The sequence below is a fragment of the Thermobia domestica genome, chromosome 10, assembly GCF_964235325.1.
Source record: "Thermobia domestica chromosome 10, izTheDome1.hap1.1, whole genome shotgun sequence".
Classification (NCBI taxonomy): Eukaryota; Metazoa; Arthropoda; class Insecta; order Zygentoma; family Lepismatidae; genus Thermobia; species Thermobia domestica.
The window spans coordinates 110,886,564-111,030,742 of NC_137463.1; the positions used below are offsets into that span (position 1 = coordinate 110,886,564).

Sequence of the window (144,179 nt, forward strand, 5' to 3'; positions counted from 1 at the left end):
GAAGTTTGGTACTGCTATATATCTTATGTGCTCGCTTCGAGCCAGGAACAAATATGTAAGTCTCAGCTGTTGCGAGTGCTACCATCAGAACCAAAATAACGGAAACTTCTCCCACTATTACTGACGAGCCAGATTTTGCAACATTTGATGCGATTAACACAACCAATGTGTCTGCATCTCCAGGTGATTGAAGTACGGTACAACCAAATTTCTCGAGATATTTTGTCAGAAATGATATCAATTCGGATTTGTTCTTCGTGTTAGAAAGAAATTCCTGTTGAGTTAAACGAACAATGTGGATGTTATCCTCATAGATATACGCGTATTCATGGTTACTTTGTTCATGTACAATGTTTTATATCCTTTACACTAGGTCCACCATCATAACCATCAAATACATTATTTACTATAGTGTTTTGTGATAAACCTCACATATTGCTCATATAATTTTCCGCAAAAATTATGAAAAACCAGCAACTACCGTTTTGGTACTGTTTTAGTATAATATCAATACATATAACATATTCTAACAGGTTTACTCCTTTCTTTAAAAATAGGTTTAAGTTTGATTGACTTTTGTCGTAATTGCACTGAACTAGGGCTATTTATTCAAAAAGGCACAAAAATCCGCAACTTGATTTTTTTGTAGGGTAACAACATCAGTAAAACATATTTCAATAGATTTCATCTTCTTTTCAAAACGTTTATCTGAAACCCTTATTTGAATTGACACATAGGCATAAATACAAAAAGATAGTGCGAAAGTCTACTTTCAAGGTTCGTGTGCACCCTGTGTCGATGCCGCTGTTTACTAACTATTTATTAAACTAGCCGGACTTCCAAACCTGTTAGAACTTATTGGAAATTGTAATGAAAAGTCGCCTCAAATCACTAACTATCTCTTTGTTTTTATGTTAAATGATTCATTCATATGTTTCTACAGAAATTGTGCGCAGTCCGATGACGTTTGAAGCTTCATTGCGCACCTCTGACATTATATATAGTTAAAATATATACATCGTTTTAAAGCTTATGAAGTTTCCAACAACTTTTATTCGAGTACTTTTTTTTTCATATTTCTACTCTGTTAAGTTTTATGAGGCAATGAAAAGAATATGTCCCCTAATAGAGATCACAATTTTTCACTTTATCCTAAAATTATGCAACAATGGTTACTCGGAGGAAAGTGATAATAACTTGTTACATTGCCTATAATATTAGAAGTGTAATAAAGAAAGAATGATCCCCCTACTTTAATTAGTTTGGAAGTTATGTGGAATAAACTAAATGCATGCGAGAAATCCAAGATGGCAGACTATTTATTCAAAATGGCGGAAAACCCGCAACTGGAATTTTTGGGATTTTCTGGAGGTTATTGAGGAAGAGATTACGAACAAGTTCCAGAAGGTTCCATCTTTTTATTCGAAATGTCTAGGTTTATGTAATTTGACTGGACTAGAATCCCAGGGCATTTTTGATTAAAAATGTCTATTCTTTTAAATGACTTGATAAAAACTTTCTTTCTATTTGAAATTAGTTTAGCGACCTTGGGATAAAGAACTCTTATCTTTTCACGTATTCTATGGAACGTATGCGACACACTGGTAACATGCACCATTTTGGGGTAGCCAATGGCAAGGCCTACTGCAGCTTTTTTCATGTAAGCTGCAGCATCTGTATAAGGAACATTGTCAAATTTATGCTTTCAAATTTATGCCACAACAACTGCATTGCTTTGTTGAAAAGCCTTGCTATTGTTACATTTGTAGCAGCAGATAGCTCTTTAAACACTAGCAAATATTTTTTCTTCAACACAGTTTCGTCATGATTCTTAGCACTCCTACAACCACGTTTCCCACTTTTCTACCACTGGATTCTGCAGTTTTCCATTCATACCCAAATATGATGCGCAAATTCCAAGCGAATTGTAAAGTTTGCTCCTAACATCTATACAGATAAATTTTTCGCGATGTTGATTCATCAGGCGGTTCGAAGTTCGTATATTTCACGAAAAACTTCCGTAAGTCAGTGTTCTTTTATTTGAACAGTGGAATATCTGCGGATACGAACGCTCTGCACAAGTCCATTGTAAAAGCTTGCAATTTTGATGGTTCACCTGAACTAGACGAGTTGGTTCACCGACAAATGCCTGTCTCGCTCAAACGTGAAGCAGCAGCAATATGCTTCTTGCTCTCCAAATGCAGCATAATTTGTGAACATTGATCAGCCGGGAAAGATTTACCACACGGTTGACAAAATAGCACAGAAAACACTTCCTTATTCGTCACAGAACTTAAGCAAACGAGAAGAAACACTTGCCTTTACGTTAGAGATTATATTGTACGAAAAAACACACTGTGCTGAAGCACCACTCGGAACACAATAATCGAAAAGACACGTCGTGGATCCAAAACCCTGCAATGTTGAAACTGGCTTGTGGCTTGGTAGAATTCCCCACAACAGGACCTTACGTGTAGATTAAAGTAAGGCGCCAGAAGTCTGCCCATCAACGTGCTCAAAAACAAAGCAAACATGACAAAGTCGATATGAAAGGGGTGTGGGAGAATAAGTATTTTTCTTTCGAAGATTTGGATGTAGCAGGCCCCAATGAGTGGCTTTTTGTTTCTAAAACGAAAGTTCTTAAAGTGTGTATTTTGTTTTTACGTAAAATAAAATTTGCTGTGGTGACATAAAAGAGTATGATCAACATTTTGGAAAAAGAAACGGCCTCTAGCTCACTCCAGAAAAAAAATAATAAATTTACCTAAACATCCGTTCCCTACTCATCACCATCAAAACGGCGAACGCGTATTTCAGACTTCGACCGCTTCTTATTTTGAAAGCGCTCCTGCGAATACTATAAGTCATTACTTGGCGGTATGTATATCACATCGTCATTAAGAAATCATATATAATAACATTCTTTAAGTAATAAGTAAAAACTTGTTCTGAGTTTTAATGAAACGTTTGGATTGAGAGTGTAGAGAACAAGAAAATTTTTAACAAATCTATTTCTGGGCCATTCCACGCGAAAGTGAGCCTGAACCGAAATTTTCGAAAACTGTCAAAACCAATGCATTTTTACGTATATATGAAGTAAATAGAACGAAATTTACTTTTTCACAAAGAAAAACTTATTTATACTTAGAAATCACGTAAAATTTTTAGTCTGAGTTGTGAATTTGTAACATGTCAGCTGCGAGGATTTTTTTATTCTTGTTATCGGCAACATTTTACGGTAATTTGTGCATGTTTGGCTGAAGTAACTTCGAGCTATTCAAGATGCTTCTTTTTGCTACAAGCTGCAGTTGAAATAGTGTTTACAGGATAAAAATTGTTTATAATATCACTAAAGATATAAACGTCAACTTGAGTGTCCTGCCCGTGACAGAAAACTACCAAAAGTTATTGTACTGAATTACTAAATTTGTGAATGTAGTTCGTACTTAGTAGAAGTAACAATTTTCACGTGTACTTCACATTTACCAAATTTTGGACTAATGCTAACAATATATTTCGATTTATTTCAATTTGAAAACTTGTCCTGCCCGTGACAGTGGGCATGCCACTGGTGGGATAGTTTGTGTACATTGGTTATTCATGATAGAAAATTATTCCATGTGTACTAAAATAAAGTTTTCTAAGCATGAACATTAGTTACTTAAATAGAGGATTATGTATTACTGTCAGTATGATGTTTTAACTTAAAATAAGTGTCATATAAATATTATCATTAGCGTCACCTTTCTGTTCGTTTCAAGGGAGCAGTAGATGGGATTGGAGTACGTACAAAACGGCCAGTATGGAACTTTGTGAAACAAAAGGAAGTAATTGTAGAATGTGCTGCTGATTTCGTAGCAGCTTTAAACTCTTCGTTTCAAAATATATCTGTTTTACTACTATCAGCAGAAATTGAAAAAAAAAAAAAAAAGACGTTTTGAATAAAAGACGGGAAAATGCTCTTGTCAATTGAATGTCCCCAATCAAAACAGTTTTTCCTGCAATTTGACAGCGAAAATTTGGTAGTTCGTCGAACTTTAAAATTAGAGCTTCATCCGTATAAAATCTTTAAGTTTCTAACAGACTTTTATTCAGATTCTGAAAATGATGATTCCGAAAGCCATGAAGCTATCCTGAGCGACGACTTAGGTTTGCATGTTAACAAGGCTTGTGTTAGACCAGTTGTTGAAGATATAACACAAGAAACATTTTTGTTGATGGAATTTTTCTCTAGTGGACAGAAAAAGAAAACATAGACATGCAACTATCGCACAAAGCCCAGTGGAAGAGGACGAGAAGTCAAGGAAATTCGTATGAAGACCGTAAGCAACTGCGGTAAAATTTTCAAGACTGTTGAAGATGTGTCTTACGTGCATTTCGATCAAGTAATACGTTTGATAGCAGCAGTGTTGTGCCCTGGGGGTGGAGGGGCGAGCGTGGTTACGGCCCCGGGCGTCAAAGTAAAGGGGCACAAAATTCAGGAGGAAAAAATAATTTTATATATATATATATATATATATATATATATATATATAATGGAATATATATATATATATATATATATATATATATATATAATGGAAGGAAAACAGTATTAAAGAGTGCTCAAAATCAAGAAAAAGCAGGGTTTATTTTTGAAAATTTTCTTACGCGTCGCACTAACCATGGTGACGCTTTGCGGCTGGTCTGTCGACCTCATTCATATTTACGGGGGCGCCGTCGCGACGCGTCGTATACTCTCGCCCCAGGCGCTAATTTTCCACGGCACGGGCACTGGATACCAGCACCTATTTTATATACCGTTAGACAGTATTTTGTACGAATTTCCCTACAAGGTGGGTGTAAATGGGCAAATAAAACCATTTCCTAAAGTGTAGGTGGTGCGAAATAAGTGTACGGCATATTATTATTTTTATGTGATAAAAGCGAGCCTCAAATAAAGTAAATATAATTATTTGTGTAAAATGCTATAACAGAACAGCAGAAATTAACTTATTTTCGATTTTATTTCATTTTTGAAATCATTCTTATTGAGATGTTGTGTGTTGATTCACACGGTGTCCTGCCCGTGACAACCATGTGTCCTGCCCGTGACACAGTAAAGTTTAGTTTATTCATTAAATAAATATTTGGCAAATTTCTATTATGTGAAGTTTGTTAAAAAATTTCATCATTTATACATTTCCGTTTAAATAAAAACATTTTGAGCTAAGGATTCACAGAGTTTTGTAACATTCACTTGGTGCGTCGAAAGTCACTTCTCTTTTTTGTCCCCACCCGTGACAGACGTTTAGGTATTAATATTTTCTACTCTAAACAGACAAAAATACTGAAAACATCAGCTACATATACTCCTAAGTCTGTACTGCTCATATATCATACAATTAGCAGAATTTATGTTGTACTTTGAGAAATATACAACTTTAAAGCATCAAAAATGTAGTGTAAATGTCCTGCCCGTGACGATGGAATGGCCCTTCTTTGAAACCGATTACAATACTGATTTAATAGAGCGCCAATACTATTTTCGGGGCGACGTGTCGTCTATTCATTTCCATCACTTTTTATTTCTTCTTGCTTGTTCGGCGCCCCCTAGCCATCAGCGCCCAGGGGAACCGCCTCGCTCACCCCCAGGCTACGGTTGCGCCCACAAATAAAAATTCAGTTGATTAATCAGGTCCGGAGATTGTTCAGATCAACGCACTGGATCGCCACACCCGATCCAACATGCTGGGGGTGTTGCTGTTCAACTATCGGCGGATATTTACACCGAAGTGTGAGGAAGCCCATCGTGCATGTACCACATTTTGCGGCGAATCGCTAGAGGAACATTGTCCAGTAATTCGGGCAGTGTATCCTGCAGGAAGGTCAAATATTATGCTCCATTCAGTCTTCGGAATAGCATGTATGGTCAGTTGACCATGGACAATATTATCCATACATTGAGCTCAAATCGGTATTGATAATGAGTGATAACCGTACCATGGGGATGTGCATCTGCCCAAGTATGCCTAAAACAGCATGATGGCAATGGTCTGTTGAATTAGCCACTGTAGAGTGCCTCATGTGGTAGGAAATCCGCTTGTGTCAGTCATTATATACCCTTTGCAAGTGGTATGGGTACAAGTAATTTTCTTGTAACGCACGGCATACAGTCATATGACTAACTTGCATTTCACGTCTAAGTTCCCTCGTACTTGTACCTGGCTCATTGTCAAGTTGACCAGACGTCCCGTTTTAGCCGGGGCAGTCACTTTTTTCAACCGTTGTCCCGTTTTTATCCGATTCTCAAACGGATGTCCTGCTTTTAAGCAAAAATGACCAGGTGACCCGTAATTATTATTCAAAATATAAATGGTCAATGCAAATTCTACACTTTACTGAACCAACACTCATTGGGAAGGTTGAGCCGTGTCCGGAACTTCTGAATGTTCAAATGAGAATTGAATGTTCTGTGGTTCAAGTGAGAATTGAGTTCGATTTCTGAGTGTTCAAGTAGTTAAAAGTATTGTTGGGTAGTACTTAAGTTAGAAACGCTGTGTTATCATTCTTACTTTGTATTTTGTAAATTGAAAACACTGTTGAGTCCCAAAATACAATATGGAAGTCACATACTTATCCCCCCCCCTCCCGCGCGTCGCCGATTCGCATGTGTCCCGTTTTTGCAAGTAAAAGTTCTGGTCACCTTGCTCATTGTCCACAGTTTCTAACACACGTTCGTCCATAACAGTTGTTCGCATACGACAGGGTCGACCAGCAAAACGCATGAGCAGGTGGAACAGTCCCTGCTTCACACACATGCGCCGATAAATAGCTGCAAACATCTTGAATGATAGTTGGCGTCTTTTAGGAAAACGCTGCTGATAGAGTCGTGGTGCTTCATGCCCATTGCCATCTGGACGACCGTATATGAATGGCTTGTCGTCCTGTTCGAGGTTTGAATAACGCACCTTGTTTAAGTCGGGCACTGCCATTTACCCTATACAACACTCGCAGCACAATCACTGCATTCCTGTGCTATATTGTCTTGAACACAAGCGCCACCAGTGTGTGTTAACAGAGCAATTAAATATTGAACAGCAGCGCCTCCTTTAGAATTTTATGAACCACTATCTTTAAGCTTTATTTATTTGTGACACGTACCGCTTCAAATATTCCTGTTCCTACGCTTCGGCTCCCGTTAACTCTACCAATATATGCCCAATATGCTACATATTTATAGGACCTTTTTGGCTTATCTCGGTGTCAAAAATCATCTTACGTTTGTTACATTAATTAAGTTATACAATGTATATTGTTTTACATTTTTAAGCTGTTTTTAGTTCTGTGATGAAGAATTTAGAATTAAAATATCATTCTGCTTTGAAGACAGACAAGAAATAGTAAATTAAACAGAACACTATAAGAAAACAGAGACGAAAATAGTTTTTAACACAATACTCCGACAAATAGGGTTGCCACCATTCCAAAGCAAAATGTATTGACGCTTCGTGAATCTAATGACAAGGGAAACATACCAGCTGTCCTTTCTTCCTTAATACTGTAATATAAATATTTTCTAATGAAAATCAAATCATTTTATTTAATTGAGAAAAGGAAACTAGGACAATTTAAATTATATAGGGCTTATATCACATAAAGACAACCTAGAGGATCACGCAAACTTTATATACATTGGGTATGGGATAGAGATGCCACGTTGCCCATTAAAATGGTAATAAATTGACTCCATTAACAAATTGGGCCGGGATATACGCTTTAGCTGTCTATAGCGAAAAAAGCAATTCAAAAATTCGGTTTCGTTCAAGAGCTATCGTGTGGAGTAACGAACGTACGTACTCACACTACAATCTTATAAGTCTCATTTGTGTGATTGTAAAAAAAGAAATACTGACCAAAGCTTCAACACACACTGTATTTTAAACTATAATGTGTTACAGGTTCGGATATCTACCATATCCTTCATTAAACACTATATAGACACTACAGAACATAAATGAAGATACAAACATATACTATGAAAAAAATCTGAATTCTATTGGCTGAAGCCTTCAGCCAATCCCTTAGGTCCCTTGTCCATTTTCCTGTCAATCATGTGCCACCATTTTTGGTCCTTATAAGGGCCTTTTTCAAAACCATCTTCCTGTCTATGCTATCCAAAATTCTCTGCCATAATTCATTAATAAGTAAGCCCCTGTCCAATTCATCAGCTTATCTCTTCCTACCTTCTTTATCCGATCCGCTAGTTTCCACTTCCTTATTATTATTATTATTATTATTATTATTATTATTATTATTATTATTATTATTATTATTATTATTATTATTATTATTATTATTATTATTATTATTATTCTCTTCTCTATCTCCAGTACTTCCTTTGTATATCGTATTGGCATCCTTCTTCCTCCTCACGTCATCTTTATGTTATTTTATCTTTTCTTTCATTCTCTTCCCCGTGTCTCGTACATACGATATATCGCAGTCCCAACGCCATACCCTGTAAATGACTCCTTCTTCCTCTTCCTGACAGGCGATCAAACTATCCGAGAAAAGGAATGGAAGAAAGCGGTCTGGGGTCTGTATGTTAGGTACCATCCCGGCATTTGCGTGCTATGAATGAAGAAACTCACTAACCAACTTAATTACTAAACATGAAAGTCCTGACAGAGCCACATCGGGACACAGCATATTTTATCCGAAATCGGGATGAGTGGTGGACCTTGGCAAATAATGTTTACGGCAAGCCGCAAAAGCAGTCCTCAACACGTGGGATTACGAGTACACGTGTATGTGTATGTATCTCTTCGTATCCCAAAATACTATTCGTAAACAGAGGGAAAAATTGTTCCCGAAACTAGTTAGTAAATTTTTCTTTCATACTTATAAAATGGAAGCTGGGAGTGTAAGTTCATGACTTGTTCTATAGAAAAACGAATTAATTATGACATTTCAATATTTACCGTAATTTTTGGTGCAGTTTTTCTCTTTCTTTGGCAAAGTGATATTGCATCCTTGATATACGTTCAAACACATGTTCACCCAAATATCACGGTAAATCTTATCATTAAAAGCAGTGGCATACTGAGAATCTGATCAGGGGGTTCACTTAATCTGATATATTTTCAGAACAATTGTGATATTTATATTGCAATGTTCTACACGTGCTCCCCACACCACGTGCTGGATATAAACAACTTCAGACGACAATCATCAAGAACACATCGTCGACCATCGTCAATGGTAGTTAAATAACGAACATCAATGAAGTCAGCAACATTTGAGGACAAAAGAAGTCACAGCACCACAGAAGCCGTCAATGTTCACCGATTGATCGTCACCTCCACTCTGTACGATGCTTGGTCTTTGAGAGTTTCCCTTCACTTGGACGCCTGCTACTCTCAATATCCTTACCACTCTCTAGGACGCTCAGTCTCTGACAGATCCTTCGCTGGGACAGCTGGTCCTCGCAAAACTCTCACCACTCTCTAAGATGCCTTGTCACTGAGTTTTATTCTCCTCCCTAGGACGCCGATCTCTGAGGTTTCCCTTTGCTTGGACGACTGGCCTTTGAAGTAACCTCACCACTCTCTAAGACGCTTGGTTTTTGGGTTTTATCCTCCTTCTAAGGCCAACAGTTCACTGGAGACAAAACAGTTGAGCAACTATCTCGTCGCTGTCGCCTGCAGTCAGCAACTTTACGGAGACAAAACAGTTTTGTTGCCACGCCCTCGCTCACTGGCGAGAAGCATACACTAATCAAGCTTTTCATTATGGTATTAGCAAACACTATTAGACAATATGGTTAATGATATATAGACCAGAATTATAATCTACTTTTAAATTTAATTAATATTTAACTATAATATTGTCTGAACATGAGTCATGTATCAATATATAGATCACATCAAGCTGAACAAAATGATATGATTAAGGGTCAATTCTTATGCGTGGTTTCCGAGAAAATAGAATTTTTATGCCACTAAAACGTATGTTGTTCAGTGCCAATAATAACACTTATTTTTAATTCTACTGGAACATAATACCGATAATTCTTTGTGTACTGTTTATATATTTATAAATATGCTGTTAAGTTACAGGTTGCTATTGTTGTGTTTTCTTTCATTAGTAACACATATACTCCTAACAGTCACAAAGCACTACTTCTAATAAACCAATTATTATTGCTTTTGATTTGTCGCCTTATAAATATGCACTGAGTCTATTAAGAATAGAAGTTGCTGGAAGACATAAATTGAATTAAACGAAATCATTTAGTGACGTAATAGAGTGTATGTTAATAATTAAATATTAAAATTATACTAACTGAAGAACAGAAATGTTGCCGGGTCATAATGCTGTAAACTAAGTTTAGCTACTTTGCACCAAGTTTTGACAAAACTATTATTATTATTATTATTATTATTATTATTATTATTATTATTATTATTATTATTATTATTATTATTATTATTTAACTGAAGACTAAACTTTATAAAGATGTTTTTCCATTACATATTTTGCACTATGTAAAGATAACTAGACCAAGCAACAGCGTTTATAATTACTTTTTTCTTACACTTAGAATATTAACTACATAGGCATCTTTCGGGAATTTACCGGGCCAGAGAAGATGCCAATTGATTGTATAAAGGCCCTCAGCGCCCATGGCCTGCAAATTACTGAGGGGAAAGGAACCTGAGGAAGTTACCATTAAGGTAAACAACCGTCGAAGTTTCCTTTTCATAGAGGGTCTTGTTCCGGGGCGCTGTTCCCCTTCCCTCCGTTACCCCTAAGTAATCTTAACAGCCAAGTTACAAACTAGCATATTACGCAAATTCATGCTAGTTCTTGTATATATGCTGTTCCCTCATTCCTAGTAACGTTTTTAATCTCAACGCCACTAGAAAAAAAAAAGTGGGGATACTTACCTGTACACTACGTTTAACCGCACACTACGGTATACCGCACAAATAAAAGAAACTTAATACTTAGCAACTGTTCGATTGTTGATTTTTCAAGAAAGGAATTTATAAATTAACAATGATCATAAACAATATTAAGAATTTTGAATAATGAAAATGTTGTTTTTAATGTTTAACTTTCAATCTTAATAATAAATGGGAAATGTCTTGGACTATCCGACACTCTGGGCCTTATGCAGAGTCGTTTTGTAACGTGATTAGTGCCATACTAAAGAGTTCGACTAACATACGTTTCCTGTAGTAGTCAGGTTTTTAGTAATACTCTAATCATGGGTCAAAACGACTCTTCATAAGGCGGTCTAATTCTAATAATAAACATTTATGCTAATAGATGTCGCTACCTGCGTTGTCAGATATTAATTATTATTAAGGCAATTTGGCTATTTAAAACTAGTAATTTGCATAAATGTTGTTGGTGTAGCAGAGGTCTTCAAATGCATGGTCTTCGGTTCAAAAGCAATGTTCGTATTTCGAGGGAAATTTGTAGGTAAATTTAGCAAAAAAGAAAAACGGGAATTTTTCGATAAAACGTGAAAATCCAGGGAAATTTTCGGGCAGACTGATTGACTAATATAGTTGCTTAAATTTTTCTTTGTTCTTTTGAAATAAACCAAACAATAGCAATAGTTTGTGGTGTGTGTGTTCAAAGTAGCATAATTGCACACATTGTTGGCTGAGTATATTCATGTATATCTTTTTGTAAAGAAAAAGTTAAGGATTTTTAGAAAAAATAAAAGCAAAAGCAAATGAATAAAACAAATGTGCTTTGCACTTTCTTGAATATAGCTAAATTAATCTTTATTACATAACTTCTGTCATAGGAATTAAACGCTCTAGAAATTAGGAAAAAATTGATAAGAAAAGGGTAAATTTTGAGTCAGTTGAGGAAGATTTTCTTCTGGAAATCTACGAACATTGCTGGCGACGGCAATAGAAAATTTGCCGAGCATTTGATATTACAATTTACATAATCGGCAACCGGGACAGTTTACATAATCGCTGGTTTCGGACATTTAAAAGGCTACCGCCCGTTCCAATGGTTAAATAAATAAATTTAAAGAAATGTAATAAGACCCGCTTGGATAAATTTCAAAGTGCTCCTTTTCTACTAATTTCAGGACGCTCAATCCAATAGAACTATTTTCTTAACATGACCATCTATGGAGGTCTTGAGAAAAATTATCTCAAAATTGGGTGGATTGAGCGTCCTCAAATTAGTACAAAAGGTCCATTAAACATGTATCCCATCGTAAGCACCTTTACCATTGTCATGAGTGTTTGTTTTTAGTAAATTCACACTCGGAATAAGCGTTCACAGGTTTTCGGGCGTGTTGAAGGACTACAAGTTCAAAGCAGTGTTCGTAGTTTGAGGGAAATTTCCCTAATCTAGGGAAATTTCATAGGTAAATTTAACAAAAAGGGGAAGAGGGAATTTTTCGATAAAATGTGAAAAATCCAGGGAAATTCTCTATCTCACTGATTTACCAATATCAATGCTTAAATTTTTGTGTGTTCTTCAGAAATAAACCAATACAATAGCAATAGGTTGTGTGTGTTGAAAGTAACATAATTTACAACCATTGTTGGCTCAGTAGAAGAGCATTTAGGCTACCTCTGGTGCATGGTGTTCCTGGTTCGATTCCCAGCGAAGTAAGCTTGTAGTAAACAACACCGTGTCCGTGGATTTTCTCGAGTTTCTCCCACTTTCTCATTCTTCTATCATCATTCACTTGCTTTAATCTTCGTCTCCCTTAGCCTAAAGGAATAATCGTGGGACGTTAAACTGAAAGATTTCATTTCACTTCTTTTTGTTGGCTGGTGTGATTGTGTGTATACTTTTGTAATAAAACAAATGTGGCTGATACTTCCTGTAATATAAGTTAATCTTACCACGTAATTTCTGTCATAGGTATTGGACATTCAACAAACTAGGGAAACTTTGATACGAAAAGGGAAAATTTTCTGTCACTTGGGGGAAATTTTCTTAGAGAAACCTACGAACACTGGTTGAAAGCAAGTCATAAGTGTCCTGCGAATCAATTCTGCGACAGCGGGACACCCGTCTGAAATTCGGAACTAAATAATTTGGAGAGATGAGGGCGGGGGAAGGGGCTCAGAATACATATACATAACATTATTATAACAAGATCTTCTGAAAGGTTCTTGCAATTTTCAGAAGGGGCCATGGCTCCCCAGCAAATTATCGTAATTATGCCAATGCTATCAAACTTTGGAAGGTAGCGTGAATGAGTGACAAAAAATAACAGCATTCTGAATACATGTAATACAAACAGGAACAATTAATTATTCGACTCAAAACACAACAATAACATCGCAAATATAAAACAACTGGAAATAAACTAACAGAACGAAACTAACAAAAACCGCAATCCGATAGCCATAAAATAAAATTGGGCTTTCTTTGTTCTTCTCGCGTATTCTTCACGTTTTAAAATCAGCCATTTTTATACTGTAGAGTTGTTTTTCTTTTCTTCTTTATATTTGAAATGGGAAGAAAATTGAGATATATAATTTTATCTGTATTTTTTCAAGTTGTTGGAAATCAATTAAAGTAGTAGTGTGTAATATGACAGCAATATGTAATTATCGAATAATGTAAATACTTACCTGTGTTGATTTTTCTTGGCTGGAAAGCTCATTCTAGTTTCTTATAACAGCGAAACATACTTCTTCCCATAATTTATTCTTTAAGTGATATATGAATATTTTTGCTAACTTTTTTTTTTTTAATAATACCTTGCTCAACGGGTTTTTAAACCTCGAAATCTGCATTGTGTATGTCTCTTACTACAATATTGCACAATATACAGTGTGAATAATTTTCACAGGCGTAAAGAGGATGCTTTTTAAGAATATGAACCAAATGTAAACTGAAAATACAGAATGTGTACGTGAGACATTCCGAATCTGAACAGTATTGGTAAAGCAAAATTCAGTCGTGGAAGAATATCGAACGGGCTTCTATTCTCGTGCACTCTCTCTCTCTCTCTTTTCTTAAATTCGGGCAAAAAACTTACACTTCTTAAAAACTCCGGCACGCTAACTTTACTACACACTGGTACCTTCAGAACTATGCATATATAGCTATTATTTCTGGTTCTGAAACACATGCACTGTCAGTAGTTACATGAAAATGAAAATCAAATGGAATCTCAGTTTAACGTCACACGTTTGTGCCTTTTAGGATAATAGTAGCATATAGTAGTCATTTTTTTAGTAATGTATAAATATTTATTTTAATTCTGAAATACTGATCAAGATTTTTTTTTAGCAAAGATCAAAATGTAAAATATAATACTAATCTTACGTCTTTTGTTGGGTTTTTCAGCACTTTTTTAAAATCTTATTTCCATAAAGTGAAGAATTTCAGATAACATTTTAGATGCATAACAGTTGAAGAGAAAAATAATCATTCTTTCATTAATATGCACCTATGATTCAGTCGCTTGAATTTAGTCCGTTTTGTCTGAATTTTCATTGGGGTTTGTCCTCTTGAATTTTGTCATGCTTTCGTAATAATCTGTTTGGTAATTCTAACAGGCTGTAATAAGAATAACTATTTCTTCAAGTTTCATCATAAATTCTAGGCGTTATTCATCTTGTTCTTCTCGGAAAAATGACGAGGATACAGTTCTTTATCAGCAGTGTTATTCACATCCACTTTGGTAAAGATGAATGTGATTATATATATATATATATATATATATATATATATATATATATATATATATATATATATATATATATATATATATACCAGCGAGCAAATGGAAAATTGATTGACTCAGTTGCAAGAAAGCCGTTTGACATTGTAATTGAAACGAACATAAACTTAATTTGGTATAACATCAATTTATTTTACATTAAGATTTTATTTACTTTTTCAGTAGTGCATCTCTAACATGCTAGGAGTCGCAGTACGTAAAAGGTGCCACAATCCACATCCGCAAGACATGTTTGTCCATATGCAAGTAAACAATGCAAGAGGATGCATAAAGCGACTCTTAAGAAAGAATGTTAGTGTTCTACATCACAACTCCTTTTTCGACATCACCTTATCAGCTGATTTGTCTTATATACATAATTCTATACCATATGCAATAGTATCATATATACTTCTATTTTCATATTTATATTGTCAATGTAAATAGCAGCAATACAAAATATTTATATCAACATTGAAATACTTGTATGCTTTTTGTAGTTTCAATCAAATTAAAAGGTCAGATAATGGGGGATAAGGGCCATCTTACGTATCCTTTTGCATTGTTTGCTTAATATATGGCCAAAGATGTCTTGAGAATGAACTGTGGCATCTTTTACATACTGCGAGCAGTGGCGGTATTAGCGGGTAGGCCGGGGTCTACCCAAAAATTTTGAAAAAAATATAGAAACACTAAAAGATACAATAAATTGTGAATATATTTTCCACTTTTTATGTTAATGATAAATAATTATTTAACAAAACAGCATCAACCACTACTGTAAAAGTAATTTCCTATTGTCATTAATCAATCAAATATGCATATGTATCCATACAGGAGGGAGCGGGCCTATCCAAAATTAAAATCCTAAAGCTACCCCTGAGTGCGAGTTTTAGCATGTTGGAGGTGAACGACTGGAAAACCGTTTAGAAATTTGTTGTGAAATGACTTGATACTAAACCTAAGTAAGTTTGTTTTATCTTCGTTTCAGCTACAATGTCAAACGGCTTTCTTGCAACTGAGTCAATCATTTTTCCATTTCTGTGCAGGTAGTTTCTATTTTTTTAATCACATTCATTTTTACTGAAATAAATGTGAATAACACTGGTAATAGCAGAACTGTATCCAGACAGTTTTCCGAGAACAACAAGAGAATAACATCTAAAATTTATTATAGAACTTAAGGAAATAGTTACAAGGTGGTAGAGCGTTGGCTTCGCATTCGGGAGGTGGCGGGTTCGATTCTCGCTGCCGGCCATCCTAACGGGTTTTCCAGGGTTTCCCTCAATCCTACCAGGCAAATGCCGGGAAGGTCCCTACTAAAAGAGGCCCTGGCCGATACCTTCCCAAATCCTTTCCATTGTTATTGTTGTTATTAGATATCCAGTATAAAATGGCCTCTGAGTTGTATATGGTGATCATTAAATAAATAAATAAATATTCTTACAGAATCTGTTGCAATTACTAAAGAAAAATTATCTTGAAGAAATTCCTCCCTGGACAGAATTCCTCGTGTCGAAAGATTAGGCAGAACGGGAAGACACCATTAAAGATCCTGTTATTTTGGTGTTTATAGAGATTTTGAATTGTTGTTTTTAAGTGCCAATATAATAAAACAACTTACTTTCGACAAGATAAATTTTCAAGCAAAGCACGCAACGCAAGACAATGAAAATCAACCTTTACACGGCTGTGATCGTCACAACAGCGTTTAATCAATCGATTACTAACGATTTCATCTCGACTTCACACCAACCATGAGAAAGTCGAAGCTAATTATCTCTGGTTGAGGAAGGAAATCCAATGCAATCGTTACCTGCATCAACGAATTTTAAAGTTTGTAGAAACAAAATAATTAAAAAGACGATAATAGTATACGACCGTAATGCAAGATTGCACCTCCCAGATTTTCTGAACCCCCCCTAAGTTCAAAATTCTGGATAAATCACTGACTGCGGCTTAGCCGATTTACATTAGCTTTCCAATATTGGCATTATTCTTAATGGTTCTTCGCACCTAATTCTGAAAGTTTAATAAATTAATTAACCAAACAGTTTGCTTTATTTCCGTTCTAGTCCATTGTGCTCAGTGCCGAAGTAAGGGGGCGCAAACTTCGGAAGGAATAAAGATATATAAAGAAAAGCAGGGTTTATTTTTGGAAATTTTCTTACGCTTCGCGCCAACCATTGTGGCATTCGCAGCTGGTTTCTCTATCTCACTAATATGTACGGGGCCGCCATTGTATACTCTCGCCCTGGACGCTGATTTCCCACAACACGGCACTGATTGTGATCAATTTGAAATTAATAGACGCAACTAGCAGGGGCTTCTGCCTCATTTGCCCCTTAGAGCGTCGTCACTCCCTTTCGAATGACATTAAAATTTCAATCATTGAACATGTTTAACAAATAAATTCGAACATTCCTCCATCAAAAGAAAAAAAAAATGGAGAATTCAATAATGTTAATACAGAGAATCCCGGTTGTAAGAACTTCAGGACAAAGTACGATAGACAAATTACTACATTATAATGCGTTGAATTCCTCAATGGTATTTTGTTTGCGGTAGCATTCATTTGTTATACGAGCTTAGTAAACTTACCACCAGATGGATAGAAATCACCAGCAGCAGTCTTCTGGCATTATCCTTTGCGGCCTGAAGTATACAAAACACTGCGGATAATTACTCAGGTTTTGTGGAAGCAAGTATTTTAGCGTGTAATTTGTGTGTATATAGACATTCGTTTTGTGAAACACGGACATATTTTTCTTCTACAGAAGAAATTTTATAACTGATCAACAGAATAAGAGTGATTTTCATGACAGAAGAAAGGTGAATACACCCAGAAAGTTTGTTTACATCAGATGATTGTTAAGTGTGTTGCAGTGTTCATGTTTATGATCGAGAAATCCATGTCGGCTATGCGTATTACAGTATAAAAATGCAGCGACAGCAGTAGTTTAGTCTTGTAGCTTTCTAATATATTTTTATTTTTAATTCCTTCCCATATGATAACAGTATATATAACAAGTTTTTGAGTACTATTAATGGAGATCGCTTTCGGAGCTGTCATTTGCAAATTTGAGATGTCATAGAGATTCATCGAGAAATATGACAACCCCTTATACTGTATGTTAAAAATTAGGCTTTGCTTCTAAAAAATGTTGTAGGTGTAAATGAATCAATGAACTGTCTTTAAAAATTTACTTATTGCATTATATTTTAATTCTGTTCGGAAGCCGCTTTTTCGCAAATTATAGAGGTCTATTCTAATCGCATGATGGCTGTAGTTCAGTAGTCACGGCTTTACAGGTACCAGGTTGTCTTTCCATACCGAAATAAACGTGCTGGTATCCCATTTTTAGATTTTTTCGCTAGAATGGGTACCGGATACCGGAGAAAGGTTTGTGTGGATTGTTTTTCAACTTGTGTAAATAAGTTTTGCACCAAAAGAGTCAACTCATTCTTAACAATCCAGAAGATATGTTTGGAGAGGGCAAGATTTGCTTTAACGTGTCCTTGCAAATTTACAGGGATATAGTATACATGAAGCTGCATCAGTTCCCGAAGGAGCAGGACGCTCATACTGTTAGGGATTATTCATTGAGTATGTACGAACTTACAAAGGGGTTAAGAAAGCGACTTCTTTTGGCTTCAGTTTAGAGTTGCCCCTCCAGTCTGAACGTGCTCTTGGACATTGCAACATACAAAAAACAGTCCTTAAAGTATTAAAAATTGCTACATTTCTCTTAACTTTAGTACTCCATGGGCTTCGCAAAAATTTAAAAGGTTTTCTTCATTATTTTTGAGCATCCGTTACACCTGTTCGCCATATTCGCCATATTTTACAACTACCATCCTGCTGAAACCTTCCGCGAATGCTTCCGCATCCGGCAAATAGTACTAACTTCCACATGTCTTTTCTCGTATTAAACATAACTCTCAAGCTGAACTTACATTCCTAAACATCAAATAAAAACTTTAAATTATCATTTCTTACCTCATTTCTCCTGTAAATTTTCCTGATTTTTATAAAAAGCGGAGGGGTAACTCTAAACTTAACCCCGACTTTTATTTACTTATCGACTAATATGAAAATAAATAGGAACGTACCTGTACTTTATATCTGCATGTGTAGTGCCCTTGTACTTTATCTATGACTATATGTGTGTGTGCGTGTAGGGGGAGGGGGATTTAACGCATATCGCATGTCTTGTGCACATAGATACTTCTTACTATTGCACTACGTAAAAAATTTATGGTATTTCATGTAGAAGTGGTAATAGAACACAGAAGAAGCGCAGATCAGGGGGTTCTCATGTATACTATTACCATTTACAGATAGAATGAAGTACTCGTCGATATTTCAATAGCAGCCTGTTAAGTAAAGAATCAGAATAAAAATAATAGATCAGTAATGATGCAAAGAGGGCAATCACTAATTCTAATTTGCAGCGTACGAACAGTGGCAGATCTAGCCTCCAGTTGTTTGAGTGGCAGAAATAATTTAAGGTATTTTTATAATATAAATATATTGTATTTTTCAAAGTTTCTGGCCATCCCAGTTTTTACCTTCTAGATCCACCACTGCTTACTAAATGAATTTTATAGCGTGGCGCGACATGAAGTAATGTTTTGTAATAGTAGTTGTGATGGATGTAATTAAAATGTGCAGTTAACGAAAGCTGGCCCGTGACAGATAGTTATATGTGTTGCAAATGAAACGAAAGGAAGTGTAGTTCGCTATTACTACACTGTTCTTTCACGCTGTTTCTGGGCAACCAAGGTCACTCACCGCGCTGTTGCCGGTAGTGGAGGGTCGAATATTCTGCCAATAGTTGTTTCTATTGTGATATATTTAATAGTTGTTTTAGTACATATATGGTGTTCTTTCCAAATTACTCATAATTGTTAATTGTGAATAGTTAGTGTGTGCTGTGTTTACAAAAGAATGATAGATATGATGACTGAAAATGCTGTAACAACAACGAGTAAGACAAGTGCTTTAATATACAGAAGTCAGGCACAAGAAATAACATGTATTATACTGGTAATGCACGCTGCAATTTCGAACACGAGAAACAGGCACGTAGCCAGGATTTCGTAAAGTGGGGGTCCGAGACATGAAATACTGTGGTCATCACACCAGGGGCTCGTCCATTCTAAACTATTTTACTGGAAACACATATTGGTTCGTTTAGCCAGGATTTCGTAATGGGGGAAGGGGGGGGGGGGGGCGTGACATGATATACTGTGGTTGTCACACCAGGAGCTCGATCAAATCTAAACTATTTTAATGGCAACATATATTGGTTTCAAAGGAATAGTAGAAAACTGTTTCTGAAATAACGTCTGATACTGCAGAGAAGCGATCACGAAAAATTATAATAAAAAAATGTCCACATTGTTACGCAACGGCGCCATGCTTCCGAAAGCTTGAAATTTCCCTGACTTTTCCAGGATATCCCACTCATTCGGCACCATGTATTGAAAGTAATACAAATCTCATAAGAAAAAGTAACCGAAAGCTTGCTGTGGCTTTTTGTTTTTAATGCTGACTCTTCTTTTTATCGTTTCTTTTTCTTTCCTCCTTCCTTAATTTTTTCATTTCTGGTCTCGAAGGAGGGGGGTCCGGACCCCCCCCCCTTGGCTACGTGCCTGAGAGAAAGGAAATAAAGAATGACTCTCCTTTCTTCCCGTAGAAGAGAAGCTCAAGCGTATTTCGAATTTTTTGAGAGTCAGTGAATGAACTGTTATTCGCGAAATAGCAAAAAAATTCGACGACACGAACGGTACTTTTCCAGTATCACTTACTACTGGTATTAGAAAAAAAAAGTTACGAGTAATCCAAAATGAACCGTAGGTGACTTCATGAAGGATGCAATTCTACCTCACATTTATAGACAGTACTAATAAAAGAAGTATTCAACTTTAAATTCCTTCTTGATTCGTTACGGGAAGGCTGCACTATGAAAATAGTCCATTTTGTATTGTCCTTTCGCGCTTCTCGTGTCAGCAAAAAATTTAAGTCACAAACAAGCAGAATAAAAGTGTACAATTATTAATTCACTTTCCGAAATAAGTGATAATTTTACTTGACTTTTTTGTTATCTCTAAACTTCCACAACTAACTACCTGCTGTGAGAAGTATCTGTCGCATAAACTCAAAACTTACACGAAGAAACTTCTAGCTCTGGATAAAACATGGCTGCGAACCCTTCAGTTTAACTAGGATTTTCTGTATCTTAATTACTTCGTTACGTAAAATACTGTACCAATCTCCATCTTGCTTCCATTCTCGTATGTGTCTCTTCATTACAAATGGCATTATGTAGTTTTTTTTTTTTTTTCGATAGTCATTTGAAACTTACGCCATTATGTAGTTACACAATACATTTCACTGTCATTCTATTAGGGTAGAAAAATTTTCATTATAAATGTGAAAGGGCAAGACTTTACTTTGGCTAGAATAGTGACTGGAATCGGTTCTTATAGATTCAGTTACTTGCTGGAATTGTGCCTTTGGTGCGATGTCTCTTGTAAGATGAATTTGTGGTAGTTCATATTTTTTTCCACTAGCTGTCTGTCTATCATACTCAGTCATATGATAGTTTGCTAATGTGATGTCAGGTGTTCGTATCTGCTTATAGTCAGTGTGTTAGGTTTATGCGCTGGTTGTCAAATTCGTGGAAGCACATACTTTGATTTCTGTTTCATAGCGACTGTAGAGTTAGTAAATGAGATTGAGATAACGTTTAATGGATTCGATGCTAAGAGTTTAAATTCGTCTTTTTTAAATAAGTTCGTATTAGATTCGGATATTAATTGTTATCACTTTGCAGCATTGTGTGGTTTAATTGAGTTAGAGAAAACTTGTGATGATTGTGTTGAAAGGCTGAAGCTAATTCCGACGTATGGTAAGCGTGAACGTTTATTAGTTTTTCTTGTTTGTTATAACAGAAATTGTGGTCGCTTTTCCTTTTTATTATTTTTAAATTGTATATTTTAGTTTCTTCCCCAATCTTACACATATAAAATTTCCAGTGTTACTTCACAAAATATAGCTGGGCGAGCGAAGGGGGTTAGGAGCCCCGCAGGGCTCATTGTATTCTACCTTTATCACAATTTAAACAAAAACAAGGTACTCGGTTCTGGAGCCTTGGAACGAGTTGGAGGAGATACTAAATGCCATCCTTTTTAAAATTAGAAAACTGAAATATATTTTGATACCTTTCATTTTATCCGGCTATTTTCAGTTTTACGGAGGGGTTTGGTTTTAGCCCACCATTGTAGTTTCGAAAATAAGCTTTCTACATTATTATTTTAATTTTTAGCGGAGAACTATTTAGGTATATTGTAGGTTAAAATTATAGATAGTTTGGAATATTTATACTGGATTAGATCAGATTAGGTTTGGTTAGTTTTGAAGCTGATTTTCACCTCATTTGAAGTATGTTAGTTTTATCTGTGTTTGTTTTCTAATGCACATTTTGTGGAATTAAGTAATTACTGTTGTTTAAGAACTTTGTCGTTTGAACCGATTCCCGGAGTAGTCACTGGTCGGCACAAAGCAAACTCTTGCATAGTAAGCATTTGCCAAAGATGATTTTTGAGTTGAGTTGATTTTGAGTTTAACGTCCTGTTCTGCAGCGAGGTTATCTGAGACGTGGACCTGCTGATTAACGTGGAATCCGAACCACATGAGCTCCGGCCGGTAATCGAACCCGGGTCTCCCACGCTAAAGACGTGTACGCTAACTGCTTAACCACGGAGAGCTCCAAAGATGATTTTTATTCTCAAGAGTAATCTGGGTTTGCGTTCCTGGCAGCAGGTTGTCTGTTTCGAGGAACTGATTCTTAGACTGCTGTGATGAATCGTTCTTGGAAAACGATTCGTGAACTGCTCCGGGGATTCGAAACTTGCCTGTGAAAATTACTGAGGCCAGTATGTTACCTATCTAAGATTAGATTACACATAATAAAACTAAACTTGCCTATAAATGTTGAGCACAATTGCTTTGTGACTTACAATTTTGACATCTCATCCCACAAATTGTTTCTATCTAAGAACTTAGTAACTCTTTCCATTACCTATTTATTAATTTTGTTATCGTTTGTAGCATTCAATGCTTTTGTTTTATATGCAGATATGAAATATGTAATATGTGCCGTTTGAAAGCTACAACTTTATGTTGGGTTGGCAACACAGTTAACATTGTGTCATCACAGAATATACTAAACAATAAGCACCCTCTGCTGATATTTGCAAGGTACAAAATATCAGCGTTTTTTAGTTCATTAGTTTGAAATGCAACTTGAACACTTTTAACATATCGTGTGACGTGCCCTCGTCGTCTCTAGATAGCTTCTTGCTTTTGGTATCAACCGCAGAATGACATCGGAGCAGTCTTGGGTCTTCACATTTTCTAGGGTTAAACTGCGTGAGAGGAAATCCTAATCTCTTGATAGTATTACTGGAGAAATTGTCCATACAAGCTATGACAACCTAGATAAAATTACTGTTGTTTAAGGTTCATTTGAGAGATCCTCCTTTGATATTCGGTAGAAGATATTGGAGCTGCACTCACGATGTGCTTTAGGGGAAATAATATGTCTGATCCTTTATTTTCTTGAAGATACGAAAACCACAAACTGCTTGCCTTCATTTTAGCGGCTGCGAAGCCAAGCGTCAGAATCTGGACAAGTGGAAGAAATTAACAAGCGCTACAAGCTAGTGATCGTATAATCTTAATTTAAGTTAAAAAGAATATTTTTATCAGTACGGTTTCAGAATGGTTAGATAAATAGTACCTTTTTAAATTCAAGAAAAAAGCGCTGGTACTTTGTGCCGCAAGAGAAAAAAAAAAAACACTATAGCCTATATAATGCTATTTTGCTGTTCCTTTAACAGACTGGTGAAAAAATTAATTTTGCTTATTTTAGAAGTTATCTGTAGCACTTTCAGCATTGAAGAAAATTAATTCTATTAAATCCATGAAATAAAAGTCTAGCCAAATGCGTCAATCTACAATTCTGTTTCTCATTATATTCTACTGCTTTACCAGTGGTGTAATGCTGATATTTTTGGAAGAGTAGATACTGACCACTTTTAAAAACGCAGTGTACAGTATACCCATTGGAAAAGAATTAGATCACATATCCTTGTGTTATTTCCTATTCTTCGAGCTCTGTCGTGGCTATGGATACCATGCGCATCTTCAGCGCCGGAGACTGGTTCGATTCCCGCTAGAAGCTGATGTGTTTCGGATCCTACGATAAGCGCTAGATTCACGTCTCACGCAGTCTTGGTACTGAAAATACGTTAAGTCCTAAATCAGCTAACCAAGATCTCATTCGGTCATTAACTATCCATACTCTTAACAATTCGAGTATTTTTTACAGATGTCTGTAGCATCATACTTCATCATTATATCTACAATGTTATTCTTTGAATAATGCTAGGTTTTACAATAGCTACTGTCTAATACGTGTATGCTACAATCTTTAAAATCGAAATTAGCGTACCAAATTAAGAAATAATACTGATCAGTTCTGCCATTAAGATTAAATAAAATCTTGAAGTTTAACGTACAAAATTATTTCCTTAGTTAAAAGAAGCTGGGTGTGGTTGAGTTCCGAGTTTGGCGTCCCATTCAACAATGAGAATATATGAGACGTGGGCTTACAATTTGACGAGTGATCCGAACCATTTGAGCTCCCACGAGGAATCGGACCCGGGTCCCTTCAGAAAAGGCGCATACTCTAACATTATAGTCACAAGGGAGCTCGTAATAAAAGCAAACTCACTTTTAAGTTCGTCAAGGTATCGTTAAGCACTATAATCTGTATTGAGTTTTCACATTTGAAAATTTCGTATTAAGTTTTAGTTGTAGAAACTCATTTGATGAAATCTTAACTTATAATCAGCGACGCCTTTGTGGTTCATTCATTTGAATTTGAAAGCTGTTCTGTAAATTATACGCTTGCAACGTAGAACGTATCTAATTTGAGCCTCCTCCCAGTAACTGACTTCGCTTTTTCTCTCTCAAAAATAGTTAGCGACACTATTGCGTACAGTTCTTAATCATCATCATCATCATAAGTATTCTGCCATATTGGCAGGTCAGTTGCTACAAGTGAGAAGCTTTCATGTACCATAGTCTTCAACTAACCTGCTCTACACGTACATTTTTTTTTCTGTTTCGATATCATCCATGAACTACAGCTCCCTTTACCCTCTGCCCTACTTCCTGCATCAATTCTTCTACTACGTCCCTCGTTATACAGTTCCTTCTCAGCCAGTATTCCAACCAGTTTCTCTTCTTCTTTTCAGTTTCATCTAAAATTGCTCATTTCTCCCCCGACCATTTTATTCATTTTCCCTTACACCTACCTTATCTCCTCTATTCTTCTCCACACCTACGTTTCGAAAACTTTTACTTTTAATCTCTTTTGCGTAATGTCCATGTTTCTTCCTTATACAATACAATACTCCACACAAAGCATTTTATGAGTCTGTTTTCCTCAACTCTTTATTCTAAATCCACAAACTAGACTTTTCTTTCGCCATTCCTATCCTTTCTTTTATTTTACATCTGTACTTTATATCGTCATTAATAATACTACCCACATATCGAAAACTAGTCACCTGTTCTATTTTGTCCCATCCTGCTTCTATATTTGATACCAACACCGTGCTCGTGGGTTTTCTCGGGGTTCTCCCGTTTCCTCTCACTCTTCATTCCACTATTTCACTCATCTCTCATAATTACCGTCTTCTTTAGCCTAACCGGCATACCCGTGGGACGCTAAACTTAAAGATTTCATTTCATTTCATTTTCTGTATTTGATATCGACCGTTTCGTTCCAATCAACATAAGGGGGCGCGGTGGCTCAGTGGTAGAACGTTCACATCCGGTGCTTGGGGGGGGGTCCCTGATTCGATCCCAGCTCTTGCCGTGTGGACTTTGTGGTGGACAAACACCGTGCTCGTGGATTTTCTCGGGGTTCTCCCGTTTCCTCCCACTTTCTTCATTCCACCATTTCACTCATATCTCATCATCACCGTCCCCTTTAGCCTAACCGGCATAATCGTGGGACGTAAAACTTAAAGATTTCATTTCATTTCGAATCAACATAACTTGTTTTTCTAACGTTTATTTTCATCCCATATTCTTCACAGCCCTTTCTCAAGTTTTCTAACATCTTAATTGATTTTCTTTTCTGATTTCACAACAAGAGCCATATCATCTGTAAAGCTTATGCACCTGACCTTTCTATCTGCTATCGAAATGCCGTATTTACTATGTAACCTCTTTCTCACTATCTCTTCTAGAGAAATGTTAATTAATGGTGGCGAGAGACAACATATCTGTCGAACTTCCTTTCCAGTTGCAATCTTTTCTGTCGTTTTCCCCTCTATTCTGACACTTACTTGTTGGTTCTTATATAAGTTTCTTATTAGTTCTCGATCTTTCCATTCCAACCAAACCTTCTTTAGAACTCCCAACAACAAGTCCCATTCAAGCCATTTTCTAGATCAATAAACACAACATACACTTCTTTTCCATTTTGTATAAAACTTTTCACCGATCACTTTTAATAATCCAATTGCATGTCTTATTCCCTTACTTTTCCTGAATTCTAACTGTTCCTCCCAACTTTTTGTTCTTCCGTTCAACCTTCTGTTCAATATTTGAAGCAAAATTTGTGCTGCCTGTCATATAAGAATTATAGTTCTGTAGTCCTCTTTTCTCTTTGGGTTCGATTTTCTTAGCCATCGGTGTATGATCGTCTTCAGAAAATCTTTCGGGCACTCTCCTTTTTCATATATTTCATTGCAGAGTCCGAACAATTCTTTCTTGTCGTTGTTTTCCATATTCTTAATGAATTCGATTGTATATTATCTATCCTGGTTGCCTTTCCATTCTTAATCTCGGATATAACGTTTCCAAACTTAACCCGAAGGATCGTAAACCTTTTGTCATTCTCGCGTACTTCATTTCCTACTTCGCCTAGGCCAGATGGTCTAATCCCTATTCTCATATAAGTTCTCAACATATTCTTTCCATCTTCCTAAGACTTCACTTCTCTCGCTGATTACCTTCCCATTCCTATTTTCTGCCGCCATCGTAATACCCTTTTGTTTCCTCCGCAGTTCCATAGTTTTCACCTCTGTACATTTCGTCATATTGCCAGATTCTATAATTCTTCTATATCCTCACATTTTCTTTGGTAAAACTTTTCCCTTTGTCTCTCTGTTTCTCTTCGTAACTCGTTGTTTTACTTCATATATACCTTTCTGCTTTGTTCTGTATCAACCATGTCTTATGTCTTCCTTTCTGTCATTTTCTGCAGCATGTGTTTTGTAACCCATGATTTCTTAGCAGTTTTGTGTCCACGGTATGGTACTACTTCTGCAGCCTGCTGTATGCAAAGTTTAATATGTGCCTGCCATCTGTTACTATCGGGACCTATCCTTTCCTCGTTTGTGTACTTTCGAATATTTCAACGAAAATATCCCTTATTTCCTGATTTTTCAACTTGTCAATATTCATCTTTCTGTTGCCTACTTTTCTTCTGTCTACATTTTTCGGTTGACCATCCACTTCGGCCAGCATAAGGTTATGACCAGAGAAAATGTCTGCCCCGTGATGGGTCTTCGCATCCTTTAAGCTATGCCGATACCTATCTGAATCATAATATAGTCTATTTCATATCTTCGGCCGTCTGTTGAGGATTTCCATACATACCTTGTAATGACTGAACTTAGTGTTCCCAATTACTAGTGAATTCTGTCTACAGAAATTAATCAGTCCTTTCCTCCTTTTATTTCTTTCGCCCAAACCATATTTGCCTGCGACCAGGGTGGATTGATTTAAATCAAATTCCGAAATAAATTAATTTAAAGTGAAAATAAGTAAAATCTCGTTTCTATTCTGTCATTTCGATTATGGAAGATAGTAATCATAATACAATGAGACTGAAATGTATGTACAGCACACTATGAACACGAGTGTCATGTAGGATGATTAGGAAAAGTCCCGTTTTTAACGAATCGGATAATGGGACAATCCTGCTTTCTTCTCTTCGTAACATAGGGTTTGTAAATGTTCCAACGGGGAAATCATCATCGACATTTAAGACAAAAATTCTTTTGTGTGCGCGTCTGTTTGTTTGTTCCCAGATAATAGTGGCGTATTTAGAGGGGTCTGATCCCCTCTGCGAAACATTTTAGATTTTATAACTTCAGGCGAAATTTATGTGTTTTATATGCATTTCGTGCCGCAAGCTAAATAGTTCCGATTTTCTAAAAATATGCCCCTGCCAAATATCAGTAACTTTTGTATATATATATATATAAAAGTGCCGATAAACGTTGCTGTACTTTTTCCTTAATGCTTAAGAAACATTGTGTGGGATTGAAATAGGTTAAAGTTTGGGAATTAATTCAAAATTCAACTCTAATATTTTCACGTAAATGGCGTAATTAACATTTAATACTAATTCCTAATGTTTTTTCTTCAGTTCGCGAATTCTATTATACGAGGAGAAAGATTTGATTTAAGTCAAGAAAATCGATATAAATCAAAAACCCCAACAGAAATGATTTTTTTTTTTTTAAATCATATTTTTCTTCCACACTGCCTTCCTGTCTTTCTGCGACAACTTCATTAAAATCTCCCCTTATATTTACGTTTACACCCCCGTTTTCCCTATTATTTCCGCTGTTTTCTCGTAATTTTCCTTTACTTCTTCAGTTGTATGCGAAGTGGTAAGTGCGTATGTTTGTATCACCATTAGATCTTTTTTCTTTCCTTTAAGTCTTAACATCAGAACTCTGTCGTCAATAAATTCTACTTTCAGTGCTTTCTCTTTCAAGCGCTTACCAAGAATTCTTTCCCACGATTATGATCGCCCTTTTCATTACCTGAGTAAAACATTCTATATCCTTATCTTCTCAACCCCCCGTTACCTTTCCATCTAACTTCATAAACTCCTGCTGAGTCTAGATTATTTTGTTTCATTTCTTCTGTAAGATTTTCTAATTTCCCTCTCTGTAACATGATACGTACGTTCCATGTCCCTATCCTAAACCTTTTGCTCTTGCTTATCTTCCTTTCTGTAGCGATTTTCCTCATATTGTTACTGTATCGTAAAATAATGATAATAATAAAAATCTCATCCCAGAGATCTGAATTAGGGGATGTTTTATCTCCAGAACTATATTTTGACCTGCGAAAGACCACGTTCTCTTTCTGCTCTTAGCAAACTAGCGAAAAATGGAGGGGTGGTTTCCTGTTGCATTCTATCGCACAGTATCTCAACGTTTAAAGCCAATCTGACCACGCCTGAAACTAATGTCCAAGATGCTATATCAATCACTATGGCTCCGCTAACTTGGCCACTGGAGATTTGGTGTGCTTTCTTCCCGAAGACTCTTTATCTGGCTATTCCATTTAGGCCATTTCGATAGCGCCGACATAACTGTCCTTGTGGTAGTGAACTAGCGCCGACATAACTGTAAATTTCACTGTAGCATGCAATTCTTCCTACTCGACACTCTCTTTCCTTCAAATATTGCTGAAAATCAACGAAAAAGTAAGGTAATGGCTCTTGCTGAATACTGATTTTTTTAAAATTTTTTTTTATTTTTAGTTTAACGTTTAAAGGTGACGGTGATGATGAAATGGATGATAACTGCGTATTGAAGTAAATGAGTGGAAACAAAAGAAAATACACGTACATAGTGTTCGTCCACCTCAAAATGAACTTGGCGCTAGCTGGGATAGAGCCAGGGATTCCTGGGATTTACTACTAAGCCACCGTGAACCCCAAGCTAAATTCTTAATATACGAGGGAAGTTCAATAATTATTGTCCCCGGCATATTTAAAATACTTGAGCTGGGGTGGCTGATGGGGGATATTGTAACCTAATGTCTTAGATGACTATATGCTAAATTTCAAAACCATAGCTGCTATATTAATATTCTTTTGTGTTGTTTCAGGTGTGAGAGGTGGCACCTAGCTTGAAAAATGGAGAAAACCGAATAACAAGCTGTCATCAAGTACCTCCAGAAAAAGGGGTTAAGCCCAAAGGAGATTCATGAGGACATGATCAGTGTGTTGGGTGATGGGGCTCCTTCCTACCAGGTGATAAAGAACTGGTGCCGCGCTTTCCGTTGCGGCAGGGAAAGCTGTCAACAGGCTCCTGGTGCTGGTCCTCCAACAACAGCATGCACCCCAGAAAACTTGATGCTGTGCATGATACGATTATAGCAGACAGACGAATCACGGTGCAACAGTTAGCAGACATCATGCACATCTCTGTAGTCTCAGTGGAAACCATTGTACATGAACACTTGGGATTCAGAAAGGTGTCAGCGCGGTGGGTACCCAAAATGTTATCCCGTGAAAATCAAAAAACAGAGTTCGATGTTGAAGGGCTGGTTTGGAGGTTATGGGGGCAGACCTGAAACAGTGCTGTGATAGATTTGTGACAGAGGATGAGACGTGGCTCCACCACTATGATCCCGAGTCCAAACGACAGAGCATGGAATGGCACAGCAGTTCACCTCCCTCACGCAAGTTCAAGGAGCAAGCATCATCACGCAAGGTTATCTCCACAATTTTTCGGGATGCGAATGGTGTGCTCCTTATTGTCTAGCTGGAGGGCGGATACACTATCACGGAGGCTATTATGCAGCCCTAATCCCTAAGTTACGCGAAGCAATCAAGGAAAAACGGCGCGGAATGTTGCAGGGAACAGTGCTGTTCCAACCAAGATAATGCTCCGGCCCACAAAAGCCATCTTACTGGTGTCGCAATCCATGCTGCTGGTTTTGATGTGTTGGAACATTCTCCCTACTCACCCGACCTCGCCTCTAGTGATTTTCATTTGTTCCCAAAGTTGGCACCTCAAGGGGAAGAAGTTTCACTCAAATGCAGTTGTTATTGAAGCTGTGAAGGAATGGCTCACGGCTTAGCCAGAGACTTTCTTTGAAGCTGGCATAGCGGCTTTACAGTATAGGTGGAAGAAGTGCATTACTATGAAAGGAAACTTTTTGGAAAAATAATACTGCTTATAGGTCAAGGACAATAATTATTGAACCACCCTCGTATATTGTGATTGTCAGAACATGAAGTGTATTTAAAGGGCAGCATAATCAATAATAAACTATGATTGGCCAAACAGAGATTACTAAGATTGTAACAGTTTTGTGTTACATTGTATTTTTAAGTTGTACATGCTACGTCGTTACTCATTAGCCAAAAGAGGAGGAGGAAAAATAAATTTGATAATGAAGTGAACTGTAAATAGACAATACGTAACACCCAAGCCCTGGGCCGAATTCGAAGCCCCGACAAACAGGTCGTGTAATAGCCAGCCTAATGATTTAGATCGCACAACTATACCAGGCGCTGCCTAACAATTGTAGTATCTAATAGACAGCAAGTCTCATTTGAACATGGAGTATGCGAGTGACAAGGTCTGCCAGTCTTTTTATCTTCGCCTAGTATCCTGGGTTGTTTTCGCTTTGTGGCCTGGAGCAGAATCCTGCTGGAAGGTTCTCCTTTCTCCAGGGAACATGGTAGCAGACATTGGTTTCACTGCAGGTGTTAGCACTATGTCCTGGTGCACCGTGGCAGATGTTTTAACACCTTGTTCCCAAAAATGCAGCTGGGTTCTGCCTGAGTAGCTCACTCCCCACCAAACCATCACTGAGGCAGGATGATGTTCCCTTGGAGCTGCCTCAGCAACTGCAGTAGATGACGTGGCATACATACGGTCCTTTTGGGCGTTGTAGGTCTGCTCAATTGTGAACACCTTTTCGTTAGTGAACAGAATCTTTCTTGCAAATTGTTGGCGTAACCCCGCAACAGTCTCTTTGATTTAAGGACCCTCTGTGACATTAATATTTGGGCCAGAAAGTGACCAGTCCGCCTCATATACGCCCGTAAATGTAGGTCACTCATGAGCACACGAGACATGGAATTTCTGCTGATGTTCATCTCAGCAGCCATCACACTTTGTGTTCGAACAGGATTTCTTCGAATTCTTGCTGCGACTGCTTTCTGGACCTGCGGGGTTCGTACCGTTCGTGGTCTGCCACTCCTTGCGCGGTCAGCTGCCGTTCCAGTCTCGGTGTACCGCTGTATGGTGCGATACACGAATCTCTTGCTGATTTGTAGGGGTTTCAGGAGGTTGAAAATGTCACCTGCTGTCTTCCCGACCTTGTGTAGTGCAATTACTGCTAAAAGATTTTCGTAATCGCCCCACTCCATCAGAACTCAGTACAATATCAACGTATGTCATGAACAGTCAAACACACACTACATGCATTTTCCGCTTTATACACAGATGGCAGCACTGTGCCACTCCGAATGCCTACAGCGTCACTCCAAACTTTGTGACAGTATTTATGATATAACTAGGTAGATAATCCATGAGAAACGATAAATATCACAAATCCACACTCCATTTACCTTTAAATAAAGAAGCAAATACTTTACTAACTTCTGATTTATCATCTGAAGTGTTTAAACTGTCTTCTCTGAAAGTATTTAAAACGTAAATATTTCTATGGCTCTGGTGTTTGTTTGCGATACCCTCTATTTAATACTTCTTTTATGTTACTACACATCGTAGTCTCTTAAAATGTACCGTACTCACTATATGTACACTACTGAGGTTGATGTTACTTAAAATTCTCAATTTGATGGAAGTTAAATTTCATTCATATTATTTTCATAAGGTTATTTTAAAGAATACGGAAGAAATATGTTAATGTCTGAGTATTTAACATACTATTTATATAATTCTTTATGTAACGGTTGCTTATGGTTTTGACCTATGTGCTGACTGAAGGTTTAGAAAACGTACTAGTATCAGTCTTCGGGAAGTTCTTGAAAAGTATCTGAGTTCGTAGAGTCAGAGCTAGTAGTGTCACTCAGGCGTCTCTACCTTCATAAATCTATTCTCTAAAGTTGGACTTAGACTGTGTAAATTTCTGCTATTAAATAGCTAATATTATTCATCATCGATATATCTGTGTAGTACAATGTACCGTTATTGCCGATGTTGTGCAAAAACGGAATCATGGGCGATCAGATAGTGGTCTCGAAGTGACCATAGAGGAGATGACATCTTTCAGATAAAAAGTACGGTTTACAAGAGAAATATGTCTCCAAAAACGCGTAAGATAGCGCACAGTCAATACACTTACACACACAATCTCGTAAAATATTAATTCATTAAATATTCCTTTAATCTGAAGCTTGTGAGTCCTTTTATTCTCTGTGCTTGCTATACGATATTGTCAACAGGAGTTTGGTAAAGAACAGGTTAACATACAATGCAAATACTAAAACTTTCCTCAGATCCTAAAATTAAGTAATTTTTAGTTACTTTAAGATGTGTTCACAGAAGTTACTGCCAATAATTTTGTTTTCCTCATTTGATGATACAGTGGCATGCATCTCATATGGTAAAGATGTTAAAAGTTTAAAATATTATAATTTCCACCTGGTAATATAACTCGATCCAGCGGTACCATCAAATTCTAAAATGTATTTGCTGTTGCGAATGTTATGTATTTTAATATATGTTAATGATATTTATTTATTATTATTTTTCAGAATGAGCACAATTGCAGAACATGAAGTTCTCGTCAAGGAATCTTTGTTTCAGTTTCTAAAGAAACATATACCCAGCGCACAATTAAGGTGAGTGCTTTATATATCGCTCCGATTATAGTAGTGTAGGATTATCTTTGCATGTACTTATTAGCAGATTCTGCAAACGATGGCACAGAGTATTTTGAAGGTCTTTGTGAGATATACGTTGAATGAAGTAAAATATAAATGGACGCGTTTGTCCACCAAAACGGACAATTTGCTTCAATGCATTACTTTAGTTTACAACATTTTCGTTTGACTTACATCTGGGGTTACAGGTGTTTAAATCTTATAGTGAAATGAGATATTAATCGATATAATAGAGGAAAGCCTAAACGTAATAATAATAGTGTACATGGTGGCTTGGTAGTAGAGTGTTCACCTCTGTTGCGAGAAGTACTTGGCTCGATTCTAAGCGAATGAAATCTGAAATGAAATGAAATCTTTGAGTTTTACATCCCACGTTTATGCCGGTTAAGCTAAAGGAGACGGTGATGATGAGTAATGAATGAAATGGTGGAATGAAGAAAGTGGGAGGAAACGGGGGAACTCCGAGGAAACCCACGCACACGGGGTTTGTCCACCACAAAGTTCACTTGGCGGGGGCTGGGATCGAACCCGGGACCCCAAGCACCAGAGGTGAACGCTCTGCCACTGAGCCACCGCTCTAAGCCAATGAATTTTTGATCATCATGACTTTTTTTTTTTCGTTTTCTACTACATTCTCATTCCATCAGTTCTTTCATAAACATTCACTTTTATCAATCTCCTTTAGACAACAGGGCATATTCCTGAGACTTAAAACTTAAGATATTTTTAATAATAATAATAATAATAATAATAATAATAATAATAATAATAATATTTTTGTGTTTGTATTTCGTAGCTTTCATATTCAACACTTCTTCATGTCAGCTTTTGTTTCATACCTTTGTTCCTCCACATTCTTTATTCATCATCATCATCATCAGTTTAACCCTTAAACTGATTCGCACCTGTGTATAGTGTGGTTACGAACGTTTTCTTTCCTTTCTTGACATCTTGTGCCACTGTATCCTGAATCAATTTCCCAGTCGAAGTGTTTCCGGGTTGACCTCTCGACTTATCCCTATTGATGTGACCTACGAAGGAATCACGTAACCCGTCATGGCGAAGCGGGTATTGTCCATCCATTTAGCTTCCTCTCCCTTCATCCACTAGCTGTAGCGCTTTCTCATTGTTTATTCTTTCTATCGACTTACCTTCTTCATTCTCCTTCAGGGCTTCGTCCTTTTTGGTCCTGTGTGTTAATAATACAGATGCATGAAGAACGACTGCCCAGACGTACCTTTTTATTTATCATTTCTTTCGTATTTCAGAGATGCTTTAATTTGTAAAAAGCTTCTGTTTTGTGTGAAAGGCTTGTTTAGCCATTGCTGTGTGTATTTAGATCCTTTTGTTACAGTTTCCGTATTCATAGATTGTACTGCGTCTAAATATTTAAGCGATAAGATATTTCTAGTCTATAATTGTTGAAATGCCGTACTCGTTTCCCTGACACATTGGAACAATCTATCACTTGGTTTCACGTTTCTTAATTTTCATTCCGTACATCATAGTGTGCGATTAAGTCCTTAAGTTATTTTTTGCAGTGTCTGAGCTCTCGCCTACTAAGATCAGATCACCTGCGAACTGAATAATAAAGATTGTGATCGTAATAGTATTATTCGCTTTATAGCTGTTATAGCTACAGCTTCATACGTAGTAATATTCTGTGGACCATTTTTTCTTGTTAGTATCGTTTTCTTGCTTGATACTAACTCAGACCCTAACATGGCCAGACTTCTTCCAACATTCTAGTACAACAGTCAGTGTAGCCGACATTGAAACACGAGTAGTTTTATTTGTCATTTCTTTCTTAACTTTACTGTACTTTTTTTTTCCTACATTTCGATAACGATTCGTTCAATCTTGAATGCTAAATGCCTTCATGTAGCTCCTTTAGTGTAATTGAACTGATAAATGTCTTGTAAATGCTCTTTGATTCGTACAAAATAATTTGAGCAAATATGTTATTTACTTACCTTTTTTATTGTCTGGAATTAAATCTACTGAACTGTTTCGATAATTGTTGTCATCTGAAAGAGTAACTGAATAACTTACATTTCTCGAATTACAAATATGTATTATTTTATCTTTTTACGAGGGCTATCCAGACGCCGGCACTGGGCGGGGCTAGAGTTGTCATCTTGCTGCCAGAACGTTGCCACACTGTGTACGCGTGAGGACTGTGACTCTCTTAATTTGCTTTTTGTGACGTGTTACAATGTGCGCTGCAATAGAAAATCCCGCCTCTTGTGAGATGCGTTCTGCGATTAGGTTTTTGTTGGCAGAAAGCTACAAGCCAATTGAAATCCATTGCCAACGTGTGAAGTGTGCGGACATCGAATAATGAGTGAAGGCCGAGTGAGGCAATGGTGCATTGATTTTAAAAGTGGTCGTTCCAAAGTTAACGATGTGCCTTGTGTCTGATGGACTGGTGAGGCAAATCGACGACAAAATTCGTGCAAATCGTCGTTCCACGATTACGGAATTTGTTGAGCATTTCCCCCAAATTTCATGGAGTTTGGTGCAAGAATTTCTTGTGGGGAAAAAAGGCGGCAGATTTCTGCCGTAACGGTATTAAAACTTGTGCCACGGTGTAAATAAGTGCCTTAATTTGCATGGGGATTATGTGGAGAAATAGCTTAAGAGTGTACCTTTCAAATGTATATGATACAATGTGTTTTTTTTTCATTCTGTTATTATTTCAAAATGACTTACTTCCTGGACAACCCTCGTACATAAGTAAATCAGAGTTTATATTAAATAGTTTTCATTGTATCGAAAAAAAATGGTTTCAAAGTGCTCCTTTAACATTAGTGTTATCATTTATCAATTTCAGCTCCATAGATGAAATTGTGTTAAGTTATGTGGTGAGTATATTGGAAGACTTAGGTACGGAAGATAGCGTGGAAGAGGCTTTTGATGTAGAAGGTTTCTGTGAAATGATGGCCGCCTATTTCCCAGAATTCGCAAACATTGAGCATACAGCTGTATGCGGCTGGATGTTTGAACTAGAAGCGACACTAAGTCAAAAAAGGGGTAAAGGTTAGTATAGAACTTACACAACTGAGAAGATTTTAACACTATAAACATCAGAATTTAAGTTTACTTGGTCTCTATTATGGGCGTCAGTAAATATGAATTCAAAAGTAAGCTTTCATATAGAACGCAATAACTTGGACTCTTTAAACCATCATAATAGTCGTGTGGTAAGAATAACAATTAATTCATTATTATTCTAATATTACGTATAATTTTCTATTTTTATTTACTTAAGTTCAAAACTATATCACTGACAAATTCAAATTTTTGACTCATTAATCTTCACTCAGTTCTATTGTAAAATATGTTATCTAAGGCTTTTATATCAATAAATACGCAGTATCACTTCCATGTTTAGTTATTGACTTTTCCGGGTATTTCAATTTAATTGCAGAAGCTTAGTATAAACTTTGTGTAGGATTGTTGCTAATTTTCCATTTTTTTAAAAAATTCTTATAGTAGGTATAACATACAATATTTTATTTTCATTTCAGACGAGACATCGTATAAAGAAAGCGACATACAGATTCCTCTAATACCGGTGGTGAAGAATCCACCTAGGTCACCGTTGAGCTCAGAATGTAATGATCTTCCGCCGAAACGTGTACATCAACTATCAGAAACAAGTGACGGTAGTTCAGAGAATGGAGACTTCACGTCCGGACAGGAAGTTAGTTTTCTTTTCTTCTTCTTCTTCTTCTTCTTCTTCTTATTATTATTATTATTATTATTATTATTATTATTATTATTATTATTATTATTATTATTATTATTATTATAAGTATCTCAGTAGATTGTAATGTACGCCTTTGATTTGGATAGTAGTACTAAAAAAGTAATACATATTGCAAAATAATTTCTCGATAACCACTTACTAATTCGGCAAAGAAGTTGAAGAGCTCAGTTAAAAAAACGGAATACATCACACATTTAGGAAACTAAGATTGTTACATTCCTGAAATGAGGGTACATTGTTCTAATTGTTAGGTTTAGTGATGGAACTTAGCGTCCCGTTCCATTATCAAGGCTATATGAGACGTGGACGTACAGTTTAGGGTGGATTTCAAACTACTGTAATTTCAGGACTCCCGCACAGAACTGAACCCGGTACCCCATGCATCAAAAGGAAGGGTTATGTAAAAACACGAATTAGAAAATGGAATGTGCCTTTGTGACAGAGCATCCATCTCAGGGCCGAGGGATCGACGGATTGGTGAGAACCCATGTTAACTTATAGTGGACAATATCGTATCTGTTGGTGATAAAATCGGAATCCTGCCCGTGATTGAAACGTGCGAACTGTTGTGAACACTAGGATTTAGACAAATAAAAACAATGGAGGTAGGTGCTAGTGATACCTAATAAGTCAAATATATGTTGCCGCTTTCAGTGATTAATAATTCCATTTTAATTTGACAGAAATAATTAAAGATTACACACACAAATTGAACAACTGATAAGTATTCTTCTGACTTATTATATATGTTCAATGTGCGATTTACGTGTTACATGGCATACCGGTATATCTAATCTATAATCAAGTTCCTACCAAACTGTTTCTAGTATGTCAGGGTCAACTTCGGCCATGGTTGCAGTGATGACTCAATGTCGTAACTTGTGATGGCAGAAAAACTCGATCGTTGATGAAACACGGTACGAAGAAATCACACGGGATAAGATATATAGGTCATGATAGTCATTTCATTAATTCTTGATCTTCCGCCATTTAACGACCAATCTATCGTTTAGGAATTACTCAATGGGGTAGTCACGAACTAGATGATAGTAATGTGGTGGCGCACCATCATGCCGAAAGATAGAATTATTTCCTCAACTGTGGTATTAACCTTGTTGTATTATGTCAAAACACATAGCTAGAATTATTTCCTCAAGCTGTGGTATTAACCTTGTTGTATTATGTCAAAACACATAGCGCGAGTTACGGCATATTCTCCAAAGAAGAAAGATCCGTAAATTTTTTCTGCAGGAAACGGCAGATTTCGAAGAGTCATGTTCATGTTAGAAAACAGCATGTGACTTCTGAGTTCCCTAAAGCTGCACATTATTTCCATTTACTTTGCGTGAAATGTGGGATGTTGATTTGTCGCTGATCAGAAATTTTTCTGAGAATCCATCCTCTTCCAATAAGTGTTGTAACCGTTCACAGAAACACGTCATTAAGCATTTGATTGGTGGTTTTAGAGTTTTACTAGCTGTAAGGGACAAAGCGTCATGACGAAACGTTCCCTCAACACTCACTAGGCAGTTTGCTTTCTGTTGAGTTCTCAGCTTGCTCGGTACGTATAGACTTTTGAGGATTTCTCACGTAGGTTGCGCGCCCATGTATCATTGCTTCCTCTCCTGAAAAACGGCCGATCGATTTTCCCTCCCAAGTACAACCAATTTCCTAAAATGTTCCACATCACTTTCTAAGTGACTTGCCACAGGGGTGTAACTAACTACAAAAGTTGTACGAAAATACTGCTGAAGATGCACGACAAACAGGTATGAATATTTAGAATGCAAAACGCTTTACATTTACAGAAAAGCTCAATACATTTAGAATAACAAATGGACATGATCTGGAACATCATTTTCACGTACGCTGTGTATTTCGGTGTATACAAGTTGTTGTCTTGATGAAAAGAACAATGTTGTGCTGCGGGAGACTTAGACTCAATCTCCTGTGGAAGTTAGTATGTTTTGAATCCTATATTAAGCTATGGACTGTCTGGTTGCTTAAAGAAACGTTAAATCACAACAAAAAATGTAATCGCTTTCGTTGGTGACTTTATAAATCAGTTCATTCCTCTTCTTTGCCCTTTGCTGCGCAAAGTAACATCCACGTCTAATTCGTCCGAACTTAGGATAACATCCTATGCGTTATTAATAGTTGTATTTATTTGTGTATTTACGATTATTTGATAGTAATGATAAAATACTATCAAGCTGAGCACTAGTAAGCAATAGTCCTAGGCACTTTTTTGCACATTTTTCTTTTCTTTCTTATTAACTATAAATTAGTACTTTCGCATTATATTAATAAACCGAGGAAATATCCAATTTATATTACACTTCCTCATGAGGTATGAATTCCATGTTCAGGGTGTCTATCGGTCATGAAAGTCACGAAAAAGTCACGAAATTTAGCTTTTGGGTCACGATTTTTTTTTAACTGTACAAATGTAAGTACAGATTGGAAAATTTTGTTATATAAAACGTAAAAATTCACCATAAAAAATGTCTATGGTCGGTTTAGACGCTACCAAATCGCAAGCAAAGTACGTTTCTATCGCATGGATGAAAATTCGGTCTAATTCGCACCCAAATTTGCTCTTCAAAATGTTAGAAAATTTTATGATTTGTTAAAGAAAAGGTCACGTAAAAGTCACGAAATTTCTTTTTGAAATTTTAGTAGACACCCTGATGTTACAAAAAGAGTGAAAATTGTACGACTGGGCAGTGACTCGCATCCAGGTCTCCGGCTTACTGTTTGTCCACCGAGTTCCACAATGATAGAATATGACTGTTCAGTGAGCGGATACGGAAATACTATAGTAGTTAACGCATCGACACGGTAAACCAGAGATCTATGTTCAGGGTGGATTGATTTAAATCAGACTGATTTAAATCAAGATTTAAATCACTTGATTTTTTAAATAAAAATCGTTGATTTAAATCGAATTCCGAAATAAATTAATTTAAAGTGAAAATAAGTAAAATCCGGTTTCTGTTCTGTTATTTCGATTATGGAAGTTAATAATCATAATACAATAAGATTCAAATGTACAGTATAGTATGAAAACAAGTGTAATGCAGACGATGATTAGGGAAAATCCCGTTTTGAACAGGTAACGGAGCAATCCTGCTTTCTTCTTTTCGTAACATTGGGTTTGGGTTTTAAAATCGTTAACTATTCCAACGAAGAAATTACCATCGACATTTAGGACGAAAATTCTTTTTTGAACGTGTCTGTTTGTTCCCAGACAATTGGGCGTATTTAGAGGGGTCCTATCACCTCTCTCTCTCTCTCTCTCTCTCTCTCTTTTTTTTTTTTTTTTTTTTTTTTTTTTTTTGTTAATTTTATAACTTTAGGCGAAATTTATGTATTTCATGTCGCAAGCTAGTTCTGAGTTTTAAAAAATGGGCCCTTGCCAAATATCAGTAACTTTTGTGAAAAAAAGTGTCATTTTGATAAACGTTGTTGTACTTTTTCCTTAATGCTTAATCTTTATAACCTATTTTTAGGTGATAGGGTAGAATCTTCATTATTCGATTAAAAAGTACCAATAAGGCTTTTTACTTAGTTTTCTTCAAGACTGGAGGCATTTTAGAACACGTTACATATGCTTCCATGCCTTTCTGCGTTGAGGCATAGTGTGTGATGACGTCATAAATTTAAAAATATATTTTTTGTTATGCGTATTATTATTATTTTTGGCGGGTTACATTTTGCATTCAGAAGACTGAAATTTTACACAGTCGTTCAGTGCACCCCTTTATAATTTTCAGATGTTTTCATATCTCTGCGTGGAAACAGCGGGGTCCAGAGAGGCAAAAATGTTTCAAAAAGGATATTTTTAACAAAAATAGCTTTTTTCGTGATTTTCCCGCCTCAGATGGAGACATATGAATGGTACCGTTTGAAAGGCTGTTCTATTCTGAAGAAAATGATGTACGTACTATGCTCCTAGGATAAATAGGGATGTCTCAGTAAAATGTTACCTGAGATCCTGTTTTATACGGGAATCTAGGGTATTTGGGGAATATTATTTTTCGCGGGCTTACTTTTGCACCTACAAGACTGAAATTTTGCACATTTACTCAGTGTACCCCTCAGTATTTTTCAGATTTGTTTCAGATCTCTGCCTTAAAACAGGGGGAGGGGTCCACAGAGGTAAAAATTTAAGAAAAAAAATATTTTTAACAGAAAATTCCTTTTTTCGTGATTTCCCCGCCCCAGATACATGATGAAGACATTTGAAGGGTACCGTTTGAAAATTTGTTTTATTCTGAAGAGGATAATGTACAAATCATGATCCTAGGATAAATAGGGATGTCTGAGGAAATCTTTATATTACATCCGGGTCATCTGGGGCATTGTGGGAATGTTCTTAGCTCATTGTTAAAAAGCTTCCTCACCCTTACTACTCAAGATAGAAGCTTGAAATTTTGTATACACATTTAGTACAGCTCTTAGTATTTCCTAGTTGATTTTGAGATCTGTGCGTTAACACAGGGGAATCCAGAGGGGATCTTTTTTTTTTTTTTTTTTTTTTTTTTTTTTTTTTTTTTTAATGCCGATTATTCTCAAAATTCCCCGCTTCAGGGACATGATAGGAAAATGTGAATGTTACCGTTTCAAAAGCTGTTCTATTCTAAAGAGAGTGATGAATGTACCATGATCCTAGGATAAATTGGGATGATGCTGTAGCTGCTTGACTGGAAGTCTATAATTTACCTTTAAAAAGAGTCATAATTTAAAAGGTTAAAAAACATTGTTTGGGATTGATATAGATTAACGATTGGGGATAATTCAAAATTCAACCCCAATACTTTCACTTAAATGGCATAATTAGCATTTAATACTAATTCCTAATGCTTTTTCTTCAGTTCGCGACTTGTATTATACGAGGAAAAAGATTTGATTTAAATCAAAAAAATCGATTTAAATCAAAAAAATCAACAAAAATGATTTTTTAAAAAAAAATCATGATTTTTTTCCACCCTGTCTATGTTCGAATTCCAGTCCAGTCGTGCATTTATTATTCTTTGTGTTTCATGGTAAAATTAAACAGTTTGAAGCATTATTGTTAACAACGTTTCTTCATACATTATATGTTTCTCTGTGCTTGTTATTTTGAAGTGTTATTCTTTGGTAGTATCGAAGGCAGTGATCAAGTGGATGGTGAAAATCAGAACCTTGTCCCCAAAATGTTCACGTATACATGGGTAGTACTTGTTTTGTTATTTTTGTAGGTTTTCCAAAAATATAATTTGGACATAACCTTGAAAACTTTAGAATAATAATAATAAAATAAATTACCCTTGTGCGTCTCTTTATATTACCTAACTACTGGGCACAGAGATTTTAGATGGTGAGCAAGCGGATGATCATGTAAAGGATTTTTTTTTTTTTTTTTTTAAATGGATAGGAAATCATTAAGTATGCTTGGTATGTATTATACGTATGATATTAGAAGAAATTACTTCTTTATTACACTATCAGTGTATATTTAGAAAGGATAGTGTAAATATTTTAACAGAAACAAAACATTTTGTTGCTGTTTCTCTTTGAGAATGTTATAGGCGAAGGATATGCTTAGCGTGATGGATTTACCGTCGCGTACTACCTGCCTTATAATCAGTCCATATTGTACTCAGAAACTAAGTAACTTATAAAATTATACATGATGGTCTGACCATACATGGTTTGTAATTTGCTCAGTCTTGAGCGTTCATACTTACTAAATCTTTTTAAAAGTGTCTTTGGTTCACTAAACGAATACGACGACGATGGTATAATATTGTTTCTCAGTCAGTAACATCTGTAGGATCAATTGAACGTATAACATAGCATATAGTAGAAGAGTAAATAATATTTATTTATTTTTATTTTGGATTTAAACATCTATATTCCGTCTTTCGTGTTATTTCATCAAGGATTGTAGTTATTTGAATACTCAGATTCGTCTACTCCAAGAGATGTTCCCTGGTTCGTGCAGTATAGAAGTGAAACATTGTTTGGCTATTGCTGGTGGAGATGTTGGCCGAGCTGCACAATTAGTATTACACAGGCAAGAGGCTGGACAAAGCTTGACAGCAAATTCAGCAATGCAGGTACTTAATATTTGGTTTTTATGTATTTAACTTATTTGCACCTATCACAGAGCTTAAGCTCCAATTATAATAAGCTTGCATACAGTTTAGTGTATAGGATGATTTCCATAAAAAGAAAGCAAAAATACATAGATTCAAATGTAGTAAAAGTAAGAAAAAGTTACAAGGGAGAAAAAAAAAGTTATCAAAGAGTAACAAATAGCAAAGTATCACAAAATTACATTCTTTCTTTTTGAAATTACCTTGATTAGAATAGGATTACATAATCCAAAATAGTAAATTAAAAATAATAAAAACTGTAAATAAAATATTCCCAAGAAGAACAGAAAGTGTGCTAAGAAATACCGAAATTAAATAAAATGACAATAACAATCTCGCAAATCATAAATAATGAATGTAAAAATTGACACAAATTTAAAACCCAAATACAATAAAGTTATCATATTGTTCATTTCCCTTGAAATAATCAAAGACATATCATTATAAAACATTATCATTCTGTCTTCAAACATCATAAATTTAATATTGTACTTGTTTCATTAAAGTTCATAGCTTTCTTTACTGCTTTTAGATACACCCAATAAAGCATCACAAAATCTTCATCTTCATTTTTATAAGATTATTATATCTTTCACATTGTCTAATTAACATGAGAATTTCAATGAGCTTCAGAATGTGATCTGTTACAGTAAAATGGAGATTTTATTGGTATTAAAATACATTAGTTTAAGAAACTCTCGATCATCTATAATTCCATTCATAGACTCATAAAGGAAAACAAGTTCCATAAATTGCCTTCTATTACATAAAGATGTGAAATTGATTTTTTTTTTTTTTTTTTTTCAAAGTTAAATACGACATCCTCATTAAGAAAAGAAAGAATATCATGAATCTCTGTAGCATTTCATCTGCTGTATTGATCTGCTTCATCAACCTGTAATTGTAATTTATTAACTTGCTTTCTTTAAAGTTAAATTTTCATTTTTAATGACATCAATTACTTTCATACACTTCTTTAACTCTTCTCTTTAAGTTTTTAAAACGTTTGCATTTTCGTCCAGTTTTTCATGAGCTAAGTTAAAGAGATTTATTTAAATCCTCTTCAAGTTCAATCCGCTTATAAGATTGCTTTAAGTTATCAGTATCTTTCTGGATGCATGTCACTACAGGAACTTCTCACTTCTTCAGGAAGAAGATTAAAAAAATTTGTGGTATGGCGGCAGGGTTGGCTGGTTTAAACTAAGGTGATTTAAACCGATTTAAGCCTTTTTTTTTTTTTTTTTTTAAACAACCAACTGGTTTAAACCAAAAGACGAAAAATGTTCGTAAAAATGTAAGTGTTTCTAAAACGTTGATAAAAGCACATTTGTGGGTTATCACGTTTCACTCCTGTATATTATTCGTATTATATTCAGACCTAAATTCCCCATCCAGTACTCAAAGAGATTATGTCACAAAAGCAACTTTTGTACTTTTTATAAGTTTATGAATGTTTCTTTTGTGATTTTTTTTTTTAATAATTTGTTATTATTGTTATGCAATTGCAATCAAAGAAAAATTCTAAATATTGTTCGTTTTAATAATGTTAACTGTTAATAAAATACATCGAAGTGCCGTACATTTTGAGAGGAGAAGGTCATACAAACCCCACGAGACCATTTATTGAAATCAGAAGTATCTTCGGTATCTCTTTATGTATAAATGGATCAGAACCAAAGTGGATTCAACTAATTCGTATCTTTATTCACTTTCTTACTGATATGCATACTAAGTCGTTGTATTTCTTAACTTGGACTAATAAAATTCGTAGGAAAGTAACTTGGACTAAATTAGTTCTTCTGTACTCTGCAGTATTTTGAAATTATCCATATGTAATTCTGTATAATGGTTTTCATTTGTGCAACTTTTTTTGTCCTTCTGAAATGGCTTTTCACAATTATATTAACAAATATGTAAAGATCAGTACAACGTATTTTTTATCAGGAATCCTTCGTGAGTGAGTCTGCAGACGTATCGCATTTGTGGCCAATTAGTCCTGGTTTCGGGTTCAAATGGAGGACAATTTCTCTCGGATGTAAGCCGAGAAGCTGTTTGGATTCCGCTTTAAGCTTAAGTGACTCCTTCCAGCATAACCCGGTTGCTGTATAATAACAGCAAGGCGAAACACTTATTTCTGTCCATATGTGATATAAATACATAGAGCAGATTATTTCTTTTAAAAAAAAAGGTTAAAAATATGGGTTTTTTTGTTTTTTTCAATAAAAAGCAGGTTCTTGCCAACCCTGTGTGGCGGCCTTTACGTTTCTAAGTAAAAGCTTGCTAAATTTTGTTAACTTCTTTTTAGCATTTTGAATTCAAAAGGTTAAAAATTACAGGAGGTTCATCGATTTGTGTAGTTCCACCAGCACCGTGACACCAATGTCGTCAGTTTCGTGTCTCAGGTTGCAGGTGCGGGAATGCTCCTTTGTTGCTAGTGAAATGCCCCCGAAATAGAACCATTAGTGGTAAATGTATATATGGCTCTTTTCCGGGACATTTTTCATACATTTCATAGTAAATGTGTCGGGAAATGTGAAAACAGCTCAAGACATCGTAACTAGGGGAGTACAAATGAGGCCCATGCAGAAACCTTGTAGTGACACATTTATTTATTATATTTTTTTTTAACGGTCGCCAGAACTTCGTAAGCAATGCAATGAGCAGTTGTCAAATATTGTTGTTTAACAATTGTCAAATATTGTCGTTTAACAAGTGCATTTATCATCGGCGTAATGATAGTTTTCTTTCCGTTCAAGACTAATATTTGGATTAGTTCAATTACGACCGTGTATGTGAAAGACAACAATATTTGCGTCATTATTAGTTACCGGGAGTTCGAAAATAGGAAAAATATAGACAAGAAAAGAAGGAGAGAAAGGAGAAGAAAATTCAAAGGCGGAAAAAGAAAACTAGAGAAAGACGAGAATTAGAAAGAAATAAAACTTGAACATCTGTGACACAAGATGAGAAATAAATCTGGGAAAAGAAAAAAAATAGATCCGTCCTGAGAACAGAAAGAAAAATTTTTAAAAAATGTCAAACTTTGGATGAAATCCCAATGTAATCCGATACATGTTAACTCATCTTTAGCAAGTGAAGAGGAAAGAAGAAAGAAAAAAAAAAAACTTCTGCGGATAGACTAATTCGTCGGAAATGAAGAAGTATATCATTTACTCCTTGTGTCTTTTCACAAGGAGGCTTACTAGAAAAAAAAATTGTAGTTCCATTGCTACTACTTAGATAACTTCATCAGTATCCAATAGCTTATTAATAACTATCTGAGAGATCGAAGATATCAGCTGATGAAACAAATATTACCTATGTTAGGTTCACACGTATAACTAAATTGTGCTCTTAACCTAAGATGACATTCATTCACGACATAGACCAAAGCTTATAGGGTACATTCTATCTATTCTATCTACAGGATAGCAAATGTTTTATTACAACCTTGCCAACAAAAGGGGCTCCTTCAAAGTTATCAGAAAAATCCCACATTAGGTGGTTCGTTGAGTTCTTTGAGTTCGTTGAGTTCGTTGACAGCCCAGGAGAATCTACCGCCGCAACGTGACATGGCCTAGAGACTAAATCTGGCGCCATCCATTATCAGCTACGTGTAGTAGAGTACTCAGAATTTCATCATGAGAAGCGGGAAAGGGGAGGGGGATCAAGCTCCTATGTTTGTATTATTTAATTTGTTTTTGCATATCATCTTTCTCAGGGGCGGAGATGTTAAAATTCGACACGCCCCTTGCGTACACCACTAGCTACGTCATTTGTCGTCTTGCCTGTGGTGCGTCCGCAAAGGCCGGGTTCACAAGCCTCTTCTACACCACATTGCTAAACGTAAGAATAATACCATACGGAAGGCACTTGATAAGGTTAAAATGGAAGCTGATTGTTACATTGGACAAGGCCTACATTGGCAAGATTTGATCAGTTACATACCGTGATTCGTCTAGGAGAGGACTACCGAGTTTCACCACCAGTGCGGAGAAAGTTTTCGGCAAAGAATCTTGGTTCTGACCGGTTACAATTATTTAGAAGGCTAGAGGTACTAAGATGGGCAGAAACGTGGAGGTAAATGAGATCTGCTTTCAAGGATCCAGCATGACCCAAATCTATTAGAAAGACATTCCTCGCTTGTACAGAGTCAACAAGGATCAGGATTAGTGGCTAGCGACTTGACTTTCTCGTTACCCATCTGGGATAGTTTTGGAACTGGGGGGACCGAAAGGTAAAAACGTTATGTTTACAGGTGAAATGAGTTGATGTTACGTAAGGGTAATTACTAAGTACTAACTTAACCTAAACTAGCCTAAACCATCGAAAAACAGAAAATATAGGAAGAAAGTATGAATTTTAAGCAAAGAGTTCTGGCCCCTCAAATCCAAAAATGCTAACCTAACTTAACCTAAACCATCAAAAAATGCTGAAAATATAACAAGAAAGTACGAATTTTAAGCAAAAAAATCCCCCCCCCCAAATCCAAAAATATGCCACCGATCTTTTCATGAGCGATGCTAAATGACTATGAGTTCTTTTGAAAATTCGACTCAAACCGCTTAAAAAATAGTTATATTTTAGTGAGTTCCTTCCTCGGTGGGATTTGTTTGGTGTTGAAGCGGAGATTGTAAGAGTCTGATTGAGCAGAGATAGGCGATTAGTACAGAGGGTTTGGCACTATATAGAATAGACCTATTTTACTTGCATACACCACTTATCTAACATGCTTTTTGTTCGCATGAACTTTGCCGGTACGTGGTTTTGCACTTTCTGTATTTTATTTCATGATCTCCAATAGCAGCATTAAAAAAAAAAAAGTATCACCTCCCTCACTTTTTATCAGTAGTACCATATACTTGTTACGCGGTCTTTTCATGTGGTTGAGTGGTTCACATTGCATATTTTAAGATAACTGTTTGAAAGAGAACGAAGTAGCACATTTTTATCGTTAGGAGCAGACTATGCATTTAGTATGGAAAATGGAAACATAATGAGTGATGGTTTTGTTCTCTGAAATTGTTCGCTATTGCCTTACAGGTAAATCGTATCTATACTTTACCTACTTCAGCAATAGTCTTTCCTTCTTATGTAACACATTTCTTCTGTGAACTATTTAGGTATTGGTATACTTGTTCTTAATCATTACCCATAAGTGTGTTCGTGGTTTCTAAATTAATAAGTTTCACTCATAGTTTCAAGATGCTATATTTGCACCCGGGTTTTTAAATTGTACCCTGGATTTAACTTGGCATATTATTTTATTCGCAAGATGTTTAGAAATCCGAATCAATTTTGTAAAATAATTCTTCACAAGGGCTCAGGCATTCGTACAATCAAACAAGACCTTTACATTTATTATTTTCAACTTAATGAACTAAAAGGCAAGCAACAGAAGTAGAAATATTCATCTTATTTTCGCTTGCGAGTAGCGATCTCTCCTGTCCCTCTGCTATGTACTTGAGCGAAGTTGCTTCTTGTTACTTAGCTCACGAAAAAGTCGTTAGCTATAATTAAAGTGTTAGAAACAAGCGCTTTCGAGCGACTTATGTCACATCTCGATAGCCAGCTCACGTAACGACTGATGCAGAATAAGCCTCCAGATGCGGATCCACATGGAGAAAACATCCACCCGGTTAATTTTACGACATGAAGCAAGAAAAGGGAGTCCGTGTTATTCCCTTTCATGACATTCGTGTCTGGGAAGGGCCCTTATGTCAATCCATGTACATGCGACGTCTGCAATAACGCCCTCTTTGGCCTATTGAAAAACCTGCGAAAAGGAAATGGGTTGCTAAGAGGTAGTTTGTTGTAGTGTAAATTACGATGTTGGGCGATAGAACACAACCGGTGCTGGCGGTGCCATGGATTTTCATAGGGTAAATGCACTTTTAATATCAGTTGAATATAACCCAATGAACCTTCGTATTGAGGTTGAAAATAGATGAAATGTGAATTTAGGCAAGGATATGCCACTTCCCCTTTTTCTAGTTGAACATGAAACTTTTTTTCTGGGCATTTAAATTAATTAGGCGTTTATCAGGGAAGACGTTATTGTCTAGAGGTGTACATAACGTGAAAAAGAGGTATATTTCTACAAGAGTGAAATAACACATTTGAGATACCAACAGTGATATTTCAACTCTCGGTCTTTCCAAGCGTTTGAAGGAATCTGAACATACTGTCTAGATGAATACTAAACATACATACATCTGTAGACTGACTATAAAATCCGTGCTAAGTGCCAAAATGAAAATGTTGAGTAAAAAGCCCAGATGTTACTTAAGAACTGATGGCACATAGACCTACGCGCATTCTTCTGAGGATTATTTGAACTGCTTCCACAGTAAATAGTAGATAGTCCGATTTTTAACTGAGTAGTATTACGCATATAGGCCACATTTTGACATTAAACCGAACTTTCCCATTTTTAGCACGGATTTCATTTTCAGTCTGCATATAAGAAATAAGTCGTTCAAAGAAATCTCTAGAATTCAAAGTCATATTTTTGAGTCGTACATTAATACATTGAAAAATACAAAATTAAATTCGGAAGTTGGTGCTTTGACAGATGATGAGTTCCAACCACCATTGTCACTAGAAGGGAAGAAAGCAGAATGCAGTGAACGATAGTTCTTTCTTCACTACCCTTGTAGAATGGTTATTATTTCCAACAGGCACAGTTTCAATGACTTCATTAGAAGGCATAGAAGCGGACTGCAGTAATTTACCGATGTCCATCCATAAAGGATGCAGAATAGACGCGAACCCATTTGTATATAAGTAGTTTTGAGTTATTATTGTAAGACAACTGGCGAAGTCTTTTTCTCTTGAACCTCTTAATCCAATTTACTAATATATTTCTTTAACAGAAAGTCGTCGAAACCTTGAGAATTCAGTATGTATATGGTAATTCACACAAATATTTAAAAACAGAATTTTTGAAGACGTTTATAATTTCTCATGATTTCATTATGTGTCATGCAGAACTAGTTTAAACGATGGAAAACGTTACATGTTTATGAGGTCAACTACTGGGGTCGATTTTTACACAATTCGAAAGGAGTTGAAGAAGTTGAATTATATTCCAAGTTTAGAGATGATCTGTATATTAGTAGTAGATAGGAAAATTCCTAGTTCGACATTTTATATTGGTGGGCCAAGCATAGAGAAATGAAAGATTTTCATCAGTAGTGGCAGTATCTAATGGTAACATTGAAGTAATGATATTTCGATAATAATAATTAGGGCTGAAGACTGTTGATCACTGATAAGACTTGAATGCCCATTACGTACTTTTCACAGTGAATGTTTCTGTATCTAAGAATCAGTTGATTTAGTTTAGAAAAAAATAATAGAAGTGATGGATTTTACCGAATAATGACATTTAATATACGAATTACATCATCATTACTGTGCAGTACTGTGCTATATTGTGAAATTACTGTAAAGTTTTTGGCGACTGCATATTCATTGGACTATTTAAAATCTGTTAAAATCGTTCGATTTACTGTTAAAATCGAATCACTTAAAATCTTTTCTAAATCTCACTCAATTCATTAATTCAACTTAAGGAAACATTTTATTTAGACCAACCGTACATTGTCTGACAAGTACTTGTAAAATCATTACATTCATTTCATCATTCTGTTAGAAAAACCAATAAACGATAGGCTAGTGTTCCTTCAACCATGATGCCACATTCCTTTGCATTGTACGAGTCTTTCATGTTGCATGACTGAACACATCATCGTCCTCTCCTATCAAAACTGTTGGAACACATTTCTCGTGGTGGATTGTGTTGTTAGACGTACAGTGAAGAGCACTACTACCAGAGCAACCACTATTGGGGGCCACGATCGTCTCAAGGACCGTCCGGCGGCTTTCATTAATTCATCACCGCAGAAGCAGCCCATAAACGAAGCCATCTTCCAGATATTATCATCAGGTAGAGTTACGACAGTCCATTCATCGCCCCTGGCAGATTTGACGGGATATAAAATCCAGTCGTCAAGTTTAGCATTATTTCCATTGCATCCATGTCAGGAAATTACACAACAAATTCGTTATATCATCTATTGGAACTGCAGCAATATCGAGAATAAAGTACAGGGTGAGTCAAAAGTCCTTGGACACCTGCGTAAGTTTGAAAATCGACGGGAGAGGGAGAAAAGTGATGATGGGAACAGAGGTTTGATGAGGGGCCGCAACTTTTGGAGTGTATGTCATTCATGGCCGCCATCTTGAAATCCGCCATTTTGGATTTATGTCAATTTTTTTAAATGGGAAGGAGGGTGTATGACACATCAAATAACACTAGCTTGAGCTCAGGAATTTAGTGGTGTAATTTGTTTTTTTCTATCTTGTACAGCTTAGAAGTTATTAATGTTCAAAGGTGGGAAATTACCTTGATACTGACCCAGTTCTCTCTTTGTTCCAGGTGATCTAAAATGGGTCTGACACGTGAACAGAAGATCGAAATCATCTTTACATCAGGGGAACGCAGCTACCGAACAATAGCAGCTGACTACAACAGACGGCACTCAGACAGAGAACCGCTATCGCACAGCACGGTGGCTCACGTGATCACCAAATTCCGGGAGACGGGCTTCGTTCAAGATAGGGCACGTAGTGGGCGACCAATGAGGAAACTGCAACGGCGGTTGTTGCGTCGTTTGTGAAAAGTCCTAAACGAAGTACCTGTCGTGTGCCCCTAGCATGTGCCATAAGCCAATCCTCCGTTTTCCGGATATTGCGCGCCAATCAGTGGCATCCTTACAAGCTGCACATGCAACATAAACTGAACAAGGATGATCGCCGGTTGTAGTTCTGCATGTGGGCTACTGAACAGCACGAACTGGATCCTGCGTTTGCCAAGGGAATACTGTTCAGCGACGAGGCGTATTTCACTTTGAACGGGGAGGTTAATCGACATAATTGTCGATACTGGTGTGACGCAAATCCGAACTGGATTGACCCGAGTTGAGAACATAGTGCAGTGAAAGTGATGGTGTGGTATGGCATATGGGATACCCGCATCATTGGGCCATTTTTCATTTACAACACCTTAACTGCACCACAGTATCTGATGCTGCTGCTGAAAATGTCACACTGAACGCTGACGACATTTTCCCATCTTATTTTCAGCACGATGGAGCCCCTCCACACTATGGTATTGGTATCCGTGAATGGTTGGATGAACAACTGCCAGGGAAGTGGATTGGTCGCCGAGATCCCCTGACTTAACGCCCCTTGATTTTGATCTCTGGGGACATCTTAAGCAGATAATGTATGGTGAGACAATCCGTGATTTGAGACACCGGAGGAACAAGCCTGTGACCAAATTTCAGGAGACATTCTCTTCCGTATGCAGTCAGAGTGGTTGCGGCGACTACAGTTGTGCATTGCACGGGATGGACAACACGTAGAACATATGTTGTAGCATTCAGTATCAAGGTAATTTCCCACCTTTGAACATTAGTAACTTCTAAACTGTACAAGATAGAAAAAACAAATTACACCACCAAATTCCTGAGCTCAAGCCAGTGTTATTTGATGTGTCATACACACCCCCCTTCCCATTTAAAAAAAAAAATTGACTTGAATCCAAGATGACGGCCATGAATGACATACACTCCAAAATTTGCGGCCGCTCATCAAACCTCTGTTCCCATCATCACTTTTTACTTTTCCCGTCGATTTTCAAACTTATGCAGGTGTCTAAGGACTTTTTACTCACCCTGTATAATTAAAGCAAGTGCTCGTTTCCTATTCTAATTATTATTCTCTCTCTTTCACTTACCACCTAATCTAATCACTACTTTATCATTTGAAATTGTTGAGTTTCATTTACGCATTGAAGCATAACATTTCGTAATGTTAGTTGCGTTTGAGTTGTCAGTTCTTATTCCCATTTACATTCTCTTGTTCGAGTATTTATGGTAATACAAGAGTAACCTACAAGTCGATTTCTGAGCTAATTGAACGACATTCCTCACCTGCATTTGATTGGGATGCTGAGTATCTGCACACTACAGAATTAAATAGAGGATACCTACTTTATTTCTGAATTTTCTATTTCACGTATCGTTTTGTTCTGAGCATATCTTGTTACTTTGTGTGTGTGTGTGTTGGTTGATGCTTTGATACTGAATAGTAGTAATAAATTTCAGCCCGGCAGCCAAAGGCAGAAACCAAAGGTGGATGATCAGGAGCTAAAAGAGAGGATTATAGCTCGATACAGTTACATTGACCAGGCTGAAGACGAGCGGGAACATCGTCCAGTAGCGCCTAAATCTGTAAGTATTTCATAGTTGAATGCACTTGCATTAAATGTACTTCATATTCAACCCATACTAAAACTTCCAATTGTTTTAACAATCTTTCAGAACAATTGAGAACAAAGTCATGCGTGCTCTCCAATCATATTCATTTCTGGTTCTTATATTGATAGATTTGTGTTACGTGCTTGTCATCAGTGGTGCAAGACGTTCGAACCACGTTGTGTTTTCGGCACCGCCCTACCACGATCGAACTCGTAATCTTGTGCACCAAAGGCATGTGTGAGCGAGTAGACAAGAGATGATAAGAGGCAAAATACAGTGCAGTTCAAAGTAGTGTAACAGTATACGTTGCTTTTGATATTGTAGTTTGTCGTTTTAGTATTCTCTCTCAAACTATTTTTTCTCGTGATTTGGAGTTTAACGTCCCTTTTCAGGATAGAGGGTATATGAGACGTGAACCTTAGCTTACGTGAAATCCTAAGTAAGTGAGTTCCCATGCCCGAGTCTTGCGCATTCTAAGAAGCGTATGCTAGTCTTATATCGGAGAATCCTTATCACTAAGGCTCAGATTTCTGTGACAGATTTTTATTCTGGTTATCTTTTTACATGTCTAATTAAATATAAACGCATTTCTGACTACTCGTGTGAAAACGTAAATATGGTTTCTTATTGATCGTTTAAATGCATGTTTGACCTTATTTTAGCAGTAGGTCATATTTGGACCTCAAGTGTTATAAAGGCATACTTTTGAACATATTTTAGATGATTTTCACTTATTGTTCAGAAATATATTTCTCAGTATTGGCAACAGGGACAGAACTATTCAACTTTTTTCGTTATGCGATCAGCAATTTTATGTGATCGATGCTTCAGAGGTTAAAGACATTGATTCAGGACAAAATAACTTTGTAAATTTGTAAAATTCTTAATATATTGCTATTGTTAAGAATTTACGTTAAATATTTCTTTATTTTTTTGTGATTCATTTTGTCATATTTCTACCATTTAAGAATATAAATGCATACCATTTTCAAAATATTTAGTTCATAAAAATCCGACCTCTGCTTATTACTAAGTTGCGTACTAGCTTACGATTAAAGATCACTAAATATTACGGCCAGCACCGAAAAAAAAGGGTTTTAATATATTTTTGACCGCGTGTGCATAAGGGAAGTACTTATATCAAATCATTAATTGATCGATTGCATTTCATTCATGTGTTAAGCCCGAATAAGAGACGTACGTATACTTGAGCAGCTATCGGGGGAAGTGCATTAGGTTTATTGATAAAAAATTGAAACCAAACGAAACGAAAATTTTCAATGTATTTTAAAAGCTTGAGGTTCGCTCAAATGCAAAATTAGCTTACTTTGACAAGTATTGGTCACGTGACTACGGCAGTCATACTTGTTTTGCTCAGTATACATCAGCGAAACTGAAATACTAAAATTCTCCATCTTTATCATTACTTGTGCGCAATTTTACCAAGAAATTGATCAACTTGCTAAAGTGTTTTGAACATATTAGGCTAGTGTGCATATTTACAAAAGGTTACCAAAGCTTATAATTATGGAGTAGAATAATTACTATATATTAATGAAAGGAGGATACAACCGATTTAAACTTATTTTTATACACCAAATTCTCTGTAGGTGTGAATGACTCACGAAGAGTGAAAAAGTGAATGACTGAACCGGGACTTGAATCCGGGATCTCCGACATACCGTGCCGATGCGTTAACCACTACGCCAACCAGTTCGCTTGCCAGAACAGTCACACACACTCTCACACCTGAAGTCGGTGCTCTCCACCCAGATTACATGGCTTGTATTACACCCTAGATGCTGTGCTTGGACAATACAGTGTCCATATATTAAGAACATGTGATAAAATTGTGTCGTGTGTTACAAATTTCAGTTAGATTGACCTATAGCCAAACTACATCTAAACTTGGCAGGATGGGCTGGATCGCGTGGGACTCAAGCAGATATGATATCTTATAAGTTATCATTAGAATGTTACAGATGGTGATCAGAAAAATGGAAACACCTGAACTAAATTGCAACTTACCAGATTAATATGGTGTCGGGCCACCTTTCGCCTTCAGAACAGCCTTGATGCAACGTGGGATGGAGGCATAGAGGTCGTGAATAGTAGCAAGTGGAATTTTACACCATTCCTCGTGCAGGGCATCGGCCAGTTCTGTGAGAGAGGATGGAGGTGGAAATCGTCGCCGGAGTCGTGTTTCCAAGACGGACCACAGATGTTCAATTATGTTGAGATCTGGGGATTGGGCGGGCCAGGGGAGGTGTTGAACTTCATCCCGATGTTCCTCAAACCACGCTGCAACAACGCCAGCTGTGTGAATGGGTGCATTATCATCCTGGTAGATGTCGTCATTGTCCGGGAACAACATCCGGACCATAGGATGCAAGTGGTCTCCTAAAATTGCGACATAATCGTTGGCAGTGATTCGTCCGCTAAGTGTGACCACAGGACCCAATGAAAACCACGATGTGGCGGCCCACAGCATCACCGAGCCGCTGCCATGTTTCACAGTTGGGCGGAGACACTGCAGATCATAAGCTTCTTTGGGCGTTCTCCACACATAAACAAGGCCCGTGGTTGGGAATAGAGTGAAGAATGACTCATCCGACCATATCACACGTTTCCAGTCCTCAACGGTCCAAGTGGCATGGTCGCGGCACCATTTGCGGCGTGCGAAAGCGTTATGGTCCCTGATGAGCGGTTTGGCCCGTGCAACATGACCCGTAAGTTCATGTCATGTAATTCGCGGCGGACTGTGATTGTCGAAACAGGGTGGGGGAGGTGCTGATTGAGTTCTCCGTCACTTGCTCCGCAGTGGCACAACGCTTCTGCGTGACAATGCGCTTTAATACCCGGCGTGACATGTCACTCATGATTTTCTTCCGCCCACTGTTCCGCTTCCCCGATGTGGTTTTCCCGTGTGTTGTGTAGGCCGTCATCACCTTCGACACTGTTCCACGCGACACACCTAACACAGTAGCCACTGCCGTCATACTCACTCCACATAACCGCGCACCAACAATTTGCCCTCTTAGAAAATCTGAGAGGTCTCCCATTTTACACTACCTTCGTCTGCTGCAGCCACTGGACACTGTTGTTCCACTGCGCCTGACGTAGTATGGAGACCGACCTAACACATCACCACCAGCGGTCCGGCGCAGCGGGCGCCACGACACCACTGCCAACCCATACATCTGACGTGTTGCCAACTACAGGTGTTTCCATTTTTGTGATCACCATCTGTAATTGGTGTTAGTGATAAGATAATTAATTTAGCTGTACTTGAGAAATTATGATATCACTTTACAGCAATGGAACACTCAAATTAATTGAACTGGATTGGCCTTTCTAATTGTAATGGCGCAAGGCAGGACTGTTATAACGATGCCAGCGTAGCAGAGAGTGTGAAATACTCACGTTTTCTGTAGTGATCTCTGTTTGATCTTCAGCTCTCTTGACTACACATCAAATCCCAACTCCAGAAGTTTACTTTTAGTATCCACTAAGTTCTTCCTTTGCCAAAATTATTCATTTCGATGTTACTACGTAATACTTACTTCGGTCAATCGTATGAAATACCCATGTTGCATTTTCGTGTACAGGACCACTTCCTAGAAAATTACTTGTGGCGTCATGTCGACGTTTCTATTTCATGGCCTTAATCAGAGCAAGTTGTTTACAGCTTAGTTTATTGTGATTTTCAAAATAAATTTACGAATAATTATGAATTTATTTTGGTTACTTCTTAATGTTATTATTTTAGTCAATAATAAATCGTGTTTGAAAGTGAAAACATAATTACAATTGAAAGCAGAGTGTTAATGCATGTTGTTAGTTGCCAAACTAATGGAATATTATAAATAATGTGTCTAATATCTCTTATAGTTGAGTGGATGTATTTTATTTTATTTTTTCAACAGGAACCTAAGAAATTAATAAGGTATAGGGATAACAAAATAGTGAGCATGAAAGGTGAAAGGTTTACAGAAGTGAAGAAGGAAGAAGCTGACGATATGAAGAAGACTTACGTAAGTTTGAAGCCTGCTCGCCAATATCGGTTTCATTGATTAACTGTTTCACTGGTAATCCAGTGAGATCTATTCTTATTCATGTACAAGTAAGGTTGCCAAAGTGAGGATGTGAGATGAATCGGGATTCGTGTGTGTTTTTTTATGTTCTTATGGCTTTAGTTAATTGGAAGTAATCTCTTTCTCTCTCTCGTATCAGCAATCCGGTTACAAGTCCGTCTTGTCGAGAAGCTTTGGTGTCTTGCTCAAGCAAAACTTATTTTTGTCAAGTGACCTAATACTGTGATGTAGGTTGCTACACCATTACACTCGTGTTACATTCTACTGTATGAGTATATGAATGTTATTATTGTCTATATTGTGTGTATAAGCTGTCGCAACATATTACAACACACAGTGTTCGAAATGAATCTTCATGATTTGTTTGATATGAGGTTTCATTTGTTTCCCAATTACTTTTGTTCACTACTTAGGAAAAAGAGAAACGCAATTTATTGGTAAACGTTTTCGAGATACTTTTGTTGCCGAGAGATGAGAAGCACTTCGAAAACACGAACTATTTAATATAGTAGTATGTTGTAAGTATTAAGAAATTACATTGTGAACAAGAAGCAAAATAAGTAAAATGAGTTTTTAAAAAATGGTGAAAAAGTAATGAGGAGACAATTGAATACTCTAAATCAGGAGTTTCGTTGTCTTAAACACATACATTCAAATTATATTTTAGAAATTAGCTATCTAAATATTCTGTTAATATTGTATGCTTCTTATGAGGAAAAACCTTCATATTTCATAGTCATTATTTAGTAACAGGGCTCAATCAAGTGGGCCCAGATACGAAAAGACCACTAAAAACCCATGTAGGTTTTCTGAGCTTTATAATAGTATATTCGTTGATACTACTACAGTGTGTCACATTATACACTTTCAGTCGTGAAATTTTACATATTGATTTATTTAAAATGTGGCCGAAATGTTTGTAAACGCCATATATAATTTTCTCTCAGTTGTGATTATTCCAAAGTTTAAGGGCAACTTGAAATACTATCGTTCACTTCACTGCTCATTGTAGAGTTGTACAATATAAAATACCTAAGGTTTAAGAATTAAAAGTACAAGTTGCACTAGGAAGTATGCACTCATTTTTTAAGATCAACGCACGCAATGTTGCACTAAACAATTAATATAAAAACTTGGTTCAACATACGCACTGAAGCGTAAAGATGATTATGGTAGTAGTAGTAACGTACACTGTAGAATCAAGCAAACATTTAAGTCGAAGGTTTATAACACCTTATCTTTAGGACCAAATCCATTGTCAGTCAGTAACGTAGCTCTTAGGAAAGTAACCTAGTCACATGCTTTTAAAATCGAAGGTGAATTGACCCTCTTGCCCCTGACTAGTGTGAATAGGGAGCACACATGTTATTCCTGAAAATTGAAAAATTTCACTGCATGAATACAGTTTCAACTTTCTTTTTCTCACGATGGAGTGACTTCACACCCTTTCTTGTAAATTCAGACCCTTAAAAACACAGGGATAAGTCTTAAGTTTCAAATAAAGCACTCACTGTTTCATTAAATCGGAGAATTTTGAAATTTATCATAGAATTTTTTTCCCAGTTGGAAGTTTTTTTTTTTTTTTTTTTTCCTGTCAATCCAATATTTCACTCAGGTAACTGGTAATGCAACATCTTTATTTTAAAACTATATTTTAACCAAAGTTGTAGGAGAAAATTTTGTTACCACATTACATAGTTAGGCAAAGTTTCAGCATGGAGTTAATTTTACATTTTAAATGAAATAGTCTTTTCTTGAAATGACGTTTTACGGCTTCATGTTTTCAGTATTTCTCAAGATTTTACAGACACTAATTTCATCTGTATACTCCAATGCTTTCTCTCTGTACTTATGGAAATCTCCGAATAAAGTTCGAATGCAGTTAAATTGAAAATTCCAGTGTGTATTTGGAAAATGGGTCATTAAACTATCATTTCCTTTTAGCCACTCGTGAGCTTGGTGGATAGTTCGAAAATGTTTTTCAACAACGTATTTTAATAAAGATTGCGGTTTAACTTCCTATGAGAGTCAGATCTGTCTTACTTCTTTTATCCTTATGTCCTTTTCACACACAGTGACTACTGAGTTGCGCCACTAGTATGAACCAAGCAACTGATAGGCACGGACGTCTTTTTTTTCTTTCTTTCTTATTTCAACACCTACGTATTTTTTTTTTTTTTTTTTTTATGTAGTGGAACGGGATGGCCAGTATACAAGAAATATATAGCACCTAGGTACTAATAGGCTATGTTAAGCGTATACCCATGGGCTTAAATCAAACCACAATAGAGATCATATGGCGCAGTGGTAGAGCGCTTACCTAGTTCGATCCCCGACCAAGTAAGTTTGTGATAGACAACATCGTATCCGTGGGTTTTGTGTGGTACTTCGTTTCCTCCCACATTCTCATCCTATCAATTCTTCCATCATCATTCATTTGCTTTAATCATCGTCTTCCTTAGCCTAAAGAGCATACTTGTAGGACGTTAAACTGACAGATTTCATTTAATTTTTCAAACAGTACCTATCACCGGGAATCAAACCCGGCTTTCTGGATAGGTAGCGAAGTTCTAACCACTTAACCACGAGGAATCCTGTCGATGTATGTTTGGCTTTGTCAACAACATATTTCCCTCCTTTACTTCTGTCCTTAGTGGTTAAATAATAATAATAATAATAATAATAATAGATCTGGAAATGCTTAATTTAGCAAATAGGGATTGCTGGAAATCGGATGATTAACCCTTTCGAGACAGGGTCATTTTTGGCGTTTTCGTCGACTTTCAGCTAATGAATTATAACTCAAAGACTATTTACTCCATTCATATAGTTAAGACCTTGTTTTTCAGAAGAAGGACGTGGCAATTTTATGGCGTAAGTTTGATTCTAGTGTTGCCAACGGGAGGGAAATGTAGGGGTGAAAATTCACCCCAAAAAATCCATAACGGAATTTGAAGATATTTTGGAGCTGACACCACTGTTGCCACATGGGTCCAAGTCACCTCAAAAAACTCTTTGGTGTGTCAATAACGCACGGTTAAAACGTGAAGTCTTTGGTTGTCATACAAAGACAGAATGAAAAAAATTCTCTCTCATTGTACACACGAAATTTTGACACTTTTACCGCCTCAGAAGCAAAAATCAAGTTATGCAGGTGCTGCAACTTCCATATTTATCCTATTGAAACATTCTATGGTGCATTGCGGTGGCCAAAGACGAGGCTTTCAGATACTGGTACGTTCCAATGTAGCCAACACAAAGGAAATTATAGAGGGAAAAGTGATATTTTCCGAATTTTTCACCTTAAATCGGGAATTAAAGTTTTCTGTGGCTGGAAACACTGCCACCAGACAGACGCAAACTATCTTAAAATAAACTTTGTTAGCCCACTAAAATATCCTAGAAGTATTATGACGATATCTAATTGACTGAAATAGTGTGACGTCACATCCTGTTCGTTATCATAGTGATCATTTTATTTTCTAAACAACAAGTAGCCTAAATACCTAAAGGACCTAAATGCAAAGCGAAAACAAAATTTTATGATGAAATATTTCGGAATTGCAAGCATTAGAGTGAATGAAATATGTTTTCTTTTAAATATTTCTAATCAATGGAACTAAAGGTATAAAAAAAAGAAAAATAGAAAACAAGTGTACTCATCTTCTTCATAATCAGATATTAACCTTAAGTAATTGTGGAAAATTTTTATTCATTAATGTAAGTATCATAACATTGCATACGTTACATGATTAATTTTTAGCAGTTGTTTAGAATATATGCAGAACCATTCATAATTGGGTGTTTTCTTATTGTACTGTTTCTAAATGCTTTAAGAAAAAAAAAAGTTGATAGGGTATACAAGGAAAATTTGACTTTTATCCACTGATGGTCCGGATTGAAAATTTTCAGACATGCCTTTTTTCCTTTTCTTTTGTAATATTGTGGACGTTAATATTATGCACTTCCGTTATCAAAAGTGAACATAAGAAAAGTAAATGTCTCAATAGAATTAATGTTATTTTAAAGATTTTTTTTTTTTTAAAATCGTATGATTTTAGTGTTCCTTCTGCCAACAGTTTGTCAATCTGCACGTTAGGGAGTTTATATTGTGTATCATTGCTTCTAAGGTGGATTACATGAAAATGACGTTTACATTAATTATTCGCTTGCTATCTTATCAGTTAGAGATGTGGCGCTTTTAGAAATAAGTTCTTTAGATATTAGTCTTTCTTTCTGAATTTTCTTGATTTTATTCGTAGTTTCCTAAATGCATTTCCATATTCTAAATCTGTAGCCTTTCCCACCAACTTCATTAGTCGTTAAAACATTTTATAATTGTAAATAAATTTGCAGTCGTTATCCTTGTTTGTACTAGACTTTAAAATACACCATTCGCTTTACACGTTTGTATAGGAAAAAAAAAAACATGGCGATCACCATGGTAAAGGAAAGGAAATGACGTCATCACTATTTCAGTTTATAAATTAGGAATGTCATAAAAATATCTCACTCTACGTGAAAAAGCTCGCGCCCTGTGGACTTTGTGGTAGACAAACACCGTGCTCATGGGTTTTCTCGGGGTTCTTTCGTTTCCTCCCACTTTCTTCATTCCACCATTTCATTCATTTCTCATCTTCACCGTCTCCTTTAGCTTAATCGACATAAGAGTGGGACGTAAAACTTAAAGATTTCATTTTCATTTTGTGAACTTTGTGGTGGATAAACAGTGTGTGTGTTTTTTCTCGGGTTCTCCCGTTCCCTCTCTCACTTTCGTTATTCCATTTCATTCATTATCATCATCATCGTTTCCGTTTCCCTTGGTGCATAAACATGAAACGTTAAACTAGAAATTTCATTTCACAAAATACTTACCTTACTCTTGTGTACCTTGTCAAGCAATCATTAATCGCCGAATTTCGTTGACTAGAGTGTCAAAATTGTCAACATAGGCACTAAGGAAAGGGTTTTAGTGGAAATAGAATGAATGAGACTTACAGGTAAAACCTATGTACACTTGTAAACACAAAATATCTTAAGAGCTCTCTTGTAACTATACGGTTAGAGTACGTGCCGGAGTTTGATTCTCATCGGGAGTCCATGGAGTTCGGGTCCCACGTTAAGCTGTAGTTCAACGTCTCATATAGCCTTGATATTAAAAGAGACGATACTCCAAATCAACATCAAATTTTCTTAAGGTTTCCGGTATGTTTTCACAGTATAAAAATGTTAATTCATTGTGCTTCTGTTGTAGTTGGCGATAACGGCAAAAGTGTCAATGAAGTGATTCAAAATTCTGTCTAGAATACCTGTAAGAACTTTAGTACCTTCGTGCGAATTAAAAAGGACTCATATGCTTGTCTTTGTACTGGCGATGAAGATTATTTGATGACTCTCGCTTTATCAATGTTGTATTTTTGAAAGAACATCATTATACGAGAAGGCGCTGAGTTCGTAACTTCTTCAAGTGTGAGGACAAATGGTAACCAGAGGAAGCTAGGTCACACGAATAGAAAGGTGAGGAACCAGTTGGAATTCCAAGGTGTTCAATTTGAAATGTGTGAGGTGAGCAGTTGTAACTTTAGACAATTTCCGCGGCGTTTCGTCTTAGTTGTCTCGTGAAGCTGATCCAATAGATTGGCATAATACTCGCCAAGATACTAGAATTCCGAGATAGGTAGTTCATCAACAGAATACCGTCTTTGTCCCAGAAAACTCAAGCTATGGCCATAGATGCGGACCTTTCGTAGCTGCGGAGGCCCAAAGTGGCGCCACTCCATTGATTGATCTTGGTCTCAGACATGGAGTCAAGCTTCTTCCTAATCACGAATCGTAAAGAAAGAAATAAAAAAAATCACTAGCCTCAAATGGACGGAATTGCTTCAACTCGTTTCTCTTCTAATGACTGTTCAGACATTTTGGCATCCACTTTGCTGAAACCTTGTGTATGGCCTGTATACTGCTCATGATGAACCTCGTGAGATATTCAGTATTTGATTTTTTTTCCTCCTGATATTCGCATCTCCTCTAAGGATTAGTTCAAGAACATATATCAGAATACTACAACATTAGGTCTTTCGAACTATCAAAAACACAAAACACACTGTCAATAAATCTTCATCGTCCATAAGCGTGCGAGACTTTTCCATTTGAATAACGGAATAAAATTAAACTCTGACATAAGTATTTGGACAAAGTTGGAATTAGATCGTTGACATCTTCAATTAGAAAAGAAGAAGCGTAGTTGCTTCTGAAAATTTTGTACTGTGAAAACCCATATTAGAAGCCCCAAAATGGTTACGTTTATAGAATTGAATGGTTACGTTAGTGTACATATTGTTCATAGTTATTACCTGTTAATTAATTCTCATCTATTCTATTGTTACTAATTCTTTTATTCCATACTTATCTGTAGACCATGTAAATAATGTAGTGAGAGAAATTCAACGATTAATCATGTTTTGAATTAATCTGTGACGAAATACGGAAGAGAAAGGTTTATTTCTAAGATAATACCAGAAACCTTTCGGGTTTATTGGTAAGACAGTTCTTCAAGCGGCTTCCATTAACAGTTACATAACTTGTTTAGCGGCTTCCTCGTACTACTTCGTTTCCTCCCACATTCTCATTCTACCAATTCTTCCATCATCATTCACTTGCTTTAATCATCGTCTCCCTTAGCCTAACAGACGTAATCGTGAGACGTTAAACTCAAAGATTTCATTTCATTTTTATTTCAAAACACACCTGTTTCTTTTAACTTATTGTATTAATTCATTTCGAACACTGTGCAACTTGAATGAGTAGAATCTCCATATCTGTCTATTATAATGAATTTATATTAAATATCATGTCTCCTAGAAAAAGGGTGAATTACACATTATTGGGTTTGCAGTGGTTAAATTTCTTAGTATTGGTGTTACTGGAAAAGTAGAATTAACACAGGAAGTGTATATCAATTAATTAAAGACACCAGTTGTAAAAACGAAGAGTTCTGTGACTGGTATTGAAGTTATTGTTCTCAGGAGTGTAAAAGTTTTCTTATTCCTACCTAGGTATATCCAAATAGAACAGAATGTTGGCCCTTTGAATGCTAACCAAATACTACGAAAAGTATTTTTCTTAGTGTTTTCAACCTATTAGTTATTACTGATAAATTTTAGTTGGCGCTCTTCATTAGAAAGAATGAGATGAGCAATAAAAAGGTATCAAAAATACAGGCTTATTAGAAACTAAGTGAACAATTTTGGAACATTAGAACTGCGATATTTATTATCATGTCCTGAGGAAAGTGTAATATTGAACGTTATTTCTGATTAAAAAAGAAATCGCATACATTGTTGTTGCTAATCACCACGAGTTATTCGATGTCAGATCCATGTTGGTCGTGAGCTCAAATTGACTTCAGACATTTCTATGCTTACTGTTGGTCTGACACCATTAATGCTAAGAAAAAAAATACATAAGTCTGAGATTGGTCACATTAGTAATTTTTGAAATATCAGTTGTGCATATATAATGCTTTTTTTTTTTTTTTTTTTTTTTTTAATCATCAGAAAATGTATAGACTATTTGATGAAAATGGGTTGAAGCCCCATTCGTTTAAAATGAAGTTTGCCATTCTTTCCCCTCATCACTCTTTCCAGTTATCGGACGGCTTTTTGCAGTATCATCTTTCTTGCAAATGTTGTCAGTTACTACATTAAAAGCATAAACTTCCAAAGTTGCCGTTCAATATTACATACCTTATTTTAGAACAGGATAATAAATCCCTCATTTGCAACGTTCCGAACGTGCTCCGTTCGTAACCTACATTGATCACACTAGTTCGTAGTATTTCATAAATAATTGATTCCTTTTAAGTTGAATTGTAATGCTGTTCTTTCCTTTGTATTTAAAAGAAAAGGATAATCGACCTATGCAAACAATTTATAGTTCGTTCAGAGCATCAGATCTTTCAATATGGCTGGTACTTAACATTAGTGAGCAGATAGGTGTTTTACTATCCCCATTTATGCATATTGGGGATAGTAACGGAAAAATATATATTTGCGACCTTGTGCTTATAGCTTTATGGTACTAGTAAAAATTACTGGTTTAAAGAAATTATTTTGCTTTCTAAAGCAAATATCGTTCTATTTATATTATAAGACTGCAATTAATATTTAATTAAAACTTGACGATACTTTCCAGTTAAGTGGCAATCACGTTATCGTTGAATTAAAGTTCTCACATTAATAAAAAATTTACATTGCTTGTCAAATCGTAAAATGTGTGAGCCCTCTCTATTTTGAGGGTAAAGTAATACAGATTTTTACATTTTCATCTACAAAGACTTTAAAATACACTATTTAGTTTCAAGCTTAAATAAACTGTTAATACTTCAAGGATTTTCATCGTTTTTAAATCAATAGCATTAAAAATTTCAAATTTCGTTTGGAAATAGAAACATAATGGAAAAAAAAAGAAAAACTTTTTTCATGTAATTAGTATGGTTAAGTGTACTGAAAAATTCAAAGAAGTTTAATTTCAGCTTCTCAGAAATTAAAATGTAACACAAAGACGTATGTGGTGTTTATATGGTGCAGTAAACAGACATAGCCACATTGTACACACTAAATATACAGCACAAGTATGATGTTGTTAGAGGAACGGATTAGTATGAAGTACCAAAATGTATTAGGTATGTAAATAAGCATTTATTTATTAATAAAATACGATATATATAGGGTGTCCCAGGAGGAAGTGGCAATATTTTGGGAAATGGTAGTATGAGTGATTCTAAGCAAAAAAGTTCATATGAACATAGGTCCTAATCTCAGCGGGTTGAGAGCCACAGGTTGTGAACCATTTTTGACTTTGTTGCGTATTGTTCACCCTGTAACTATTTTACAGCGGTAAGACATAGCGGATTTGAAAGGTGATGGAATGTTCTTTCCAACGGTATGAAGCATATGGCAGTGTTCTCTTCGGGAGGGACGCTGTTGAGGGAAATCTGAGAAAGTTATTTAAAGAAATTGGATGGCAGCACTGATCCCAAAGTATCCCTCAATAACTTATCTTCCAAAGATACGACTGCCACATATTGCATATCGTTGGAAAGGTCATTTCATCACCTTTTAAATCGGCTATGTACCACATCTGTAGAATAACTACATAATGAGTAATAAGTGGTTAACAACCTGTAGCTGTCAACCCGTTGAGATTAGGACCTATGTTCATATGAACTTTTTTGCTTTGAATCACCCATACAACCATTTCCCAAAATACTGCCCCTTCCTCCTGGGACACCATGTATATATATATCGGGTGTTCTAAAAATGGTGCCCACGGACCAGAAAGTACTCTTCTACAGATCAAAATAAAGCAAAATTCTGATATGATGGTATACTCTCGGAAGCCTCCTTCAGCCGCTGTGGGGAATCAAAATTTCACTACCTGGCAACGTCGCAGATTAACTTGGAAACATTAGTATTGCCATATAAATCTATCAAAGAATTGCATCGATTGCTACACTCATAAGTAATGCTGGTGTAGACTGGAAAGAATCGATGTAACCTTTTGATTGGTAAATCTACTCTATGGTTCTTTATCTGCGACGCTGCCACATAATGTAATTCGCGTCTCCAGACGAATACCAGAAATATATACAAATATATATATATTTTTTGCTTTATTTTGGTTTGTGTAATAGTGCTCTGTGGTCCGTGGGCGCCATTTATAGAACACCTTATATATATATATATATATATATATATATATATATATATATATATATATATAATATAAAAGACTGATATAGCCAAATGTAATACAGAGTTATATGCCGCTTTCCTATCATTCGTTTGATTATATGTTACTGGACAGTGAATAAAATAGTTGAGGTCTCCAGCTGTCTAAATGTCGCAGCATAAGCTAGAGCTTCATTGTTTAATGCTGAAAAGAATTGTAGGAGATAAGTGGAATTCTGTGTTTTTGAAATTTGTGGTAGCAACGGGAAAAGTTTGTGCAGGGTGATTGATTTTGTTTTACATTCTTATTCAATGCAAAGGTTATGGAGACCGTGATTTATATTGGTTCTGAATGACATGAGAATTAATTCGATGTAGTTGATAATATACAAACCATATTGCAAGATCACAAAATTTTTGGTGCTATAAAATGTTACCATCAAAAAGTAAATAAATAAATAAATAAAAACAAAATAAAATGTAGATCAGCAGAAAATCTTTCATAGTAAAATAGAGGACGAAAAGGAAGAGAGAAGTCAAATCTAAATGCCTTAAATTGAAAGAGTTGGGTTAAATGAAGAATGATCAACCACCTAACCCTTGTAAATAAAGAATAGATAATAGTAATATCATTATGGAATGTATGTTAGGAATTGGTTTAAAATACATTATAAAAAAAAAAAAAAATGTGGGAAACAACTTCAAATATGCGAAAAATAAATTCAGCTATTGTCGACTTTACATGATACGGAAAAGTAATTCAAAATATAGATTTGTATAAGTTATTTATTGTGAATTTCTGATTTAAGACGAGTGTAGGGTTGCTGTGTAGCACTTAGGCTATATAAGATGGAAACTAATTGTTAGCTTTGTAATTTCAATAATATTTCAATTTTTTAAAATTAGTTTCTGATTTCTTTCTGCGAGCTGTGCTCTTTGTTAAGTGGATACTCATGAACATAAACAGTATGTTTTTCATGTGCATTCCAGTTTCATTTAGCAAATAATAATAATAATAATAATAATAATAATAATAATAATAATAATAATAATAATAAGAAGAAGAAGAAGAAGAAGAAGAAGAAGAAAGAAATTGTTCCATAAGAGTAAAGAAATATCTTTCTGCTCCTATCGAAATATCTCATTTATTCGAAAAGTTTCGGGGTGTGAATAATCCTTACGCCTTGATTACTTCCTTATTTCATGAGAACAGTAGAACTAATAGATAGAGCTACAAATAAGATGATAAAGAAGCCTAATCAAATACTGTTTCACTTATAAAAGATGAAACTCAACGATAACGTGCTTGCCTATAATTGGATGGTCGTGAATGAAATGTTTTCATATTTGTGTTTTTACTTTGAAAAGTAATCTTAGGAACAGTTCTCGATATCACATATGTAAACCATAATTGTACAGAAAAAGCAATCAAATATTGTAATCAAAAGAGTTTGTAATTTAATGAATTACAATTTTATTCAGTATCATACAATAAGCATCAAATTTGTTTCATGTTTGTAACATTGTGAACTATTTGCAGCTAAAAGGTTATATTAAAAAATGTTGGCAGCCAATTTCGAGTGTTTGTACGTAGAAATAGAAACATACTTCATATTTTGCAGTTTCGATATTTCAGAAGGTCTAGTTGAGAAATGAAAGTACTCGTTAAAGTTATTATACTGTGAATGTATAGTTTAACAGCTATAATGCATTTTTTCATTTTATTATGCTGTATTGTTTTTGTACAACATTTAGTTCTTGTGATATATATATATATTATTTTTTGTATGAGTTTAGTGTTGTTAGTCAGTCACTATTTAATTGTGTAAATCACAAAAAGAAAAGATGTTTCGCAGTTTTTGTGTAGTATTTCAAGCGAAATAGATTCTCTGATCTTTGCAGCATTTAATTTTTTTCTTCGTTTTTAAAGTTAGTTGACTCATTTTAATATCTTTGTTATAGTGAGAGTTCCTTTTATATAAACAAGTAGTAAGTGTATTTGATAGTGTTAATTTCTCACAGTGTTTTTTTTAATGTAATATGTGAGTATTATCATGACTTTTTTTTTCTAAAAAAATTATAGTTGGTTGTGTCTTTGTACACATCAGAGAAGTTTCTGTAGCAAAATAGTAGCTATAGTTAATTACCCGTACAGAGAAAGCTGTTGCAAATGTGGAGTTAAGTAAGGAATGTGGAGTTCTATCTTGGATTCCTTCGATATTTACAGAGTAGACTACATATTTGGCAGTTTAGAACAACAGGAGAAGGACTGTTCAAGCACAGACTGCAAATTAATTCAATATATGCAGTTGCTTAAGGGATGGTTGTATAGCGGGATTGAATAGCAGATTGTCGCCTCGATATTATCCATTAAATAAATATTAATCGTACGTCTAATATCCATTATCTGGTTATTTTTGACCACTTTAAATTACGTATTCTATAAAATGAGGAGTTTTATTTCTTTTTAACTAATAATAATATTATACTATAGTCATATGTATCAAATACATGTAAAATAATTATTAAGAAATAATATGTAAATGATTACAGCTGATGGAACGAAGAACCGGTGGAAAATCATATTGGGGAAAGGGGAAAAAAAGAAAGGATTGGGGAAGGAAGAAAGTAGCCTAGAATCTGTATGTTAGGTACTATCTTGGCACTTGCGTTGTGTGAACAAGGAAAACCCAGGAAAATCCCACTCAGGATGGCTGGCTTGAAAAAGCTATACACCTTTTCGACAAAGTGTCTAATGGGAATCGAACCCGGAACCGCTCGCACCAAAAGTGAAGTATTAGCGACTACTCTACGCGGAGTCACTGATACAATATAAATGTGAAGAAAAAGTAACATATCAGTGTTAATAATCCTTCTTTAACCCCTCTGAATTCATTCCTGTAACGTGCTGTAATCATTTTTCTCTCAAATTGTTGTTTATTAAACGAGCACTCATGTTATTTTATTTAATAAGCTATTTCATGTAATTTGTACCATTTTTTTGTGAATCTCATTGCTTTCTAAGAAAGAAGTTACAGTAGATATCGGCAGAATTGTAAATAAATTATTAAAAATACAATTATTTTTTCCTTTGGTTCAAGTAAACTGTGTATATAAAACAATAAACTGTTAACGTGAAGAACTTTTACAAGTAGCAATACATTTGGTGATTGACGTTTTCGGTGTAAATCGGTATTGTTGGTATATGTCAGGTATAGAGTGGGTGAAGTTGTATGTAATTTCAAATCAAAGCAATTTATACAGACTGAAATTTAGATGATGATTGTTCCCTGTTGTTGTTGCTTTATAAGCAGAGGGAAGCAGTAATTCTTTCAATAGGCAAATAAATTGTAAGTTAATAATGACATATGGGGATTCGTATATGAAACAGAATAGCAAAAATTGATTCTTGTAGCATAAAATAATTTTTCATTAAATGACTTCTACAATTATAATATCTAAATTGTACGGATCTTAATTGAAATTGTGTTTCTCTTAAAATAATAGTAATCATACATTTTGCTTACCTTGTCAAAATCCTATGTTCACAAAGATGAGTACCGAAATTTTTCGATTAACCTTGTACCATTTTTTTAACGATGTATGTTAAAATATATTAGGGTAAAACTTAGGATAAGTAAAAATTGTCAAATCGTTAGTAACATATTGAATAAATGGCAGTATTTATGAAAATGATTAAACTAGAAAAGTTTCATTGGCAGGCCTGAATTTTAGGTAATTGTACCAAAATGTATTTGGTTTATCTTGGTGAGATTAAGAGATGAATCTACAGTCATAATAAAATAAGATTCGTGAAGTTTCGCTGTGTTAGATGGAATCTTTATTGTGTTTTTGTTTTGTTACTCTTCAAATAAATGTTTAGATAAGTCTGCAAAAGAAGAATGATTTTGACAAGGTAAGAATTGTAAATAATTATGGGACGAATTCTTTATCCAAAGTGAATAGATTTTGGTGAGTAAATAGTGATGAGTACAAGAGGCGGGACGGAACAAGGAAGAGAAAGATAGTACTCCTAATTAATTAAAACTCCTCGAGATGAGAAATCATTTTGATAATGAACATCATTTCCGTGCCGTTACAGCGTTATGATGGCAGCATAAATCTACACAAGTGTTGCTAAATCCATGACTGTACGGAGTTTTGTGTTTTATTTATTTATTTTTTTAAAAATAATTGAGCCGTATTATCATTAATACTATTTTAGAATTATGATTATAAACTCTTATTGTAGAAGACGTTTGTAATGTTCATTTTTCATGAAAAGACACTTTCCTTATGGAAAAACGGCTTGTTTTTATTATTATTATTATTATTATTATTATTATTATTATTATTATTATTTTAATTTGTTCTGTTTTGATCCTTTACATCTGACAGCGAAAGTCATAATGGTCAGAAGCATCGGAGAGACTTTCTAAGCCCCCATTCGAGCCCTAAATAAGATTGTAGTTTTAGTACTCTACTCCGCGATAACTTTTGAACGCAACCGAATTTTGGAATTCTGTTTTTTTGCAACAGATAACTGGGGAAATTGTCACTGCGCAGTTCGTTAATGAAATCAATTCCGTGCAGAATAAGAATGTGTGGGTCACTTCTTTATATTTTCCGTGATCTTTCTTACTGTTTTTACAGAAATTTATTTCTTGTTTTTTAAAAGAGGTTATAGGCAGTGATCGAAGTGAGACGGTATGCGGTGGTATGCCATACCATCTCTGGTTTCTCAATGATGAAGACATACCACCTATGGTTTGGCAGTGATCAAGACATACCATCAATGGAAAGTGGCTGCTAATATACCTTTAATAAATAAATTTTTATACATAGTGACTGACGAATTGCTTTGCACGTCAAAGATTTTATTTCTTATATAGAAATAATTTCTCTAAGTTGACAACACCAATAATTTTGTTATATTTTTCCTATCTTTTGTTTTTAAAAAAGAGTTGTCTACAAAGAAGTTCAACCCTTGCTCTTACGCAAGAACTCGTGTTGGTAGTGTTAGTTGCAAATAAGGGTCAGATAGCAGAAAGAAATCACTCATGGGCCCAATCCAAAGAAAATGCAGTGGGAGACCCGGGTTCGATTCCCGGCCGGAGCTCATGTGGTTCGGATTCCACGTTAATCAGTCTGTCCCGTCTCATATAGCCTCGCTTCTGAAAGGGACGTTAAACTCAAAATCAGCTCAACCAAACAAAATGCAGTGTATGAAGCGACTCGTTTAAACTGTAATCGGAAAGTATTGTGAGTTCCCCGGGACTTCTTTTGTCTACAATGGTAAAGAAATACATAACTGAATTCGGTATTTACGAGAAAAATGGTAGTGTATGTAATCAAAGAAGTCTTTTTATTTTGCTTAAGTGTTCGGTTATTATTTGGTGTGTCAAAAATATTAAATTGATGGAACTTATGTACATGTACTTTCACTAAAACGTATTTTTGCGTCTATTTCATACTTGAATAAAACTTTCCGGGATCTGGAATACCGCAGTCGAGTGAGGAATCCGGGAGTTTATCCGCGGAAAATAGTTTAAAATTGTTAGTGTGTGTGGAAAAAAGTGTATAATTCTCTATAATACAACATATGGAGATATTTTATTATTATTACTCGCAGAAAGTTATAGGCGGGCGCAAAGTTTATCCATACCCCACGAATAACTACAAAAAGTTCTCCCATGGTTTTGATTCATAATGGAAATGAATATGCAATTTTTTAGGCAACATACCATCACTGCATTTCAATATTTAGATAGCCGGTATGTCGAGTCAAAATCGTAATAAAACATACCGTCTCTGCTCTTTTTCCACTTCGAACACTGGTTATAGGAATATATATATATATATATATATATATATATATATATATATATATATATATATATATATATATATAAGCTTGTTGATTTTTGCTGTTTTGAAATAATGTTAAAGAATTGAATATTTTTGTTTTTTCGTGTTCTTTTCAGAAGAGAGAAAAAAGTCTCTTTCGTAAGGCTTGATTGATTTAACAAACATACTATTAAATGTTGTGAAATTGGATTACTATTACTATTCGACTATCTAATCACTGTTCATCCAGCTATTTATCATTCAAACAGTCATCATTCATCTATTTAGGATTTACTCACATCCATTCAGCGTCTGTCATTCATCCATTTAAATTCAATCATACAGTTCTTGATCGTCCATCCTCTACTATCCATTTACCATACCATGATCAACCATCCGATCTTCTAATCATTCAATTATCTTTTATACAATTATACATCTTTTAATCGCCTATTTGTTAATTCAATCCAAACTATTACTTAATGTATTGTGCTTCTTTACGAAAGACACATTTTTCTTTCTCCTGAAAAGAATACGAGAAAATATTCCTTCTTTAACATTATTTCAAAATAGCAAAACACAAGCAGCTTATATATTCCTATAACCTCTTTTTACTTCACATCGAAGTAACAATAAATGCTGGTAAAGCTAGTAAGAAGGATCACGCAAAACGTAAATAAGTGGCTGCCATATTCTTAGTATACATGAACTCCATCAAATTCGACTGAGATAATCGTTCTAGCTATTTATTGCAGAAAAAACAAATTTAAAAAATCACTTTTGTCGAAAGTTATCGTGTGAAGTAATAGAAGTAAAGAAGTGGTCTCCATATTTGTAAACTGCACGGGATTGACTCCTTAACGCACTAGGGAGAGAGGATTGGTCGAGTTATGTATTGCAAAAAAAGAGAATTGAAAATTCGGTTTCTTTCAAAAGTTATTATGTGCATTAATGGACATAAAATATGGCTCCCATATTCTTAATCTGCACGGAATTAACGAAACCGGAAGTGGCAATTGCTGTAGCTATCTATTGCAACAAACAGATTTTTTTTTTTTTAAGTTATGGTGCTAACTAACGTATTAACAGCACCATCTTATGAGTATGATTATAAACCTAATAATTAAGGGCTCGATTACAGGGATTTCGAGGCCTTTCCGGAGGTTGTGCCTATTATGACTTTTGTCCAGTCAGATATGAAGAATCGAAATATCAGAAATTAAAAAATAAAAAACGAAGCCATTTTTCTATAAGAAAAGTGTGGGGTCCTTTAATATGGTTTTTCTGAAGAAAGAAAAAAAAAAAACTAATTGCATATCTTTGATAAAAGTGCTGGGCACTGAAGTAAAGAATTTTGTTTTATTGTCCGGCTCGGGAAACGTCAAATAATTATGAACCATCATATTTTATTGCATTTTTTGAATCTCCAAGAGAATTAACATATTATATCACTTTAATAATATTTTAAACCAATCGTGGAACTTCTTTTTTTTACTTATATCTGCATAAGAAGAGACGGGTGCTTCTATGCTACCATAATGCAGATAGAATCACGAATAAGCTTTAAAGAAATATAAATTTTCTAAACATTGTTTATGCTGGATCTGAAAGTAAATAGATAGAAACTGTTTTCCTTTAAGAATTCATTTATTACATACTTTTTTTGTAAATATTTAAGTTCATGTGATTTTTTTTCATTTTTTAATTGAGAACAATCTACTTATTTTCATTGTAATGTTATATATAACATAGTATTTGTTGAGTGACATAAAGGTTATTGTTTTCTTTTTTTTATATAAAGTGTGTGTGATGTTTATTTATATTTACGTATTTGGTAATAATGTAGTGATTTTATTATATATTTTGTCTTAACTTATTTTTGTGTGAGAAAAAACGTGTGTTGTTATATTGCTCATATAGAACGAACGAAATTCTATATGTAGGGAGAAAATGAGTGATTATTACTAGTATGATATGAAAGTGCGTACATGGGTGAATATTGAATATTGTATTGAATTTACTATTTTATAGTGATAGTTTGAACACTGTGGATTAATATAAATAAATGTGTATATATATATAGAATTATATATATATATATACAATGAATAGTAAGTATATACATAAAAAGCTACAACATTTTCAATGTATTTTAAACCACTGTATCATGCATTGTGTTCCTGTTCCCAGTTCAATTGCTGATGTTAGTAGCTTTGTTTCTATCAACAATTTAGCAGTATTGAATAGAATTCAAAGCAAACAGAGCTATCATGAACCAACAGTCCTTGTAGGACAACCTATTTGCAGAAGATCTCAAGTTCTTTAGTTTTGTGTATGTTGTGAGGTGCAGTTGCGTATACACATTGCCAATTTATATTGTAAAATTTATGTAATAATAATAATAATAATAAAAATAAAAATACTTAAATAACTTGCTTAATTTGTTTTAATAGAGAAAATGTAGTTCTGAATTTTGTCAAATATAAACATTGCAAAATTATTTTTATCTTTCTAGTTAAATTAAAGAAATGTATACATAATTCTCTTAATGCTTCAAAACAAATTTCGTTTAAATACTTGCAAGATCCTTAAACTGTGAGAAAGATTTTTAAAAAATAATAAAAAGGAAAAGACAGAATGCAATATACATAGAAAATAAAGTAATTCGGAATTAGTACAGAGCATGTTTTAAACAAGGAGTATGTGATGACCTGTGGAAACCGACAATATAAATTGCAAAGATAGACAAAATAGATGATACAATAATAAGGACAGTGTTACGTCACATATACGTAGCACTAAATTTTTAATTACTAATATAGCTTGAAAGCTTTTTTCGAAGATGTACCTATAATTAAATTGAAATGATCGGACCGAAAACTTTCTCCATTTCTAAATAGTAAATGCAAACTTCTATTGTGTAGTCACCATTTATAGAATCTAAAATAACTAACTTATACACGTGTATAGGACTAGTTTTGTCAATAACTTTAAATTGGAATAATTTATATGAATACATACATATAGTAATCAAAATAATGAAATGCCTTAAGAAAATATAACTTACCTGATTAATATGGCGTTGGTTCATTTTTCGGGCAATAGAGGGCGCCAAGGAAGATCTTTTCCAAATCACGCTGAACGTATCTGCCTGTGTGTATTGGCACATTGCTATCCTGAAGAGATCATCGTTGTTAGGGAACATATGCGCATAGTCTCCTAAAATGTGCACATAATTACTGAGAGTAATTCATTGAACGGAATACAGTGAAATTGCCTCTCGCATCAGCACAGAATCTCTGCCATGTTCAACGATGGACAGGCCAGAGCTCTCGCCCTTTTCACCGTTCACCATACACAACCTGATTTGTTATTGAGAGCAAGGAGAAAGGCGATTCACCGAACTACAACTCTGTTCCAATCATCCACGGTCCATGATTTATGTTCTCGGCACCATCTTTTTTCCCCACTACCCACGGTGATCAGAGATTTTAAAATCGCAACCAGATCATGGATGTTATGAGGTTCTCGTCAATCAGTTATGCTGCATTCGCTCTACAATTGTTATGATAGCGCCTTTTCATCTAGGCTTGTTCTATCCACTATTCCTGTTCTCTGATGATAACCTTCCCACGAGTTCTGTATGCAGTCATTTTCAGTTGTTATGGACGCACTTGCTCCAATTAACGGTGTACCTGCAATTTACCCTCTGAAATACGGAGAAGTTTCGTATTTTGCATTAGCAACATCTGGACTGCTACACAGATGAATTCACACTACACCGCCTCGTGTACTAGTCGCTACGAGGTTGACATTAAAAGAATAGGTTATGAGGTCCAGATTACAAGAGACTGCTAAAATTGGTCCATTTGTTTAGTTTTTAGTCAAAAAATTAAAGTTTATAGACGGTTACTTTTGTTGGCGATAGTATCTGTGAACAATATGGTTAACGATCTTGTTCTTTAACTAAAATTACGTAACAACGAAAATATGTGATTTTTTTATTTTTATTTTTTTATTTTATTTTATTTTATTATTATTATTATTATTATTATTATTATTTTTTTTTTTTTTTTTTAGTAGAGGCTTATATCCTTTTCTATAAACGAACTGCAAAGGGTACAATACGACGCAACGCGGACATATGAAACTTGTACCACTGAGGCGGTAGTGTATGTGGTTTGTCTATTAGCAAAGTAGTAATGTTGTGGAAAGTCTAATAACGACTAGAGTGAATGTATTCTGAAAAGGTTACCTTGTAGCACTACTGATGCACACTTCAGTTTTTCCTGGAAAACTAAACCCCACGAACACGCATTTTCTATTGGACGCTCTACTGTGTGTATCGTAGTGCGATGATATGCAGCGTGACTGCCCCAGACCGTTTATCATAAACTTAACTCACATCCGAAACGGACTAGTCAAACTGATACCAGCGACGTTGCGCGGAAGTAAGACAATGACAGCATCGGAGGATCCACCAACACAGCGTGCTGTGGTTAGCCGATTCCATGTATCCACTGTACTGTTCACAAAATTATATGTTAAGGTGATCTATAAGAAGAATGGTCATGCGCAAAAAGCTAGCCATATCATGTAACTGAAAACTACCGGTAGAAAGCAATACGAGTGGATATATCCGACCGATTGTGAAAATGTTCAAGAATTAAGTGTAGAAGATTCAATTCAAATAGGCGAAGCAATATCGCACGTCAGTGGATCCAAATTTATCCATGCAAGTTTCATGCTTGTATCTTTATTTTGTTACAGAGAAAAAATTAAAACTCATCGTGAAAATTCATGGTGTTAATTATTACGAACATGTTTTGTCGGATATTTACAATGCAATCCTCACACTATGGATTGGACTACAACTGAATGGAACTGAATTAGGGTATAATGCGTCCTGTCACACAGTCAAATTATTGCTGGCATTTTGCGGACGGGGAAAGCTAATACCAGGATTAGTGCTATTTCCTTCACTGCCATCCGAGTGCAGAGTCCCGATGCCACCTCAATAGCTTACTGAACGTATAGAATTCTAAAACAATGCCCTTTTTATAAGATTTCCGATTAAGAGTAGAATAAAATATTCCGTGTACACCTGCAAAATTCTTCTCTAGTGGAATGTACGCTGTCGGGCGATCTTGGAGCAGTGATCGTCACATAGATCGTAACCGGTGATGGAAGGGCGTAACATTATAGGTGAGTGAATACTTCCCAGTCTATATGGAAGCCGATCGACCTCTCTGTTTATATGAAACCTAGAAAGAAAGAATAGAAAATCGCAGTGGCGGCTAATGATAGTGTTGCAGTGTTGCGCAACGACCAAAGTATTTCGAGAAAAAAATATTATTATCAGTAGTAGTAAAGAGTAGAAAAAATATTTTCTAATACTCCCGTATATACTTTAAATAACATTTTTTTTTTACTTCTATAACTGTAAAATTCTTTAATCCGTTTTAAAAAGCGAAACACAACCCGTTATAGAGTATCTAATTTATATTGCGTTGCAGCGAGCATACAACGACCAAATTTCTACAGCGCGTCAATTGGAGCAAATGTTAAGTCTCCTTTTCCCTATCTTAGAAGTTAAAGGCTCTGGTTGTTGCAGTGCTTCTGCAACAACGCGGCACGGTTTCCAGTGAACGAGAAGGTTTTTCGCGCTAAATGAGATTTCTGAAGTTTATTTCACCATCAATTACAAATGGAATTTATTTTTATGCATTCATATTTTTAAATTACGGGACTATACTCAAGCAAATCAATATAGTGACAATTAAAAAAAAAGTAATCGGAAAATTACAAAATAAGAAAGAAAATATGTAATAGGGTAGAAAACAAATGAAAGTAAACACGCATTTACAAGTTAATTCTTAGCTTATATACAGTAGATAATGAAGGCTTCTTGTACAGTAATATGTGAACCAAATATTAATAAGTCAATATATAGAACCCCCTCCCCTTTTGAATAGTATTTTAATATATACATATTTCTTTTATAAAATAAATGTATTTTATCCTCTTGATAACTTTCCACATAAAAGTGTATGATGGGAATCTCCACATTGAATTTGGGATTAGTTAGCAATGCTCAGGGGCGCAGCCACGAGAGGGATTCACCAGATTCGGTCCTCCCAAAAATTTCAAAACTCGACAAACATTTGCAGATTTTCTTAACGAACTATACTTGTTTAACAGAGAAATGATTGATGTAGGCTGAATATTTTATTTTACGCCTCACCATCTACTTTTTCTTTTCTTATAAAAATAATCGTTCTATCATTTTTTCTAAAATTATAGGTGACAGTAATTAAAAATTACTTATCGTCTTTTCGGGTGTAGAATAAGACAGGTTCGATATTACATAGACGTATTGGACCCCCCCAAATACTTTTTACCCCTCCCAGCATACATATCTGGCTGTAGAACTGGCAATGCTCTTTGTTTTGACGTTCACTGACTTTCGGCTTCTGTTACACCCTACATCTGGCGGGTTTCAGAGTTTGCTTTCCAGAACGTATGACTTTGATAAGCATTGTTTCGCCTTATGTGCAAATATACTGTGTTCAGCTTGCATTGCTTACAACCAAGACGGATGATTTAGAACGTAGTTTTTCTTTTACGCATGTGTGTGTGTTGGTATGTATATGACAGTCGCGATTTATATACTACTTTTGAATCAGGTGTTTTGACTTTCGTATACAACGATATTTTATATCTGATCTATAAATTACTTCCATTTTTAATTGTAGCTATTTTGGGCAACGGTGCTTAAAAGTGCACAATATGTTATAAAAAAGAAAAATGTAGAAAATATGTTGAGATAGATTGATGTTCATGTAATGGTAGTTATTATAACTAGAGATAGTTGAGCTCAGGGGACTCTTGATTCAGTTTCTCTGCTCACATTTTTCCCAGGATACTTTGAGGCCGGTGACGTCACGTGGAGGTATCGCGGAGCAATACAAATGAAATAATGTTCCATCGATTCCCTAAAAATGATGAACTTCGAAGAAGATAGATTTACCGCTGTAAGAAAAAAGACACTTAATATGGATTACGCACGAATATGTTCTGCTCACTTTTAACCATAAGATTATCAAAGGGTTTGAAAAATGAGCTTCTAGGTTTCCCGCAAAAGTAATGTTCAAGATCTGACGCTGTCCCTTCATTACTATTGATACCAAACTGGCATGGGGAAAAATAAACTAGACGCTAGACAAATTGAAAAACAAATGTGTAACAGCAATAATTTATTTTACTTTTATTGACATTTGTTTCTGAGTGCCTGAAACTTAAGGAGTTTATGTACGTAAAGCGAAGTGGAATGGGGTACTAACGAGAATATAAATGTATACTATCATATATTCTTTAGTTTAAATAATATTCTTAAGTTTTTTGAGTATCTGAATCATTATTCTGGCAAAGTGCTCAAAGTGCACTTTGAGCAGAACATTCATAGGAACCTATTACAAACAAAATCTAACCTAGTCTAATCTTCTCTAAACGAACCGTACTTATCACGTACAAATTACATTGATTTTATTCCTTCTCCAATGCCACATCGTGTGATAAAATCATTTGTTCTGCTCTAAGTGCACTCTTACCATTATTCTTAGCTAATAGTGGGTAATAGAAGGGCTGACCGACAGAGCAAGTTAAGCCACGAAAACTAAATTCCAAGAAATCGAAAGGTAAAGTGTAGGACAAATAACTGCAAATTTTCCCCTGTGAAGGTGGTTCTTTTATGTATGTATACCACTCTATAGATATCTATGCAACTTGTAATCTGTAATATATAATGTAAAGTGTGTTGTATTGAGTAATAAACAAATATTAGTAAAGTAAAGGAAATATTTTGCAGTGACGATATCTGGCAGTTTGATTAAGACACACTAAATACAATAGGTTAGGTTAGATTTCTAACCTAACCTAACTTAATGTAACCCAATTAAGTTAGGTTAGGTTCGGTTATGTTAGGGTACATTAGATTTGTAACGTAACCTAACCTATCCTAACACAACCTAACCTAATTTGTTATTACATACCCGGAATCTCTGAATACTTTGAATTATGTTGCTTTATGTATTTTACTACCTGAAATGCTCTCATGAAAACTATTTGAACTCCTTCTCCTCTTAGAATCCACGTTTCAATGAAAGTGTAATGACAAAAATCTATAATGTTACACCTTCCTCACGCCCAAGGAGGATGAATTTTGATTTAAACGGTATCGGGAGGGTCACTATTCATTTCAGTGACCCCGAAAATTATGGATTGGACACCAATTTCGTTTGTTTTCGATTATTTGTCGTCTCCTTCCTATCTCTTCTCACCCCCGAGACGAAAAATGATAAGATCCTAAGTAAGGCCTGGGTGTATTAAAGTACCAATAATACTTGGTAGTTTAAATTGGTCGAGGAGGAGTTAGCAGTCAATTATTCTTACAATGATTTTTATAGAAAATGGTTCTTCTTCCCCTTAAAACGGAAATTTTCAAGGAATGGGACATGTTTTTCTTTAAGTTTAATGAGGAGTTTATATACCGAGTTTCATCTTTCTAACTTGATAGGCTCGTGAGATACTGTACTTTAGGCAAAAATTTTGAAGCTTTTCTACCCCCTTAGGATTCACCCTTTAATCAAAATAATGTGATAAAAATCTTAGTCAGGTCAACTCATGTACTAAAAATTATAAAAATCGGTCCAAAAGTCTAGGATAAATTAGCGAGCAAACATTATAATCATTTTTATTTGTATAGATAATTAATCATTATTGACGGTATTTATTTATTTATTAAATTATATTGTGTCATCTGTAAGTAGAAAAAGTTCATTATTTGTATTTGGAAAGACAAGGAAGTTCATAATTATGTTTTGAATCCAGTTTTACGAGTAAAGCGCGAAGTGAAACAAGCAGGCAAGCGAAAAAAATCTTCACCAATACCTCCACATGACGTCACGGATAGGGAGCCAATCAGAACGCTAATCGCGAACTGGGTCTACCTGTTATTTTATATACCTTGGTTAGCTGTTTTCGTGTTCCTATGACAACAAAAAGATTACTATTCATGGAGTTTTGAGAATAAAAGTTAGTTGTTCTATATATTTGACGAACCTAATTTCCAAGGTATACAATTGTTAGTTTTTGCAATTAAGTGTATAAATTAAAGTACCGAATCGTGTTAACTTACTCGAACTGTGGGCAAATATATGTAACACAAGGGAATCATAAATAACGTTACATAATATAGATGGTGTTTTCCGCCAAGGAACCTTGAGATTTGTGTGAAGTAAAGTAAGCAATCTCATAAATAACCGTCAACACGGAGTACACTTTATTAAGAAGTAAAAGGAAAATTTATAGGAATATTAAAATGGATTTACCCAGAGTCGAAAGTAATAATGATGAAGTTGGTGATGTTAGAACACCAGGACCGAATGCATCAACGAATGTGACTGACCTTATAAAACAGCTAGGTCAATCCTTGTCACAGCAAATGGATAGCAAATTTGAACAAATTACCCAGCAAATGGATACTAAATTTGAGCAACTGACTCAACAAACACAACAGATGGATACTAGGTTTCAGCAAATGGATAGCAAATTTGAACAAATTACCCAGCAAATGAATACTAAATTTGAGCAACTGACACAGCAAAAACAACAGATGGATATTAGGTTTCAACAAACGGATAGCAAATTTGAACAAATTACGCAGCAAATGAACACTAAACTGGAACGAACAGACTGTAGGATGGAACAAATTTTTTGCACAGATTTACAATTATACGAAGTTCAGTGGAAGTGGTTGAAACCCAAGTTAATGAGCATAGCAACCAAATCAAAATATTACAGGATGAAATAAACACTATCAAGAAAAGGGTCATTACCTTAAATGATAATCCTGATCAGATCACCAATAGCGAACATAGGCCGAATGAACCCAGGCTAGCTTTGGAAGAAAGTGATATACCGGAAAGTTGTACTAAGAGGGGTGGTAGTGCTTCTAGCAGCGGGAAAGAAGACCATATTCATCACCGCCGGGAAACCAAATACGGAAAGTCTAATCATTTGAAACAGTCTCATAATTATCACTATTTCAGATTTAGTGAAATAAGGTCTTTAACGAAATTTAGTGGAAGGTCAGAAAACATACCTGCAAGTGTATTTTTAGAAAGTTCGAAGAAGAATGCGACTTAATTGGGGTAGACAAGTCTAAATTTCTTAAGATTTTACCACACGTTTTACTACCACCCTGTTCTGTTTGGTTCAAAGCGATCAGGGGGAGTTTACGTAATTATTTAGATTTTAAGAACGCACTGCATTCCAATTTTGAAAATGATTTTATGTTGGCAAACCGATACGCTTTGGTTCGAAACAGACGGTATGATCCCAAAATTGATAAGAATGTTACTGATTTTGTGATTTCCGCATATAATGAGTTGAAATTAATTAATCAATACCAACAGGAATCACGAATCACAGCATCGAACCGGATATCGTTACCTTTTAGGTTCCAGCAAATATTGATTTCTGCATTAATTTCGATCATCTAATAATGATAGCACAAAATTTTGAAAATCAATCAATGGTGCAAAGTAACACTAATCGAAACCAAACTAATAACTACCGAAGCCAAGCCAATCATATTCCAAGGCTTGTGTATAGCCCGCTCCCTCCAGTTCTGTCACCGGAACGAACAGTTACTACTACTACTACTACTACTATTATTATTACTACTACTACCACTGCTGCTGCTACTACTACTACTACTACTACTAATATCGAGAACAGAACCCAACCAACCCCTGCGGGGCTTCTAACCCGTTCCTACTACTACCACTAGTATTGCTACTAACTACTACTAACTACTACTACTACTACTACCACCACCACCGCTACTACTACTTATACTAAAGCCTCCTTACCACAAGATTTACATCTTAAATCTTGATAACATGTGATTCCGATTCATTATGAACTAATATGAATCGTTAGAATCACTATGATTCGTTAAAAATCACTGCGGGGAGCGGGCTATACTCAATCCTATTCCAATCCGAAATATTAATGTGCGTGAAGAATGTAGTCCTAATGTAAGAAGTAATGATAGATTCAATAATACCGGTAATGGAACCGAACCCAATTTCAGAAGAAATAGAAATAGTAATGGTACAACATTTAGAAATCAGGTAAACAGTACATCTAATTTTTCTCGAAATGGATTTCGTAACAATTTCATAGGTGACAGAAATTCTCAAAATAGAAACCAAATATCTGGAGGAATTCATAATAATAGGCAGAACTGTATACAAGATTGTGGAGTGCAATGTAACTTAACCGAATTCTTTGGTAATATAACAAGCTAATGTTGTGGCGTCCGAGAAAATATATTCAATTGATTTTTGTTTTATTTCACTTTAAATATCGTAATGATTTCATTTGTCATTCGTACTTTGTTTGAATTCTATACAGATAATATAAATCATGTTCTTAATGTAAATGAATATGAATATTGCCTATCAAAGTTATGCTAACTATGTCTTAATAAATAAAACATGCTATATTGTATTCTAACCCACATAAACTTTGCTAGTTCTTAATATAATAATTTTTTTATTTGTATTATTCTTGGTTAATGATATTAATCAAGTCTTGTTTTGTTTCACTTTGAGTATTATGATTTCTTTGTATTTCGCTTCACTTATCAATATTGTGTTTTCAAAATCTTTTATAATTATTTTAATTATGCCCAAATGGAAGAAATAAGTTATATAATATTTCAATATACTTTATTTTAATTTGTCTATGAGCTCCGATGATATTGATTTAAAGAATCTATTTTAGGACCTAAATAATCAGCAAAAGGATCGTATTTTGAATAAGTCCTCTTCGTCGATAATATTATAAAATTAAAATGGAATAGATTATTAAATGAATGCAAGATTATTGTTGATATATATATATATATATATATATATATATATATATATATATATATATATATATATATATATATATATATAATATTTTATACATGTGAGGGCTATTCGGAAAATAAGGTAACCACGTATGTAAGATATGTAACGGTTCAGGATTCTTCTTCAATTGTAATCAATTTAAGAAGTCCTTGTCTGGAGACATATATACAACGATATTTTATATCTGATCTATAAATTACTTCCATTTTTAATTGTAGCTATTTTGAGCAACGATGCTTAAAAGTGCACAATATGTTATGAAGAAGAAGAAAAAATGTAGAAAATATGTTGAGATAGATTGATGTTCATGTAATGGTAGTTATTATAACTAGAGAAAGTTGAGCTGTTTTCGTGTTGCTATGACAACAAAAAAAAATTATTATTCATGGAGTTTTGAGAATAAAAGTTAGTTGTTCTATATATTTGACGAACCTAATTCCCAGGGTATGCAATTGTTAGTTTTTGCAATTAAGTGTATAAATTAAAGTACCGAATCGTGTTGACTTACTCGAACTGTGGGCAAATATATGTAATACAAGAGAATCATAAACAACGTTACAAGTATCAGCTTTTTTTTTTTTTTCATTTAGCTGTTTTGGTTTTTAGTTATTAGATTTATTTGAATTGTGTGTGTTCTAATTCGGTAAATAACTTACAAGTTCTGAATGAATTATATGCCATGATTTCTGTAAATAACTTATAAAAAAGCAATTTTCCTAGCTCACCACTGTGGAAAAACTTGCAATTAAGATAATTCAGGAGAGTGTTAAAACAATAATTGGTTTAAATTCACATGACATCTTATGGCAGCAATGTTGTTTGCACTAGATATATTTCCACAATTTGTTTTAAATTTTCGTAGATAAACTGTGGATAAAGTGTGTTCAATTTACTTTTATATATATAACACTAATCTCTGCCACAAACTGTCTTCAGTCTAAGCTACAGAGGAATTTTGATCACTGTTAGGAACTGGGTTTGCTAGAATGAATTGTTCGCAATAATCTAGAAAAAATATTTAGTGGATCTACAAAGCGTCTGAGATTAATATTAACTGTAATATAACGTCAGGAAAAGGACAAAGGCGTTTTTACACACAAAAAATTACATTTTCAAAGAATTGAATATCCCAAGAAAGGTTATCACAATTGGTTATGCATTCCATCGAAAAAGACCTTATAATAAGAATATCCGAGTTCAACCAGCATATATTAGACAGATTTGCTCCAATCAAAGAAAAGAGAATAGACTTACTACTTAAATAAGGAGATTAATCGGATAAAATGATTTGCATTATTTTTTTATTTTTTTAAAACAGAATTTTAGTTAATTTCACATGTCACATCGTTTGCATCTAAAATTATGCTGTTTATATCTTGTGTCTCCGATCGTTCGTACTGCAACACCCGAAACTACAATCCACCGGCTGCCACTGGGAAATCGAATATTAAGCTTTGCGAAACAACTTAAAAGGAAGCTTGTTCTATAGAAATGGTAATGCACTCCCTTCACTTTAAAAAAAAAGATGGCCCATTGAGGGACGTTGTAATCTTTAAAGGAGGCTGCCTGTACATCTACGATGAACACTTCGTTGAAAGTCGATTGATGGTCAGACGTTATTAATTTCTTCCCCAGGGTAAATTAACAAAACAGCTAATGAGTCGATCAGGTTGGAGTAAGAAAATGAAATGAAATCTTTGAGTTTTACGTCCCACGATTATGCCGGTTAGGCTAAAGGAGACGGTGAAGATGAGAAATGAATGAAATGGTGGAATGAAGAAAGTGGGAGGAAACGGGAGAACCCCGAGAAAACCCACGCACACGGTGTTTGTAGGTTGGAGTAAGAGTCAACACCAGAAAACATTTTTTGCAGATCTGAATGCAGGACCATCCTAGAGATTAAGGTCCTCACAAAAAAAAAAAAAAAGTATTAAGTAATGTCTGGGTATCTATTATTCTTTATTTGGAATTTTGTATTAGATTTGATTTTAGCGTCCCTTTCAGCTGCGAGGCTATATGAGATGTGAACCTACAGCTTAACGTGGGGTCCGAACCACACGAGCTATCGTCGGAAATCAAATCCAGGTCTCCCACAGGGAAGGCGCGTACGCCAAGCACTTAGCTACGATGGAGCTCTCACATTATTCTTGACCAAGTACATAACAATTGTAGTAATAAATGAAGCAAACAATAATGGATTATTGGATGATAAAGACGACGTATGACTGGCAGGAGGTACTAAAGTAACTGAAGAAAATTAAGCTCGGAACGTAGCGAAGAGTTATGGTAGTTTCAATACTGCAAAATAGCTGATTGGTTGAGAGAGTTTAGGGTCCCGTTCTGCAGCGAGGCCAGTACCGGACTGACCACGTTGGCTACTTGGCGATCGCCAAGGGACCAAGGGGTCCCGGAAGGATCACGAGGCGCAGGACCTGTAGGCCTTGGTCGAATTTTCGCGATTGCAAATGCTTTCTTGAGTCTTCCTGTCAAAAAGGTTGTGGAATTTGTTTAGTAATTTCTACACTACTTTAAAATTTGTTTTTACCCTCCCAAGCACTCAAGTCACATGTAAGACTGCATTTTCTAAATTGAAAATTGTAAAAACTAGACTAATATCTACAATAAGTCAAGACCATTTGTCTTCTTTACTTTTTTATGTTTACAGAAAAAGATTTATTCCAGAATGTAGACAAGAAAAAAGTAATTGATTGGATTGTCTCATCAAGTGAAGAATTGCGTAAAAATCTGTCAAAGTAACTTCACGATTACGTCTCAGTATTATTGTAACTTTTTTGCGATCTGTTTTGTACTACATATTTATTCAATACATAAAATATGATTTTCACACTTATCATGTTTTGCAACTGCCAAGGACCATCAACTTGGTCAGTCCGGCATTGAGCGAGACTATACGAGACGTGAACCTGTTATGTTACTAAATATAGGAATAATGTATTATCTTTGATTTTATACAGTTGGCAACCTTGTGAGTAATTCGTAGTATGGACCGAGGAACGTGGTGCAAAATATTTTGTAATGATTTGTGCACAAATGTTGTGTTTGCATGAAACTGCTCCTATATAATAGATAGCAAGCTTAATTTTATCAGGTTACGGGCCAAGTCATCGCAGAGAGTTTGTGAAATAATGAAGTTGAACAACGAAAATGTCAACAGTGCTAATGAAAAAAAAAAAAATACTATGACGCTATTTGCAAGTGAAAACGTTAGGGCATACTCATTTAGAGTAGAAAGTATTTTAACCCTTTAAGTCATTTGTAACCATCTGGATATATAGTTTTCGTAGGCGGGGCATTCCATGTGAAATCAATCAATGAAATGGCAAAATCTGACCTGATCGTCTTAGATTTTTGTAAAAATTGGTGCACAGCTTTATTACAGTGTGTGATGAAAAAATTCCAAATATTACTCCTCTCCTCCTGAAAGTGTCCCCATACAGGGTGTTCAAAAATTTCAAAAAAGGACTTTTTCCATCCCAGTGATTACCAAAAGTGTCATAAAATGTTTAATATGTACACTAGAGACATGGAACAAACATCATTGAAAAGCTTAAAGACTGCTCTACAAATTGTGCCATATTGAAAAACCTGTACAATAAAAGAATACTTCAAAATTCAAAATAAACTTTGAATTTTGCACAGAAATGTCCCTGTGAATTTTTTTTTTTTTTTTTCAAAATTGTCCAGATTGTAGTCTCATATGTGTACTAAAACACCACGAAGTTGCATTTTGAGCACTCAATGGGGTCCGATTCAAAATTCTACATAAACCAAACATTGCAAGCTATTGACTATGTAAATGTCTGGGCTCAGATCGATAACCATTAGCCTGTAGCTATTTACCTGCAGCATCAAAGGAATTTATATTCAAATTCATTTTTTTTTTTTTTTGATATATTCATTTGAATTTACACAATTATTCACCTTTCACTTAGTTTTGTTGTTAATGATTTTTTTTTAATATAATAATTTTAATGTAAGAACTTACGGAAATAATTTATGATAAAAGATGGCAGAAGAATCTGTTTAGATCCAACCTTATTTTCTTTCTCAATTGAGGTTTTCATCATCAGGCGGATGAAAAGTAACATACAAGAGATGTTGGAAAAAGATCAATTTGGATTCTGGAAAGGAAAAAGCACCAGAGATCCTATTGGGCTGATGAGAATTATATCAGAACGAGTTCTTGACATAAAGGAACAGTTGTGTTTGTGCTTCATCGACTGGCTTTCGATAGGATCAATTACACTAAATTTCTGAAAATATTTAAAGAAATCGAGATCAACTGGAAAGATTGACGACTCATTCGCAACCTGCACAAAGGACAACGAGTGAAGTTGAAGGAGAAATCAATAGTGTGGAGATTGAAAGTGAAGTCAGACAACAGTGTAAAATATATTGCCTAATTTTTCAACACTTGAAATGAATGTTTAACCCTTTTATGATTTCCACCTTTTGAGGTAAATACTTTCACGCAAACAGCTACTGCGTTGTTACTATTTATCATAGCATCATGGTTCATACCTCGTTTCTTTTCTTTTCAGGATAGAGCATACTTTTCAACGGTACTACTCGCTTGTCCGTATTATACACCAAAAAAGGGAAAATCTGCAAAAACCGGGAGATTTTTCAAAAAAAAAAAAAAAATTGAACTTTTTGCGTCCCTCTGGCCCAAGCCTGGGTTCACGTGGGGATCTGAAGTTTTTCTAAAACAATACGCTGCTATGTACATAATACGTGTGCAGAACTGCAAAATTTCAATCTTGTATCTTGAAAACTGAGATCGGGAGAAATTTTTGAAAGTCTGAAGGTGACCCATTTTTTCATATATATATATATATACTTCAAAAGCACAAAGAGCCATTTCCAACAGTACCAGTCCAGTCACATGTCCGTATCATACACCTGAACCGGAAAATTCGGGAAAAGCCAGGAATGTTTTTTTGAAAATTCCCCGGAAAATTTTGCCCCACTGGCCCGAGCCTGGGTTGACGTAGGCATCTGAATTTTTTTAAAAAAATTTTATGTACATAATACGTGTGCAAAATTTAAATCTTGTATCTTAAAAACAAAGGGCTGAAAAAATTGTTGAAAGTCTAAATTTAGTCCCTGTACACCTAAATATATATATATTATAAAAATTTACTGCGTCATTGCTATTTGGGTTAGAGTTATGGTTCAAACGCCATTGTCTTCAGTATTACGAATCCTTTTCAACGGTATCACCCACATGTCCGTATCTTACACCTGAATTGAAAATATCGGAAGAAACTGGAACTTTTTCTGAAAAAAAATAACCCCCTCAGAACACTAGCACCTCTCGAGCCCAGCCCCGGTTACATGTAGGGATCTCAAACACATTTGAGAAATACCCAAAGCCACACACAATCCGTATGCAAAGTTTCAGTCTGAAATCTTGAAAACTAAAGGCGCCGCAAATTTGACCATCCAGTTCCCAAACGCATCTGGGATATTTTTTGGTCCATCCTTGACTTGACCAATAAAAAATCCCTGCTTAAATACCTGTTATAGAATCTGAATAAGTGGTCAAAGACGATACTACACCATGGTATAAAAGTATACCATAAATCCTAAAAGGGTTAAGAAAGAAAGCATTAATGGAAATTGGAGATTTCAAGTTTGGAGGGCTGATCATGAACAAGATTAAGTATGCAGATGATACGGTTATTATAGCTAGAACCGAAGAAGGACTACAGGAGATGACTGACACTAGGAAACTATATGGAATGGAAATAAACATAGAAAAATCGAAAGTCATGAGAATATCCTGTGGAAACGCGCTCTTACGTGTTAGAAAATGAAATGAAATCTTTCAGTTTAACGTCCTACGATTATCCCATGGTTTGGTGCTGATTGCCACGGGTGCTGACTGCCACAGCCAAATTATTGGTGCTGATTGCCACGACTGGTTCTGATTGCAAATATCAAGGTGCTGACTGCCATGACGCACAGTGGTCGGAAACTCCGAAAAAGCAGTCAAAACTCGATTTTGTCAACTTCGCCGTCTATAAAATCGGCATTGATATTTGATTATAAGTATCTCTCCTGCTTCCAGACCATGAGTTTCAGGACATAGGAATATTTTCGCTGTCCATAAAAAGTATGTAAACATGAACAAATAAAAATGCCGAAAAATCAGTAGAGTTGAGTTGAGTTGATTTTAGTTTAGCGTCCCTTTCAGCAGCGAGGCTATATGAGACGTGGACCTACTGATTAACGTGGAATCCGAACCACGTGAGCTCCCTCCGGGAATCGAACCCGGGTCTCGAAAAATCAGTGTAAAATGAACCAAAGCATACGATACGTTTTAACCATTTATATCGTTTCTGAGGTCCATGAAAGCGGTTGGATAGTACATTGGACTCTTAATATTGTGTGTTTGAAGAGTTTTATTTGTTATCCATTGGCATATCATTTATAAGATAGATTTGTTAGTGTTACCGAAAAGTTACATATACGCTGATGTTAATAACTCTACGGTCTAAGCTTATCCTTGCTTATCTGCAAAATAGGGTTTATTGAGTTGACCATGTGTAGTACAAAGGTTGAGCATTGGAAGTAGCTGCAGCCAAGTGCAGCTGAAGGACTCAGCCCCATCTAAGTGTAAATGCGTGATGAGTAATGTTGTGATCGCAGTCGAGATCCGCTATCTGAGCCTTACAAAGGGAAAAGGCATATTGTCTTCTACGTAATTTGAATTTACTCTTCGTCCGTGATTAAAAGTTGCAGTGAAAGCTCATACATATTGCAGTCATAAACTATCAGCTATGTGGAGCTGCTGTATATTACACGTCAGTGCAGTAGTAGAAGAAGATTCTATATTGAATCTTTTAATCTTACCGAAACAATGTAATCCTGAACTACATTCCAGTACAGTAAGTATTAGTGTTTCTTCGAAGATGGTGTGAATGCAAAACCGCGAACTTTAATTTTGTATCCTAAGGCAAAATATACATTTGTTTTACACCGCCTTTTTATTAGCTGCACATATAATTAGAGGGAGAGCGCATTGAAACTGTAACCGCTTCTTGGATGCATATTAACATCCGTCATAACTTCGTACTGGCTAGCGATCTCCAATTCACATAAGGCATCAACATTATGTTTTCAATTTATAAACTGTACGTAATATGATTTACGATGGTGGATTTTAAGATGGCGGCTTTCATTGTTCTGTGTCCTCCCCAATTTCTCCTTACCTTTATTACTCCCCTGCATTGTTCCTTTGGTTATATTTTGCAGTATTTGACATTCATGCGAGGGTTTTCCGCACTTTTGAACCACCCTGTATATATAACTGCACGTACTGATTCAGGGGTTCTTTGAATCACTTTCGCAGTATTGCAATCGATTTAGAAAGGACAATTACGTATAGAACGATAGCAGAGAGACATCCGTCAACTTCCATTATTTTGGAATAAACTATTTTTGTCCGCTTTTTCCAAGTTTCCGACCACTGTGCGACGGCGTGCTGACTGCCACGAGACTGGGAGAAACTGTATTTGGAAAGAGCGGAATTAATCCCTCATACTAAATTTACTAATCATCATAATCATCATAAATTTAGTATGAGGGATTAATTTAGTAATCATCACACAGGGATGTAATGGGACGTATACGGGAGTATACGGCGTATACCCACCTAAAATTTTTATAGTCCATCGTATATTCACCTTAAATTTACGAAAGAATGAGTATATATTGGAGTGAGTATACGCCAAGTAGTCTTGCGTATACGCTATACGTTTGTAAACGATTGAGCGTATACCTACCAAAAATTCTAGCATTACACCACTGTCATCACAGTAAATGTAGGTGGCATCCTGTAAGTTACAAAGTTGCTCAGTAAGTGGAACGAGGTACCCTTGGATGTTTGTAAAGGAATTGTCTTTTCTGTCGTATGTACAATTTGCACATTTCGTTGTTTAAATTAATTGTTTTATTGTATTACTTATGGATCAAGATTATACAGTAAAATTAGTGTGTATTTATTCACCTAATAATGTTTTTTTTATAGCCAAAGGAAGGGCTATTTAAGGTGGATCACCACCTGGAAGTCAGTACATATTTTAGCTCATTGCCTTAACTACTGCGCAATGAAACGTTACATATTATAAATATTGTACTGTGAGATAGAGTAATGTTTCAGTTACAGCACAAGACACTGATTCATCTGGTTGTGTCTCCTGATATCGAAAAATGTAACAAATAAAAGAAAATATTTGATTCGTTTTACAATGAGCACACAAGATTGCACTTGCTGTATGATCTTACTAGAAGTGCTCAGTTTTACGAAATGTTTATTTGTATGTGTAAAGTATTTTAAAGTAAAGATCTTATTACAAAATAGATATGCTGTTTGACCGTTTTTTGTGTTATGTTTCATATTTTATTTAAATATTAATTTACATTTAAGGAAATAGATTTTGAGACGAAACTTGCGCAAAACACCATAATGCGTTGTTGCCAAATTTATACGTTTATTGTAGTAGTCACAATAAGAAAATTCTTGGATTCTAGCGTTGGAGTTCGAGAAGCGGAATTGCGGTAAGGATCGAAAACTAATTTTTCTAGGAAGTATCCAAGCAGAATTCGATGATTATTCCCTTTATTATCTGGAATCAGTAAACAGTCGACACTATCTGGCAACGCCACACTATTCAAGCAGCGTTTAACATAGCACTGGGAACACCAAATGATCCACCTTAAACAGTACTAGGAGCAGGGCCAGCCTTTAGCCGACTGGGCCGATTGCTCCCAAACACGCCCCGTGCTAGTGCCGTCTACTCTACTCTTCAGTGTAATCTACTCTCCAGTGCTATTTTAACACTATATTAGGCCCCAGAGCAAACAAGTGTGTTGTGGTCCCTATGACTAAATTTTACTCCTAATACATGTAATTAATACATGTCATTCTGTTCGTGGGACCCTCAATGCTTGCGGGGCCCCCGGCCAAGTGCCTATGGTACCGTTAAGATGGTTCTGCTATTCTCAGTTATCAAGTACACACAACAACATATTGCATCCATGGATTCCACAAGGGAGGGTATGGCCTCTGCCTAACAAGTAAATAAATAGTTTGTATTTAGTTTCCGGGCAAAAGCAAATATTTTCTGAACTTAATACGGCAGTAGTTTATTTATTCTTTTAAGTTTACAACTTCTGTTGTAAAAAGAGATCTTATGTCCAGGGAGTATTCTGCACATCACTAACACTCCCAAAATTTCCTTACACACACCCCTGGGCATAAAAATATTGTTTTCTTTAAGTCTGTGTAAAACTGAATTTTTGGTCACGGGTCTGATTTAAATTTTAAAATTTGTTTGAATACGATTAGTTTTCACGCAGTATATGCACATATAACTCGAAAGGGTAACTGTAAACAAAAGGTCATTAGGATTGTAAGTACGGCATTTTTCCCCAGAATTCTCACTATCAATCACAGAAGCTTATACGAGGTGCTGCCCGAAATATCAGGGAATGTCATTGTAAAAATTAAAAAAAAAGCTATACCTACGTCCTAATGTCCTTCGTCACCTTCAAAGTAGTCCCGTCCGGCATGTATTCAACGATCCCAGCGTTGTTCCCACTTTTGGAAGCACTTCTGGAAATCCGCAGGGCGAAGAGTGTTCAGGATTCGTTGCGATTCCACATGGATGTCTTCAATGGAGTCAAAACGTCGCCCTTTCAACGCGAGTTTCATCTTCGGGAACAGCTAGAAGTTGCACGTGGCAAAGGAAGGGTGGGGAACCGTTGCCGTGTTGTTTCTGGTCAGGAATTCCCTCACAACTAGTGAGGTGTGCACTGGCTCGTTGTCATGGCGCAACAACCAGTCTTTCGTCTGCCACTGCTCTGACCGTTGCGCCACACATCTTCCCTCAGTCCCTTCAAAACCTCGCAGTAAACTTCCCGTTGACATTCTGACCAGGTGGAACAAACTTCTTATACACAATTCCTCGAATGTCGAAAAAAGTGATCAGCATCGACTTGATGTTGCAGCGAACTTGTCGACTTTTTTCTGCTTTGGAGAAGATGGCGTCTTCCATTGTGATGTTTGCTGCTTCGTTTTCCGGGTCATAACCATAGACACAAGATTAATCACCTGTAATGACTCTGGATAAGAAGTTTGGACATTCTCGAACTTTTTGTTGCAGTTCAATGCACGCCTGAATCCTGTTTTTTTTTTTTTTTTCTTTGTCGATGCTGCAAAGGCGAGGTACAAAATTCGCTGGAATTCGTTTCATGTTCAGTTCATCGGATAGAATTCGTTGAAATATACCGTACAACAGTCGAAGACTGTTACAAATATCGTGAATTGTCTGCCTTCTGTCTTCGCGAATCACATCACGCACTCTCATGATCATTTCCGGTGTTGTACATGTTAACAGTTGAGCATAATGTTTGTCATCTTCCACAGATTTGCGGCCTTCTTTGAAACGCTTGAACCACTCAAATGTTCTTGTTTAACTCAGTGCACTCTCACCAAATGCCTCTTTCAGCATGTGGTGGGTTTTGGCTGCAGTTTTCTTCAACTTGACACAGAACTTCATGCAAATGCGTTGTTCCTTAACGTCAGTCATGTGACAAATAACAGAAGCATTAAAACACGTCCTTACACGCACAACTACAACTCACAATTGAATGCGCCAAAGACGACACAACTTTGTGGTGCAGTAGCTAATACATGTACCTCAAAACATCTAGCAGCGAAATATCATACTGCTGCTTGTTTCCCTGGTTAAAAAAAAAAAAATCTCGATTTTTTGAGTAGCACCTCGTACATATGGTCGTTGTATTTTAACAGTGTAACAATCATTATCAATCCGTTCTGTCGTATTAAATTTAGATGGAGCAGTATTTTTAAACATTTGATAATAGTCCTAATGCAAAGTAGTGTTTTGATTATTACTTACTTGTTTTCAAGGATGCACCGTCCGAAATTTTCTGAGAGTCTAGATCTCCCAGAACTTATAATTTTAAAGAAAATTAGCACAATTTCAGGGAGCAAATATACAAAATTATTTGCCTTTTGTAGGCTACTCCGAAAAATCTTCTGACCCAAAAGAGAAATCTTGGGTGTGCCACTACTTGTGCATATATTGTGTTACTCATTGTTAGGGATTCGCACGAGTCGAGTCGAGTCGAGATTTAAGCCTGTCTTGTCTCGTCTCGAGAAAATGTTGTCTCGACTCGAAAATATGTTTCTGTCTCGGCTCGACTCGAATTCGAGTCGAGACAAAATATACGAGTTAAAATATACGCGCACATCAGCCAGAACAACATGACTACCTACCTAATTGTCAGTATGTCTACCTTAGGCACGGATAACAACAGCGACACGTCTTGGCTTGCACGCAATGATGCTTGGTAGGTCGCTGGAGAGAGTTGACACCACATATGCACACATAGGTCACCTAATTCCCGTAAATTCCGGGGAGGGGGCGATGCGCTCTGACGTCACGTTCAATCACATCCCAGATGTGTTCGATTGGGTTCAGATCCGGCGAGTTGGGGGGCCAGAACATTACTTGGAACTCGCTTCTGCGCTCCTCGAACCACCCCATCACACTCCTGGCCTTGTGACATGGTGCATTATCTTTTCGAAAAATGCTATTACCGTTGGGAAACATGGTCGTCATGAAGGGGTGTGCGTAGTCTGCAAGCAGTGTGCGATACGCCTCGGCCGTCATGGTGCCTTGCTCAAGCTCCACTAGACACATGGATGCTCACGTGTATGTTCCCCAGATAATAATTTAGCCGCAGCCAGCTTGTCTCCGTCCCGCAGTACAGGTGTCAAGGAGCTGTTCCCTTGGAATACGACGGATTCGCGCCCTCCCATCGTCATGATGAAGAAGTTATCGGGATTCATCAGACAATGCAACGCTCTGCTACTATACCAAGGTCCAGTGGCGATGGTCACGTGTTCATTTCAGTCGTAGTTGCCGATATCGTGCCGATGTTAACATTCGCACATGAATGGGTCGTCGGCTGCGGAGGCTCATTGTTAGGAGTATTCGGTGCACTATGTGTTCAGACTAGTGTTGTGAAGACCTGGGAAAAAACGGAACTTTTGGGTAAAAAAACAGTTTTTTAGGTTTTCCCTAAATTGATAAAAGAACGGAAAATTTGGGTAAAATTGAAATTTTCGAATATTTTATTATATTATGCTCTCAAAATTAAATCTATTTTGTATTTACTAGTTTAAAGATAATTGAGTACTTATGTTTCTTGAATTAGAATAGGGAAATTTTGTTCACAACTCATCCAAACATTTTAAAGTTAGCACCGTGATAGAACGGAGTTATGGCCACAAAAGAAACTAAAATATAGCTAATCCTAGTTATCTTGATTAGTATAGACGCATTAAAATTATCTTGAGCAATCTTATGAAGTTCCCTCTTGATGGCAGGGAAGTGTTAAAGTAACAGGGCCAGAATCATTTTAGTTAATATGTTAAATCAAACATATATTTTATAGAGATGTCTTCCTTGTTCTATGTAAAATATCCGGAAATTTTGAATCCATTAGAAAAAATCATTTGTCCGAAAATATTGGCAAAAACAGGAAAATATAGTTTAAAAACTATTTCTTGGTTTGATGCTAGTCACCCTACTTGCTGTAACATGTCTGCAGCATATACAGTAGGAAGTTGAAAATCCGAACTAATTGGGACCACAGGTAGTTCGGATTTTCGAAACTGACCAAGAAAATGCCATTTAGGCTTACATATACTGTACGATATGTTCTTCTATCGATACAGTGGTTATCAGTACATACAGTAATTACAATACCGTACGAAAGGCTACTTACATTTAATGTTTCTGAAGAACTTACTCGTACACTAAATTACACTGATCTTGTAAGTCACACTTAAAACTTATAGGCCTAAGAAAAAATAAAAATAATAAAAATATGTATGACAAACAATTACGTGCGAATCAACAATTGTAAAAACACTGACTTCACACAACGTCGACGGACACACTATTATTTGTTTATCGCTAGCGTTATATTAAGACAAAATGCAAAAAGAATTTTTGACGTCCTACTATGTATACAATGTATTTCGCTAACGGAAAAATACTTAAAGCAACAAGATTTAATTCTATTTTTTAGTTTTCTGATTTCTGGTAAAATCCCTCTTTATTCTTCGTATATTTTTCGAAGAACTCAAAAAGAGAGATGGTCTTATTTACATATACACACATATACCGCACAAGTGAGTAAATTTGAGCATCGAGAAATATATTAAAGGATTGAGTATGTGAAACTTCCGTTCGTTATTTTTACAGACTAGCAGAATACCCGTTTTTCGCACGGGGAGAATACAATACATTTTGGACACAAAGGGCACTAAAATTGTCACCAATGAACTTATGGAGCTCCAAACACTATGAATTCGACATTAATGTCCGTAACTTTCAATTATCTTTACATGTCACCATTCCCCCTTAGTAGGGATGCGTACGAGACAAGATTTGTGGCTGTCTCGTCTCGAAAATGTGCTGTAAAAGTGATGTCTCGACTCGAAAAATGTATATTTTTCTATTGGAAGAGCCATGACACGACTCGAATTTTGTCAGGAAAATCCTGTCTCGACTTGTCTCGTGCGCATCCCTACCCCTAAGAGTACTAATGGGACTGAATTTGGATTTAAACGGCCGGAAATGTCACTGTTCATCTTAGAGACCCCGAAAACTATCGATTCGACACTAATATCTGTCATTTTCCCCTCTTCTCTTCCCTCAAGTTGCACCTTCAAAGTGAAATAATAAAAACCATCCCGAACTTCATTTATGTTGAAAATTTTATCGAGATCGGTAAAATTTCCAAAAATTTTGAAGCCATTAATAAAAAATAATTTGTTCGGAAATATTAACAAAAACCGGAAAATATAATTTGAAAACTATTTCTTCGTCTGATGCTAGAAATCTTACTTTCTGTAACATGTTTGCAGCATTATACAATGTATTTTGTTAACAGGAAGAATACTTAAAGGAACAGGTTTTAATTTTACTTTTTTAGTTTTCTGATTTCTGGTAAAATCCTCCCTCTTTATTATTTGTATGTTTTTCGAATAACTCAAAAAGAGATATGATCTTATTTACACATGCACACATATACTGCACAAGTGAGTAAATTTGAGCAGCGAGAAATATATTAAAGGGTTGAATATGTGAAACTTCCGTTCCTTATTATTACAGACTAGCCGAATAGCTTGCACGGGGAGAATACGTTTCATTTTGGACATAAAGGGCACCAAAACAGTCACCAATGAACTTATCGAGCCCCAAAACTATTAATTCGACACTAATGTCGGTAATTTTAATTACCTTTACCTGTTCCCGTCCCCTCTTAGGAGTACTAATGGGACTGAATTTGTGGATTTAAACGGTATCTTCTGTTCATCTCAGGGACCCCGAAAAGTATGGATTCAACCTCCATTTTCGATCATGTATATATCTTCCTTTCTCCCTCCCTCCCTCCCTCCCTCTCTCTCTCTCTCTCTCTCTCTCTCTCTCTCTCTCTCTATATATATATATATATATATATATATATATATATATATATATATATATATATATAGATGGATAGATAGATATTTAGTGTGTTTTTTTAATAATAAAGGTGCCGGTACGCTGGACCTCACGTTCACAGTGGATAGAAAGTTGGAAAGTTTGTTGCATACCTTTCAGGGTAATAATAATAATAATAATAATAATAATAATAATAATAATAATAATAATAATAATAATAATAATGAGCACAATATATAGCACAATTAGCTGCCAATGCTCAGACTTCAAACCCTACACTTTTGAGTAGAACAGCATTTTCATAAAAGTTAATTGAAATATAAGCACGTACGCAGCAATTTTTTCGGAAGAAAAATGAAAGGAAATCTTTAAGTTTTACGTACCACGAATATGCTGGTTATGTTAAAGGAGACGATGATAATGAGAAATGTATGAAATGATGGAATGAAGAAAGTGGAAGGAAACGGGAGAATCCTAAGAAAACCACAATTGAGGTGTTTGTCCACCTCAAAGTCCACACGGCGCTAGCTGGGATCGAACCAGGGACCGCAAGCACCGGAGGTGAACGCTCTACCACTGAGACACCGCGCCCTCTATTTATTTCGGAAGGGTCAAAGGTATTCGGGGGGGTCAAGTTCAATTTGAGGATAAACTATATTGACATTTGTACACTTGCCCCTAGAATTAGACTAAAGCACAAAAATCAGAATTTCGGGGTTGTCGGAACCCCTAATTCCACCCTCTGCGTTCGTGCCTGTTGAAATATCCATGTTTTATAGCCTATTCCAGACAGCAACGTAGATTACGAAAAGATAGCATAATATTTTAAAACATGGTTCATAGGATAAGAAATGCACTCACACAGTCCTTGGCAATTTTAAAAAAGCGACTATATTTTTATCATATCTGGAGATAATTACTCGACGTTCCTGTACACACTACGCACTTATACGTACGTTTAAGATTTAATTAAAATTTTCATAATTCGAAAATATTTACAGCTTTCTTGTCTGCCACACCGCGCAACAAATGAATGACACGCCACGACGACTAAATGAAAGATACTTCATTGCTGAAAATTCATCCCACGACATTTTAGTGTCCCCAAAACCGAAGCAGCTTGCAAAATGTTCAGATTCAGAGGATCTCTTGAGCCGCTGTGGCCGGAACTTCAATCTTTTCCACCTGTAATTGAGCACAAACTCGAGAGCGGACGACGAGTTGAAGTTGCTTCTCAATGGGAAAAAAACTAAGATTTTAGACAGAAATCTTCGTTTACTAAATTGCTTTTCTTAATGTGCCTGCAAGTAACAAAAGTGAGCGCACTTCGATATCCAAAGAAGTTTCTTGCCAAAACATACAAAGAAACAATAGCACAATAGTTTCGATAACACCTGTGTGGTCCTTCGGTAGGCTACACATCCCGTAAGAAGCTAAATCCTAAATTGTAAAATTGGTAGGAGAAAAGGGTAGTTTGGACTGCACCCGTGGCCAAAACAAAAGACTCGTAGCCGGCTTGTATAGGCAAATGAATGCTGCATCTTTAATACACATTTCCATTTACTGAATGCCCATTTGTGAAAGAGAGAGAGAATCTGACTTTTGCCATATTGCTTTATTTATCTCAGGAATTCGTTCCTTAACTTTTCATCTCTACTGGCCATTAAATTAGCGACAGACAAATTTGTTAGGAGACATCAGTCTTTTCTGGTCGGTTCAGAGCCTTTAGCCTTAGGCTATTTGAGAAAACGTTATCCCCTGTAGCGAAAGCGGCCAGGGTGGCTATTCAGTGATTTTACTTTCACCAGAGTTGTAAATCATACTGTTAGCCAGTCAGGGTTTCCGGGTCTTTTTGTCAGGTCCAGGTGTGTAATAGCAGAGTTCCAATACTCTGCACAAACCATCTTCCACAGCTGTTTCTTGATACAATCCCTTTGCCTGGCAACACGCCTTTGCTTTTTTTCCTTCCTTTTGAAATCTTTTAAACAGCAGGCGGTCTATTGTTCCAAAATGCACCAAATACGCTCGAGCTGATGTTTTTCCTGCGTTTTTATTGCTTTCTCGTTTGTGATTAGCCATCTACATTTAAATACATGGTCAGCGTATTCCAAGCGTACGCATGAGCAATAAATACGCTTTGCGATCGCCTCAAGTAGCCGGGTACTTATGGTTTATATTGCTGTGCGAAAAGGAATGAACAAAGGGAAACTCGAGGACATACCAGGGAGGGAAAAATCCCTGAATATTATTAACTGGCTTCAAGAAAGAACAAAGATTTGCAGCTCTTTCTCCTGAAAGAGAAAAAGGAAAACGAAAACAAACAAACAAAAAAACTCTGATTTTCAATAAACCTATACATTTACTATTTGGTATTTTTTTTTTAAAGTTTCTTGTCAACCCATTTTTAAGACAGAAAAGAAAATATTTCGCTACCATTAAAAAGTGCCAGTATGCCGTACCGTTGCATACCGACAGAAAAATCGAAAAATTCTTCTATGTTTTATCATTTTTCAGATATTTCCGTGGATTAATTAAAATGGACCACCCTGTATATATATATAAACACATGAGTCTTACTTTTAGACACATGATGTTCACGATGAATATTTTTCTGAAAGATGAATAAGGTCATGGTAAACGAATTTACTGGCTCACTCGGGTCTTCTGGTATCACCCAATTATATGATAGTGTACAGCAATATTTTCAAATATACAGTATGGTCCGCAGAGCCAGGGAGCCGCGAGAGATTGACAGTGGGTCAACAGGATATTTTTAATTAACCAAATTTCTCCTAGAATATTTGTTCTTGCTCACATCTAGGATAGCATTCAATCAATTGAGAAGAATATAAAAAGATAAAAGAAATAAATTGTGAACCAAGATCGAAGTACAATACAGATCTCAACATCAATAACTTAAAGTATTAATAGGAGAGCAGCACTGGTTCACCATATTCGTTTGGATTAATAAATTAAATTAACTACACGCCTAACTATATCCTCCAAAATGAAAAATGTTCTTGAGGAGAAGGTAAACTTTATCAATTTTTATTAGTGACCCTCCTCTTAACAGCTTATTATTTTCTGTTCTTTGCAATAAAGTGGAAAGTGATCAGGGCAGTTATTTCACTCTGAAATCCGTTGGCTGTCTCGGGGTAATGTTCTCACACAGTTGTTTTAAGCTTCTAACGAAGTAAGGTTGTTTCTCACTAATTGACGAGTTCAGTGCATAAAGAAATCAAATCCACTTTGGATATTTTGGACATATTTTATCTTTAAGATATCCATCTGAAGTTCCTTTCAGAGATTAAAATATTTATGTGCATGTGTTGTAAAAACTCGTATAGCATAAAAGCAGTGTTATTTTCTCCCTGTACTAAAGTGCAACGCATAAACTTGGGATTCGGTATAAATTTGCCCTACAATTGGAGTGTAAATGTTGACTGAGGGTATTTAAGATTATAATCCCGATAGTTACGGATCGACTTTTACTTGAATTTTGCTTTTATATTTTATTATGGTGAATGTTCTCATATGAAGATTAGCTAATTAAGGCCTTTCTGATAAAGTTTCTGTTTTTGAACTAACTGTCTGATGGGAGAGAAGAGGCCGTGTTGGATTTTACCTTGGATATATTGGATCGTTGTAAAGCAATAGATCTTAAGCCTTATATAGAAATTTTTGTTCCTACAGCTTGTTTATTTAATTTTTTTAAATTTAATACTCGCTAGAAAATTCTACAGTGTAAGAGTATTTGTATTTGTTCTGTAGAGCAAAACAAGCAAAGACATATCCTTATATTACAAGCAGAATAATTATCCTTATTTCTCACACTGGGAAGATTATTGTGCTCATACTGAACAGGCAGCTTGGAAAGTAAGATAGAAGAGATGTTGGAGGAAGATCAATTTGGATTCCGGAAAGGAAAAGGCACCAGAGATGTTTTTGGCTTGATGAGAATTCATCAGAACAAGTTCTTGACGTAAAGGAGTAGTTGCCTTTGTGCTTCATCGACTGGCGAAAAGCTTTCGACAGAGTCAATTAGACCAAACTTCTGATAATAATTAAAGAAATCAGAGTCAATTGGGGGGAAACTAATAGTGAGGAGATTAGAAAAGGAGTCAGACTAGGATGTAGTATGTCGCTCCAGTTATTCAACATTTGCAGTGAATGTTTAATGAAGGAAATAATAATGGGAATTGGAGATTTCAAGACTAGAGGGCAGATCATTAACAAGATCAGGTGTGCAGTTGATACGGTTATTATAGCTAGAACCGAAGAAGGGTTACAGGAGATGATGCAGAAAATAGTCAACGCTGGAAACAATATGGAATGGAAATCAGGGTCGGTTCTAGACATTTCTTAAATGTAAGCAAACAGTATTTCGGTGCCCCTACCTAAATCATAATAAAAGAGTAGAAAGTTGTAATTGACAAACATTCTTCAAACAATGTTACAAATGCAAATTTCTTCAATTCTGTAGTATTCCTGTGAATATTAACGAAAAATGGAGCAATTATAACTAATTGATTGTGCATGAATGCTGAACAAAGTTACAATTTTAATAATTAATAGCATTTTTTATTAAATAGGCACAAGACACAACTACGATATATACCTAAGATGTATTTTGACCAGTACATTGAAACATAAAAGTCGAAACAGAATAAAACTCTTGAGCTTAAAAACATTAACATACACCCTCCATTCCAAAAGAAACCGAACGTTTTAAAAAAACAAAAAAGCAATGTACATTTTGGAACAAATCATTTTTATTAATCAATGTATTCCCCTTCTGCATCGATACACATATTTGCACGCTCCAACAAGTTGTCAAAAGACTTCTCCATGTCCTTTATTGAAATGATCTTTAGGACGGCGGTCGTCGCCTTCTCAATGGCATCAATCGATGCGTGCCACTTTCCTTTCATCGCCAAATGCAGTTTCGGGAACAGATAGAAATCGCACGGAGCGAGATCTGGTGAATAGGGCGGATGATGCAACCGAATAATGTGATTTTTGACCAAAAATTCAGTTACAAGTCGCGAACGATGTGATGGTGCATTATCGTCCAAAAGAGTCCAACTGCCGATTTCGCGATATTCGGGCCGAATACGACGAATTTTTGCCAGCAAACGCTTCATGACGCCCAAGTAAAACTCTCCAGTGACTGTCTGGCCGGGCTGAACAAATTCTTTGTGGATAATTCCTTTTGAATCGTAAAAACAAATCAGCATCACCTTAACTTTTGACTTCACCAAGCGACTTTTTTTGGGTGTTCCTTCATCCGGCGCTCTCCATTCAGCACTTTGCCGCTTTGTTTCGGGCTCATATTCAAAACACCACGTCTCGTCACCAGTTACAATCGATTTCAAGAAGTTTCGATCCTGCCGAGCACTTTTAACGATGTCTTTGCAATGCGCAATTCGATCAACTTTTTGGTCTTCGGTGAGTTTGTGTGGTACAAACCGCGAATTAACCTTCTTAAGGCCCAAAACTTCGGTCAAAATGCGGTATACGGTTGTTTGAGGAATGCCTAATTCCATTTCAATAACTTTCACCGACGATTTTTTGTTATGTTTGATGAATTCACGCACTTTTTCGATGTTTTCTTCCGATAATCCGGTTCTGGGACGGCCTGGTCTTTCGTCATCATCCAGCGTCTCTCTACCCGATTTGAATCGCCTGAACCACTCGTAAACTTGCGTACGGGATAGACACTCATCACCATATGCATTTTGTAGCATTTGGTGCGTTTCACTAAACGTTTTACCCAGTTTAACACAAAACTCAATTGCAGCTCGTTGTTTGTAACTCATTTTCCGACCGATGTACACAACACACTGACAGTTGAAACGCAATAACTTTGTTGCCGTGCATCCAAATGTCATGACATTTATACCAGTTGTCAATGAGGGACTACGCCATCTACCGGTAAAATATTACAACAGATGGCACTAGTGGTACTATTTGTTTTCAAAAGTTGGGTTTCTTTTGGAATGGAGGGTGTAGGTTTGATTTTGACAAAAAGGTATGCTCTTATGCTTCATTAAAAGCATATTTACATAGTATTTTCTAGTAATACGACTGTGATAATTAGCTTAATTTCTCGTGTTCTTTGTCACTGAAAAGTTCCTGTTTTAAAGACACTTTTCTGACTTTCAGTTTGCAGAATCTCTTATTATTGCATCCGTATCCATTTCATTGAGTATGTCATTTTCAATCGCCACCAATGGCCAATGGAGATATAGTTGCTCTCAAATAATTTTTCATTAATTTTAGTTGAACTTGTTTAATATACAACAAATAACAAAAGCGTGTGCCTTAATCGGTATTTAATTTATCTTAGATTCAGTGGCGGAACTTCAAAATCAAGTCCACTCGCAAAAATTCTTTTCAAGACCCCTTAGGCCTATAAATCAAAATTCAGTCCTTTCATATCACTTTCCAATATAGAAATTCGAAATCAGACAATGAGTAGGGATGCGCACGAGTCGAGACTTTTCTCGAATCTCGACTCGACTCGAGTCGATACACACTTTGTAAAATTCGAGACGAGTCGAGACAAACGTATTTCTCGACTCGAATGTCTCGAAAATCTTTCTATAATTTTTAATATTATTTTGAATTAAGTACTCATTCAGAAACACTCGGCACGAGAATTTCGGAAACTGCAGGACTTGTCAGGTGTTCGAGGAGTGCTGTGGTGAGTGTCTTCAACAAGTGGCGAAACCAAGGGGAAACGACGTCCAAAGTTCGAGGTGTTGGGCACCCCCCCACCTCATTACATATGTCAGACGTTGTAGGCTGAGCAGACTGGTACAACAGGACAGGCAGCGAACTGCGTCGAACTAACATTAGAGCTTAATGCTGTGCGAAGTACAAATGTGTCTGAACTAGTGTTGTAAACTTTCCGGAAATTTTGAACCTGTTGGTAAAAAAAGCGTCTTTTTCGATTTCTTTCCGAAAAATTGGAAACATTGAAAAAATAAAAAATGTTTTTATTAGGTTAATTTTACTAGCAATGATATACTTTTTTTTTTCAAACGCGTGAAAAATATAAGTTCAAAAGTTTCAATATTGCAAATATTAAAATATTGCACTCGAAAATAAAACTATTCCAATTATTATCTGTATTAAAATACTAAATTTACGCATATATGTTTGTCCTCACAGGAAAGTTTATATGTTTGTCTCCAGTCCTTTCGAGAATGAGATGTTGAACCCACAAGCGCTAGAAACGTGCCGTTTTAATTGGTCGATTCCAAATGTTGTGAAAATTGTCCAGTTCTAATAAATATTTTTTAAAAAAACATGGCCATTACTTCTTTATTAAATTTTTAGGGGTACACTGGAGGTACTGATTTTTTTAAAAAGTAAAGCTTCATACCCTACGAGTTATATATTCCAATATCACATAGTTGTATATAGGGGTTGTATATCTCTTAGGTGTTTGTTTCATGGCCAAAAAATTAGAAAACGAAGGATAATCATTTCTCCAGTCTAAGATGAATCTTCATTGTTTGGAGAGTTTTCTTAATGAACTCTGTATATAACTGACATAATTAATTGTGTGTGTAATTTATTTACATATTACGTAATGCATGCAAAAAGAAAGAAAACACTGGTTATATATGAATTAGAAATTCCAAGCACAAGTGGGCTCAAATCTTGCAAACGGTGCGAGATATTGAAAAAAAATAGTCGAAAAAATTTTCCCTTTATGATACCTTTTGCTGAATTTTATGAAGACGTTCTTCACTTGTATCTGTAAAGGGACATGTAGAGATATGAGGAATGACAAGGAGATTCATGCTCATATGTGAATGATGCGCTGTGTAGAGAGCGCAGGTTCAGGTAGTTGAAAATTAACAGTCTGCACTTATTTCTGTTATGTCCTTTATTCGTGGGTGTGCATTAATTACAGAAGTTACAGTTACAGTTACATACAGTTACATGCATTAATTACAGTTACATACAAGCCTACCAACATGAAGTGTTCTGTTGCAACAAATAGGTCTCTTGTGAAGTTTTGTTAATTTTAACCAAATTACTTCTTAAGAGAAAGAGCAGTAGGCAAATTTCACTAATACTCATGTACTAAAACATATAATTACTATTATTTAATATTTTAATATAGACACTTATATAAACTTTATGTACAAAATCCTGTATGTAAACAAAAACATTTTTTTTAGTGCGACAGATTATCTATTACAATCAAAATGAAAGTGACTATGTTCCTAGCTTAATAACTCTTGAATCACCAGCCCGACCTTGATAAAATTTTCAACATAGATGAGGTTCGGGATGGATTTTATAATTTTACTTTGTAGGTGCAACTTGAGGGAAGTGGAGAGGGGAAAATTACATATTAGTGTCGAATCCACAATTTTCGGGTTCGCTGAAATGAACAATGACACTTCCGATGCCATTTAAATCAAAATTCAGCTCCACAACTTGGAGGAGGGAGGAGATATATAAAAAGTATTGAAAATAAGCGATATTAGTGTCGAATCGATAGTTTTCGGGGTCGCTAAGATGAACAGTGACACTTCCGGCCGTTCAAATCCAAATTCAGCTCCGCAACTTGGCGGAAGGGATCACAGGGATTACATCATTCGATATGCCCTATGATATTTACGTATTTCAATTTTGTTCCATTCATTTACCTTCCATGGTTTTCACACTACGGGTACTGGAGATTCCGAACCATATTATGGCGGCCATTTTGAAACCGGTGCACAATATGGAACATCTTTTGGTACAGTGTTACTTAGTTTTCCAAGACCTTTCGAACGAGGTATTACTCGACCCATGTTCCCATTTGACATTTCAAAGTTACCCCCCGTTACCCCCATTTAAGGGGGGCGGGGAGGGGTACTTTTGGCGGAATTGGGTTTCCCCCTTAGCAATATAGGTATATAACGTGTACTTGAAACATTTCTTCTATGTTTTATCATTTTTCAGATATTTTCGTGGATTAATTAAAATGGCCCACCCTGTATATATATATTTCGGTTACTATTGACGCATTAAGACAGGCAATGGAATGCATGGTTTTATTACCTTTTACTTTCAGTGTAAAATTTTCTTATAAAAAGCATACGATTTCTTAAAGCAAGAATTGCAAGAGTCTTCCGAGCAAGCCCAAGACTGGATGTGCAAGTCCTGTAAAGATTAAATGAGGTTTTCGACTTTTGGTAACGTTTTAAGTAATTGGCGCGTAGATGAAAAATCAAAAGCCTTATCTCACATAATGCTTCCCTGTTTTGGAAGATATAATGCGTAGTATGTTATAGTTAGACTGTAGGAGAAAACAAGATGTTGGGACGTAGTACTTTTAATTTACTATTTTTCTTTTCAAGATACCTGCGTAAAATGCGAGTATTTCTGAGAAAAGACCTCTGGACAACGTATTAGTTGAATTCATTCGTCTATCAGAGCATTTCAAAGCAGAAACAAAGACAGCGCGACGCAATGCAGGAGGCCATCGGCATTTTAAGCACCGATCAACGTTGCCAAGTTCATCAGCTGACCACGTGGAATGGTATTTTGAAACGCGGTTTGCGTCGAGACGCACGCCCTTCTCAGCCACGATGCCGTTGCCTTTATCGTGAAAAAGGTTTGCAACGCATTTCCTTTCCTTTTCTCTAGTTCTTAGTTCAACAAACAACAAAAACATGGACCAATTACACCATTGTTCTATTGAGGTGACTAACTCGTACTGCATTAACAGTTTTAGTTCAAGTACCACATTCTGCTTTGTTTGTGTTGGTCACAGTTGGTCCAGATCTTATAATATTGCGCCTTTAGTTGATTTCGGTCCATAGTTAAACCAGTGTTTTATCCAGGTATTTTAGGAAGGGAAAATTTCCCCCCAAATTTGTAGAATCCCCCCCCAAAAGTTTTGAAGATATAGGTATATATATATATATATATATATATATATATATATATATATATATATATATATATATATATATATATATCGGGTGTTGCAAAATAAGTGTTACAACTCTTGGGAGGTGACTCCTGCCACTGAGACAAGAAAAAAAGTCCTCTTCAACTTTCTGCTATCGGACATAGTTTCAGATCTACAAGGTGCCGAAAGCGTGGGAAAATGACTTTCGGACGCCAATAGTTCGGAAACTATTCAACATAAAGAGGGCGGGTAAAAAATTCACTGTAGAAGTCATACCTGCTTTATTGAATTTTGCATGTGTCACAATCCTACCGTGCACGCGCAAGGGATTCCCCAAAGGAACGTAGGGAGTCCCGGATAATCTGCCAAATGAAACTTCGTCTAAATGGATATGAATTGATAGGCTTTCTACCAGATAACAATAATTCGTTTGTATTAAGTCGATATCTGGAAGAAATACAAAATGGCGGACACCTTTATGCCCGTTGTGTGTGGTTGCATAATCGCCAGGTACGGATGCTGGCCAACAATGACGTTCTGAGTATTAATTGTGGCAAATTTGTACTCAAATGCTCTAGAAAAACATCTGGAGTGTCGGTAGAGCATAACAGATGAAGCAGGGTGATTCACATGTGTGGAAACACTTAACGAAAAATGCCCAGAAATGCACTCATACTCAGCAAACGTGAGTTCAAAGCGTCGGAAATGTAAGGATTAGCGTCAAGAACATGAAAGCCATTGTCAATTCACCAATAATATTCCCTCAAACCGATGCAATATGATGTGCACCGTTGCATACCAATAAGGATGCAGCAACTGAGACCAAGTTCAAATTGTGCAATGGACTCAGTAAAAACTGGGTAAACTAAATGAATGTCACTAGTGGGATCGCATGATCGATATTGAAATGTTGCCAATGTTTGTGTTGATATCAACATGTAGCTAATGTACAAATGTCAACATGTAGCTAATGTACAAATGTCAACATGTCCCACTACTGCTGGGACATCGTCCCACGTGCGAAAAATAGGAAAATAACTACTCGGGTCTTGAATCTGAGGCCGTGGGCTCCCAGTAGGATTGGAAACTGCGACCACGCGTGCAAAAGCGAGCGCTCTAGCCCTGAGGTTCGAAGGAGCCTCACTTTCTCTGTATTCGTTTCTTTGAGGAGTACCCACTTTGTTTGGCAAGCCCTCTTGCACATCCTCCCGACATACTTGTGTGTTTCATTTTGTTCCTCCTACTACACAGTTGTAAACAATCAGAGCTTTAAGACGATTCTTCCTATTTCTCATGTCGTTTTATTTTCCATATGTATGGTGTTCCAGCTGTAGTGTTAAATGTGCCAAATCGGTTCATTTTCTTTGTCTTGGCATGTGCACTGTGTGTAAGATACGAATTTCTGGAGGTATTTTCCTTTATTTCGAGTACGTCATGTCTCAGAAGACGTGGGACATTATACAAGTTTCTTATTTTCACCCTCTATCAGAATTTGAACCATGTATTAAGAGATTTCTTTTCATATGTGTCGACATTGGGACAATGTCCCAAAGAAAGAGGGACATTGATACAATCGTGTTCTAGTTACATTCTACCAAAAGGTGCACCAGATGTAATAGCAGAATGTACAACGTTATTTTCCTAGTTTTCGCACGTGAGATGGTGTCCCAGCAGTAGTGCGACATGTTGACATTTGTCCATTAGCTGCATGTTGATATCAACACACACATTGGCAACATTTCAATATAGATCATGCGATCCCACTAGTGACATTCATTTAGTTTACCCAGTTTCTATGTGAGTTCATTGCACAATTTGAACTTGGCCTCAGTTATTGCATCCTTATTGGTATGCAACAGTGCACATCATATTGCATCGGTTTGAGGGAATATTATTGGTGAATTGGCAATGGCATTCATGTTCTTGACGCTAATCCTTACATTTCCGACGCTTTGAACTCACGTTTACTGAGTATGAGTGCATTTCTGGGCATTTTTCGTTAAGTGTTTCCACACATGTGAATCACCCTGCTTCATCTGTTATGCTCTACCGACACTCCAGATGTTTTTCTAGAGCATTTGAGTACAAATTTGCCACAATTAATACTCAGAACGTCATTGTTGGCCAGCATCCGTACCTGGCGATTATGCAACCACACACAACGGGCATAAAGGTGTCCGCCATTTTGTATTTCTTCCAGATATCGACTTAAGACAAACGAATTATTGTTACCTGGTAGAAAGCCTATCAATTCATATCCATTTAGACGAAGTTTCATTTGACAGATTATCCGGGACTCCCTACGTTCCTTTGGGGAATCCCTTGCGCGTGCACGGTAGGATTGTGACACATGCAAAATTCAATAAAGCAGGTATGACTTCTACAGTGAATTTTTTACCCGCCCTCTTTATGTTGAATAGTTTCCGAACTATTGGCGTCCGAAAGTCATTTTCCCACGCTTTCGGCACCTTGTAGATCTGAAACTATGTCCGATAGCAGAAAGTTGAAGAGGACTTTTTTTCTTGTCTCAGTGGCAGGAGTCACCTCCCAAGAGTTGTAACACTTATTTTGCAACACCCGATATATATATATATATATATATATATATATAGAGAGAGAGAGAGAGAGAGAGAGAGAGAGAGAGAGGAAGTGCCGGTAATTTGGACCCCCATTTTTACTTTTAAATAGAAATTTGTCAATATACACGTGTTGAATACTGTTAGAAGAAAACAATTCTTTGTTTACTTGTATATACAATGTTTCAACACAACAATTTCACTTATGTTGTATTAAGTTTTCAGTTATTCCTTGTTAAATAAAAAAAAGCGAGTTTTGCTCATTTTCAAAATGGTCGGATAAAGTGGACCCCCGGATCACAGAACGTAAGTATATATATATATATATATATATATATATATATATATATATATATATATATATATATATATATATATATATATATATATATATATATATATATATATATAACGAACATTAACTAAAATAAAAATGTACTACACGCTCTTCAATCGCTTGTAAGCCAGAACAATTAACAATTCAGAATTATTTGAGCACTACTTAGCTATCCCGAGCTGAACAATATATCTATTCTTTACACAAATCACAAACATAATGCTCAACATTATCTAATCCAGTGCATGTTTCATGCCACCACTAAAACAATGTACGCACTGGACCCACTTCTCACCACCACAATCTTCGCTCAATTTTATACCACAAAGAACGCAAGAGGCATCATTGCTCTCAGGTTGATCATCATTCGCATGAGTAGAACGAGTGTTTGCTTCTTTCGTCGCGTCTGAACCATGTCCAAAATTTAAACGACGAGATGATTTTAAATGTTTAGTTGATGCTACTAAAACTTCTTGTCTGAAAGGGCTGGACGTAACAACACATGCAGACCCCATAGCTCTGACACGTCCACCACGTGTTGCATATGGAAGACATGGTGGTGGTGGTAGCAAGACTTGGGAAGGAGGATCTCATAATCCGGAGTTTGATGGCGTAGAAGGTTGGCATATGCTATCAGAATCTATAGCCATCACTCACTGATAATAACCTCATAAACTTTACGTTATTTATGTAATAAATAGTATGTAACACAAACATGTTACATGTTTCTTGAATAAGTTACATGGTATTCATTTTAAGGTCACACCAAGCTAATGTAACATACAGGGTATTTCATTCGTGATACAACATTGTTTATATAATCGTACATGTACAGATTATAAGAGGAAAACCTTAAACAAACATACATTTGAGAAATGTTAGAATCTTCTTCAAACATAATAATATCTCCTGACTCGACTTCAATGGCCTCCTTACTGAAAGTTTACGTAGATGACTGGGGACGAGAGTGACACTTGCGATAGTATTATCAATTCGTTGTCCTTATTTATTCCGGAGAAAAACAGGGGGTCCACTTTACCTGCCCGGGTCCACTATACCCACACTTCCTCTATATATTTTTTTGTTTCAAATTTAACGTAGTTTATTTTTTTCCAATTTGTGAGTTTTCAGTCGATGTCCATTTTCATATTCCGGAAAAAGTCACTTTTTTCATGGTACCATTTTTATATTTCCCTGTTCACTTGTCATTTCGAGAAAGCGCTTGCTAAAATTCTCTGCAAAATTCGATTTTTCCTGAGAGGCTGAACACTACGCAATATGTACCAACACGAAGCAATGACAGAAAAAAATCAATGTATTGATAGGGTTTTAATGTGGTGTATTTGTAGGGTTCCCATAATTTTTTGATCCAAAATACGGACAAGCCTTAAAATGACGACCCATCAAAGATACAGTGCCCAAATTCAGAACAAATATTTTGAACTTTCTTACTTAAAAATCAACTTTTTAAGGTTATCGCACAATTGTTTACTGTAATACTTAAAACACTATTGGAAACTAACTTGTTTTATATTTTTTTTCACTATACAAATATAATAAATCATGATATTAAATTCGTATATTAAATCTAACCAACATAACCCTGGAATGGAAAAATGAGACACTTTTAACACTTTCAGTCCTACTGTAGTTCCGGAACGACAGGCTGTAAACTTACGTTAAATCCGACTGTCGTTCGGGAACGACACGTCCATTTAAAATTTAAAATACCAACCAGAAATGAATTTTGTATGCTCTTTTATTTGAGAAAGTAATTTTGAGTGCTTTGTAAATTATCTATTGGCGAATCTGATCCAAGAATGCCTTTCAGTCATTGTAGAAAGAGAACTAAAGAAGGTATATCATTATCATTCATAAACTCCACCATTATTACTTTCCAATAAACAAAGTTATTGTTTGTAATGATTTTTCAAATAGTTCTTGTTCAGAAACGTATTTTCTAGTAGATTGGCACTTTTTCTTTTATTTCTGAAAGTTTCAACCGTTTAGAGTAAAAACTTAAGAAGATATGATTTTTAAAAGTAACCCTTATTTTCTCCAGGACACAGGACTTTGCCAATTTAAATAACCCTAGGATTGAAAGTGTTAAAAAAAAAGATAACCTACTTTATTAACAGTAACTAAAATATAAGTTATATGATGAAAACAATTCTTTTTCCCCTTAGCAATGCCCGACTCGGAAATTTTAAGGAAACTTCAAAAACTGTCAATACGGATATTCCCCTATTTCATGCTTTGTATATACGATATGGATACGGACCCAAAAATACGAACAGTCCGTACAAAATACGGATATATGGCAACCCTATGTATTTCTACTTTTTGAGGTGTAATACTTGGAGTGTTATATTGCTTTATAATAGAGTTATTTAAATTATCCAAAATTTATTCGATTAGAACGTTGTCGTATTTAAAGAAGAAAAAAAACTCACACATGGCGTTCGCCACTATGCAATGGTAATGCTCTTTGTTCAGAATGTAGTATATATTATAAAGATAAACCACTTCCAAAAGATTCTGATGGTACTTTCATAAGCACATTATGTTCATTGTAGAAGTCACTTATTAAATAGCCGCAGCTAATGTAGCGATAAAAATAAAAGATTGCGAAAAGCTTTTTTTCGACTTTCAACATCCTATGGAAGTTCTTACTGAAAACACATACAAAGTTAAAAACAGTACAGATTTCGTGAATGATCCCAATCTGGAGCTTGTGAGGGTAGGAGACAGTTGTTGAACGTCTCACTTTCGAGCTGTTAAGGCCCTTGTTGGTTGTTTGGCAGCAATCGTAGTAATTCTACAAGAAATACATACAGATTGCGGGGATTTGTCATCAGAGGAAGGGGGATTGTTAATAGTCCAGAACAAAAAGCTAACGGTCTCATTGTTCGCTATATAGGGAGTGTTGAAACCAATTGAATCAGTCATTGCGAAAAGGCCATATGCCCATCCCCACCACATTTTTATTTTAGTGCAAATTCGAGACGTACGAGAAGAAACGCGCATCCCCTGTGAAAAGTCCAATTGTGTGGTCACACTATGTTACATATCCTACACTATTGCCTCAATATCATCGATGCCATTGTACACGTCGAGTTTGAAATCCAAAGTATTTTCTTTCCCCTCAAAAATTTACTTTGGTGGATATATGGCCTTTTCGAAATGACTGATTCAATTTTGACTCTAATTTTACAGCCCGAAAAACTTACTCTTACAATGTTAGTGATTTACCGATGAAAGTGTCAGTAAGAACCACTCATCTAAAGGATATTATGAGTGATTTACGACTTATTTGGAAGCATATCATAAATATCACAAGAAAGTGATGGAAGAAAGTCTGTACGAATTTCTGGAAGCAGATTTTGAACACTATGATAAGCTCCATAATGAAGTTGTGCGGCCATATGTGATAGCGTTGGTAGAAAATTTTGATATAACATTTGGGGATACCATTGACAAAATTTCTTTATCGTCCCAAGTATTCAACTGTGGTGACATTATGCCTATGGATAATGCAATACAAGAACTTAAATCTTTATGTGATTTTTTTCTTTGAATTTTAAAGAGTACGTACCTGAATATAGGTGTTTTCATTCAATTTTAAAGAGGTATCCAGAGAGGAATATAAAGTTGAGTGATATCTTATGTAAACTTCAAGTGAATGATCTTGGGGACGGTTTTCCTACACTACGACATCTAGCTGCCTTATTAAGTGTGTGTCCTATATGTACCTGCAAAGTTAAGGAATCATTCTCAAGTATGGTACGAATTTGTACTAAATTAAGACAACAACTTAACCCAGGGCTGGATTAACTCATCTGGAGGTCTGGGGCTAGAAAAGATATATGGCCCCTGATGACTTCACCTAATACATTTCTATGAAAATATAGTACGAAAGTTAAGGGAATGTGTTTCATATTTTTGGCAATATCTTATTTTATGATGATGATTGTATCTTCATGATTGTTTTTTAGACAGCCAGTTGAGATTTTGAGCAGAGCAGAGGCCACTGTTCACCTGGAGGCCCGGGGCTATAGTTCCCCCTTAATCCGGCCCTGCTTACACCACAGCACTTAAGTTTACTTGTGTCAATGTCCATGGAAGGTCCTCATGAACTAGAACTTTTCCATATAAGAAATGTTATAAAAAAATCTGGATGACATATTATAATGCTTCCCGAGAAGAATTGCACTGCCTTCTTTTAAAACTTAAAATGTAAAATATGTTGGTTTATTAAAAATGTGTATTTAAATATTTAATTCATGAAAAGGTAACAACCTTTTAGATTAGTCTTAATATTTTAATAATTGAATAAGTATGAATCTTTATCGAATAAAAATATTATTACAGTGAAACCTCTCAATAGCGGACACCAATGGGACATGAAGTTTTGTCCGTTACTGAGAGGTGTCCGTTATAGAGAGGTTACAGAAATTTAATTTCTCATAAGGGTAATTGTATGCAGTAATTACAGTAAATACATTATGTATGGGCGTAAATACGTAAAATTCAATATAAAAATACTTATTTAGTACACATTTGAATTACTGGGAGGGATGAAGGAGAAATTCCTTTCTATTAAATCATAGCCTATTATTGCTGTTCAATGTTTAACGAAAAAGGCATGCTTTTTCCTCTACAACGGTAATAAAACTCATTAGCAAGTGTCCTCTAAAAATCCTCAGTACGATTGCAGAAGAAACATGTGTGTGTGTTTGTGTACTGGCGCTGCATCTTCCTTGACACAAAGGATGAAAAGGCAAGCTATTGGGGGTGCATATATAATATTTATTGACCCAGGCCCAATCACAAAGAATATCCTTTTAGAGAAAATGAAAAAGGAAGCTTGGAAAACTCCAACCCCGACTTGTTCCAATATTATGAGTAAAAGAAAAATGTTTCTTTTCCAAAAAAGTAAGAGAGGTAACATTGCTCGTTGAAAATGTTATTGTAAAACAAACAATGTTTGTTTTGTTATCTATGAAATTGTCGGTAAAGATGCAAGGTCCAGACGAAAAGGATTAAATTTGTTAGGGAAGGGAAGATCTTTCGCACAGAATTCCTGACCTTACGACTAACCGTGCATGAGTGTTATTCCTTATTGAAAATTTTCTTGAAAATTTTCTAGGATTTCCACCAGAAACCAGTTTATTGCGGAAAAAAATTCAAGTTCAGCTGTTCTGTTTCATGGTTCACCAGGTCTGGACTCATGAGAGATACACTTATGGGGAAAACACTTTTCTGTATACTGTAATATATCGCAGAACCGAGAACAATTCCTGTCCGTTATGAAGAGGTTATTCAAACGTTTGGGGGGAAAAGGACTGTCCGCGTCCGTATCTGAGAGTGTCCGTAAAAGGGAGGGTTTTGTTCCGTAAGAGAACATATATTTTTGCTGGGACAAAAAAATCTGTACGTATTATAGAGGTGTCCGTTAAGGGAGGTTTCACTGTAGTAATATTTTTCTAATTCTTGTATATGGAGAAGCTTTATGTAGCAGTGAAGAACAAAGATACAGTTCTCTGTATATAGACAGTTTCTTTGCACACAGTATATAAAGGTATGGGTTGCATAAGGTACATGGTTACTTTCCACATTTTTAATGGGCTCCCTCCTAGAACTTCAAATTCCCACCCAAAACCGAGGGGACTGGATAAAACACTGGGTAAACGTAGGTTAAACGTACTTGTTCTTTAACATGCAGAAGCATAAGTAATAGTAATAATATTCGTAATTGTACTCTCATAAGGGGCAAAGCCAGCAAACTTTACTTAAAGGCAGCTATGACTTTTTCATGAAGCAGGCGTTTACATATTACAAACAAACGTTAAACTTATTTGAGAATATCAAAACATTAATAACTCGTCACATATGAATACATATTACAAACACAGTAGCATATGCAGAATTTGATCAAGAGAGAATTCAAACACTCAATCTGACATTTTTTTAGGATACTCATGATTCTTAAATATATACAGTGGCGTATTTAGGGGGCTATCTGGCTCAAGCCCCCCAAATAATTTTGTTTGTTTTTCGCATTCCACGTACAACAATAATCCTTCTTAACATTTCTAAAAATTTCATTGACTTTCCATTTTCTTATGCTATTTGCTAAGAAATAATACTGTATATATTACACTGAGAAAAATCCGTTCTCCAGACAGCGGTATATTGTACAAATATACGGAGTCCTCTTGGTTACTGCAGAAATCAGTACGGAACATACGTTATCCGTATGCTACATAGTCACTGCCCTTAGATATTACATCATGTTGCAGGATGTGATATCTAACAGTGTTCCTTATATTACATACATATATGTATGTTAAATTCGTCAGCTATTTATGTTATATATGTCCATTTGTATGTGAGATCCTGACCGCCTATATTGTTTCATACGAAAAGTACGTACAGATGGTACACTTATACAGAAAGTATTGTAAAACATGCATTTTCAATTATACGTTTGCTGTACATTAAGTGCAAAAACTATAGGATTTACAAATGTAACATACGATTTTACGTACGCCACATACAATTTTCTTTCTCAGTGTAGCCAAATTTCATTCCATGTAAAAACTTCCTTTCATTTCTCCTATCATACTTTCCATCGTTGTTAGTTGTGATTCAAGTCGGCTGTCGTCAGTAACACCAAAACTAAGAGGGGCTGATAAGCGAAACTGCTGTTCCACACCAACTTGCACGGATACTAACATAATGGGACTTAAGTTATTATAGCAAAAGAATATTTACACCGAGTTATAAAGAAGGGTAAATGTTTGAATTAAAGAAAATCAAGAGGCGGGAAATAAGTAGCCTGGGAAATTAGGTAGGCCAAGAGGATGTTTCCTTTTTCTTCTATGAATAGAATAAAAGGTTATATTCACTGCTAAATTTTTATGTGTATCGTATCACATAAGATTCACCCGTCTGCAATTCTTGCCATTAAAACTTTAATTATGCATAAATTAAAATATATTATGCCAGCCGTGTTGTGCATAGCCCCAGAAACAAAATCCCAAATACGCCATTGTATGTATATGAGCGACTCTGGCGAACATAATGATAATGGTCATTTCCGGTTAAATTGAGTTATTATGTGGAAGAGGTTGGGATTAAACAATGTGTAGGTAGTTTAGTTTCGGAAAAGTAACTGTAGATGCCACGGGAAATTTGTTTGATATATGTCATTGCATTGAATTGCATGGGAATCCTGAACTTATTTTCCCAGTTTACTCGAAAATTAGAAACTGTGACATATCATTATGTTTCCCCGAGCCGCTTATGTGTCTTAATATAGAAATTGTTTATTTTTCTATAATATCTCGCTCAAGAGGGCATAAACATCTGAAACTCCGTTGCATACAGCATTCCACACATGCGTTTTATTATTATTATTATTATTATTATTATTATTATTATTATTATTATTATTATTATTATTATTATTATTATTATTATTATATTTACAGTGTGTTACCTTATTGAAACATGGACGATATTTGAAGAAGCAAATGTTGTAGAAAATGTACCAATAAACTAAGACATACGGAATCAAAAATTGCTAATGGAAGTGCTGTTAAATAGTGATTTCTGAAGTTAGACCGTTATTAATTTTTTTCCAGCACATAGATATCGGTGTGACAAACTATCAAGCCGAAAAGCAAAAATGATCGAAAGTGATTTTCAATATTTTCCCATCCTTGCATTGATTTGATTCATAAGGTAAAAATTCACTCGCCTGTACAAATCACATTTTGCTGCCACCGCATATATTTAGAACAAGAGGGTCAAATTAAATTAATGTAAGAAATACTATAATGATGAGTCGGTAACTGTATGCATCTAGTTAGGCAAATGAGAGTAATAAAACAGATGATTAATTTCAGTTGTTTTAATTATTTTAATGTGTTGATGTGGTTTATTGATATATATTTATCTATTCGCTTTTTCTTTTCAATATTTTCATTTTATATTCAAGTACGAACGATCTTCATTTGCTGTAAATGTTTAACAAGTTTAATTAAGACATAACATACAAACTCCACTTGTAGGTGGGGAACCCCAAATTTGCCCTTATACAATTACAGTTGTAAATACCCAACTCACAACTTCAAAGTAATGTATACACACGAGCAAAAGTATGAAAAAAATATCATGCCGTGCGGAATGATTTGAATCCCATAAAACTTCATTGTTTCAATTTTTTAAAAATGTATTATTATTATTATTATTATTATTATTATTATTATTATTATTATTATTATTATTATTATTATTATTATTATTATTATTATTATTATTATGTGACATTTACACATTAAACTAACAATAATATTTTTCGGTGTTATGTTATTGGTTTACAGCGTATTTGGAAAACACAATCGAAAAAGAAGCAAAGGATAATCTAAGAAAGTAGAAACAAGATATGCAATCTGTGAAAATTATTGCAACAATATAAAATATATCATATGCTTCAATAGTACCAATAGTAAAAATGTATATCCTTGGCATCCCAGGCTACATTCTAAATAAATGAGAACTACAATTTCGAATAGAAGAATAAATACACATGAACTAAAACAAACAAATATGAATGTGGATGAATGTTCCTGATAACATTTCAATAAGATCCATTTTTACTCTCTCTTTATCCTGGTTAATATGTGAGTGATTATTGCATCTCAACTCTAGATGGAGAACTTTGAGCAAAGAGAATGTAAGAACATGTACTATGTAAGAACATTCACTATGTAAGGACAAAATAGATTTAACTCGTTCGCTGCCCCTTCACGCATATGACGTCATTCATACCTATTGCTTTGTGCAATTGACGCCCTTTGGCGTCAAGAGGTAGTTCTTATTCTAGACATTCTCTGTAAAGTAGGACGCAGGTATAGAGCTTTTACACTTTGGCGTAGAGGTTTGTATGGGCTTGGGCCCGGACCTACGAAGCATAAATCACTTCGGGTTCAGGCCGTAAATTTTTAAATATACAACCATATTTATCGGGTTTTATCGGGTCTAATTTTGTAAATATATTGTACAGCAATATCTATGGGACCATTCTTCCTGGAGAACTTTTAAAGCACATCTAAATTTTTAGCTTGAGACCCCCCACATTAAAAATCTCATTATTATTTTGTAATTGAGAGTAAAGCTAACTGTGTAGTATTGGAGAGAAAAACTAAAAGCAACAGAAATTAACATATTTAGCTTATCTGTGATTGAAAGTTTGAGCTGCCAGTGTGGATTACATCCTTTTTCTTTACAGCAGTCGACAATGACTGCCTTGAGGATTATCAGAGTGAGTTCAGTACACATCAATTTGCATAAGAATTTTCACATGTTGTTATTGTTTTAAATATTTGGATTATTCATTTCAAGTTGGGCATTTGATGAGAATTTATATAAATGAAATAAAATATTTAGTTTGACGTCACACGTATAGGCACCGAGGCTATGGGAGACAGAATTTGTATAAATGACCATCTTCTTTAGAGAATTCATACAGTTAGCAAGTGCAAATCATAAGCTTTATTTCGTTATACTCTCTGAATCATGCAAGCTTCAAAATTCATGTAAATCATGTAATCACTGCAAAATTAAACCTCTAATTGTTATAACTAAAATTACGATTTTGCGTTACTTATTAACTTCCTGTAATTCGTGCTTATTTCGGAGCACATTTGATTATCACACGAGCTTGGGCCGGGCTCGGACTTAAAGGACAAAGCCTATTTCGGACTCGGGTTGGGCATCACATTATAAATTAACGGGCCGGGCCAGGCCTGGGTTAAAAATTCCAGCCCGTGCAGACCTCTCCTTTGTTGGCACACAGTGTTGGCCTGTCATTTTCTGTAGTGTGCTTGGTTTCCGCTAGATGTTGCTAGTTTGTTGGAAAAAGGCTGAATTTTCCAAAGTAGGTGGCACATTAGGTTGGGGTGCTGAAACCAAAGTGGCAGCAAAAGAGTTAAGTTGCTCTGGAGTAGATTTTAACAGAAGAATTTAGGATTACCAGAGCAACACATATAACACCTCGGCTAATCTCCTACTACTGGCGAAGTCACCGAATTTGAAAGTTGTCTTCATGAAATGAAGATCGGAGAGAGAAAGAGCAAAAAAATGGTTGATGAAAAAAACATAACAGAGACTCGTTTCGCTTTCCGAATGAAGGTTAAAATAGTTAAAGTAGCGAAGTCTCTGTTAGAACAACCCTTTTAAAGAAATCTTGTGGGTTACTAATAACCGAGTAGTAACCGATTAAATCATACTTTGCTTAGTTACCCCGAAAATTGGCAACATATTTTCACCCACTTACTCAGTAACTTTGGTCAAAAAGAATGATGCATTAAGCTTTCAGTTTCTTTTAATTCTCGGTTAAAAGGTATTTTATATTGACTCGGTTAAATTAGAAAAGTAACTTCTGCCAAGTAGTGATATGATAAAGTATTCTGCATAAATCGCGTAATATTAATCACTATAACTGTTATTATATTGGGAACGTATTTGTAGTTATACATTATCCATACAAGGGCGTCGTTAGTGGGGTTCAGAAAAACCTAAAAACCTTAGTACAAACATGAACTTTGTGTCTATTTCTATTCCCACAGATCTGTGAAGAGGGAATTGCTATATTTATTCCTCTTCCTTTATTTAGATATTAGATGCAAGAAAGACCTGTGCTGACATTAGCAGAGCGTCTTGAGGCACTAAATCTTCCAAAGAACATCTCCAACTTAAAGATCGAGGTGTCGAAACTCGGTTTAAGACGTTTTCAACTTACTTTTAAAACACGAAGATATGATGAACTAATTAAAACTGTAATATGTGTTACACACGTAAATTTAAATGTAATTCTTTGGTGTTAAAAAATGGAACTTATTGCCTATACTGTATTCTTTGTTTTTCTATTTTTAGTTCCGAAACAAATACTTATAAGCATTCTCTGTTTAAAACCTCTAGAATTGTCAGCGACACTTGGATGGGTGTGAAATTAGACTAAAATAAATCCAAATAAGTATGTAATTAGAAAGTTATACCCCAAACGAATTTTATACCTAATAAAATACATTTATACTGCAAAATATTTGAAACCAATTATTTATACAATACCGACAAATTAATATTATTATATTTGAGATAAAGTGCATTCACTGAAATGAAGGTAACTTTGTTCACTTTACTATGACGAATAGAGATATCAATCGTTTAATGTAAAATGAAGAGTTTTGCTCCCAGCTTTATGATGAAATTCCGTTACTCTTCGTAGCTTCGTAAATATCGTCCGATATGAATTTTTAAATCAATCGATAATTTACTAATGAAAAGGAATACGAACTTTCCACAAGTAAGAAACAACATATCTCTCCTGTGACATAACATGTGAATGAAAAGTTTAAGACAACCATTAAGAATATAAACTGGTCATCCGACATTCAGCCAGTAATTATCAGCTGCAGTTTTTTCGAAAATAATGGGTGTAAGCAAAAATAATCCTAGGACTTTCTCGTTAAAATTCTTATCTTCCACCCACTCACTCTCGTTAAAATTTTACTTCTCTACAAAGGTATGTATTAACAAACGGAACAATAAGATTAACTTTTCGTACGTTGTAAATACAGAGTGACCCAAACGTAGGTATAGAGTCCCGTACTGATTGGTCATGACATTTTATATCATTTACTTATTGTTGTAAATCCAGGTCTTGACTTAGTTTCCTCCTTATCTATTCTTATACTATTTACACTTATACGTTAAGCTCGGAACCAACCAAAGCAAATAAATTTATTATCTTCATAAATAATGTCATACTCGATCAATTGTGGTCCGTATACCTACCTTTGGGCCACCGTGTGTTGTATGATATACTAGTCAGGCAGTTCCATTTTGAAGTTGCTTGTTTAGGGACAGGGTGAAAACTCATAGGGGAAACGCGCCCCATACGAAACGTGTTGTTTTGCTATTGGAAATGCAATTATCATCGTTAATGAAATAAAAGGTAAATATTCACACAAACAGTTACCACGACATATTTAACAAACACCACCTCTGGCAAAGTGACTATAAGAATGGACTCTAAGTGTTTCAAGCACTGTTATAATTGAATGCTTGACAGTTATACCCCATTACTGTACTTTCATACATGTTTCACTACAATTATAATTATAATCATTATAATAAGGTTCTAGACCTAGATATGCAGTGGGATGGAAAAATGATGTGGAAAGAGAAAATAAGAAATAAAGAAGTTCTTAGGAGAATGAATAAAGACAGAAAAATTCGTCCGTTGATAGTAACATTCAAAATAAATTCGTTACGACACTGTCTAATGAGGAATTGATTTATAGGAGATACTTTGGAAGGAAAAAGAGAGGGAAGAAGGTGTCAGCTCCTGAACGATACGAAGATCGAAAATTCTGATTTTTAGCAAAATCTAAATCTGAGAATAGAAATGAATGAAGATTTGTTTCCTGTAAAGACCTGTCAATATGGCATAACACTGATGATGATAGTAAAGTTAAGTCATGCTCATAATAAAATGAGTAAGATTTGTTGTCTTCATCACGATACATAGTAACGCCCTTTCTTTGAAAGAAGTAAAATTATTTAGGTATTATATTGGTATTTTAAGAAAATTTACATACGAATGTAGTAAATAATTATACTTTTGATCCAAGTTAACAATGTACCTTACGCATTCATCAATTGTTCGCTAAACATTTTACGTTCCCAGACAGTATGAATCTAGGTTGATAATTCTGTTGTCATCTTGTAGTCGTGTTTGGTAGTTCATCTTTTTATTGCAAGTGCATTAAAGGAAGTCGTCTCAATACTAAGACCAAGAGAAATTGAATATTTTTCATGTTATTTCACATTGGAAGTAACAATATTGCAAATGATAAAAATAACCTTTAATTACTCAGCGGGAATTGAACCCAGGACCACCAGCAGGTAAAATGAACGTTTAATCCACTACTCTATAACAGATTTCAAATGATAAGCTGCATGGCCTTGAGTTGGCTTCACGCGGTGTCCAATTGGCTTTGAGCGGTGTTGACAATTCGCGACAAGCAGTCCTGCACGCTGACTTCTCGCGCTACTGCGAATCTTGACAATACCAGAGGCGCTTATTAGAAATATTGTATTAGCATATCAACTGCTCACTTTACGAAGTAGAGAAAAGAATTACGAACACATACGTGAAAACTACATCTTTTTATGTCAACTGGTTGTTATGATACACGCTTTTAAAGGTTTCCATATAAAACAATTAGTAAAACCAGCGATGAGTCCCGCGTCTAATTTCCAGTGGATTTTTCTTCAATTTGGAAATATATCTCAACTTTTATTACAGAATAATCATGGCTGTAACCAGCAGGTTGTTCTAGGGGAACATTACTTTCAGGGGGAGGAAAGCTTTTCACACATTTAAAAGAGAACAAATGATCTCTTTCAGAATATGAAAGCATTTTAACTCACCATACATACTATACACATGTTATATTTTCACGATGTTACCTTATCAAAAGACGGATGTTGACAGTACTGAGTTGAAAACTGGATTGTAGATGAATCAATAACCTATTCATAAGAAAGCAAATGCTGTTTATAGCAGTCTGTTTATCTGACTTTGTATTTATATGTGTTAAAACAGTAAAGGAAAAAAAAACTCGAAAAAATATCAACTCAGATATTATTATGCAATAATCTAATAGAGAGTTCATACGGTGTGCTCCCAGTTTGGGAAATGAGAATATAAAGCATATGGTTAATTTTAGTTGTTTTAATTAGGTACAGAAACCGTATTGATGATGTTTGATTTTTTTTTTAATTTTCATTTTTTATTATAAACGTCCCTCATTTGCATTAACTATTAAATAAGTTTATTAAACACATACCACGAACGTCATTTTGGAGTTGGAAATAGTTTGGAAAGACAGGGCCCCCTTTTCCCCCGTGGCTACACGCCTTTGGAATCTGATTCATTTATATATATATATATATATATATATATATATATATATATATATATATATATATATATATATATATATATATATATATAAAATATGCCTAACATCCTAAGAACAAAGTATGGGAAGTTCGTAATATTGTTTTGAAATTTACTTCGGGATAAATTCTTCCTTACTCGACAGAAAAAACGCAGTATGTTTTTTTTTTCTTTCTTCACGTTTCACTACCTTACATATATGCGACCATTTATTCCCTCTTTCCTCCTCCAGCAGGGATTCAAAAGCACCAGGCGTCTGAATGGTGTCGTAAATTATCGTAACCCAAAACAAACTCGATCATATGGACTTGCTAAGGAATCAGACGGATTGTTTTTGTGTGACCTAGACCAAGCCCAAGAAAGTTATTTGTTATGAAAACTGAGAAGGAAACAAAGGTACTAGTTGTGTTGGAACGTAAGTTCTCTTCTAGCATAAACAGAATTCATCAGTGTCTGGGTTACTTTCTTTCGTGGTAGTTCGTTTCTTCTTCAAAATTATAGTTGACAATGTCTTTAAGCAAACCGAGTACAAGTGCGGAGCCTTCTTTTTAAAAAAATAAAGTGCTACGAAATCAGTCTCGAAGAATTATTTTTTGTGTTTACATTTTTTTTTAGCCCATGATAATAAATTTACAACACTCAGATTCAGACAATGACGAAATATTAAGTTAACTGACATAGACGATAGTGAAAGTAGTGTTAAAGACGAGTGTTTAGCATATCCACTGGAAAAGTTAATAGGTAAGTAACTTAATTGCTATATATACTTCTAGGATGCACAGTCAAAATACTTGAGTTTGCTGGAATAGTATATTTACATTGCGAATAATGTTGCAAATGTATGTGTCATAATCTCAACTGGAGGAAGAGCGAGAAGGGAAAGGGGAGTCCATGATCCGGCAACACCGCTCGGAATATCGCGCACCATTGGCTATTGCCCATGATGCTTTACATCTGAAATACACAGTAAGACACTGCTGTTAATTAAGGGAAAAAATCTCGATGTGAAGTGTATTTAGCAAATTTCACGCTTTCATGATTCCAATGATATAATAACTACGAAAAACTCTTGTTTCGGTCATAGTAAAATAGTAACGTGTTACGTGGAAATAATAGTGAAGAAAATTCAAATCTAAATTGTCACAAGTATATTGTTGGAAAATCAGTGATAGGAGTAGTATTAGTCATTTTACAGCATTTACTGCCTTCTTCGGTATCAAGGCTATATGTTATGTTAAACTACAGTTTACTATATCTTTTCGGGTATTTCTTTATAATTATATTCTTCAACGAGGTATTAATATACATTGCAGATTGTCGAGTTCAGTGCTTTATCCAATTAGTCGATATTGGGGAAATCAAATTTTCTAGCTACTAGCCCGCAAAGACGTGATGCAGCCTCACGCAGTCAAATGTAATTTTTAGAAAATTTTTGCTTATTACGTTAGTTTGTATGGAAGTTGGTTTTTGTGAAATGTAGATAGAGAAAGAAAATTTATAATGTAAACAACATGAAACTGAATGTATTGGCTTTCACAACCACAGAAAGCTAAAATAGTTTTGAAATAAATAAGATTTGTATTAATAATGTCCATTATGGAGAAAATAAAAGTTAAAACAAGAATATTTTCAAATTTGCCAGCTTTCCATATAAGTGCAAACAGAGTAATGTTTTAAATTCATATTAACAACTTTTAAAATTGAGAGTATATTTCCAACTAAAAAATCTCAGTTTTGATATTTAGCTTTTACGAAAACGTTCACACGTTTTTAATAAGATTTTTGGAAGGACACTGCTTTCATTTTTAATTGTGGCTCGTAACATGATACCCAATTGCGCAAGTGTCCTGATGGATTCAAAACCAAGTTGGGCATCTCTGATTAAGAGATAGACCATAATCATTACATTTTAGTTATATAGATATTAATATATAAATATAACCAAGAAAGTTCTGTCACTTTTCATCCACCACCGTTCGAACATCGAATGTGACCTAAGACGTACCTCAAAGATTAAAAATAGTCCCCATCAGTATCGACAACCTTCTGCCAACGTTCGGGAAGATCATGCATTCCATCGCTGTAGAACTTGGTGGGCCCTGAAGCGAAGAAGGTATCACATGCATTTTGTACCTTTACTAAGGATTTGAACTGGCGTCCTCTAAAGTGAGTATCCAAGGAATGGAACAGGTAATAATCAGACGGTGCAATGTTGAGAGTATGGCGTCTGCAATAATATTTCCAATCTAAGGCGTAATATGGTGTCCCAGATCATCCTAGCTACATGGGGCTTAGCGTTGTCCTGTAACAGGAGGATCCCTTTGCGATTCAGAACTGCTGGCTCCAGAGTTTTCGAGTTATCCTTGAACACGCTCAACTGCTGACAATACACAGTTACGTTGATGTTCTGACCAGCTGGTAGCAGCTCCCGATGCACGATGCCGCAGTCCACCAAACACACAAGAGGACCTTCTTCTGGTATAGTGCTGGTTTCGGCTGCTTCGGAATCGGTTAGTGGGATGCTAACCAATGATGACAGCGCCGTGGAGTTTCGTACGGGACCCACTTTTCATCCAATGTCAACACCCATACCTTTGTCTTCTTGCCCGGAGTCAAATTATGTGGAACTCAGCAACCTAACTTGTAGTGCTTCCCAAGTTGATGGAGGTACAGCCGAATGGTTTCTCCACTCGCATTGAATTTTAGTTCTAGTTACTCACACGTCTGGCCACTCTTCGCCTTAATTGATGAATGAAGATCATCATTTTGTACGTGTGTTGGTCTTCCGGCACGTGGTGCGTCTTCGAGTGTTTCGTCACCGTCCTTAAACTTGTAAAAACTACCGCAGTACTGTCCGCGTAGTCACGAAACCCTCACCAATGGCCTGGCATATCTTCCGCCCCACTGCAGCGGCATTTGACCCCAGTTGAACTCGTACAACATGCATGCCCTGTGGAGGTCCCATGTTCACTCTGTCCTCACGCAAGTTCACGGTGTAATTAAGCTGCCGCAACTTGGTAGTACGTTGGATATACCCACACCAACAACTGACCAACGCCTTATCTCCATTCGCATTCAACTCACGATGTGAGGGCCAATGGAACACATACCTGCACTAAAAGCGACAGAATATATATAGACGCGGATCCACGGTATGGTCAACTCTAGTATACCTGGATGGTTAAAAGTATCTGAAACCATAGTTTTGGTGTGTAATATAAACCGGTTTCAGTGAACCAAACCGAAAAATGGTTCTATATTCGGTGTTCTTCCAAAGGTATTAAGAGAAACAGCCAATCGTAATTTCGTTCAAATTTGAAACACATTCAATTACTTAATCTAAAAACAACTTATTACATATCGTTACGACTGTTTCAAAGTATGTAAGAATATTCCCATAAATTCCAATCCAATGTCTCTCTCAAACCAAAAAGAACAAATTGTTTTTTTCTGAAATAAACCAACACATCCGGTTTGAAACTTAATCTTAAAACGAGCCCAATCCTGTTATCTTTTTAGCCAATTTTTTCCAACACTTCTAGTGGATAGACTTTCTATTGTCTATTATTGTATTGAACACATTGATACACTTAAACAGTTGGACATCATGTTGCGAGCCACATTTAATAAAATGAAAGCAGACTTCTTCCAAAAATCTCCTTATTAAAAACGTGTCATCGTTTTTGTTAAAGCTAAGTATGAAAAACACATTTTGTGGTTGTATATATGCTGTCAATTTTTAAAAGATGTTTATATGATTTTAAAACTTGTTTATATTATTTTAAAACTTTACTCTGTTTTCACTTATATAAAAAAGTGGTAAATTTGGAAATATCTTGTTTTAACTTTTCTTTTTTCCATAATGGACATTATTAATACAAATGTTATTTATTTCAAAATTATTTTAGATTTCCTATTTTCTAAAAGCCAATGGCTTGAGATACAGGGTTTTACATTATATTTTTTATTTTTCCACGTTTCACAAAAACAAAACTTCCATACAAAATAACGTAATAACCACAAATACTTTTAGAAAGTACATTAGACTGCGCGAGCCACACATCATGTTTTCGCGGGCCAGCGCTTAAAGATTTTGATTTCCCCAATATTGAGTAGACTGGATGAAATGTTGAACTCGACAATCTGCAATGTATATTAATGCCTCGTGAGAGAATATAAAGAAATACCCGAAGAAATATATTTCAATTGTAGTTTAACATAACATATAGCATCGATGCTCAAGCAGGGCATTAGGTTTCCTCTTATCAAAATCCCGCAACAACATATACTAATACTATTGGTATCAGTGATTTTTTCAACAATGAATTTGTGGTAATTTAGATTTCAATTCTTTTGACTATTGTTTCTAAATAACACTTTACTATTATGACTGAAATAAGTTTTTCGTCGTTACTACAAGATTGGAATCATACAAGTGTGAAATTTGCTAAATACACTTCACATCGAGTTTTCCCCTTAATTAACAGCAGTGTCTTAGAGTACTGGACTAAACGTTGATTTTTCTGCTGGTGGTCCTGGGTTCGATTCCCGCTGAGTAATTAAAGGATATTTTTATCATTTGCAATATTGTTACTTCCAATGTAAAATAACATGGAAAATATTCAATTTCTCTTGGTCTTAGTATTGAGACGACTTCCTTTAATGCACTTTCAATAGAAAGATAAACTACCAATTGTTTAGCGAACAATTGATGAATGCGTAAGGTACATTGTTAATCTGGGTCAAAAATAATAGTTATTGTTTCCAAACAATTATTCCTAATTTTCTACTTCTTCTAGTACTACTACTGATAGAAATAACAATATTTTAAGGAAGTCACAATTTCAGATACGTTCTATATATCCGTCGAACCAAACTTTGTAAATCGAAACAATTATTTACTACATTCGTATGTAAATTTTCTTAAAATACCAATATAATACCTAAATAATTTTACTTCTTTCAAAGAAAGGGCGTTACTATGTATCGTGATGAAGACAACAAATCTTACTCATTTTATTATGAGCATGACTTAACTTTACTATCATCATCAGTGTTATGCCATATTGACAGGTCTTTACAGGAAACAAATCTTCATTCATTTCTATTCTCAGATTTAAATTTTGCTAAAAATCAGAATTTTCGATCTTCGAATCGTTCAGGAGCTGACACCTTCTTCCCTCTCTTTTTCCTTCCAAAGTATCTCCTATAAATCAATTCCTCATTAGACAGTGTCGTAACGAATTTATTTTGAATGTTACTATCAACGGACGAATTTTTCTGTCTTTATTCATTCTCCTAAGAACTTCTTTATTTCTTATTTTCTCTTTCCACATCATTTTTCCATCCCACTGCATATCTAGGTCTAGAACCTTATTATAATGATTATAATTATAATTGTAGTGAAACATGTATGAAAGTACAGTAATGGGGTATGACTGTCAAGCATTCAATTATAACAGTGCTTGAAACACTTAGAGTCCATTCTTATAGTCACTTTGCCAGAGGTGGTATTTGTTAAATATGTCGTGGTAACTGTTTGTGTGAATATTTACCTTTTATTTCATTAACGATGATAATTGCATTTCCAATAGCAAAACAACACGTTTCGTATGGGGCGCGTTTCCCCTATGAGTTTTCACCCTGTCCCTAAACAAGCAACTTCAAAATATAACTGCCTGCATCGTATATCATACAATATTTAGAATATACGAAAAAGTTTTTTTGATCCGTTTGTTAACACATGACCATTCTAGAGAAGTAAAATTTTAATTCTAGACTGGTGTTTACTAGAATATTTAATAATATATGTGTACCAGTTGGACTTTAATTTTCCTGTGTTCTCCAATTTCTTCTACCTCTATTCAATAAAGAGTGAGTGGAAGATAAGAATTTCAACGAGTAAGTCCTAGGATTATTTTTCTTACAGCCATTATTTTCGAAAAGACTGTAGCTGATAATTACTGACTGAATGTCGGATGACCAGTTTATATTCTTAATGGTTGTCTTAAACTTTTCATTCACAAGTTATGCTACAGGAGAGATATGTTGTTTCTTACTTGTGGAAAGTTCGTATTCCTTTCATTAGTAAATTATCGATTGATTTAAAAATTCATATCAGACGATTATTTACGAAGCTACGAAGAGTAACGGAATTTCATCATAAAGCTGGGAGCACAACTCTTCGTTTTACAGTAAATTATTTATATCTGTATTCGTCATAGTAAAGTGAACAAACTTACCTTCATTGTAGTGAATGCACTTTTTCTCAAATATGATTTGTCGGTATTGTATAAATAATTGGTTTCAAATATTTTGCAGTAGAAATGTGTTTTATTAGGTATTAAATTCGTTTTGGTGTATAACTTCCTAGTTACATGCTTATTTGGATTTATTTCAGTCTAATTTCACACCCATCCAAGTTTCGCTGACAATTCTAGAGGTTTTAAACAGAGAATGCTTATAAATATTTGTTTCGGAACTAAAAATAGAAAAACAAAGAATACAGTATAGGCAGTGAGTTCCATTTTTTAACACCAAAGCATTACATTTCAAATTTACGTATGTAACACATATTACAGTTTTAATTAGTTCATCACATCTTCGTTTTTTAAAAGTAAATTAAAAACGTCTCAAAACGAGTTTCGACACCTCGATCTTTAAGTCTGAGACAAGACGCTCTGCTAATGTCAGCACAGGTCTTTCTTGCATCTAGTATCTAAATAAAGGAAGAGGATTATATATAGCAATTCCCTCTTCACAGATCTATGGAAATAGTGATAGACACAAAGTTCATGTTTGTACTAAGGTTTCTATTTTTTTCTGAACAGAAATGTACCCCACTAACGACGCCCTTGTATGGACAATGTATAACTGCAAATACGCTCTCAATATAATAACAGTTATAGTGATTAATATTACGCGATTTATGCAGAACATTTTATCTCAGCACTATTTGGCAGAAGTTACTTTGCTAATTTAACCGAGTGAATACATAATACCTTTTAACCGAGAATTAAAAGAAACTGAAAGCTTAATGCATCATTCTTCTTGACCAAAGTTACTGAGTAAGTTGGTGAAAATATGTTGCCAATTTTCGGGGTAACTAATCAAAGTATGATTTAATCGGCTATCACTTGGTTATTAGTAGCCCACAAGATTTCTTCAAAAGGGTTGTTCTAACCGAGACTTCGTTACTTTAACTACTTTAACCTTCTTTCGGAAAGGGAAACGGTCTGTGTTATTTGTTTTTTTTTTCATTCAACCATTTTTTTTCGTTCTTTCTGTAATCTTCATTTCGTGAAGACAAGTATTAAGTTCGGAGACTTCACCGGTAGTGGGAGAATAGCCGAGGTGTAATATGCGACGCTGTTTGGCTAAAGTTTGCAGGATGGGAAAAATTGGGTGTGTGAATGCAGTTTAGCTCGTGTAAAAATCACAGTTTATTGAATATCACTCATTATTGCAGATGAGGTTTTTCCTGGGTTTACCTCATTCACACCAGGCAAATTCCTAGATATTATTTAATCCTCATTTCTTTCTCCCTCCTCTCCTCTTCAGGGAATGTGATCACCGAGAGTTATCATCCCTCATACATTACGGACTAACATGGCCATAGATGCCGAAAGCCCACAAATCTAATTGATAATCCTAACAAGTAAACCTTACGTTTGGGTGAATCGAGTTGCTGACTGAGACACATATGAGAAAGTAGTACTAAATGTGGTCAGTATTTCAGTGAAGTTTTAGGTGCGAAGCTCCAGGGGTTTAGGAGATACAGCTACCAGAACATCACATGGAAGTACAGAATAGTCTTCATACAGTTGGAGGTAAAAGCTCTGTAAGACCTCTTGTAACGACAAAAGGTGAATAACAAATATATGGATACATATTAGGACTAGGGGGAAGTCATATAGTAAGGGTATACCTGACGGCGGCCATCTTGAAATCCACCATTTTGAATTAAGATTAAGTTTTTAAAATAGGAATAGGGTCATGTGATACATGATTTAAGGCGCAAATTTAATCAGAAGAACAATGGTGACGTTAATTTTGATTTACGCGCAATTGCTAAAAAGTTACAGGGAAATTAAATATTGTTGCTGCATATGTATTAGTCCTTTACCCCACCTTGTAAATTTTGTGTTAATGATAATAATTAAATAAAAAGCAGATGGATAAATACTAGGTCTATGATAAGAGTTGCCTTGATGTCGGCCATGTTCAAATCCGCCATTTTGAATCAGACAAAACAGTTTTGTATCAAGTTTTAAACAAAACGCATAACAGTGACACCTTATTAATAGCAAATTTTACCATAAATACAACGGTATAACCATTTTTGCTTTATCATTAACCAGCATTTGTTATCGGATAAACAAGTTGCTAATTTAAGGAAAAATGACCAAAGTGGAATTGAGTCATAATTGAACTTGGGTCTTTCTTCCACAAAAGTTCTCAATTAGTACAATCAATATGTAGTTCAGAAAAGAGTGCATGACTTGCACAAATGCTCTGCTCACAGTGAGCACACCTGACAAAAGCAATCGAGTTACACTTGACACATTTGTCGTTAACAATTCCGTCAAAGCAGTAGTCGTAAGGAGCGATCCATTAGTTTTGTGCTGGTTAATGATAAAGCAAAAATGGTTATACCGTTGGATTTATGGTAAAATTTGCTATTAATAAGGTGTCACTGTTATGCGTTTTGTTTAAAACTTGATACAAAACTGTTTTGTCTGATTCAAAATGGCGGATTTGAACATGGCCGACATCAAGGCAACTCTTATCATTGACCTAGTATTTATCCATCTGCTTTTTATTTAATTATTATCATTAACACAAAATTTACAAGGTGGGGTAAAGGACTAATACATATGCAGCAACAATATTTAATTTCCCTGTAACTTTTTAGCAATTGCGCGTAAATCAAAATTAACGTCACCATTGTTCTTCTGATTAAATTTGCGCCTTAAATCATGTATCACATGACCCTATTCCTATTTTAAAAACTTAATCTTAATTCAAAATGGCGGATTTCAAGATGGCCGTCGTCAGGTATACCCTTACTATATGACTTCCCCCTAGTCCTAATATGTACCCATATATTTGTTATTCACCTTTTGTCGTTACAAGAGGTCTTACAGAGCTTTTACCTCCAACTGTATGAAGACTATTCTGTACTTCCATGTGATGTTCTGGTAGCTGTATCTCCTAAACCCCTGGAGCTTCGCACCTAAAACTTCACTGAAATACTGACCACATTTAGTACTACTTTCTCATATGTGTCTCAGTCAGCAACTCGATTCACCCAAACGTAAGGCTTACTTGTAAGTATCTTCTGTAATTTGATTTGTAATTTCCATAAAATTTCCTTTAAATTGATATATTATTGTGTTTATGCACGTTTATGTAAGAAACCTCTTTTGAATCCTCGTAAACACAAACAAAAAAGATGAAATTTTATGTTATCTTTTCCATGACTATATTAGCGAAATATTTATACTTCTTAAATAATTTAATATCACTCCTCCCATATTCATTGAAAACGAAGGTTGTGAAAATAACAATTTTTGAAAGTAAGCAAACATTCGTTTATTTAACGATGGAAAAGATGTTTATAATATATTGTACTTTATATACAGAACGCAGTCCTCAGTTATTCAAACAAAATATATACAGTATACAAAAATGTCTTAGTATTGTACTGCTAGTTTGCGATGAGAATGCTAAGTTGACACATTTAGGGATGCGCACGAGTCGAGACACACTTTGTAAAATTCGAGACGAGTCGAGTCAAACGTATTTCTCGACTCGAATTTTCGAGTCGAGACTCGAGTCGAGTCGAGACAGCTGGTAAAAATCTCGACTCGACTCGAACGTCTCGAAAATTTTTCTATAATTTTTAATATTATTTTGAAGAAAGTACTCGCTCAGAAACACTCGGCACGAGAATTTCGGAAACTGCAGGACTTGTCAGGTGTTCGAGGAGTGCTGAGGTGATTGTCTTCAACAAGCGGCGAAACAAGGGGAAAAGACGTCCAAATGTCGAGGGGTTGGGCGCCCCTCGCCTCATTACAGATGTCGAACGTCGTAGGCTGGGCAGACTGGTAAAACAGAACAGGCAGCGAACTCCGTCGGAACTAAGATCATAGTTTAATGCTGGGCAAAGTACAAGTGTGTCTGAACTAGTCTTGTCAAATTTCCGGAATTTTTTGAATCTGTTTTTTTAAAACAGGTTTTTTCGATTTTCCGGAAAAATTGATAAAAATAAATATGTTTCTATTAGGTTAATTTTACTAGTAATGATATCTCTTTTTTTCAAACACGCGAATAAACAGATACCGAGATAAGTAAAAGTAATACAAAATGACCGATATTAGTGTCAAATCTATAGTTTTCGCGGTTGCTGAGATCAATGGTGACACTTTCATTAGTGATCACTTGCAAATTCAGCAAATGCAGTATGCGAGCCGGGAGTCAGCGGGAGGGGGAAGCGGAGGATACCGAGACATCTAAAAGTAATGCAAAATGATCGATTTAGTTTCAGATCCATAGTTTTCGCAGTCGCGGAAACGAGGGTAATACTTCCACAGGTCTTGACTTCTATACGAAGAATGGGTATATTTAGCAATTTAGCTAATATATATATATATATATACTGATCAAAAAATTAGGGAATCAGATGAAAACACATGTAAAACTTCTTACGAATAATGTGAGAACACTGTATCTTGCACGTGATCAGTGACGTGGCGCTACCACATATCATTTTGTAGTGTGGCGCTGCCAACACATTTCAGTTCCAGGATATCTTTGTTCTCATTGTCTTTAGTGAGTCACAAATCAACGTAGTGAAATTGCGCAACAACGTGATTTGCCAGAATCGTTTGCATGGCGAGGTGTCGGCAGGTTGGAAGCTGGTCAGTCACGGCGGGAGGTGGCACATGCCATAGGAGTGACACAAAGTGTGATTTCCCGATTTCAAAGTGTGTGGAATCGATTTCAAACAACTGGAAGTGTTCGAAGAAGACAAGGACAGGGCCTTCCACTAGCAACCAAAGCCAGAGACGATCGTTATCTCTTGTTAACAGCCAGTCGAAACCGGCGTCAGAATACAACTCTGCTTCCGCAAGCCTTCCGAACAATAACAGGACGCACAACATCCACTCAAACGGTCCGCAATCGCCTTCAAGAAGGTGGTCTCTACGCACGTAGGCCTATGGTGTGTATCCCATTAACTGCACGACACCGTGTTGATCGAAGAGCGTAGGCGGAGGAACATCGTGGGCGGGGACGCAATGAATGGGGCAATGTTTTGTTCTCTGACGAGTCTCGATCCAGTGTAGAGCCTGATAATCGATGTGTTTTCATCTGGAGAGAGTGTGGAACACGACACAATCCCATTTTTGTGCGAGAAAGATCCCAGTATCATGGTGGTGGACTGATGGTGTGGGCAGGAATTAGCATTGGTGGGCGTACTGAGCTCCACATCATCCGAAATGGCTCTTTGACGGCTCTCAGATATAGGGATGAAAGCATGAAAACTCTTGTTCTTCCTTATGCTGGTGCCATTGGTGATTCGTTCCTTTTCATGGATGACAATACTCGTCCTCACAGAGCTCGGTTAGGAGTTGAGATGCTGAATGCTGATGGTATCGATCGGATGAAGTGGCCAGCATGCTCTCCAGATCTCATTCCAGTTGAGCATGTCTGGAATATGCTTGGCAGACGAGTTGCCGCTAGGCCAGTAAATCCAACAACCATTCCAGAGCTGGAAGTCTCTTTTCTGGATGAGTGGCACAATATCCCCCAAGAACTCATCGATAATCTCATTGAATCCATGCCACGCAGGTGCGAGGCTCTGTTGGCTATTCGAAGTGATCATATGACATATTAAGGAACAATCAATGTTGTTGCCTTGCCTGTTTGTGAGCAGTTCGAGAGGTGCACACATAACCGTCTTGTGTCATGAACAATGTGAACAAGGTTTTCCGTGCCCCAACACCAGTATGTGCCCTATTTTTCTAGTGTATCTTAAAGCATTCCTTCTTGTATGATATATATGAGTCAAACACAAGCTTATTCATACACTATCTTAAGGTCTTGTGTGATATTTCAGCTGAACCCCTAATTTTTTTGAGCATTAGTACTCTAAGGAGGATGGTGACATGTAAAGATAATTGAAAATTATCGATATTGATGTCAAATTCATAGTTTTGGAGCTCCACAATTTCATTGGTGACAGTTTTGGTGCCCTTTGTGTTCAAAATGAAACGTATTCTCCTCTTGCGAAGAACGGATATTCTGCTAGTCTGTAATAATAACTAACAGAAGTTTCACTTAATATATTTCTCGCTGCTCAAATTTACTCACTTGTGCGGTATATGTGTGTAAAGTAGAATTGAAACCTGTTGCTTTAAGTATTTTTCCGTTAACGAAATACATTGCATATACAGTAGGACGCTGATAATCCTAACGTCAAAAATCCGAACGCGGTCCCTAGAAGCTTTTTACATTTTCTCTTAACGCTAGCGTTAAACAAACAATAGCATGTCCATCGACGTTATGTGAAGTCAGTGTTTTTTTTTTTTTTTTTTTTTTTTTTTTACAAAAATTCATTTATATGTAATTGTTTGTCAGGTATTTTTATTTTTTCTTAGGCCTATAAGTTTTAAGTGTGACTTACAAGAACAGTGCTATTTAGAGTACAAGCAAGTTCTTCAGAAACATTAAACGTAAGTAGCCTTACGTACGGTATTGTAATTACTGTATGTACTGAATAACCACTGTATCGATAGAACATACCGTACAGTACATGTAAGCCTAAATGGCATTTTCTTGGTCATTTTCGAAAATCCGAACAATTTGAAAATCCGAATACCTGTGGTCCCAATTAATTCGGATTTTCGACTTCCCACTGTATATGCTGCAGACATGTTACAGCAAGTAAGATTACTAGCATCAGGCCAACAAATAGTTTTTAAACTATATTTTCCTGTTTTTGCCAATATTTCCGAACCAATGATTTTTTCTAATGGTTTCAAAATTTCCGGAATTTTACATAGAACAATGAAGATATCTCTATAAAATATATGTTTGATTTAACATATTAACTAAAACGATTCTGTGATTAACAAAAATGATGATTCTGATAATACCCAAATTTTCCGTTTTTTCCCCAGCTCGGGAAAACCGTAAGAAAAACTTTTTTTTTAATTTTTTGTTTTTTTTTTCACAGGCCTTCACAACACTAGTCTGAACACACAGTGCATCGAACACTCCTAACGATGGCGAATGTTAACACCACGAAATCGGCAACTATAACTGAAATGAACACGTGACCATCGCCACTAGACCTTGGCATAATGGCAGAGCGTTGCATTGTCTGATGAATCCCGACGTCATCTTCATCATGACGATGTGAGGGTGCCAATCCCTCGTGTTCAAAGGGAACAGCTCCTTGACATCTGTACTGCGGGACGGAGACAAACTGGCTGGGGCTTAATTATTATCTGGGGAACATTCAGGTGAGCATCCATGTATCTAGTGCAGCTCGAGTAAGGCACCATGACGGCCGAGGCGTCGCACGCTGCTTGCAGACTACGCACACCCCTTCATGACGGCCATGTTTCCCATCGGTAGTGGCATTTTTCAACAAGATAATGCACCATGTCACAAGGCCAGGAGTGTGATGGAGTGGTTCGAGGAACACAGGAGCGAGTTCCAAGTGATGTGCTGGCCCCCAAACTCTCCGGATCTGAACCCAATCAATCACATCTGGGATGTAATTGAACGTGACGTGAGGGCGCATCACCCCCTCCCCGGATTTTACGGGAATTAGATGACCTGTGTGTGCATATGTGGTGCCAACTCTCTCCAGCGACCCACCGAGGAACATTGCGACCATGCCAAGACGCGTTGCCGTTGTTATTCGTGCCAAAAGGTGGACATACTAACGATTAGGTAGGTAGTCATAATGGCCTGGCTGATATGTGTGTATATTTTAACTCGTATATTTTGTCTCGACTCGAATTTCGAGACGTCTCGACTCGAATTCGAGTCGAGTCGAGACAGAGACTGTCGAGTCGAGACACGAGTCGAGACAGCAACATATTTTCGAGTCGAGACACGAGTCGAGACAACATTTTCTCGAGACGAGTCGAGACAGGCTTCTCGACTCGACTCGACTTGAACGCATCCCTAGACACATTCGAAGTTAATTAGCAGGTGTTGCTAACCCTTCAGCTTAATATTTGCGTAATCTGTTACGCAACTTTTCTTTTGCACAGTTGTCGGTCCATTAAATAGAACTAAAACACATCTAGATGCAATTTACAATAATTCGATGAGTTCGAAAACCAGTCATCTCCAGATTTTGACCAAATTGAGATTATGACACTTTCCAGCTCAACTGATTTGGACACACCTTTAGGATTAAAACAAATCATCTCCTCCCACTAGTTATAGTAAATATTGAGAACAGAGATCCTTCTTTAGTTTGAAAACTTTACGTATCCTGAAGAAGACTTTAGTTTTTTGTCATTTTTATCAAATGGGGATGACTGGTTTTCAAACTCATCGAGTCAATTGAAGAAGTTGCTTAAATTTCTTCAAAACTGAACCAAATGCAGTACACATATATATGTACTTCTTCCTTTTTAGTGTGTGGATAGCAGATGTGCTGATGAACGACGTTCTACTGTATTTACATTTGTTGGGTAAATTAAAGTTGTTCATCATATGAAATTTGGAACATTCAACAACGAAATCATTATACTGCGATTTTAAGAATTCTATTCCCATATGTGAAAAAAAATCAGACACAAAGATTTTTCGATGATTCATGTATTTATCTTTCTCACTTGTGATTAGTCTATGAATACGAAAGTAAACTAGATTTATTTAACTTTTCTTTAATGCGTTTCAAGTGCTAGCTATAAAAAGCTTCTGCTAAAGCTATTTTTTTTAAGTGAAAAGTTTTGGACGAAAATAATATATGTTGTTTTATGCTGCGCTATTCTAAGTTCGCCGATCATTTCTCAGTTCTATATAAAATGTTGGAAAATTTCCAAGACGCCTACCACATTACAGTTCATAGCTTTTTTATTGACTGACATCTGAAGAATGAAAATCTAAAAGCAGAAGCATATTTTCTTATATTTTCCTTTCTTTATGACCTTTGTGCACCAGTTGAAATATCTTCCAAGGTGACAAGAGTTTTGCATTTTCCAATACTTTCTGTGTAAAAATAACTCTGCGTATATTTTTGTCCTTAGTTTAATTTCTCCATGAAAAGTCAAGAAGACTATATATATGTCGTACGAGTTCAACCGAACTAATTGAATCGGGATCAAACTTGGCATGTTCGGTAGACCTTGACGTGCTATAGAAGAGTGTGAAATATGTTGTGTAGGCTTTCGGTTCTTGAGACATATTTTCGAAAACATAAAGCCGTGTACCAAACTCATCCGATCGGGATCAAACTTAGCACCTTTGATGACATTGATCTATTATATAACCGCATGAAATATTATATTATGTAAGCTTTCGGTTTCTGAGTTATGGGCGACCAAATTTTTAATAATGTTTTCGAAAACAAAAGGCATACACCGAACTAATCCCATCGGGATCAAACTTGGCATAGTGGTAGCTATTGACCTGCTATGTATGTGTGACATATTATGTTGTACACGTTTTCGGTTTCTGAGTTATCGGCGACGAAATTTTGAGTAATATTTTCGAAAACAAGAATCATACACCAAACTGATCCAATCGGGACTGAATTTGGCATGGCGTGTCCATTGACCTTCTGTATAAGTATGTGAGATATTATGTTGTACAGACTTTCGGTTTCTGAGGTATAGGCGATCAAATGTTTCGTAAAGTCATATACCGAACTGTTCCTATCGGGATCAAACTTCGCATATTGGTAGCTATTAACCTGGTACATGTGTGTGTGAAATCCTATATTGTGCACGTTTTCGGTTTCTGATTTATGGGCCACCAAATTTTGATTACTATTATCGAAAACAAAAACATACATCGAACTGATCCTATCGGAACCGAACTTGGCATAGTGGTAGCTATTGACCTGCTAGTATATAAGTATGTGAAATACTATGAAGTATAGGTGTTCGATTCCTGAGTTTTGGGCGGTCAAACTTTGAGTAATATTTTCTAATCCAAAAAGTCATACCGAACTAATTCTGTCGAGACCAAATTTGCAATAATGGTAGCCGTTGTACGGGCTTTCGGTTTCTGAGTTATTTGAAATAACTGTACAAAATCACTCTCATTTGAGAATATGGATTATTTATTGTTGTATAATGTTATATCACTTAATCCTCGATGTGTCGTATACCCAAGGAGGCTAAAAAATTATTTTGATAAACAACTATTCAACGTATAAGCATCCGCCCATGAAATCAAGATTACGGTCACATGCACTAAGTTTTTGTTAATGTCATGAAAATGTTATTTAGATATTAATTTTATGAGCACACATTAAAAATTTCCAACCGATGCTTGAGCCTCGGAGCCAAGGCCATACCCATGTAGTCGATACCTATGGTGTACGGAATTACTTATGTTCAATACTATATTTCTCTTTAGTTTCGGAAGAAGAACATCACTAATACGTTTGAAATGAAATGAAGTATCTAGTTTAACGTCCCACGTATATGCCGACAATAAGCTAGATGATGATGATGAGAAATAAATGAAATGGTGGAGTGAAGAAAGTAGAATTAAATGGGAAAACCCCGAGAAAACTCATGCACACGACGTTTGTCCACCAAAAAATCCCATGACGCAAGCTGGGATCGAACCAGGGACTCCTTACACCAGAGAAGAACGTACTACCACTTTTTTTAAAAGTTAACTGAATCACCGAACATGGCTCATTAACTTGCTTATCTTACTAATTTCTACTTAATTTTACTCACTTTTTCTCATTTAACTCGCATTACCAGTAAATTAGAACGACGAACACAGAAACATCGTGGAAAATTAAAATTCCAAACACTCTCCCACCGGGAATCGAACCCAGGACCGCGTACACCAAATGCGCACGTGCTAGCCACTAGACAAGCGACCACTGAGGCACCGCGTCTATAACATGTTTCAGTTTACTTTTCGCTCATCCGTTTCCTATGTACATGTGTTGGTCTTCCGGCACGTGATACTCTTTGTATGATTTCCCAGATCTAATCATGGGCCGTCGTAAATGAATCAATGATGACCAAAGTAAGTCAGACACTCAAGTTTTTATACCTTGTGACAATTCATAGAATTATGCTCTTGGTCGTCTCGTGAACAACCGATTCAGTAAAACGACATACTGTAGC

The 144,179-nt window shown here is 35.7% G+C and overlaps 1 protein-coding gene across 2 annotated transcripts; it reads left to right on the forward strand.

The window, feature by feature from the left end:
- The first annotated feature begins 17,320 nt into the window (after window positions 1–17,320).
- Window positions 17,321–75,827, forward strand: LOC145662655 (CUE domain-containing protein 2). 2 transcript variants are annotated; one of them, XR_014127076.1, is made up of 8 exons: window positions 17,321–17,542; window positions 33,349–33,435; window positions 36,311–36,516; window positions 37,008–37,183; window positions 43,177–43,353; window positions 53,568–53,693; window positions 57,647–65,808; window positions 65,846–75,827. XR_014127076.1 is itself a non-coding variant. In XM_081728449.1 (7 exons), exons 1-7 carry the CDS (start codon window positions 17,529–17,531, stop codon window positions 57,791–57,793), a joined length of 933 nt encoding a protein of 310 aa, XP_081584575.1. In that variant the 5' UTR covers window positions 17,321–17,528; the 3' UTR covers window positions 57,794–75,827. The 2 variants fall into 2 exon arrangements, 1 of the variants encoding a protein (XP_081584575.1); XM_081728449.1 differs by having other exon boundaries at window positions 57,647–75,827.
- The last annotated feature ends 68,352 nt before the right edge of the window (window positions 75,828–144,179 follow it).

What these genes read in the sequence shown, in the direction of transcription:
- LOC145662655 (XM_081728449.1), top strand. An exon ending in ACTTCACGTCCGGACAGGAA is followed by an intron (nt 37,184 to 43,176) that starts GTTAGTTTTCTT and finishes TATTTCATCAAG; the next exon opens with GATTGTAGTTATTTGAATAC. An exon ending in GTCCAGTAGCGCCTAAATCT is followed by an intron (nt 53,694 to 57,646) that starts GTAAGTATTTCA and finishes TTTTTTCAACAG; the next exon opens with GAACCTAAGAAATTAATAAG.